This window comes from Schistocerca cancellata, chromosome 3, assembly GCF_023864275.1.
Source record: "Schistocerca cancellata isolate TAMUIC-IGC-003103 chromosome 3, iqSchCanc2.1, whole genome shotgun sequence".
Lineage (NCBI taxonomy): Eukaryota > Metazoa > Arthropoda > Insecta > Orthoptera > Acrididae > Schistocerca > Schistocerca cancellata.
The window spans coordinates 41734818-41846206 of record NC_064628.1 but is presented as its reverse complement, the minus strand read 5'-3'; the positions used below and the strand labels follow the sequence as shown (position 1 = coordinate 41846206).

The following is a 111389-nucleotide window of genomic DNA, read 5'->3' as shown; positions in this document are numbered from 1 at the left end:
GGGTGTATGTTCTAATAAACTGGTTAAGTTCTTTAAAGATTCGTTCAACTGGGCATGCTTCTGGGTGAAAAAAGCTTACTGATATGTGCCTTGTGCCCTGGGAGGTCATAAATTGTTTCCACTTCTGCCCAACGAAATGTGAAGCATTATTAGTTAGTAGTACCTTTGGTTTACGTACTCTTCTCAAATAGTCTCCCTCAGTTCTTTTTGTGATATTTTTAGCTGTTGCAATTTTAATGGCATAAATTTTGATTTGTTCCAAGAAAACGTCGTATACTGCTACTACGTATTTTACTACTCCCTTACTTCTTGGATATGGACCAGCTATGTCCAGGGATATGATATCTAGAGGGTTTTTTTGTGAGTATTGGGTGTAGCTCAGTATATTTTGACACATTGGACTGTTTTGATTTTTGACATATCACGCACTTTCTTGATGCCTGTAGGACTCGCTTTCTCAAATTTGGAAAGTAACGAAGTCTTGCAATTTTTTCGGTACATTGGCCTACTCCATAATATCTTCATACTTCATGTGCGTGTCTTATAAATTCATAGACATAATGTGTGTTGCAATTTTTGTAGTGCATTTGCTCACTCCATAATATACCCATACTTCATGTGCGTGTGTTATAAATTCGTGGATATAATCTTCAGGAATACACTCACACCATTGATAAGATTTTTCATGTTTCCTATGAAACAAAATGCCGTTTTACTCCTGACACTATTTACTTGCCTTTCCACCTTCATCTTGCTTAAGCTTTTGCTCGACTTTACTCCATCTGTGATCTTCCTGTTGTATAATTTTCATCTGTTTACAAAACTTATGATAACCAGACTGTGGAGTGCTTCGAGAATTTCTGCGTAAATTCTAGAACCACTCGGCCTTCTACCATCTCGAACACACGATATTTTAAATATAAGTGAAAGAGAGCCTATTTACAATGCATCACCTGTCTTCGTGTGCAGGTTTGAAGTTTATCGTGAGACGACTATAGACTTGGCGGTCGAACGGCACCTACAAGTATTTGCCAGTTGCGCCATGGAAGCCATAGTGAAAGAACAAGGAGTGTTTATGTATTCTGTGCTGTTTTATAACTTTGACGATTGTAGTGGAAAAGAAAGAACAGTTGAGATATTGTTAATTAATGCTCGTTTTGGGCCTGGAAAGGACAAGACGTATATTCAGATTCATATTGAAAAAGGACATGGTTATCAAGCCAACCTTACATTATACCTAAATCTACTTTGTTTCTACGGTTTGGAAATGCGAAGAGACTTACTTGATAGTATTTGCTTATGTGGAGACTGAGATTTGTAAAAGTTTGATGTTCAAATATACGTCATTAAGTGAAAAAAAAGAAACTGTGCATGTCTGCTTATTTTATAAGTAGAAAGAGTCTTGAGGAATTCCTGGTCCTAGCAAATATACTTCAGAGAAGAAGAGAAAAGGAGACTGCAGCAGCAAGGTAAAAGGGAAGTCGGTTGACAATCTCAAGTAAGTCTTATCATTAAAGAAGTGGGCCGGCCGAAGTGGCCGTGCGGTTAAAGGCGCTGCAGTCTGGAACCGCAGGACCGCTACGGTCGCAGGTTCGAATCCTGCCTCGGGCATGGATGTTTGTGATGTCCTTAGGTTAGTTAGGTTTAACTAGTTCTAAGTTCTAGGGGACTAATGACCTCAGCAGTTGAGTCCCATAGTGCTCAGAGCCATTTGAACCATTAAAGAAGTGGGAGCTTATACACATACTTCACCACTTTAAGTAGTCCAAAACAATATAACTGTTGTGTTGTAACTTGCATTAATAACATTTTGATTTCTGCATCTTGCTCTGTTACTTCACTAAATTCCTCTAAACCTAGTGGTAGCCTAGACAAGGTGTCTGCAATAACGTTCTGACTTCCTTTAATATAAATGGTCTCAAAATTGAATTCTTGTAAATATAGACATCACCTAACTAATCTATGGTGCAATAGTTTACATATTAAAAGAAATCACAGTGACTGATGGTCACAGTAAACTTTGGTATTCTTGCCCCCACAAAAAATATTCAAACTTTTTAAATGCCTGTATTACTGCTAAAATTTCCAATTCTGACACTCAGTAAGATCTTTCTGCTTCTGATATCGTGTGACTAGCAAAACTTCCTTACGTTCTTCCTCTCGCATCTGGAATAAAAATGCCCCCAGCCCTTGAGATGAGGCATCTGTGCATAGACAAAAATCCTTGGACGTCAGGGTGGCTAAGAATGTTTGCATTTACCAATACCTGCTTAATGTTATTAAAGTCCTCTTGACACTTATCATCCCATAACCAAAGCCTATTTTTTTATAACAAGTTGAGCAACACATCACTGTTCATCAGTTGTTGTGGTATGAATTTACGAACAAACGAAGCTAGTCTTAAAAAGGCTTTTAGTTGTTTTTTATTCCTTGGAGCTGGGCAATTGTGTATGGCATCACGCTTCTTCAGATCAGGTATTATACCTTGTTCTGACACAACACGTCCTAAAAATTTGACTTGCTCCTTACCAAAACTAGACTTTTTTAAATTGGCTATTACTCTGTAATCTGCAAATCGTTGAAGCACCTGTTCAATGAACCTGATATGTTCTAACCAAGTGAGTGTGGCTATTAGCAGGTCATCTACATAGACAGTGACTTTGATAAGCAGTTCTGGTCTTAAAACCTTGTCCAATGCAGATATAAACATTTCTGTGCTAATGTTCAGTCCAAAAGGTAGAGCACAGAATTCGTAAATTATGCCCCCACAAACAGATGCATTTATTTTCGACTTTCTTCATGGAACTTTATTTGCCAGTAGGACATCTTGAGATTGAGTATACTGAAATATTTTTTATTATAAAACTTTAGAAGCTGTTCGTCCAAGTTGTCTGGTATTATGCTTACTAGTTCTATAATCTTATTGATACCTCTAGCATCAAGAACTAATCTTACAGAACCATCTGGTTCGCTTACTGGTAATATTGGACTACAATTGGGTGAAAATGAAGATTGTATAATTCCCCATTTAATCATACGATTGATCTCTTGCCTTACTGCCTCTCGTTTTTCCCAGGGAATAGGATTTGAGAGTACACAAAATGTTTCATGTGGATAGACTTCAAATTTATATTCAGAGTCTTTGATTACTTCTGGCTCCTTACTGAAAACATTGGCATACTTAAATAACAAGTTAGAAAGTTCTTGTTATTGCATCTCATTTAGTACCTGTGATTCGCTTAGTTTCTGCTCTGCCATTTCGTAACTAACCACAGTGTTTGCTTCTTGCTCAGTATCAAATTTGTTTGTGAAATACACTGCTGGAAAGGAATATTGTATAGGTTGGTAGTTGAACCTGTATCTAAAATTAACTGTGTGTCAGTGTTAAATATTTTCACCTTAATGATTGCTTGTACTTGTTCTTCCGTGTCTTTACCTACTATATCTAACTCATGCTGATACACGTCATCCTTGATGTCACCTCGTTTGTCAAATCTTTTGAAACATGTTTCTAGGCCTTCCATGCCCCCATTCCCTGAAAGGTCAATAGCCTGGCGCTTAACTACGACCGGTTGGTGTTTTCCGACGGCGTGACTTAGTTCATTACCTGGAGAAATTTCAGTGAGTTGCACTGTGTGTGTACTTAGCCAATTTGTCGTTATGTGCTGTGCAGTTATTTTGCTGTCCAAAGGTCAGCTGGGGTACGGTGCTTCGGCCACTGCGGCGGCTTACTGTTTCTATTCATATTCGGCATAGGATCTTGTGATTCTCTGGTGCATTGAAATTACCCATGTTGTTTCCGTTCCCAGTACCATACTCATTACCTCTGGGCATGTGATTTTGCTGTTGTGTGTACTGTACCAAAATTACTGTGTGTTTAAATCACGTTTTACTGACTGTAATTATGTTGTTGTTGTTGTGCCTGGTTTTCTGTTGCTCTATGGGCCATGGGGTACAGCTCCTTCCTCATGGATTAAGTCGATAGAATCGAGCACTGGCTGAATATATTCAGTGTCGTGCTCGGGGGTTGTGACTGATTTTTCTCTGATGTGCGATGGTAAACGACTTTTCAAAATTTTTAACACTTCTACTTGTGATACTGGATTTGTCCAGTAGTGTGTCTTATTCAGGTATTTTTCAAAGTATCCACGTAGACTACCGTATTTGCCATTGAATGGTGCAGGGTTCAAAACCTCGCATCTGAGTCTTTCTTGCATTGCCTCACACCAGTATTTGTCGAGGAAAGCTCGTTCAAATTGGGTATAAGTGCCGCAACATTCGGCCACTTCAGTTGCCCATAAGAGCACATCGCCTTGCATACATCCCACGACAAATCTGATCTTCTGTGCTTCCGTCCAGTTGCGTGGAAATACATGACGAAAAGATCTAATAAATACTACGGGATTCATTCTTTTACCTTCGGTAGTAAATGTAGGAAATGTCGATGTCTCAGCAAACCTTCGCCTGCAAAAATAGTTGATAGACTCGTGGCATTTTCGATCGTATTTATATTGTTATTATAGTTACCGGTAATTCCGGCTGGTAGTTGATCAGGTATTGGAGTTGTTGGTATGTTTACACTTTGCAATGAACAACTGTCACTGGTACCTGCTGTGAGACTCGTGACAATTTGAGAATAGATACAACAGGTTGTTGTTTGTTCACTGTAGCCTGTGTATTATTTACATTCATATTTCGAGGTCCGGTAATACTTTCTTCTAAAAGATCGCGGATCCTATTTTCCGTGGCTTGTAGGTTAATGTTTACCTTGTTCACGATTTCATTTTTTCTTTTTCTGAATAGCCTTTTCTACTACATCTGTGTATAACTTACAGTCGGTTACTAATTTCCCTGCAATGGTGTTACCCTTATCTAGCGTACCTGCTTCAGCTTGACTAATGATATCACTCAGATTTTCATTTATCTTCTCTCTCTTCTTCTTAGCACATGCTGAGTCAACTTCTAATGTTGCTACCCTTAAAGTAAGCTCTTCTACAGCTAGAGGTACACCTTCAGAGTCTCTATTTATTTGGTTGACGATAGTGGTTACCTTTTTTACTGTCGAAACCAACTGGTTTCGTGTGGCTTCAATGTTTGTGTTTGCGTCTGTGATTTTTTTTATCTCTTGTTCTACTAGATCACAATGGACATCAAAAGAATCTACCTTCCGTTTTACCTCCGTAATGTTTCTGTTAACTTCAGAAAGTACTTCATGCTTTATCTGTGTTTTCATATCATTCAATTTTTCCTCGATTTCAGTGAGAATATATTTGGCTAAGTCATCGAATTCCTGTGCAACTGTGTCCTGCAAATACTTGAATACTCTTTTTTGTTCTTGCTTCATTGTATTTAAATCTTGTGTAACAATATTTTGTTGTGGTTTACCATGTTCACATCTTGTGTCAAATTACTGAACTTGGTTTTTATATTGTGTTTCATATCATCAAATTTCGCGTTTATGTTAGATAGTAGCTGCCATAGCAGTGCTACTACCATGGTTGCTTTCAGCTGTATTTCCCAAGTTAATATCTGTGTCGTGACCAAGTGGTGTTTGCAACATGTTGTCAAGATTCATATATAGATCGCTCTCCGACGTTCCATTCATGAGCGGTATGTCGCTCTGGGAGGTGTTTGACATTGTCTCGCCAATTGTAAACATTGTGTCGTCAAAGTTTTTCTGTTGTGGAGCGTCACTATCATTTGTCACTCCTGCGACACTCAACTCTGGTCTACTTAAACTTCCTGCAGTAGGCATGCTTGGCGCCTGAACTTAAATTGTTCGATCTCGCAATTCTACGCCATCTTGGCTGATAGTGTTTTCGCTATGGCTATCAACAATTGGCATATATTTTTCGGCCATGTTATATGAATGTGCAAAAAACGGAAATTTCATACACTAGTTATTACACTTGATAAATGTAAATTATGTACTGTCGAAGCCTATTTATGTCTATTATGATGCTCAAACTATAGTGTCACAAATCTTAATGTTTTACTGACAATGTGTATCACACTGAAAAATTTCTGTAAATTTTTAGCCAATAAAATTCAAGGAAGGAAATAAATGGGGACAAGATTTCTATCTACATCAAAAGAGGTGCTACCAAGCATAACTATGCAAGCAACTTGCATAGTCGCCCTACCTTTGCTGCGCCTAATAAAACAGCTTACTATGGAAAATTTTATGTGACTTGCATCCAATTCTTATTCCTTTCAAAATTTTTCTCCTCAGTTTTTGCCTTTTTGCAATACTTGCTCCCCGTCGTGATTCATGCAAATAGAAAATACAGAAATTAGTTTTTACGACTAATAACAATGTCATAGAAATTTCTTATGATAACAATAGTTAACAAACCCTACTTACAACTGGGTTCCTAAGCCATGGCACCTAGGTCACCAGGTGTAATACAATAAAAAAATATATAATTTAAAAATTTAAAAGAAGGAAAAGGAATGAAAGAAATTGATTGGTAATTGTCCTTTAACTTTCAATGAAGAGAGAATATTAGTACAATTGCATTATTATGAAATGTTCTACATGTACAAAATTGTGCTATTGTGGATTCATTTTACCTTGTATCGTTTCTTTTTCTGTGTCAATCTCTATACATATATTAATTATATTTCTCATCTTCTGCAAGCTTCTCCTTCTGTTAATTTTACGAAAATATGACTGTGGACTTCTTTTCCTCCATTTCAATTGTAGATGCAGGCAGCTGATCCAGGAAACACCAGTGACTCCCAAGATTATGCAAATTATGAAGTAATTTTCCTTGATTTGGCCCTATTTCACTTTAATAAAAATGCTTAACACTGTTATTAAGTTCTCTCTTATTCGAAAACACATATGATACAAAAGACTCATAGCCCATCATACTCCGAGCAGTACAGCGTAACAAAAACTGCTACATGCCAGAGTGTCAGACTGAGACTGAAGCTGTCCGAAAAACAAAATCTTATACAAATAATTGAATGAAAGTCCCTTCATTTATCTGCACCCCACTGCACATTCACAATTAATGTCTTCACCAATGCTTATGATCGATCGGTGTTCCAAATTTTTTTTTTTAAATAAACATTAACTTTACTGTATCCTGGTGGTCCTTTATCATGTACCTACACACAGAGTACAAGATACGAGCCATTCCTGTTGGAGTTCTTTGGTATCTGTATCCTTAATGTCTTGGCATGTCACAAACCTTTCAACAGTTTAGCCCAGAGTGCAGCTGAATGTTGCAAGCATATGCCTCATCAGTGTCTAGGACGCCTTGAGATAGAGGGTTTTTCTTATAGATGTTTATACCATTCTCACGACCTGGGTGGTTAAGCCAGGATCCCTGTTACCTGTGACACGCAACATTCCACTGCCCCACCGTAAGTCACTAAAGCATGCGCAGTGCCTATGTTTACAAAGGATGCAATGCTCACCAGTCCCCTCCTCGAAAAACTTGGGGTTGCCAAATCCATACTTAGTCAACTTCCTAAGATACCCACCATTTGGCATGATCGGGGGGTGGTGGGTGGGGAGGGGAGGGGGGTGGCATGTGGCTTATTGAATGGCACAGATGCGGCAAGCATACTGGTTAAAATTGTTTGGTAAATAGCTCATGTGTGGCAGGTTGGAGTGAGTGCCCAAATAGCTCGCCACGTCTGGACGGATTTTAAGGACGGGTTAATGATATTTCTGAGTTTTTCTGGAAGCTCACAAGCCCTGCATGTGCATTGTACTCGTAGTAGTGGAGACGTGGCCTACACATTGTTACTTGCAGTTCTCGGAAGCGATGATCCCGTCTCCATAGTTGGGCACACATGAGCAGATTTCTGCATTGGTCCATGTTAAAGTCCATGAGGTTTCCTCTGAGTATCAAGTGACTGCATGTTTTAATTGTGTGAAGTATGTTGAAGGAGTGGAAAAATGACCACACTGAAAAACATACAGTAGTACTGTGAAAAAGCTTGTTTGTGGAGCTTGACCCACTAACATCAAATCAACAAGAATGTAAAAAGTTGGGAACTTGAATCGAGGGTTGAAATGTTTGTAAACTGTATCCAGACTGTGGACCGAAGTGTAATAAAAACTAAGCTGTAAAATTTGAAATCATGTTTCAGAAACATGCTCAGAAAGGGTCAGACACTTGAACGGAGCGAAAATGGGGATGATTTGTGTAAGAATTTCTATTCTACATCTACAGGGCTACTCTGCAACTCACACTTAAGTGCCTGGCAGAGGGTTCATTGAACCACCTCTACAATAATTCTGTATTATTCCACCCTGGAACAGCATGTGAAAAAAGTGAACACTTATATCTTTCTGTGCAAGCTATGATTTCCCTTATTCTATTATGATGATAGTTTCTTGCTATGTACATGGGCATCAATAAGATATTTTCGCATTCAGAGGAGAATGTTAGTGACTGAAATTTCATGAGAGCCTGCTGCATCGAGAAATGCATTTGTTTTAATGATATCCCCCCCAAATTCTGCACCACATCTGTGACACACTCTACCCTGTTATACAAAATGTGCTGCCCTTCTTTGAACTTTATTGATGTACTCTGTTAATCGCATCTGGTAAAGATCCCACACTGCAAGAATTATGAAACATTTTTGTAATAGCAGTTTACTGATATGAAATACTGTGACTGGTTGCTGCTTTCAATACCTAATTATTCTGAAGCATGAAAGTAATGTTTGGATCACAAAGTTAAATTCTTTTCAGAAATGATCTGCATTCTGTAAATATCCAAGCACTGTGTGTGCCTCATTAGTATTAAAAAACTGAAACTGATATGTTGGCTGCATACCAGTGGATAAATCACATTCTTCCCTTATCTTATTCAATTTGACCTGTTGCTGACTTCATTTTAATTGATCTGTCATTCAGTTGAGGACCACATACATAACGTAATTTTGTCTACTTACATATACAAAATTATATGTGCTTTTCAAATCAGAATAATCAATGTACTATTGTCATAACACTCATCAGAAACCATAAAAACATTGTAAATATGGAGTGTTGTTAGGACTGTGGTAGCATTTCTTTGATGCCTACAGCTATACTCTACATGGTAGAGGGTACAGCTCTCAGATTATTAGGGCTTTTTCCTGTTACATTCACATAGGGAGCACAGGAAAAAAAAAGATTAATTAAGTGCCTCTGTGCATACTGTAATTAATCTAATGTTATCCTCACGATCCTTAAGGTAGCAAGATGTAGGGGGTTGTGGAGTGATCTTCAAGTCATCATTTAAAGCCAGTTCTTAAAACTTTGGTAGTAGACTTCCTCGGGACAGTTCCAACCTATCTTCAAGAGTCTGCCAGTTCAGATCTTCCAATATCTCAGTGAGACTCTCCTGAAGATCAAACAAACCTGTGGCCATTTGTACTGCCCTTCTCTGTGTACGTTCAGTATCCCATGTCAGTCCTATTTGTTATGGGTCCAACACACCTGAGCAACATTTTAGAATGGATCACATGAGTGATTCATAAGCAAACCACTTTGTAGACTGATTGCATTTCTCTAGTATCCTACCAGTAAAATTGGAAGTCTCTTACGTGCTCGAACCACAACTGAGCCTGTGTGGTTGTTGCACTTCATGTTCCTACTAAGTGTTCATTCAAGTGCACTGAATTTATAAGTCATGTGATAACTTCTCGTACTGTATCAGACCTCCTTTTGCCAGGTATAGTGGAGCAGCTCGACGTGACATTGACTCAGCAAGTTGTTGGAAGTCCCCTGCAGAAATATTGATCCATACTCCCTCTATATCTGTCCATAATTGCAAAAGTGTTTCCGGTGCTGGATTTTGTGCATGATTATGTCCCATTAATGTTTGATGGGATTCATGTTGCGCGATCTGGGTGGCTAAATAATTCTCTCGAATTGTGCAGAATGTTCTTCAAACCAATCACGAACAATTGTGGCCCAGTGACATGGAACATTGTCATCCATAAAAATTCTGTAGTTGTTTGAGAATATGAATTCCATGAAGGGCTGAAAATTGTCTCCAATTAGCTGAACATAACCATTTCCAAACAATGAACTGTTTAGTTGGACTAGAGGACCCAGTCCATTCCACGTAAACGCAACCCACTCCATTATGGAGCCACCAGCTCGCACAATGCATTGTTTACAACTTGGGTCTATGGTGCCACACTCGAACTCTACCAAGCAGCTCTTACCACCTGAAATCAGGAGTTATCTGGCCAGGTCATGGTTTGTCACTTGTCTAGGGTCCAACCAACATGGTCACGAACCCAGGAGGACCAAAGCAGGCGATGTTGTGCTGTTAGCAAAGGCACCTTCCTAACAGATATGTTCGTTGTACATCCCATATTGATTTCAGTGGTTATTTCATGCACTGTTGCTTGCTTGTTGGTACTGACAACTCTATGCAAATGCTACTGCTCTCGGTCATTAAGTGAAGGTCGTCGGCCACTGTGTTATCCTTGTGAGAGGTAATGCCTGAAATTTGGTATTCCTGGCACACACTTGTCATTGCAGATCTTGCAGTATTGTATTTCCTAATGATTTACAAAGTGGAATGTCCCATGTGTCTACCTCCAACTACCAACATCCAGAATCTGTTAATTCCCATTGTGTGGCCATACTCACATCTGAAACCTTTCACATGAATCATCTGAATACAAATGACAGCTTCACCATTGCACTGCCCTTCTACACCTTATGTACACGATACTACCGCCATTTGTACTTGTGCATATCTCAATGCCATGACTTTTATCACAGCATTGCATTTTTATGAGTTTAGAGATTCCAGCTATGACTCACAGGATACATATTTTTTGTTTTATGAAGTGCACAGTTTTACATTTTTGAACATTTTAATCAAGTTGTCAGTCATGCATCACTTTGAAGTCTTATCTGTCTCATTGTAGGTAACTGCATCATCTGTGCAAAAATTGTAGTTCCTATTAATACTGTTCGCAGGATCATTAATATCATCCCCGTGCTTCACCCAAAGTTACTTCCAGTACCTACAATAGATCATAGTCGACCGAGGGGCAAACTCAGCTGTGAATTAGGTATATTATCCGACAGGGAGTCCATCGGGCCCTTGGGCTTTATTCAGTTTGAACTATTTTAGCTTTTTCTCAACGGCACTGATACTAATATCTATTTCACACATCTTTTCAGTGGTACAATAATTAAGTTAAGCATTTCTGCTTTTTGTTTGCTGCTCTCAACTTCAGTTCCAGCCTCATCCACAAGTAACAGGACACTAATGTCGGTGCCATTAAAGGCCTTCACATGGTCGTTTGAAGTTGTGATGTTCACCTGCTTTATTTCTTTCTTGATAGTCCACAGTGTCAACGTACTGCATTGTTATACTGTGTGAAAAATGGTGGGTGGAATTTCAATACTGACTACTGTAAATGATGTAGCCAGCAATTGCACAATTGAGCTTCACAGTCCTTTACTTTTGCTGTTCACATCCGTCAATATTACATAATTATATGATCAGTTCACTATTGGTAAATGTTGATAAGCCTCATTAATAGGTTGCAGACATCAGCAATACTGCTACAGTAGTTTGCTTTTGAACATCTATGAGCAGTAAAACTCTAACCACACAGTTCACAGTTCTTGCAGAATAATATGGTACATGTGGCACTATTTTTCAAATAAATTAAACAGACATTGTCATTAATTGTTTTAACACGCAGCTTATCTGTGTTACACTTATTCCACTGTTAAGTTGATGCACTGTTGTTGGTCTCACCTACACGTTTCACGCCTGAAAATCGGCTGTGGACTGAATGTCTCAGGACCAAAAATTAGTCCTTTATACCAGGGGCACTTGAAAAGTCTGTTGTTGTTGTGGTCTTCAGTCCTGAGACTGGTTTGATGCAGCTCTCCGTGCTACTCTATCCTGTGCAAGCTTCTTCATCTCCCAGTACTTACTGCAACCTACATCCTTCTGAATCTGGTTAGTGTATTCATCTCTTGGTCTCCCTCTACGATTTTTACCATCCACGCTGCCCTCCAATACTAAATTGGTGATCCTTTGATGCCTCAGAATATGCCCTACCAACCAATCCCTTCTTCTGTCAAGTTGTGCCACAAATTTCTCTTCTCTCCAATTCTGTTCAATACCTCCTCATTAGTTATGTGATCTACGCATCTAATCTTCAGCATTCTTCTGTAGCACCACATTTCGAAAGCTTCTATTCTCTTCTTGTCTAAACTATTTACCGTCCACGTTTCACTTCCATGCAAGGCTGCACTCCATACAAATACTTTCAGAAATGACTGCCTGACACTTAAATCTACACTCGATGTTAACAAATTTCTCTTCTTCAGAAACACTTTCCTTGCCATTGCCAGTCTACATTTTATATCCTCTCTACTTTGACCATGATCAGTTATTTTGCTCCCCAAACAGCGAAACTCATTTACTACTTTAAGCATCTCATTTACTAATCTAATTCCCGCAGCATCACCCAATTTAATTTGACTACATTCCATTATCCTTGTTTTGCTTTTGTTGATGTCCATCTTATATCTTTCTTTCAAGACACTGTCCATTCCATTCAGCTGCTCTTCCAGGTCCTCTGCTGTCTCTGACACAGTTACAATGTCATCGGCGAACCTCAAAGTTTTTATTTCTTCTCCATGGATTTTAATTCCTACTCCAAATTTTTCTTTTGTTTCCTTTACTGCTTGCTCAATATACAGATCGAATAACATTGGGGATAGGCTACAACCCTGTCTCACTCACTTCCCAACCACTGTTTCCCTTTCATGTCCCTCAACTCATAACTACCACCTGGTTTCTGTTGTTGTTGTTGTTGTGGTCTTCAGTCCTGAGACTGGTTTGATGCAGCTCTCCATGCTACTCTATCCTGTGCAAGCTTCTTCATCTCCCAGTATCTACTGCAACCTACATCCTTCTGAATCTGCTTAGTGTATTCATCTCTTGGTCTCCCTCTACGATTTTTACCCTCCACACTGCCCTCCAATGCTAAATTTGTGATCCCTTGATGCCTCAAAACATGTCCTACCAACCGATCCCTTCTTCTAATCAAGTTGTGCCACAAACTTCTCTTCTCCCCAATCCTATTCAATACCTCCTCATTAGTTACGTGATCTACCCACCTTATCTTCAGCATTCTTCTGTAGCACCACATTTCGAAAGCTTCTATTCTCTTCTTGTCCAAACTAGTTATCGTCCATGTTTCACTTCCATACAGGGCTACACTCCATACAAATACTTTCAGAAACGACTTCCTGCCACTTAAATCTATACTCGATGTTAACAAATTCCTCTTCTTGAGAAACGCTTTCCTTGCCATTGCCAGTCTACATTTTATATCCTCTCTACTTCGACCATCATCGGTTATTTTACTCCCTAAATAGCAAAACTCCTTTACTACTTTAAGTGTCTCATTTCCTAATCTAATTCCCTCAGCATCACCCGACTTAATTTGACTACATTCCATTATCCTCGTTTTGCTTTTGTTGATGTTCATCTTATATCCTCCTTTCAAGACACTGTCCATTCCGTTCAACTGCTCTTCCAAGTCCTTTGCTGTCTCTGACAGAATTACAATGTCATCGGCGAACCTCAAAGTTTTTACTTCTTCTCCATGAATTTTAATACCTACTCCGAATTTTTCTTTTGTTTCCTTTACTGCTTGCTCAATATACAGATTGAATAACATTGGGGAGAGGCTACAACCCTGTCTTACTCCTTTCCCAACCACTGCTTCCCTTTCATGCCCCTCGACTCTTATAACTGCCATCTGGTTTCTGTACAAACTGTAAATAGCCTTTCGCTCCCTGTATTTTACCCCTGCCACCTTTAGAATTTGAAAGAGAGTATTCCAGTTAACATTGTCAAAAGCTTTCTCTAAGTCTACAAATGCTAGAAACGTAGGTTTGCCTTTTCTTAATCTTTCTTCTAAGATAAGTCGTAAGGTCAGTATTGCCTCACGTGTTCCAACATTTCTACGGAATCCAAACTGATCTTCCCCGAGGTCGGCTTCTACCAGTTTTTCCATTCGTCTGTAAAGAATTCGCGTTAGTATTTTGCAGCTGTGACTTATTAAACTGATAGTTCGGTAATTTTCACATCTGTCAACACCTGCTTTCTTTGGGATTGGAATTATTATATTCTTCTTGAAGTCTGAGGGTATTTCGCCTGTCTCATACATCGTGCTCACCAGATGGTAGAGTTTTGTCATGACTGGCTCTCCCGAGGCCATCAGTAGTTCAAATGGAATGTTGTCTACTCCCGGGGCCTTGTTTCGACACAGGTCTTTCAGTGCTCTGTCAAACTCTTCACGCAGTATCTTATCTCCCATTTCGTCTTCATCTACATCCTCTTCCATTTCCATAATATTGTCCTCAAGTACATCGCCCTTGTATAAACCCTCTATATACTCCTTCCACCTTTCTGCCTTCCCTTCTTTGCTTAGAACTGGGTTGCCATCTGAGCTCTTGATATTCATACAAGTGTTTCTCTTCTCTCCAAATGTCTCTTTAATTTTCCTGTAGGCAGTATCTATCTTACCCCTAGTGAGACAAGCCTCTACATCCTTACATTTGTCCTCTAGCCATCCCTGCTTAGCCATTTTGCACTTCCTGTCGATATCATTTTTGAGACGTTTGTATTCCTTTTTGCCTGCTTCATTTACTGTATTTTTGTATTTTCTCCTTTCATCAATTAAATTCAATATTTCTTCTGTTACCCAAGGATTTCTATTAGCCCTCTTCTTTTTACCTACTTGATCCTCTGCTGCCTTCACTACTTCATCCCTCAGAGCTACCCATTCTTCTTCTACTGTATTTCTTTCCCCCATTCCTGTCAATTGTTCCCTTATGCTCTTCCTGAAACTCTCTACAACCTCAGGTTCTTTCAGTTTATCCAGGTCCCATCTCCTTAAATTCCCACCTTTTTGCAGTTTCTTCAGTTTCAATCTGCAGTTCATAACCAATAGATTGTGGTCAGAATCCACATCTGCCCCAGGAAATGTCTTACAATTTAAAACCTGGTTCCTAAATCTCTGTCTTACCATTATATAATCTATCTGATACCTACTAGTATCTCCAGGATTCTTCCAGGTATACAACCTTCTTTTATGATTCTTGAACCAAGTGTTGGCTATGATTAAGTTATGCTCTGTGCAAAATTCTACAAGGCGGCTTCCTCTTTCATTCCTTCCCCCCAATCCATATTCACCTACTATGTTTCCTTCTCTCCCTTTTCCTACTGACGAATTCCAGTCACCCATGACTATTAAATTTTCGTCTCCTTTCACTACCTGAATAATTTCTTTTATCTCGTCATACATTTCATCTATTTCTTCATCATCTGCAGAGGTAGTTGGCATATAAACTTGTACTACTGTAGTAGGCATGGGCTTTGTGTCTATCTTGGCCACAATAATGCGTTCACTATGCTGTTTGTAGTAGCTAACCCGCACTCCTATTTTTTTATTCATTATTAAACCTACTCCTGCATTACCCCTATTTGATTTTGTATTTATAACCCTGTAATCACCTGACCAAAAGTCTTTTTCCTCCTGCCACCGAACTTCACTAATTCCCACTATATCTAACTTTAACCTATCCATTTCCCTTTTTAAATTTTCTAACCTACCTGCCCGATTAAGGGATCGGACATTCCACGCTCCGATCCGTAGAACGCCAGTTTTCTTTCTCCTGATAACGACGTCGTCCTGAGTAGTCCCCGCCCGGAGATCCGAATGGGGGACTATTTTACCTCCGGAATATTTTACCCAAGAGGACGCCATCATCATTTAATCATACAGTAGAGCTGCATTTCCTCAGGAAAAATTACGGCTGTAGTTTCCCCTTGCTTTCAGCCGTTCGCAGTACCAGCACAGCAAGGCCGTTTTGGTTAATGTTACAAGGCCAGATCAGTCAATCATCCAGACTGTTGCCCCTGCAACTACTGAAAAGGCTGCTGCCCCTCTTCAGGAACCACATGTTTGTCTGGCCTCTCAACAGATACCCCTCCGTTGTGGTTGCACCTACGGTACGGCCATCTGTATCGCTGAGGCACGCAAGCCTCCCCACCAGCAGCAAGGTCCATGGTTCATGGGGGGGTTGAAAAGTCTATGCAAAAATAAAAAATGCTTACGTGTTTGAGGTAAACCTTTTTTATTTTTCGACATAGTCTCCTTTTAGACTTAAAATTTCCTCCAACACTGTTCTAATTTGTTGATCCCTTTCGAATAATAGGAGTTGTCCAAGTCTGCAAAACAGCTATTACTTGCTGCAATCACCTCCTCGTTTGAATAAAATCTTTGTCCCGCCAGCCATTTCTTCAAATTGGGGAACAAATAGTAGTCCGAGGGAGCCAAGTCTGGAGAATAGAGGGGATGTGAAACGAGTTGGAACCCTATTTCCATTAATTTTGCGAACACTACTGCTGAGGTGTGTGCTGGTGCACTGTCATGTTGGAAAAGGTCTTTTTTTGCGGTCCAATCGCTGGCGTTTTTCTTGCAGCCCGGTTTTCAAACGGTCCAATAACGATGAATAATATGCACCTATAAAAGTTTTACCCTTTTTCAGATAGTCGATAAGGATTATCCCTTGCAGATCCCAAAAAACAGTCGTCATTACCTTTCTGGTCAATGGAATGGTCTTCACCTTTCTTGGTGCAGATTCTCCCTTGGTAACCCTTTGTTTAGATTGTTGTTTGGTCTCAAGAGTATAATAATGTATCCATGTTTCATCCACAGTGATGAAACGACACGTAAAGTCCTGCAGATTCTTCCTGAACAGCTACAAACCATCCTTATAACAATTCACAGGATTTTTGGTCAAGCGTGAGCAATTGCAAACCCATCTTGCGGATAGCTTTCTCATGTCCAAATGTTTATGCAAAATATTATGTAAACGTTCATTTGAGATGCCCATAGCACTAGCAATGTCATGCACCTTAACTCTTCAGTCATCCATCACCATATCATGGATTTCATCGATGATTTCTGGAGTCATAACCTCCACAGGACGTCCAGAACGTTCAGCATCACTTGTGCCCATATGGCCATTCCGAAAATTTTGAAACCACTTATCTAATCGAAGTCAGAGTCACTGTAATGTTTATCAAGCATCTCTTTAGTCTCCTGAGGCGTTTTGCCTTTCATAAAGTAATGTTTAATCACCACATGAAATTCTTTTTCGTCCACTTTTTGACAATCACTCGACTTCCTTGATTAACACGAATGCCAAACACAAAGAAATAGACCAATATGGCTGAAACTTAGTGTGCGTTCTAGCCAGAGATGCTTCTAACGAAACATGACCTCAATATGCGCCGGTGGTGCCATCTCTCGGACTTTGCACGGACTTTTCAAACTGCCCTTGTATATACTCACAATAATAGGCATTGAAACTATGTATTGTTCAACGTTTAAGTTACAGAAATTATAATTAAAACGTAATTCATTCAATTAACTGAATACATCAAAAAATTCCTTCGTTTTAACAGTTCCTTCTACCACAAAGGTTAGGTCGAATTACTTGTTAAAATAATGAAATCAACAGAGATAGTTATACAAACCATACTTTTGACAAACCCGGTAATTATTTTGGAATTAAGGGCTGGCTTTGCTAATATATTTTCGAACAGGACCAAATAAATACTTTGAGAATCCTAATAGCTCATCTTCTAAATGTTGATAATTAGTACAGAATTTATATTTGTTTATAAGTCAACAATACAATGTAAGTCATGAAACAATTACTGATTTCACTCTATAGCAAAAGGTATTAACTAGGAATGCGCAAAATAAATTAGAAAATTATTTACATTCAAAAAACTAAGCACAAAATTAGAACTGGTGCTATATTCCTTCAAACTGAGGGCCAGCCTTTCTCTTTTATGGAAATGCAGATTATACTCATGCATGTTAATGGTAATCAGGCAAAAATGAATTCAAGAGGCAGATGGCAAAAAAGAGAGGAAGTAAAGAGATCTCAGCTTGCTTCATTACAAAGTATGTTCTAATTTGTGCGAAAAATTACAACTCACTGCGAGAAAAATGGGCTTCTTCCTTTGCACTTTTGAAAGGAACTGAAACAACGATAAAAAAGCTACATTCCTGTACCAGTATGACATTACGTTACGTCTGCACACAGATAAGATGTTCTTGTTTGGACACAGGCCCATTTCTACTATAACACAATACTAGGTATCAAAATTTTAGGGGTGGCAAAGGGTGGAAAAAATTAATTTCATATCAAACAACGAAAAAACTGATCGATTGAGGAGAAAAAATTATATAGAACAATTACTTACCAAGTCCTTATTTACTTTGACGAAAGTAAACACATTGCCTCCACAACTAGAGCAGCCAATAACGATTACGAAACAGAAACAAATACAACCTTAGTTCAACTCTGTCGAGCACTGGAGTGGGACCCACGCACTGTGTTGTGTAGATGTTATGACTTGACATCATATCTCCACCAGTCTTTCTTTTTGTCTTTGTCTCTGGAGATCATTTGTCAATCATGTGTCGTATTGATTGGTGGATAATCGATCACGTATTCACAAACTAGGTTTTGTACTTCTCTTTCAACATATCTGAAAGGAGTAAATGGTAAGTGCAATTCAATCATATACAATCTTTGTCTCTAAAATCTCTGAGTGATACTCAGTGGACAAGGAAGTCTGATGCTGTAACATCCATAAGCTACCGGTTACCACATTTATATGATGTGTTGTATGAAATTTCTTAAGAACTCTCAAAGGCTCTTCTGGTACCATAGCTAAGGTAGAAGCTGAAGGTCTTCTAAACAGCATATCTTCATTTAAGTTTGTTGTAGCTGTTGCAACATGGCATAGTATATTATCTCAAATCAATCTGACCAGTAAACTGCCGCAAGCGAACACTTTACTCTTGAGAAAACTGTAATGAGCTTAAAAATACATAGGATTATTTGAATAATACGAGGAGTGCCGGGGAACTTGAGAGAATTATGGTTGGTGCTCGAGAGCTAGCTGAAGAAATTAATATTGAGCCAATTTTTCTGCCAGATATCAGATGGACCCCAAAGAGAAATTCAGAGTGCCTCACTATATTGCAATATTGGACACAGCAATTAGTTCTGTAAAAGAATAATTCATACAGCTGAATGAAATTGCAAGATTATTTGGTTTTCTATACAACAACTTCCAAAGAACTCATGGATTTGTGCATCAAACTATAAACTGTTCAGTTCTAGCATCACTGGAGAAATCCAGTCTTTTGTAAAAGACGCTGATGCAGCAGCTCTCTGTTCTGGACATTCGAGAATAAGTCATTGAATACCAAAGAATGTGAAAACTGAACATCCAGTGAACTATCTGTTCCAAAATCAGTTGAAAAATGGGTTTCGTTATTTGGTTGTAACTCTTCATAACCTTTTGACTTAACTGATATCAGAGAGGAGTTTCTTGAAACTCAGTAAAGACGTATCAGTGCATTTCTATGAACCAAGAGTGATCGTGGGGGACAAGCTGCAGTTTCAGTAGAGAAAGACATGGCTTACCAACTTGACATTAAAGACCTTATTAAAGATGTTGCTAAAAAAAAAGGCAAGTGATAACTCGAGTAGGGGGAAGAATGCAAAACACCACTGAAGTTAGAGGAGAGAGATTTAAAAAAAGATGTAATGCCTTTCGTTATTTAATGTTTGATGTATTTTATTGTTTAATTTTGAACACACGATCTTTTATATCTAATGCACTTAAGCTTTCTAGCGTAAGTGTGAATGTTTCAGTGTTGTATTTCAAAACATTACTTTTTAATGTCGCATGTTTAAAAATTCAGTATGTTGAAATTAAACAGTTATATCATGTAGCAATTATTGTACTATTTCCAATACCCTAACATTACAAAATTTCTGATGTAAGTCTTAAAATATAAATATTGTTAACGGGTTTGATGTAAGGTTACCAGGTTTTTGAGCACCAAATTGAGGACAGATTGACTTTTGTCTTCACAATCTCTACAGTGGCATAGCAGTTTGGTGTTACATAGTGGAAAGGAATCTAGATAGTGTGTCAGTTTGCGTCCTGCATGTAAAATTGTTTTTATTCCTTTGTTTTTTGAAAGGATTCTGGGATATTATTAACAAGGAAACTATATTCTGTAACATCTGATGTTATATACATATAAGCGCACTCTCTTCAGGAGTGGATTGTAATTGTCAATAATTTACAAGTTTAGCATGAGACACACAAATGTCAGTAAATTCTCGAAGTATGTTGATAATCTGCTAAAGGAAAGTAAGTACTACTCAGAATAAAAAGCATAGAAAACACTGGGACATGAAAAAGAATTAAACCATAACATAGTCTCAGCCATCCAGAAAGTTTAAAGTAAAATTTGCACGCTAGGTATTGTAGGAGTCGCCGATCACAGTGGCCATGCGGTTCTAGGCACTGCAGTCCGGAACCGCACGACTGCTACGGTCGCAGGTTCGAATCCTACCTCGGGCATGGATGTGTGTGATGTCCTTAGGTTGGTTAGGTTTAAGTAGTTCTAAGTTCTAGGGGACTGATGACCTCAGATGTTAAGTCCCATAGTGCTCAGAGCCATTTGAACCATTTTAGGAGTCTTTATTTCCAAACAAGGCCATTGCCAGGTGTTTTCCCACCCTAGGCGATGAAAACTCTCTTTTCTACTATCATTGGTTTCCCCAAAATCCCCCCACCATTACCAACAATATTCAACAACGCAAATCTCCAATTACACTTTTAACCACTTAACTAAGGTGATGAGATATCCTCATATTCTGGGGACAGTCCTCAATTTTGATGCTTTGTCTTCAGTTCCTATAAAACTAATTGAGGGAACAAATGTCCTCTGCTTGTTGCTTTTTGCTTTCAAATTTTGAAATTTCCCAAAATAATTGAAAGAGGGAGAATGTGTTCAACATTTTAAATTAGAACTCAATTGAATATAACAGTGCACTCAAATTTGGTATCAAGTACTTATTTTACTTAATTGCAAGAAAATGGACTAATAAAGATGTGGAACCATTTTCTCGTCCAAATGCATTTTTCCTTGAATTTAGAAATTATGCTATAGCAATGGAACTCATGTTTATGCATCGGTCTAAGTCAGCCATGGTCACTCGCTCACAGGGCACCACAGCTTTTCACCTGATGCTGCTGCTTATTTTAGACCAGCTTTTTCTATAAAACGGCGTCCCTAACCTGTAGAATACTGTAGCTGGAGCGTAAGGCTACAGAATTAGGTTTACTTAAGAAAACAAAGCGAAGAGGAATACTGTGCATGAAATTTACAAAGGGAGGAATTTCCATGGAGAATTTCATAAATATCATCAACTATGGTGGTCACCAGACAAATTCTTCTAATACACGTGAATGAACAGAGGAGCATTCGACTATCTCATCAATAAATTAAATACGAACGTTTGTTTACACGATCAAGAACTTTTAACAGCCAATAAATGCAGAGGAATGCCTAGTAGATGACTAACTACACTAAATACAAATAAAAGTACAGAGATTGATAGTAGTGAACAAAAGGTAGTTGTGGTGTAGTAGTAGCATATAAAGTTCGTGATCATGGGTTAGGTAAACGTCCTGAGTTCGATTTTGTGTCGTTTTTATATTTTTACTGACTCAGCTACAATTCTGTTTATTAAGTTTTATGTATACTGTTTACACTGCATCGATAAGTATATTTTTGAGGTCCTGCCAAAGAACTTGATCTTCACACCTATCCCAGTATATCACACACATTTAATTCCTAATAAATTACAATGAACCATGAAATATTACAGATATTTGATATTGCGAACGTAATTCATCAGCAGTCAGTGTCAAGGCCAAGCGTTTCAATTACTCTAAATAGCCTGTAAAAGTAAAGCTTACAAAATTTTTGAAAAGAAAGGCAAACGATTTGTGCAATGGTTTGTCTAAAAGTATGAAATAAAAAATATTAGAGAAACGTTTGGTGCACCTCATTTTCTGTTCATGATTTCGAGCATCATTCAAAGGCACGTAGAATGTTTCTCTGATCTAGTTATTTCTTTTATACAAATCATTCCATAAAATATTTGACTAATTTCTTTCATTTTTTAATATCAAGTTTTATTCAGAAAGCATGATCTTACTGACTCCTCGTTTGCCTTCCTAATGCACTTGATTCACAGTAAGCCTTTTTGACATTTAAATATCGCACTAATGTATCCTTTTATGTGCAAAATAGCCAGGTCTTGAACAGATTAAATTTTTAACGCTTCATTTGCAGCAGCTTTTCGTGAAATATTTCAATTTTTCCTCTGCTTATTAATTAAGTTTTCGATAATAACCCTGATTACTTTCAAGCAGTTAAATATTTTCATGCCAAACTAGACCTCATGCTGGTCACTTTGATACTCCGTTTAACTGTTTCTCTCCCTTTGTTGTCCGCCGCTCGTGGTCTCGCGGTAGCGTTCTCGCTTCCCGAGCACGGGGTCCCGGGTTCGATTCCCGGCGGGGTCAGGGATTTTCACCTGCCTCGAGATGACTGGGTGTTTGTGTTGTTCTCATCATTTCATCATCATCATCCAGGAAAGTGGCGCAATTGGACTGAGCAAAGATTGGGTAATTGTATGGGCGCTGATAACCACGCTGTTGAGCGCCCCACAAACCAAACATCATCATCATCTCTCCCTTTGTTTGGCTATGAAAATTTTGACAAAACCTCATGGTGTAAGTTATAGGGAATCTTGTTTCGCTCTGCTCATGAATTTACAAAAACGTAGCGAGTGTTAATCATATGATAAAATAGTCCTTTCTGCATGGTGTCATTTCCAAAATTCGTCGTTTCGATATCTTGAACCTTTTATGAGATACGACGATTTTTACGATCACTTGATTCCTGAAGCACAGGAAAGGTTCCGACGCGCCGAGAGCGACCCGTCCGCGGATATGACAACCAATATCTCAAGAATGAAAAGAGATGTCATTCCGGTCTCAACTTTAAATACAATTTAGATTTCATTCGCAGTAATGTATGGCCTTAAATGAACTATACGGAAAGTCTACGTAATGTGATTTTATCTCTGCAAATTCTTAAAAATTTCCTGCAGCCATGTACTCAATTTCGTGCAGCGCAGTAACTATGACGAATAACGAAAATAAGTTCAGACCTGTATCTTTTAAAGATATCAAGCTATAGGTTGCAGAAGAATTAGTTTTTTTTTTTCACTGAATAGTTTTCTTAAAATCGGATGTTAAGTAATTCATAACTGCCGTCGCGTCCGTTCCACTTCTTTGCCGGAAAGACATGTGACTTAGCTCTCTTTCGCGTGTGCTGCAGCGAGAAGATTCAAACACGTTTGAATTCAAACGTCGCCAGTTGACACTTCCGTAACTACACCTGTGGTTGTGTTTTGCCGCCTGAAGCTGTCGCTCACATAGGACACGACCTGACTGCCTCTACTTCCTTCGCGTTGCTCAATTTTTTTTTTTTTTTTCATACTTAGCACTTAAGCGTGTCTAGAATTTGTTCTCATTGTCAAGTCAAAATATTCACGTTAGTATTTTGTGTGCTGTTTGTGTTGTGCCTTTCTTCTACTGTACTGTATCGTCTTTTTGAGGTTAAGGTACCGTACTGTGCCTGCTATATTATGCAGAAAAGCATGTGCACACACACTTTGAAACTGCACAAATCATATGAGTGTGTCTTGTGTTCTGCATCATGGAGGGGGCACAGTATCTTATAACCACAAAAAGACGGCCGTAGTGCAAGACAGACAGGACAACACACACATATACCAGTGGAAATATTTAATCGTGATGAGAAATTTTCGAAATGCGTCGTACGAAGCATTAAAAAATACGAAAGTGGTGCAGTGTTTCTTACCATATTCAGAGAATGAATGACAGTTACAGGCTAATCATCGATTATGATGAATGAAACTGAGTCAAAAGTTTCTGCTTCCCACTTGCGGTCGGCACTTCTTGGTGAACCAGTGATACAAAATATTAACTGAAGACGTTCTTAATTATTCCATATCAACATCCTGTTTTTTCGTCATATTTTGATTATATGCATACGATGAAAGAATTTCACCAGCATATCTCATTAGTTTTGGTAACACAACTTTTGTTACTCATTGACAATACGTTGCAGATAAATAGTACCAACGCTAATAAAGAGCAAGGTAGTATGTGTCCAAACATTAAAAACACCAGAAATTATCTAATTTGAAGAAAAACCATCGTTGGTGTAGTTGGTAGGGAGTGGCCACAATGTGTCCACTGATTAAGAATGTAGTATGTGTCTTAAAGTCAATAATATGTCTAACAACATTTAATGCTTACTTCTACTTCTGCTACCTCCCCTCTAAAGTGCGCGTGTCGTTTACAGCAGTGAATATAGTACGTGACGCCCATTGTCGGCTCTTGTGATCGGATCTTTGTATGCAAAACAAAAATTTATTCATTTTGAAGGTAACGTTAAAGGATAGATCTTTTTGCTTTCGATGCCACTGTTTTTATATATATACAACACATTTCTACAGAAAAATCCCTCAATGGCATAGAATTTTCACTAGAATCCTTTCAAAGGCTAGCAGGAACCTAGAATTTCTTAGTTCAACGAGAATGCTACAAGACTGAACACAAAAAGCTCTGTACATGCGCGCGCTGATATCTTTGGAACACTCTTGTGAAAGGCTTTGGAGCCAGTGTGTAGAATTTCCTCTTACCAGTCGAAACTATTCGTAACCGTCTATTGCCCTCAACTCGAACAAGGGACCCACTTCGTCCCAGCTCTAACCAATCTGAAAGCGCTATGTTTCGTTCGCGTGCGTGTGAAAACAGCTGATTTTGTTTACAGGACTGCCGCGTCTTTGAAAATTTGCTTGCTTACTTGTGAAAAATGTTTCTTCTGAAAATTATATTTACTTGCGATAATTGTGCTTCTTTTCGAAAACTATGTTGTGTGTTTTATTTGCATTGCTGTTTTAAACAGTGAAATCAGAGAACTATTCCTGTATGAAGTGAAATGTGAAGCTTCTAGAATAGTTTCTGCTAGAAATGTCTGGTGTAGGTGTACTTTACAGTTGAATGTTAGCGCAGTGCAGGAAACCAGCTTAATGCCATGAATTGGGCGCCAAATAAATTATATGGAGTGCAATCATTTTCAGTGTGTAAACGCAAATGTTTTACGGAAAATTGCTTTTTTTCGTAGCAATGATTGATACATATTCACACAGCATATGTATTGTACTTTGATGCATTTGTTGTATCATACATTTTGGTTTAGATGTAAGATTAAAAAATTATTCTGGTGTGAAATGTAGGCTTTAGTCACGTAAACTGGACCTCCTCAAGTTCCTTAAACTTGGCCCCTTTCTTTTTCATGATTAAAGCCCTACGTATTAGTGTACTCTTATTCCCTTGAAATTCTCTTGCTGATACCAAGAGGGTAATAGGGAGGGCTAATCAAAGAATGTCGAGTCTGTAGAAAATGACTAAAGCTATTGATGTATTTCAAAAACAGGTTAGTCAGAAGAAAGCCGGTGAACAGTTTAATGTTCGAAAAACAACTCGTATGAGGGTTTCCAGCAAGAAGTACAGTACACCTGATGAACCAGCAAAAACAACGAAAGGCAGACCTACACATTTAGGTAAAGATCTTGAAGAGCTAGTTTGTGTTGTCTTGCTATGGAAGCTTCTTCCTTCATGCTTAGTCGCAATGACGTGTGAAGAATGGCTATACATCTGTCGGAGAGAAATAACACTGAACACCCATACGAAAATGAAACTGCTGGGAAAATGTGGGGTAGTTCTTAACTGACACACAACCAATCTGCCACAAATAAATCCTACAGGAACGTTCTATAACAGGGCTCTTAACTTCAACCAAAGAAAACACACAGAAATTCTTTAACATTCTGGAAGATGTTATGTTATACCCACTTTGAAACTACAGTAGAAGTTGTTTTATAATTTTGTTTGGTGTTATTTTATTTGTGCACGGGATCCCATTTTGGCAGCTATTTTTGGAACTCGCAAAGTGTAAAGTTTTTAAAATATTTTTTTCATAATTTTTCCTGTTACCAAAATGTAAATGGCACATAATATTATAAATTAAATATTATGATTTTAAAGCATAATTTTTTACTATTTTCTATTTTTTAATAAAAACTAAATGGGAGACCACTTTTAAGCAGCTCCCTAATTGTCACTGTTGCAGTTCACTCACGGCGATTTAAGCTGTAGTCTTGAGTTGCTGCCCGTCACCCATGGAAATAGCGGCATAATCGAAAAAAAGTCAAATATTTCTAACAAGAAGGAATATAAATATCATTTCAGAATCGGTCAAAAACTCGAAGGTTAAGAAAAAATAAAAAGCTAAGAATCAAGTTTTAAACCTGTAACCTTCGACGCAGTAATCTAACGCTTCTAACCACACAACGAAACAACGTTAGACACGGTTGGATACAGTTTTTGTTCATATTAGAATGTCCTGCTGATTGTCGATGTATCGTCGGATGATATTTAATTACATTATTATAAGAAATCCTGCCGATGGTAACATGTTTGTCACAAATCTTCAGCGTGCCAAAAACAACTTTCATAAATAGACCTACACGCGGGTGAAACATAGCGCTTTCCGATTGGTCTTCCAGTTCTGACTTTTCATTGGTCACTTGGTTTTAGACCTGGAAGACGTGGTGGGGATAGTGCAAGGACCCCTGTGTTGTTGCGACTAATTCCGAAATGAATCGTCAACCCACCCCCACATGTGTGGGTGCTTGTCAAGTAAATACGTTTGCAAACAGTGGTGCAGCGCCATCTACCGGCGATTGAGGGAAGCGGTTCAGCACGAGTTCACTGTTTGCACTGTAGCACCTTAATGCAGATAACAGTGTTTATGCGGAGGTGAGACAACCGCGATGCACCGTTTTCGCTTAGTGACATTTGATGTAAGTGGGACACTTCTTAATTTTCGGAGGCCACCTCAGACATTGTATTCAGAGGCAGCGTCTCTCTTCGGCGTTACTGCGCAGCCATCAGACATCGCTTTAATATTCCGGGCCCAGTATGATAAATTATCCCGTGAGCATCCGAACTTCGGTCAAAAAACCGGCATAGGCTGGAAAAAGTGGTGGAATCTGCTGGTCGTAGATGTTCTCGAAAAGGCAACACGATGCCAGTACAACAGAAGCACTTATGACAGTGTTGCAGGTTATCTCATAAATGCTTTCGAGAACGGAGATTGTTATGCCGTTGCTGAAGGCGCCCAAGATTTATTGTCATATCTGCAGCAGACAAACACAATTATTGGCGTAATCTCAAACTACGATGAAAGACTGCATTGTGTACTGAATTCACTGGATTTAAATAAGTATTTTAATTTTGTTGTAACGTCATATGAAGCTGGTATTGAAAAGCCATCACCCAAAATATTTGAAAAAGCCCTGGCCTTAGCATTGAAGATTGATGCCCATGTAACTCCATCATGTTCTCTTCATGTTGGTGATAAAGTCGAAACCGATTATGTTGGAGCCATTGGGGCGCATTGGCATTGTGCTTTAGTGACGAAAAGCAGTGATGAACTGTGCAGAAGAGGACTGCAAAGACAAGGTGTATTACCGAATTATATTTTCCGCGATCTTGTTGAACTTAGGGCAAAGCTCCCACATCTATGGGAAAGGGACATTGGTCAAGATGCTAAGAAATTTTAGAAGGTTAAAAGTAAACTAGTTGGGGCCTGCACTTATATGAGTTTCAACAGAACCTTTTGCAAGAGTGCAGTGAAATAAAAAGGAAAAAGAAGCATGTTTACTGCATATGGAAAGAAGTATGTGTCCACTTTGTGAAGTCATTAGAGTCTTTTATGATATAAACGAGACAGGCAAATAGATTAGCCGCGAAACAATGGATATTATGTAACATCATTTACTCCTGTATTGAACGCCAACCGCTTCTACAGATCAGAATATGTTTGCATTAGAATTTTGCATTTATGTGAAAACATCTGGTGGGATATATAACTTAAAGCATGTATCAATTAGGGGAAAGAACCACACAAATCAGCTGACATCTGAAGCAACAACAGCATATAAATGATTCTTGGTGTATTTTTAATTAATGGGCCTTGATTACATTTTCCAAGTCCAGAGTATTAACAGACAAATCAGGAGGTGCCAAGTGCTTCCATCGTAGTTTATGTACTGTTTTCTTGTCAACCAGTGTGTTCCAGTTTTTCTTACTACTTCTTGCACCAATTTCCTTTTGGCCCTTCTAAACAACGAAAGTTCCAGGGTGATGTTTAAGCTTTGTTCATTATGTTATTAGCCACTCTGGTACATGGATGAAAAGTGCTTGCAAATACAGAGCTAGATATATTATGTGGAAAGAGGGCATTTCAAAGGCAATTGCTGCATACAATAAACTTGAAGTATTTTAAATAAATGTTATCTGGAGCTGTGAGCAGAGTATGTGAACACTCTGGACTATTTAAACCAGCAAACACAAGATATAAAATTCACATGCATTGTATATGAAACTGCTACAAATTTTTAAATTACGTTATATACTTGGTAAAAGAGATGTAATTGACACAAAAAACTATCCTCATGTTTGTGATTTTAATTCTCTCATTTCATTTTTAAAGCACAGCCTTTATACACCAAACTTTTCAGTACTAATGTTTGCATGTAAATCTTTCCTATCAGAATCAATTATTTTAACTTGAGATTGGCATGCCTTAATAAATGGAAGTCAAAATCATAACTGTACTGTCTACCATTTTATGTAATCAGGGACAGGTGTGTTTCAGCTTTATCATTACAGTATAAAATTTGAGTTTGTGTCACATATAAAGTGACACACACTACAAATCATACATCAGAGAAGTTTTTAAAAGATAAAAGTATAATGACTGTGGAATTAGATTGTAAAGGAAAACTACTGTGCATGTATTGGAGATTGTGATACTGCCGTTCTGGGCTATGATGATAATATATTTTTTATGTTGTTCTGTGTATGGTTATATTTATGTACTTGCTGAAAATCCATATTTTTCACTATGGTCTGATTTTTCAAATTTTTAATAAGTTTAAAGGTGTTAGTAACAAGAATGTTCAATCTCAAAACCGATGTAGTCCTGCAGTGTTGTTGATACTATAATTACAATGTGTGATAATATGTTGTTATGGTCAGCATTGTGGTTATATAATGCTAACAAATAGTTGTGTTGCTGATAGCACTACTGGTCAAAGCTAAGAGATCATTAATTACTTCTCCTCAATGCAGTGCTTCAAATAGATTCACTTGTACCATTATGCCTTGAAAGACAATTGAGTTCGAACAGCTTCTAACTTCTTCACTGAAAAATATTAGTATCACTTCCATGCACATTGATGTGGTAATCATGATTGCTCTGCCAAATTGTGCTAGGATGGTCTCATCAACGGAAGGAGGCCTTTGGATATGGCACAATCACTTAAGATAGATGTCTGATCTTATTCAATCTCCATGGATCTTCCGTTGATACAGAATACACTGTGGAATCTAGATGTTGTGGCGTAGCAAGAGCCACGCCACTCGGAGGTAGCCGAAAGGCACGCGATGTAATGCAGACGGGCGTGAATTCTGGAACAGGATAACTATTGAATGGTAGCAAGAAAAGTACGTAGCTTATAATATATACTTAACTTTAATTCTCTGATGAATACAGCAATCTTTATGATACAAGTGAGACTCATTAAGATACATGCAATGTTACAAATGGCGCCTTGCTAAGTCGTAGCCATTAACTTAGCTGAAGGCTATTCTAACTGTCTCTCGGCTAATGAGAGGAAGGCTGCGTACGTCTAGTCGCTAGCAATGTCGTCCGTACAACTGGGGCGAGTGCTAGTCCGTCTTTCTAGACCTGCCATGTGGTGGCGCTAGGTCTGCAAGTACTGATGGCGGCGACACGCGGGTCCGACATGTACTAATGGACCGCGGCCGATTTAAGCTACCACCTAGCAAGTGTGGTGTCTGGCGGTGACACCACACTAGAAATGGACTTTTATGAGAATAGTATCCATTTGTTCTAGTTTCTTGTTGTGGTCTAGGACTTGTTGATGTTGCAGGAGGCAATTGGGAATGTCATCTGTCATATGGAGTTGCGCAATAATTATGTAACAAAATTATATATTTGCATCCAGTGTCTGCTTGATGAAGAGTGATAGTCTGCATTGCTGGCTCTTCATTTTAAGCCACTGTACTCTTTATCTGAAGAGAATCTCTGACTAATGTGGTTAGAAATAGAGGAGGAGTGTGTAGGAGACCAGCTGCTGGCGGAAACTCTCTAAACATGAACAGCAAAGCATCATAAATGAACTGTATCATATCTTTGTGTTGGGGGGATTCTGGGATTCTTTTCACATCTGTGCACTGTGAGATAAACCTGCACTGATTTCAAAATTAGTTATTCCTGGAAAGAAGCAATAAGTACCCAATGGTTTTGATTGCAGCATTAATAACAGTTAGATGCCAAAATCTAGGTTTGTCTTGATCTGTATTTTTTTCCACCACATAATTTACTGCAAGCAGTGAACTAACTTCACCAGGCCATGCCCAATTTAGACAGATATGTAATGTGTTCAGAGTACATGTAAATGTAACAAACATGTATTCCTAAGTTGAACGTTCATAGCTCTGTCTCGCAGTGTACTAGATTCATGTTGAATAATGTCTTACATGGATAAAATGTGACCGTAATTGTTTTAAATTGTCTTTCACATTCAACACATTACTGTTTTATTTTTCAAATTATTATTTTAGTAGAAGATTGTGGACTGTAAGAGTCAAATTTGTGTTTTATCGTGTACAAGCTTATCTCGGTATTAATTAAATGTTCTAGTCTGTCACAGGTGGGTCTCTTAAAGCCCAAATGGTGTAACTCTCATTATTCTTGTTACGAGGTATTATGATTTTTAAAGATTGTTACTCAAAACTCGACAGTAATTTCTGGCTAAAGTGCACTTACAGTGTGCCGCAGTATTCCATTGCATGCTGCTGTCGGCACTTTGTTATCGTTGTTCATAGCCAGTCAGGTGATATAGGCCTACTGTAGCCAATGGGAATCACTGACTGTAATGGTTCCTTTTGGTAGAAGATATGAATCAATGGCATCTGTTTTCAGTATGCAGAGCACCAGAATAAACTTCACTCCTCTGGTTAGTACGAATTTGTACGTTGCTTACCGATTTCCATAAATTCTCTGTTGACTGGGGAAAACTACATGTGCTGATGGACTGACCTGTGGTCATGAATGGAAGAAAATTAGATGTAGCTGCAGCATAGCCTGAGGCCTAGGTTGAGTGGACTGTAATTTGCTTGTGAATTGGCTAAGCCTACTAATCTCAACATAAAAACACAATTGCCATAATAGGTTGATGTGTACTGTAGCCCAAGAATACATTCATCATTGCAGTAACCTACTTGTATGTCCTCTTCCTGACTTTATCATAACTCTAACCTAGCACAATACCAGTTAATCATACTTATAAACCATAGGCAATTACAAACAAGAACCTCATTGGCTACATACATCTGATTGATGTTTCATCGTGTTAACTTCCCTTTATTCATCGTACAAACTGTTACTAAGAGCAACAGACAACAGAATAGCTGTGGTACACCATAAGCGCGTTTTTACCAATGTTATCCAGTTATAGACCTGATACAGGGGTCCAAATAAAGGTACACCACTTATAATGTAAACAGGTAAAGGATTTTACTTACTATAATAATATACATGGAAGTTGACAGTGTATTAACATAATCTTTGCTACTCATAATCAGTTCCATTCAGTTGCCCAATATTTTCATCATTGCCAGAAGAATGAACTTGCAAATTTGATTATGGTCCTGTATCAGCTGTAGAATATTTCAGAACAAATGAAAATTTGTGGCGGACTGGGACTTGAACCTGGATTTCGTGCTTGGGGCCAGTGGTCACTTTAAGCACTTCGGCTATCCAAACATGCTTCCAGGAGCGGCTCATACAAACGTGCTTCTAGGAGTGGCCAAATCTCCATTTGTCCTGGTGTTCTTGTGCTCGCATTGTATTACTGTGATTCCTGTGCAGGGTGAGACACTGTTCTCTCTTGTCATTTTCATTTGTTCTGAAATAGTCTACAACTGATGGGAAACCATGATTGCAATTTGTGAGCTCGTTCTTAAATGAATGCAGCTGTTGGTAATTAGTGCAGTGACTCAGACACTGCACTGCAGATTGTCAGAAGAAAGAAGACTCTGAAAGTAATGGCAACAAGCAGGTGGTATGTTGGGCAAAAGGTCTTTCATGTCCTCCTCCTTCTCTTTAGTAACAGCCTGTAGTCATGTGTACAGCTTTACACGAGGTATGTTAGTCAGAGAAACTAGGTGTCCGTTTTCAGATCCCAGCTTGAAGTTTAACTTTTAAAATTCCATGTTCGTTGAAAGAGTTTCCTCGAAAAATATTGTGAATGGTTCAGTCTTTTGGTAATCCTCTAGATGTTTTTCAGTGTCAGTCTTCCTTTTGGTGACTGACCTCAAAATGTTTTCAACATGCAAGAAGTCATTGTCATTACAGCAGCAAGAAAGGTCTTTTTTTCCAAGACTTGTCGATAATATTGTAGCTGTCATCGGGACCAAATACCTAATGTCTTTACTGCAGTTTTCTGTGAGGCAAAGACACCACCTTTGGGGCGATAGGAATCACCACTTTGTCTGAACATTGGGGTCTATGGTTTCAGTGTTATTCTCTTCGCTTAAAACTAGTTTCATTAATGTTATGACTATTTTCCAGTTCCTGTTCTACCCTGTACAAGTATTGTTGTACATCACAATGTGTTTTGCTGATGGTGCTATTGTGTAAGCGTGTTTCACCAGTCACTTTGTGCCAGTAGTACTTGAATCCTAATTTTGATAACAGCTTGTGATAATGTAAATTGAAAACATATAATTTATGTTTGTAATAATCTGTTTGACATGGCTCCTGAGCTTTTGTGGCTTTGCGTAGATGCAGTTAATGGTTCTGCCAAAGCTTGATGTTTTTGTGTTCATCTGTTGAATGCTTGAGTTTATTAGCAAACATATCATATTGTACACAAGCATCCTTGCGAGGAGCAAGGAAATCAAGCTGAACTCACTGTTAAAAGTTCCGTGACAAATGTGTTCTGCACCTGACTCTTTTCCTTGACTTTCAACATGTTCTTTGTAAAAATTAGAGAAGAGTCAAACATTCATATCTTCTGATAAAGAGGAATGATGCTATGTGACCACTTACTATTACTTTTCCTGTAGAGCTTTGTTACCGGGAATGTTCTTGCAATGTTTATCTTCGTCTGGATGCTCTCCAAGTCTTACCTTTCTTTTTTTTTTTAAAGGGCTTGAGCATTCTACCATCAGAGATTTTTAATGTTTCCCAGAAGTATTTTTTACACATTGTTTCACTTCTTCCATTAATGTTCATATGAAAAATACAAGTTGCAGTTGTTTTTATTTTTAATGCTCTTTTTTTCAATGGCATTGTTTTCTCTTTTACTAAGCCACAACAATGCATTTTGAGGAGAGAGAGCTTTTCCAAAAATATTGTCAATTCATTCTCTTTGCTTGCCCTGAAATGGTAGGAAAAGATCTAACATTCACAACAAATTGAAAAAACTAAAATACAGCAGCAGTCACAGTGGTTTATATCCTAACTACACCACTTCAACTGTCAGTGGAGAGATGCCTCTACTTACAGCAAAAACTTATGTTGTTACACACATGGTTGCTATGCAGGTTAGGAATTACACCATTTGTGCTGTTAACAGAATGGCACTTGCTGAGCATGACCCCAACTATATTAAAATATAAGAGAAAGTGGAGTTGCACCATTTAGTCTTTAACCGGAAAATATGTAACATGTAATTTAGCACTCTCAGAGTTAAATAAGTGTTGTAAATTATATTTTGTTTAGAAACAAACATTGTGTGCAAATACGTATTTTCCCTGCGACAAGCACCTTGGGAGGAAATACTTCCTGCGTGGTTTCCTATAGCACAAATAAGTGGTGTTATAAATCAGGAGGTGTTTTCAGCCACATTCAGGCCATCTTCTGTGTAATTACATGTGCCTACTTGTTCTTTACTATCAGCTGGAAACTATTAGTACAGCTATCGTAAGTATAATTATGATTTTTCTAGGAAACTCCCAAAGAAAAAATTTCTTTGCATGCTCATTTTTTATCAAGAACAGTTGGAGTACCATTAATCTTGGAGTTAAGGAGATTAATTTTTGGGTCTTTAATTTAGTCAAGTTCAAACTTCTCATTATAAAGGAAGTTTACCATTGTGGGGAACTATTTTCCTGATAGGTGGTGGTAAGTGACTATGGGACCAAACTGCCAAGGTCATTGGTCATTTCCTGATAGGTATTCAGCATTCAAATACATTAGTCTGTTTTCCAAAAATGTCTCAGACCCGCTAGAGAAACTTTATAGTTCCTGGTGGTAGATTTTTTCGTACTTATAGAAACATACCTGCTGTGTCAGGTTTCTTTATGTTTTTTTTTTTTTTGAATGATTTGAAACCATGGTGTCTTAATGCTATTTTGTCTGACAACAGCGTTTTTTAAGATTTATTGATGTTATGTAATACAGTATGTTTCTAATCTAAGCATCAACAAACCACAATTTTTATTAACCACTTTGAAGCAAAAAAAGAACACTATTACTGACTTTGAATATTACAGATTGATCACCAAATGCCTTACATGCAATTGTGCTAAAACACCATGATGTGTTGTTCTAAGATCATTGTATTTCTACACATTGGAAAAAAAATGTATTTTTAAGTGCAGTTCGGTAGCCACTGAATGTTCTGTTGGTCAAACATCTGAGCCAATCACACCTTTTTGAAGATACTCTGTATGATTGTATTTTTGTTAGTAGTTGATGGGGTTGTGCTATGTCTAACACCTTTCACAAATCTAGGAAGATGGCTTCTACCTGTTTGCTTGCAGTGGCTGTTTGCAAGATATTGTGTATGAATAAAAAAATAATCTAAAAACAAAGATGATGTGACTTACCAAACGAAAGTGCTGGCAGGTCGATAGACACACAAACAAACACACAAAATTCAAGCTTTCGCAACAAACGGTTGCTTCATCTTTCCTGATGAAGCAACCGTTTGTTGCGAAAGCTTGAATTTTGTGTGTTTGTTTGTGTGTCTATCGACCTGCCAGCACTTTCGTTTGGTAAGTCACATCATCTTTGTTTTTAGATATATTTTTCCCACGTGGAATGTTTCCTCGTATTATATAAAAAAATAATCTGTATCACATGAGTGATTTTTCTTGATTATGTGCTGATTCTTTGAGAGAAGCTTGTTTTCCTCCTGGAAGATCATGGAGTTTAAGCTTAGAATATGGTCTAGCATCCTACAACAGATGTCGGCAGTATTGGTCTGTAATTTTCTGCATTTAATCTTGCATCCTTGTGGCCTGCACTCTTTTCCAGGCATGTGGGACTACTTGCGAGGGGGAGTGGCTAATATTGATACCTCTAATTTTGAATCTGTAAGGGGTCAAATTTGATGCAATAATATCCTCATGCACAAATATTTTTTAAATGTGGAATTTAATATTTTTGCTTTCTTAAGATTCAACATTGGATGGTTCCACAAGAAACTGAATGAAAGACTTTGACTTGTTCATAGACTTTATTTAGGGTCTGAAATTCCTTGGATTTTCTAATAAATCTTTTGCCAAGATCTAGCTATTAAAATTGTTGTAAGGCTTTTTTCTATCAGTTTGTGTGCAACAAGAGTTTTGCAGTCTCTGTTCTTACAACACTGTCTGATTTGTACCATTAAACCATGGTGGGTCTCTGCCATCTTTTTATGGAACATCCTTATCCAGGCCACAGTTTATAATTTCTTCCAGCTTTAACCACAGTTATTATGTGTTTGTTTGATCTGAATTAAATATTATCATTTTATGCTTTAAGAAGGTTGATACTGACACATTATCAATTTGACCAAATACAAATATCCTCCTACATTTCTTGGTAAAATGTTTGCCTTTGATGACCATGATCACAAATTTTTCTCTCATTGCTGACACAGTTTAAAAAAATGGGTCTGTTTGTAACTAAGAGGTCTAAAATATTTCTTTAGTGTGAGGGTTGCTGGACTACTTAATATAGGGAGTTAGACAATGTATTCAGTATTAATTCGCAAGACTATTTGTCATTATTGCTGGTCTCATATCCGTAGTTTTCCTTGTCAGTAATAGGCAGGTTAAAGTTGCCACCTACTGCTACCAAATGTTCAAATTGTTGTTTCTGCCAGATGTGTCAAGCTATGTTTTCTAGAAACATGCGATTATTAAATTACGTGCACTGACTTGAATTACTCTTGTCAAATTAGTTCACAATCAGATTCAGTATGCACCTCACTAGACTTAATGCCTCTGCTTGTTCATATAAACTGTACTTGTCTTGGAGAGTCTAGCCTAACTTTCCGACATGCCTTCCATGTGTTGTCAAAACTTGCTACAAACACTGTTCCTCTTGGAAAATCTAGCATATCTTTCTGATGTACTTCCAATGTGTTTTCAAAAAATTCCATACTCTCTACTTCTTGTTTCTACCTACTCTCAGTTGCTAGTATGATGTGGAGACAATTGCTTTCTAAAAAACAACACATGAGCTTTTGGTATCTTTTTGTGAATACTCTTTCTTTTAACTAATATTTTAAGATTCTCACTTTCTGGATTTGCTATGTAGTCCGTTGAATAACTGGCCTGTCTTATGCTGATTTTTCCACTGGGGTTCTTGGAGTTTTGTCCAATTTTTTGATGTGCAGTTTGCACTTCCTTTGCCACCCAAAGGCCATTTCTAGTGTATTGTGCCCATCTGACCTGTCAACATGACTTAAACAAGTCTCCACCGTCTATGGTATGTAGATGAATCTACATTCAGTATAACCACGGAACTGATTAAGCCTCTAGTTTAGACTCTCTATTAGACTTCTGATTACAGGGCCTCAGTAAATCCTTGGAATTGTTTTACAAATGATAGCCAAGAGGTCTCTGAACAAGTGTCTTCACCATATCAAGCCGGTGGTTTATAGGCACAGAGCTTGAGCCTAGTAACATCCAAGATGTGTTCTAGTGGGTTCAGATCAGCCAAATCTGGTGGCCAGTACATCGATGTGAGTTCATTGTCTTGCTCCTCAAACCACTGTAGCACAACCAACAATTAACAATTCTACTGCTAGAAGATGCCACTTCCAGCAGAGAAGACATTAGAGTTGAAGTGATGCAGATGGTCTACAATAATGTTCACATAGTCCACAGCTGTTATGGTGCCTTTGATTGCTACCACGTCCCATCAAAGCCCAGGTGAATGTCTCCCATAACATAATAATGCCTCCCACATGCCTGCATCTGTGGTGTGGTGCAAGTTTCAAGCAGCTGTTCATCTGGATGACAGTCTATACAGACACAACCATCGACGTGATGTAACAAGAAATGTGAGTTATCAAATCAGGCAAAATGCTTCTATTGACCCATGGTCCAATCTCAATGATCACGTGATCACTGCAGTCACTAGTGACAATATTTTTGGGTCAGCATGGGAACAAATAGGGGTCATCTGCTGTGGAAGCCCGTGTTTAACGACGTGTGCCAGCAATCTTCCTTTCATCAAAGTCACTTTGCCAGTGGATTTCTCCATTTTGGCTCGCATTGTTGCTAGATGACTCACTATTCATCTCTCCTCTGCTTCTATTTTTTCCCATTTTATGTGACCACAATGCCACCAGGTGGCATTCAGTCTTTCTTGGGCAGTGGTCATGTTTTGGCTTATCAGTGTATGTATTAGTAATTCAAAGTATTGTAATGCACCAACCATATTTGGTCATAAAGGAGCAAAATCGAAAGTAAATTGCAGGAGTGCAAATGTTTTGCTTCACAAAATCTACTACAACCTTTGCAATATTGTGAAGCAGGACAGCGTGGGAGAATATGCAAACAGTTGACACAGCATTACCCAAGTGACAGATGCCTTAAGTCTTTCCACACTAGCAGCTATCAAAAATCAAGGCATAGCAAGCCCAAACAAGTGCAGCTAGCCATTTTATACAAAAGTCACTTCTGTTAGTATTGTAGCTCTATCACCAAGAAACTGTTACACTCTGCCGCATTTGGAATGCTGTTTGTGGATACCAGTCCAACTTTGCACCAGGGCACTCCACCCTCGGGTCATGGGATCTAGAGCTGCTTTATCAATGGTTCAGCACCAGCCCTGGGAATCAGCTCGCTGGGCATTGGCTCGGGGGCAGTGGGTCACTGCCATGACATCACCAGGCTGTTGCCTTCTGGACAATGCAGGGCCCACCACAATGCAAGCAGTTATAGATATCTGGGACCGTCTGGAGTTGGAATCACTGCTGATAGAAGCAGTTGCATCATAGGCCACTGCCCGGCTGATGTGCTATGCTCTTGTCAGCATTGTGGGGCAACAAAACACATGAGGCGTGCAGCCAGGTTGTCGCTTCCTGTACTGAGCTACAGCAGGAGGCCATAATAAAAGCATTTGGAATTACAAGCTGGTTAATTGGCACTGTACAGCATCCCCCGACCCAGATCCACCAGTCTATTACACTATTTTATTAACCCTTTCCACTCCAGCATCAAGTGGTGCTCGACATTGTGAATTTTGCTTTCTGTTCGGATAGTGATTCTCATTTGACACAATTTTTCGTGGCTGTCACATGATCAGTTCTTGTTTCTGACAGTACTAGGTGTCAATGGTGCTTGGTGCTGCCATCTAGGGGAACTTAGCGTTAACTCGGTGTCAAACTGTTGCAGTTGTGTTGAAAGGAATGTTGGAATTATTATTATGTTCAAGTTCACGTGCATGCAATGGCTAGTTCCTTATGTTCAGTTCTTTCCGAGGAAGAGATTTTACAGCCTTTAGAGGAATCTCTTAAGTGACAACGATAGTGAGAGTGGTTCATTTCTAAACAATTCTAGTGAAGATGATAATGAAGACCATTAAAAATGGCATGTGACGAGGGCCTCACATCGGGTAGACTGCTCGCCTGGTGCAAATCTTTTGATTTGTCACCACATCGGCGACTTGTGCATTGATGAGGATGAAATGATGATGAGTAGGACAACACAACACCCAGTCCCTGAGCAGAGAAAATCTCCGACCCAGCCAGGAATCGAACCTGGCCCCTAGGATTGACAGTCTGTCGTGCTGACCACTCAGCTACCTAGGGCAGACATGAAGACCATGGAATGCGTATTTTTCTAGTGATTCAGCAGAAGATTCGCGTTGAATGTGGAGCAAAAATTTTACAGGTTTTCCTTTTGACAAATCAAAGTGTGATTTTTATCACTAAAAGTGGTAATGTTCCATCATCGCCAGTTGGTTTCTTTCAGTTAATTTTCACAGACAACCTATTTCAACAAACAGCAAACAAAATGAACAGGTAGGCCACAGCAAAAATGTGTAAAGTGACACCATTTCTACAACAATCTATGTGGTGGGACTGGAGAAATGTTACCAAGGAAGAAATGAAATGCTTCCATGTTGTGCCAATGAATATGGCAGTACAAAAGTGTGAGAACTTGCAGGACTTTGTTTCAAGAGAATTGTTACAATTATCTGACTTCTTTTCAGACTATTTTACTCACAGAAAATTTTCTGGGAACTTCATGTTTCTAATCCAGAGAGTGCTACACATCTCAACACACTGGTTCAGTTATGTCTGAGTAAAGTGAAGAATGTGTAGGATTAATTAAACAATGGAAAATCCAGGATGGAATGTAACGATACGAGAGAAGAAAAGTTGCTACTCACTATATAGCGGAGATACTGAGTTGTGATAGGCTCAATAAAAAGATTCGCACAATCATAGCTTTTGGCCATTAAGGCCTTTGTCAGCAGTAGACACGCATACACACACGCACACACACTCATGCAAGCGCAACTTGCACACATGTCTGCAGTCTCAGAGAGTTGAAACTACACTGCGAGCAGCAGCACCAGTGCATGATGGGAGTGGCGACTGGGTGGGGGTAAGGAGGAGGCTGGGGCAGGGAGAGGGAGGGATAGTATGGTGGGACTGGCGGACAGTAAAGTTTTGCAGTTTGGACGGAGGGCAGGAGAGAAGGTGCGAAGGGGGGCGGGGGTAAGTAGCGGAAAGGAGAGAAATAAAAATAAATTAAAAGACTGGGTGTGGCGGTGAAATGACAGCTGTGTTGTGCTGGAATGGGAACAGGGAGGGGGTTGGATGGGTGAGGACAGTGGCTAATGAAGGTTGAGGCCAGGAGGGTTACGGGAACGTAGGATGTATTGCAGGGAAAGTTCCAACCTGCGCAGTTCAGAAAAGCTGGTGTTGGTGGGAAGCATCCATATGGCACAGGCTGTGAAGCAGTCATTGAGATGAGGGGTACCATGTTTGGCAGCGTGTTCAGCTACAGGGTGGTCCACTTGTTTTTTTGGCCACAGTTGTCGGTGGCCATTTGTGCGGACAGACAGCTTTTTGGTTGTCATGCCTACATAGAATGCAGCACGGTGGTTGCAGCTTAGCTTGTAAACCACATGTCTGGTTCCACAGGTAGCCCTGCCTTTGATGAGATAGGTGATGTTAGTGACCGAACTGGAGTAGGTGGTGGTAAGAGGATGTATGGGACAGGTCTTGCATCTAGGTCTATTACAGGGGTATGTGCCATGAGGTAAGGGATTGGGAGCAGGGGTTGTGTAAGGATGGACAAGTATATTGTGTAGGTTCGGTGGACGGCAGAATACCACGGTAGGAGGGGTGGTAAGGATACTGGGTAGGACATTTCTCATTTCAGGGCATGACGAGAGGTAATGGAAACCCTGGCGGAGAATGTAATTCAGTTGCTCCAGTCCCAGATGGTACTGAGTCATGAGGGGAATGCTCCTCTGTGGCTGGACTGTGGGACTTTGGGAGGTGGTGGGAAACTGGAAAGATAAGGCGCGGGAGATTTGTTTTTGCACAAGGATGGGTGGATAATTATGCTCGGTGAAGGCTTCAGTGAGACCCTTGGCATATTTAGAGGGGGACTGCTCGTCACTGCAGATGTGATGACCATGGGTGGCTAGGTTGTACGGAAGGGACTTCTTGGTATGAAACGGGTGGCAGCTGTCGAAGTGGAGGTATTGCTGGTGGTTAGTAGGTTTGATATGGACGGAGGTACTAATGTAGCCATCTCTGAGGTGGAGGTCAACATCTAGGAAGGTGGCTAGGGTTGAGTAGGACCAGGTGAAGCAAATGGGGGAGAAGTTGTTGAGGTTCTGGAGGAATGTGAATAAGGTGTCCTCACCTTCAATCCAGATAGCAAAGATGTCATCAATGAATCTGAACCAGGTGAGGGGTTTAGGATTCTGGGTTTTTAGGAAGGATTCCTCTAGATAGCCCATGAATAGGTTAGCATAGGATGGTGCCATGCGGGTGCTCATAGCCGTACCGTGGATTTGTTTGTAGGTAATGCCTTCAAAGGAGAAGTAATTGTGGGTGAGAATATAGTTGGTCATGGAGGCTAGGAAGGAGGTTGTTGGTTTGGAATCCATAGGGCGTCTGGAAAGGTAGTTTTCAATAGCAGTAAGGCCATGGGAATTGGGAATGTTAGTGTACAGGGAGGTGGCATCAGTAGTGATGAGCAGGGCACCGTGTGGTAAAGGGAGAGGAACTGTGGAGGGTTGGTCGAAGAAATGGTTGGTATCTTTTATATGGGAGGATAGGTTCTGGGTAAAAGGTTGTAGGTATTGGTCTACGAGAGCAGAGATTCTCTCAGTGGGGGCACAGTAACCGGCCACAATGGGGCATCCTGTGTAGGTGTTTCTCGAAATTTATTGACCATATAAGTATTTAGCTGCCGAAGAAACTACAATATCATTCAAAGATCACATGTTATTCAAAATGTAAAATCCTCAAAAACCAACAAAATGAGGACTCTGAGTTTGTGATTTTGGATTCTCAAACAGTTATATTTGCAGTTTGATGCTCTATTTTGGTTCGTCCAGACTTGAATTTTTTCTGAGAGAATAGTCCTTCAATTGCTGGCTAATATCAGAAGTGTTACAGGGAAATCAAAGTATAATTTATCATTTGTACACTGACTGTTTTCATACAGGTTTCGTATTAGCTGATGAACTGTGATTCTTCAATTTCTCCAGGCGTATTATATGACGAAATAAATCTTGGGCGAACAGCCTGGTATGAGTGTGCATAGGACACAATATTTCGGCAATTGACCGCATTGTCATCATCAGGTGCGCTGATATACTGAGCGGCGGTGGGCCGGCACTTAAGGAATCTGACATACTGGTGAACTTTGACGTGGTATCTCTATTCACTAAGGTTCTGTTACAAGACTCCTTGGACACACACTGATTTGTACCTACATGCGGATAGCTGCCACCACCCAGCAAAAAAGAATGGCGTGCTCAAAACTCTTGTACACACAGCTCACACCATCTCTGACAGGGACAGTCTCCAACAAGAATTGGACCATCTGAAGACTGTGTTTCGGAGGAACGGTTACAAGGAAGGGCAAATTCGGAAGGCTCTACATCCCACACCTGCAGCACCAGCAGAAGCTGAGAATGAACCTCAGGACGAGGTGGCCTTGGCTATTATTCCATTTTGTGGGGCCTTACGTGGAAAAATTGGACGCATTTTACGTAAACACCAAGTGAAAACCATCTTCCGTCCTCCAAGCAAAACCAAGAGCCTTCTTGGTTGTGTCAACGACAACCTCAGTCTACGTAAATCAGGGGTTTAGCAGATACCTTGCCAATGTGGTAGTGTATACGTAGGGCAGACCATTTGTACCATTGGGCCCCCAGGGGCTCAGCATTCTGGGGACTTGTAAGTGCTGCCAGTCCCCTGTCACTGTAAGCTCTGGGCATACTTCAGCGACCACCGTGCGGCACGGCGGTGGAACGTTGTGTGTCTCAGGGAATGGGGATCTTGGCTTGACCACCCGATCGCGAGGATGGAATAAACCTCTATAAACAACCCCTCAATCTCAAGGTGTGCTGCGCGCTGATGAGATGCATGGCTGTTAAGGTGGAACAGTTGTTAGCGGGCAACCTCTGGGGAACCTGCCGCACCTCAGTTGTATAAGGCTTACCTGGGACGCGGGGCTCTGTCTAGGTGGACTTCTAGTTCCCTAGTTACTCGTGGGACCGAGATGGATCCTTCAAAATCCTCTTTTCCTCTTCCCAGCAGAAAGGGTGGGCCGCTGGAAGGTTCTAACACCCAGTCTCTCAAGAGGGCCCATGCAGTCAGTCCCCCTGACTCCGACCCATCTTTAACAAGTAATGTCTTTAGTAACAGAATGCATTCTGGTAATCAGAACGTGTTTCTCATTGTGAAACCGAAGGAAGGTAGTTTTGAGGAGATTTTGCCCTTCTATATACAAAAGTGTTTGGAGGGCATCTGTGGCACCTTAAAATCAGTGAAAGCGTTTGCGTAATGGGACCTTGCTAGTGGAAACTTCCAATTCCCAGCAAGCAACAAACCTCCAATCTGCTAAATGCCTTGGGGAGCATGCCATAGACACTGAACTGCACAGCACCTTGAATTATAGCAAAGGTGCTGTGACATGCCGGGATCTAATCAACATTCCCAAGGCAGAACTGCAATGTGAGTGGGCTCCAGACGATATCATTGATGTACAACCTATCATGAGGAGGGTTGACAATCTTGTCAAATCCGACTCCTTCATTCTGACCTTCAGTAGCATGAAACTTCCTGAACATGTTAAAGCCGGCTTCCTTCGCATTAGTGTGAGGCCTTATTTCCCGACCCCCAATGCGCTGTTTTAAGTGCCAGCGTTTTGGGCATATCACCTTAGGGTGTATAGGCGAAGCGACTTGTGGCAACTGTGGTAAGGCTGCTCATGAAGGAGTTAGTTGCTCGTCTCCAGCCAAAGGTATCAATTGCTCTGGAAACCACCCTGTATGGAGAAGGGACTGCCAAATATTTTTAGAGGAACGCAAAGTCCAGGAAATAAAAACAACGAAGTGTATCCCTTATGGTGAGGCCAAAAAGATCTACAAGTCGATGCAACCTCATACATTTGCTACATCTTTTGCATCCATGGTTCAGAAGCCTGCTCCAAAAGCCGATGCCTCTACGCAGACAGAGGTGGTGAGAGTTGGCACTAACACCTGTAGCTGTCAATGCACTTGCAACACAGCCAGTGTTTCAGAGCCTGTAGCCCCTTCGAACGGCAGATAAAGGTACAGTGGCGAACTTGGGCCAGCCCCTGGTGCCTCCAACAGCTGAGGCTGTTCCGAAGCCCGGTACGGCCATCACCACTCCCACGTCGGCTCCCCCAAAGCCCATCAAACCACAGAAAGCTCCTCTACAGCAGCAACAGCGGGTCAAATCACGCAGTAAACCATCTGACCATGCAGATGTCGTTTTACGTGAGGCTTCGTCTGACTCTTCCCCAGAGCTCATGGAGTATGACATATGTGTGGGGCAATCATCTCGCCCCACGCCTGCCCCTCCACCTGCTGCAGTCTCCCCACACCGTCGGAGACAGGATGGAGGTGCTACCCCCGTCATAGATGGCTCCCATACTTCAGTGGAACTTGCAGGGATTCAGGACACATGTGAAGGAACTTCGTCTACTCTCTCAGGGCATACCACTGTGTCTGTGTCTCCAGGAGACTTAATTCCATCCATCGTACTCCCCAGAGCTACGAGACTATACACTCCACAAAAAGGACGACCTGCGTGGAGAGAGAGCTAGAGGAGGTGTAGGTATTTTCGTCAGGACGGACTACCACTCCTCGCCTCTCTCGCTTACAACGACTTTACAGGCTGTCGCTGTGTCCATGCACGTGCGCCATCCATTGACTGTCTGTTCGCTTTACTTGCCCCCACATGATACACTTGATGACATGGCCCTCACCGACCTTCTTACACAGCTCCCCCAGCCAATCATTATTTGTGGTGATTTTAATGCCCACAATGTGCTTTGGGGCTCTGCAATTACCTTTCCCAGGGGTAGAGCAATTGAGAATCTTACCCTGTCATCCTGTGCCTACTTGCTCAATGGAGGCCAGAGCACTCACTTCTGCACAGCGACTGGGTCGTTCTCTGCCATTGATCTCTCGCTTTGCTCTCCAGCTCAATGGGAAGTGGTTGCTGACTTGCACGGCAGTGATCACTTCCCAATCTGGATTCACCTGCCAGATGGTGTGGGCCCAGAAAGGAGACCACCAAAGTGGGTGCTCAGTGGAGCCAACTGGACACTTTATAATCAGTTGGCCCAGTTCGAACACTGTGCGAATGTTGAGGCGTGGGTGGATCATATTACCAAAATGGTCTACCACGCCCTTGCAGCATCCATTCCACACGCCACTGGAAGAGGCAACCTGTCCCTTGGTGGAGTGCCGAATGCCGCTCTGCAATCAGGACCAGGCGTGCGGCTCTGCGTCGGTTCCAGTGTCAGCTGACTGCTGAGAATTTTGCAGCCTTTCAGGTGGCGAGGCCAAAATGTCGCTGCATTATTTGTGAGAGTAGGAAGAGGTCATGGCAACAGTTCCTGAACACCATTAATCGTTCCACCTAAAGTTCCATTGTGTGGGAGGCCATCAGGAGAATTTCTGGGAGAGGAGGGAGCTGTCCCATGGCTTCTGTAATGAATAATGGCACTCTCCACACGGATCCGTGAGACATTGCCCAGACCATGGCAGCGTATTTTGCCATGGTTACTGCAACAACCAATCAGTATCCGGGTTTCCAGCACCATAGAGCGGTTGCTGAGAGGTGTAGTCTGTACTTCCAGTCCACCTCTCATGAAGTTTACAACTGTCCATTTTCTATGTGGGAGCTGGATTCTTCATTGTCTGCAGCTCGTGACATATTCCCTGGTCACGACAGGATCCATTATAGTATGCTGCAGCACCTCACAAAGCGCAACAAAGAAATCCTCCTTTACTTTTTAATTCCATTTGGGCGTCAGGTCACTTTCCTGACTCATGGAGTGAGGCAGTTTTAGTTTCTTTTTTAAAACCTGGGAAAGACCGCACGAGCCCGAGTAGCTACCATAGTGTTGCCCTCACTAGTTGCCTGGGATAAACCTTGGAGCGGATGTTCAACCACCGCCTTGTCTGGATGTTAGAATCCTGGCAACTCCTTAGTCGCTTTCAGTGTGGGTTCAGGAGGTTTCGTTCCACCTTCCATAATGTTGCCCTCCTGGAGGCGACTATACAACAAGCTTTCCTACGCCATCATCACCTTCTAGGTGTATTTTTTGACATCAAGAAGGCCTAAGATACCACTTGGAGGCGTCTCATCCTGGAGCAGCTTCACGAATGGGGTTTTCGTGGTTCTCTTCTTTTTTTTTATTCAGTCTCTCCTCTCGCCACGATATTTTAGATATCGAATTGGTGACGTCCTGTCTGACCTCTTTGAGCAGAAGAATGGTGTACCTCAGGTTAGTGTTTTAAGTGTGACTGTCTTTGCCATCACTATTAATAGCATTACCTCCATAGTGAAAAGTCCTGTCCAGTGTTCCTTGTTTGTGGATGATTTCTCTTTGTTTTGCTCTTCTTCAAGCCTTGCAACGACAATGCGTCAGTTGCAACTTACTCTTAGACGTTTGGATGACTGGGCGCAGAAGAGTGGTTTTAAGTTTTCCACCGAGAAGTCCGTGGTGTGTTCTTCTTCACCGTTCTCGTTCGATTCTAACCTTTCCTGAGTTGAGGCTAATGGACACTATCCTTACTTTTAAAGACACGGTGAGATTTCTGGGGCTCATTTTTGACTCTAAGCTTATGTGGTTACCTCATCTTAAATACCTGAAACGATGGTCACTGAAGGCTGTAAGTATTTTGAAATGTCTTAGTCACAGTACATGGGTAGCCAACATGACTTGTCTGCTCCAGTTTTACAGTGCGTTTGTGCGATCTCGGCTCGATTATGGGTGCACAGTGTATGGGTCTACGAGGCCTTATTACTTAAAGATGTTGGACATTGTGCACCATGAGGGGCTTCGGTTGGCTACTGGGGCATTCAGAACCAGCCCCATACCAAGCCTCTGTGCAGAGGCTGGTGAACCGCCACTTCATATGCTACTTGCAGTGTGCCAGGCATATAAAACTTTGTACACACCATACACACCTGCATACCATACCGTTGCTCAGCTTCCTCTGGCATGGGCTATTTCATAACCGGCAACATGCGATGCGGCCCTATGGCATTCGTACACAGGATTGCCTCTCTGCAATGGATATGGCTGGTCTTCATGTTTTACATCGTGTTTGGAGCAGATTTCCACTTTGGCTCCTCCGGAGATCCAGACTTATTTTAGATTTGACTAATCTTAAGAAAGATTTTACATTCCAATCTCTGTTTTTTAACATTGTAGATGTGCATCGCAATTTTACCGTCGTTTACACTGATGGCTCCAAACAGGAGAATTTCCTTGGCTGTTCTGTAGTGTTTCCTGATCGTGTTACCCAGATTCGCCTCCCTGATGAATATACCGCATTCGCAGCGGAGCTCCACGTGATACTGAAGGCACTGGAGCTGATGAATCGTGTTCGGGGCAATCGATTTCTCCTCTGCTCTGATTCTCTTAGTGCCTTACAATCACTGCAGAATCTGTACCCAACTGAGGCAATGGTCCAGCTGATATATGACCAATCTACCTGCTCCAACGGTGGGGTAAGGAGGTGTCCTTCTGCTGGGTGCCTGGTTGTGTAGGAATATGGGGCAATGAACAGGCCGATCAGGCTGCCAAGGAGGCCTGCAGAGAGTAGGATGTGGTCCAGTGTCCTCTTTCCTTGCAGTCTGTCATTTCTCCACTCCACAAGAAGTGCATGGAGTTGTGGGAGGAAGAATGGCTGGCGGTGATGGCCAATAAACTGTGGTTGGTGAAGTCAACAACTCGGCCGTGGTGTTCCTCCTGCCGGTTGCTCAGGCGGGAAGAAGTGACCCTCACACGTCTTCGGATCGGGCACTGTCCTCTCACACATAGCTTTCTATTATGGCAGGAGGATCCCCCATTTTGTGGTGTGCACATCTGTCCAGCACATTTTAACAGACTGCATTTTATACCGTGATGCAAGGGCAGAAGCACAAGTTGATGCAGATCTGCCTTATGTTTTAGCTAACAATGAGACGCGTGTGTCTATGGTTTTAAAGTTTTGTGATGTGTCTGGACTCTGGCCTAAACTTTTAGGCTGGAGGTTTTAGTGTATTGCAGAGTGGCTGGCTCCTCCCTTTTTTCCTTGCTGTCAGCCAGACACTTCCATCTGCTATATTGTTTTAGCTCCCTCTACCACTTTCTTCCTGTGTTGTCCATGTTTTACTACTGACGACATGCTTCGTCCCACACTTCGGTGTGGGTAGGCACATATTTTTCAAACCTTGTTACCTGTGTTTTACTTTGTTTTATTTTACTGTTCTGATTATTTTCTTGACACCCGTCTCAATCTGTTACTGAGTGGGCATTGAAGACCTTGCTGTCGTGCGCCCAAAAAAACCCTACTCGTACCATTGAGGACCGATGTCGAGAACATCAATGGCACACTAGACTGCAACAGCCCAGTAAGTCGGCAATCGCTGAGCATTGCCTGTCGGAACTCCACAGCATGGATTATGACCAAACCAAAGTCCTGACACAGACTTCCAAATACTGGGACTGTGTCATCAAAGAAGCCATAGAGATCAGTGCAAGGGAGCCACAACTAAATCGTGACAGCATTTATATCCTTAGCAAGGCGTGGGAACCCACAATCACCCGGATTAAGAAGAAAAAGGATATTTCCCAGAGTGTACCGACTTCCGGGGAGGAGGGAAGAATAACGAGAGCAGTGCCAGCAGACCCTCCTGAACAAGAAGACCTAGGATGCAGTGCCCAGACGGCGGCAGAACGGACACTGTACCTGGACCGCACGCGGGGCGCAGACCTCACTGACTCATAGGAAGTGGCTGAGGGAGGAGTGGGAGGGGGATTGTCCTATATATACATGGCGCCGGCCCACTGCCGGGGCAGTACATCAGCGCACCTGATGATGGAAATGTGGTCGATTGCCGAAATATTGTGTCCTATGCACACTCATACCAGGCCTTTCACCCGAGATTTATTTCGTCAGCTGATGAACTGTCGAAATAGAGCGTGCATCGCAAAGGAACACTTCAGGCCAATCGCACAAACCTTCCAGCTACAATCAAGAAAGGAGTTCTGCATCTGAAGAAGCATGAAATAAAATGCCTCCGCAATAACAAAATGATAGTTCTGGCATGGCAGTTGCTGACCCTCGAATCATGAAACGACGATGCGTCATGTTTCGATTCATGAGGGTCAGCAACTGATAAAAAAAAAAAGGGGCTCCCAAGGTCGCGATGGTGGCGTCACTGTCCTGCCGAGATAATTTGTCCTTTTAGGACAATTATCTGAGCTAGCACCCACGCCAGCAAAAGGTTGGCGCGTGTAAAAGTTGTCTTTTTGGAGTGACAGACGTGTGAGTATTGATAACTGAAGTTGCTTAGCAACGAGTGAAGTATAAAAGGGGCATGAAATTGTTGTCTTCACAGTATGTCCTCTGATTCCACGTCGAGAACGTCTGTTGTCTGTGACGAGCTGCCAGAAACAGTAAGTACATTTCTGTATAATGGACACTTTGTACAAACTTGCACGGATTGCTGTTTGTCGAAGACTACAAAATGCCTTAGATGTTTATCAATTAGAGGTACTACAAACCATAAGAGAAGATATTTTACTGGAATTCCGTTATTCAAAATTCAGTTTTATGTTAAATTCATATAGACTGCCAGAATGTTATATATTTGATAGAAGTGAAAATGTTCCCATGATTAATGAAATAGTAAATGATGCAATAGAAGCTTCTTCAAAAATAAGAGCGGGAATTCCAGTTCCGTGGCAAACACTCGCTTTTATCACAATGTCTTTTTTTGATATTACTTCATTTTGGCAAAGTAGATTTAAAATTAAAATGTTTTTTTTTTTTTTTATGAAGTTACTTATAAACAATTCGTATATACCATTTGTGAGAAGTGCTTATACAAATTGTCAGATTCATGGCAAAACCAGCAACTACAACCACTTCTAACTGATATGAAAATTAATATGGTAACCAAGGCACCATATTTTTCATATGGTGTAACTTGCCCTCCACAAATTAAGCAATATAGCCACTGGTGCATGTTCTGTGCAAACAGTCCATTATTCAGAAGTGTACGTTGTGGTGGCTCATTAAGCCAAGTATCTGATTCAGAAGAAGACGATGCTGATTTACCTGATTTATTATTTGCAGAGCTGTAATGGAGACCCTGACCGAGATCTTTCAGTCCATCTTCAAGCTGGTTCAAACACATATGACGAATCCAACCCTGAAAATCTTCATTTGGATTGCTACGAGATTACACTGCCAGTTGGGAGCAACCGATGGACCCTTAGGGACATACATATTCACCATTTTGAATTGTTTGACGAACTTCGAAAATTCCTGTTCACAATTATCGTTTGGTTGCCAGAACTTTTGCGAATATCTGAAATCTCAGAACGATGGTATTACACTGATGTCATTGTCATCAGAGGACCGGACGATGTTGATGAATTTAGTAGATGAATTGCTTCTATCGCATCAGTCTACCCTGGAGAAATTATCCTATGGAAACATGATGACGACCACACCCACCTCGTCCACGATTGCACGTATTCCTCTAGACGATGTAGATGCCGATTTAGGGTTGACCCATTTATTGCCACCAGAATTAAGAAATGTCCCCGACGAAGGCGAGCAATCACAGCCATGTCCGACCTCGACTGGTTCAATATACTCATATATTTCTTCCTGCAAAAAAGGCCAAGTCGGGGACAAGTTTGGATTAGAGTAACCCATAAGAGAGTGCCTGGTGAGTTTGAAATTGTACAATGGGTCAGTTTCATTGAGGGATCCCTCTCAGTATTGGAAAGGGAAAACCCTCGAATTAATGATCAGTTGCAACAAGAACTCACCAGAGATGGCTCACGTAAATGGCCTCATACAAAGCGCAAGCCAATCTCTGACTACCAAAGGTGCAACCCTGAACGACGGCAAAAAAGGTACTTTCCATATTAATGTCATACAATTGCATACCGCCAGAAAATTTAGTCAATGTAATACCATCTGCTCATCCATATTTTATTAATTTGATTGACCCTAAATTCAAACGATTTTTCGATATGGGTTTAGAACTGTATAAAAAAACCATAAATGAATTGGATTTACATGGCATAGAAAATTTATTGTGTTCTGGTTTGGAAGATAATATTTTTTATTCTCATTCAACAAATGTTTGGGAGTATTATTATACTCTTCAGGATTCTCTTGCTTGGCTAAATAAAATTTTATTATTTCAATGTGCAGATGATACTGATGAGGTTACAAAATTTTTAACAAATCTTGTATCTTGGATTAATAAGAAAGGATTGTATCAATGGCAAGAATGTGAAGGTAAAAATATATATGTACCAAATAAAAAGTTAAACACATTATGTATTGTTGGTCCAAATTAATTGTTCTCATCATTTCTACAAAAGCAAATAGCTCAGTGACACTTATAGAAAGGAGAAACTGAAAGAAAAGGGAAGAAGTAATGTAACCAAATGTGATTACTGATTATACTTTCAAGATAGGTGTAGTGTATTGATCTGACCATTTTACTTCCAGTTATGGTTTTCTGATGAAAAGTCTGGAGTGGTGGCAAAAACTGTATTTCCGGTTGTTGGAAGTAGGACTTGTAAACAGCTATTTGCTATACAAGAATCACTGTAGGAAAAACATCTTGGAAAAACTGCCTCACAAAATATTCTGTAAAAGTGTTACAAGAGACTTCATTGGTGAAGAAAGAAACCCAGGGCAGAAATGAGGACCTTTGTACTGTAATGTTTTGGAAATATATTTGGATGAAATCATACTCTTTGCTTTAATGTATACTCTACCTGTTGGTCAGTGGCCTCATTGTGTCCATAAAGAAAACACACACTTCTCTGTGGCATGCTCGCTGCCCAGGCAGTGGTGATTTAAATAAGAGTATGCTGAGCTGCCCTATGTCTGCCTTACGGAGTGCAAAAGGTTAAGAGCAAGTACCACTACCATTACAAGTTAGTTAGCACACTGAAATTACATTTCAAAGGGCCAAGATAATTTTTATTAACTAGAAAAGGCAGTTATTTGAATCATGGCAGCTGAACTGACACCTGCTGACATGATAAACACCTGTACTCAGTTTATACTATCAGTGTTTTCATTGTATTCATGTTGACTCCCACTCTCAATCAGAGCCAAAGAATTATTTGCTTTGTTATTTATTTATTTTAAATACAAATACATCATCAAGCATCTAGATTCTACATGAAAGACTGGACAATATGTTAAGGGAAGCAATCAAGAAGGAAAACTTAAAATACTTATACATAATTTCCAGTTTGTCTCAGCCTTACAACACACAAATATTAAATAACAATGTTAAAAAAATAAATCTTTAATGTATGTACATGTTTAATCTTTGCAAGATTATGTACTTAACAAATAAAAAAGTGCTAGTACCATCAAGTTTAACCAAAGTTAACTTTGGATGTTAACTTTTGTGGCTGTGTGTATTTTTCTGCACTGAACTGTCCAAAGATTGTTGGATTTTGTGCTTGCGGATGACAAATGTTGGCAACAGTGATGCAGTTGCCATCAGACCCAGTCTAATGAAAGTTTCTGTACTAAACAGTGTGTCGAGAGATGTGATGGAGGACAGAACTTCACCAGCTTGAACGCACATAAAATTATATGGCATTAAACCTGGAACAGATATCATCAGTTATAATTAGAAACATTTCCACAGTTCCTACTGTCACTACCATCTTCTTCTCCTGGCAGTCTCTCATTTCTATAGGAGATACATGTAAAAACAATTGGCAAAAAAGTGACATTTCACTTTATTATTTTAATACATTCTGTTTTACAAGAGAGTGAAAAAAACAGCATATAAAAAGGGGGAATTTGTTCTCAATTTGGAAAAGATACACACATCTCATACTTAAAACATTGGTGTGACCACCTACTAAATTTGATTTCAATTTAAGTTTCTAAAAATTCAGAAAAAAGCTTGTGGTTTCTGCCTACTAAATGGATAACACTTTGATGGCAGAAAAGAAAAGTTTATGCTTATTAGAAAACATACATTGAATGATATTTTGAGTTCAATTTACCTTCATATGTGAAAAAAACTGAATATTGCTTAACACTTTATATCAATAAAGTGTCATAAAAATCAACATTCCAAAAATTTACTCCAGTAACAGTAACACACTATATACTAAAGTGTCATAAAAATCAACATTCCAAAAATTTACTCCAGTAACAGTAACACATAATACAAAAAACTGTATGTGGCGGGGGGGAGGGGGGGGGGGGGACCTCATGGCCTGCACTGTAACTGTTCCTCACAGCATTAGGCCACTAGAAGAAATTTTCATAAAATCTCTAGAAATCCTGCAGTATATACTCACTCTGTTTCTTCCACATCTAACCATTTATTAATCAGCCAAACATCCCCAGGACAACAGAATCCTGGGAAGCATGATGTTTTAAGGTTACTGTTGTTTTTTGAATATGAGTTAGTGAGTGATACACTAAGCCATATATAAATTTGTTGACAGCTACGAGTCTCATGTGTGTACTAGAAAAAAATATTACTTTCGATTGTTCCGCAACAGCCTTTCCTAGTGACTCAGTAGGTAAGGGCATTTTCTTGTAATAGTCCCGCCCACCACTATTTTTCAAAATAAAGAAGACTTCCAGTGTTTCAAATTCTGTGAAGTCTTTTTAAGGAAGAAATCTCTGGAATTGGGAAACAAGGAACGGCCTATAATGGATAAGTTGTTTTTTTTTTTTTTAATCCACCTTATGAAAATACAATTAGTTTATTTTTATTTTTTATATTTACCCAGACATGTTTTGACACCTATGTGTCAAATTTTTATTTCTGTAAAATTCTAAGGGCTGCAACAGTTAAATTATTATAAGTTTGATATTGTATTTTACAGAAATAAAAATGTCTGGGTAAAAATAAAAAAAAATAATCTAATTGTGTTTGCATAAGGCAAATTTTCAAAACAACCCAATTTTAACATGGTTGCAGTTTTGCCCTGGTCAACCACATGAAAAAGAGGTATATATTGCTTATCAATTATGTATTTGAACCATATGGTACAAACATCATTGGTTCCTTTCCTTAATTTCCTTCATGATTACAAAGAAAACTTACACTATTTGGTTTTCAATTTGTCAATACTAAAGCAACTGATGTATATGTAACATAAGTAAATTTCTTGGATGGGAATTTTGGTAATGGAAGCATCTGTAACCAACAATATTATCTTGTTCATAACTTCAGTTTCTGATAAAACTTCTTTGTTCTCTAGTGAAATTATAGTTCTCACAGAGGTGTCCACATTTGTTGTGGAGTTTAACATTTTTTGTGCAGGCATCAGTTTGAGTTTGAGCTAATTACAGATTAACTAATGGAGGTAAAATTTTTATTTCACATTTGAGTTTAGATACAAATGAAGGAATGTAGACTACATTGTTTTCATGTCTAATCTAACATCTAAGTACTTTATATTCCAAAAATGAAAAAGGCTCAGCTTAGTTGGAAAAGATTTAATATGACCACGAATCTGATAAGAGATTTCAGGGATTATGGTACTTTGCATACATTAATTTCTTGACATTAATCAAACTATTTCATTTGAAGGAGAGCGCAGATTCTCAACCAAACAGTCTTTGAATGTTGATGATAATGTGAATGCTTGTTTAAGCACACCCTTCATTAATATCCAATATGTCTACACAGTATTGTACCACATCGTCAAGATACAATATAGCAACTGAAACAAGAAACACCTGGAGCCCACGACACATGTTGTTTCTGCAGTCATTGAAGTTTTATAGGGGCTTATATATTTGAGGTACGATTTCTTTCTCCATCAAGAATGAAACCAACTGCTTGAGAGATGAGCACCACCATACTAGTCTCCGCAACATAAGCTGTGGAGGGGGTTGTGATGAAGCAAGCTGGGATATTTTTTCTTCCCCTCTTGTTTTGCCAGCTACCTACTTAACTTCTTTTTTTATCATTTCTGAACTAATTATCATTAACATACATGAATATAATCTGCATTTTCAAGAAAAGAGAAAGATTAGTCCTCAGTTTTAAAGAATATAACACCAGATCTAATTTTGTGCTTAGTTTTATGTACGTAATTGATTTTCTAATTTATTTTGACTATTCCTAGTTACCGTATTTACTCGAATCTAAGCCGCACTTTTTTCCGGTTTTTGTAATCCAAAAAACCGCCTGCGGCTTAGAATCGAGTGCAAAGCAAGCGGAAGTTCTGAAAAATGTTGGTAGGTGCCGCCACAACTAACTTCTGCCGTCGAATATATGTAGCGCTACACAAACATGCTTTGTGGGCACAAAGATAAATACTGGCGCCAAAACCTTTTTTTTTCTCGCTGCATTTTCATACATTGTCCAACGACGTAAATACAAATTCCGTATTGTTCATCTTCGAATGTAGCGGAATTTCAATGTACTACGAAAATCCGACTGGCAAGACTGTTAGGGATGTTTGTCAATATGGCCAACTCTACGTTCCGAGTTTTTTCCTACCCGTGAGAAGAGATGGTTGCTAATAGGAACCTGATGAAATGTGAATCACATGCAGTATTCTCTTCACCATAAAAATAATACGAAAATAAACATTTTGCCATGTATTCTTTCGTGTTTGCTGCTATCTCATTTAAATCCTGTCTGCCTAATAAACTACGAAACTAGAGTGAGACAACAGCAAACGCGGAAGGATATACGTATCGTGTCATGTTTATATTTGTATTATTCTTATGCCTAATAGTGATATAGTCAGAAATGAAGCACGGTAACTGACGATTTTAAATGTAAGATGACTAATTTCTGTGCAGAATTTGATGTACTAAAGAAGCGGCCGCAAAGATTTTCAAACGGAGAAAAATTTGCGCCTAACTCTCGTTCAGGACATGTTCTATCATACGCAGTCTATTATTTGGTTCTTGTTGATCATTATCAAAGAAAGCAGCAGTGTAAGTAACAACAATCTGCAGTCTCTGGCCATTGTTTCGCAAATGAGACGATTCCTCTTTTTTTTTTAAAAAAAAAAAAAAAGCGGCGGTAGCGCGCACAAAAGCAAGTCATGCCGCGAGCGGCGACAGGCCGTAAACACGCACTATCAGAATGCGACAAACAATGCATGACACAGTACAGTAATGCATTTTCAGCTTAGAGTGACGTAAACACCTATAACAAAGAAAACGGCACTTATCAGATCAAAGCAAAATAAGCAATCGATTCAAACCAGACGAAGCACGTGAAAAAGGAAGGGTATCCGTATAAATACGGACGGAGCGCCTGACGCATAGCAATGGCTACCTGGTAAAGCTTAACTGCTAAGCTTACGACTCGAACCAAACTACTGTAGCTGTATCGTCTTTCATTCGACCTAAATTGTGTCTCATATTACAATGGACCAACTTTGTTTCGATTTGGAGGTGCGGCCTAAAACTTTTCTCTCCCCTTGAATTTCGAGTCTCAAATTTCAGGTGCGGCTTAGATTCGGGAAATATTTTTTTCCTTAATTTCGAGTCTCATTTTTCAAGTGCGGCTTAGATTCGAGTAAATACGGTAGTATCTTTTGTTACAGGACAAAATCAGTAATGGTTTCATAACTTAAATTCTACTGTTGACGTATAAACAAATATAAATTATATAATAATTATAAACATTTGGATGAACAACTAATTGTGTTCTTAAAGGATTTATTTGGCTCTATTCGAAAACATGTTAGCAAAGCCGGCTCTTAATTAATTCCAAAGTAATTAACAGTTTTGTCAAAAGTATTCTTTGTGCACCTACTTACATTTGTTAATTTCATGATTTAAACAAATAATTCAGCCTAACTCTTGTAATAGAAGAAACTGTTAAAAAGACGGAATTTTCGAAGTATTCAGTTAATTTAATGAGTTAGATTTTAATAGTAATTTCTGTAAATTTAACTTTGAACAATGTGTAGTTTCAGTACCTGTTATTACAAAGATATATAAGGGCCCAATGTTTGGTCACGAGACAGTCAGTCCACAGCCGAGTTTCACACGAGAAACCTGTGTTGGTTAGAACAACAACAATGCTTCAACTTAACAGTGGAATAAGTGTTAAACAATTAGGCCATGTTTAAAAACAATAACAGTGTCTTCTCCATACTATCTGATTATTCTTCAAGAACTGTGAACTTTTTGGTTAGGTTTTACTGCTCGTAGATGTTCAACAGGAAACTATTGTAGCATTATGTGAAGGTTTGCCTGCAAACTATTAATGAGGCTTATCGAAAGTTAAACAATAGTGCACTGGCCATATAACTGTGTATTATTAGGGGCTTGTGAACAGTGAAATTAAAGTACTGTGAAATGCAACTGCGCACCTGTCAGCTACATTATTTACAGTAGTTGCACTTCCACAACCCACATTTCAGCCAGTACATCAACACCAAGGACAACAAATCAATGAAAAGATAAAGCAGGTGTTACCACTACAGGGTCTGTAAAACAAACACCCATTCTTCATTTTTTTAATTTATTAGTAAACATCAAAAAGAAATTTGTCCTTTTCTACATAGTCTCCTTGAAGTTCTGTACATAGATTTCTCATGTGTGAGGAGTCTGAGAATCCCTTCGTAAACTGTTCGAAGACTTGACATGACCTGACTGCGTCTGAACTCACTTTTACTGCCACATTTTAGGGAAATGGATGAGGTGCTTTCTTTCTATAGTTTACTTTTATGGCATAGTATATGGCTTTAGAAGCAAGGAGCTCATGAAGTAAATCTATGAGAAGAATACCTTTCCAGCACCAGAATATTATCTCTCAAGTTTTTTTCCTGGGTAACATAACTTTTGGCCTGTGTGTGGCTAATGTTCTTACTCCTTCACCTCTGCATGCACGTCAATTGAGACTTGGGAATATATTGATGGACATACATCTAAACACAATTCCCTACTCCATGCAAAGTTGTTAACTTTGACAACCACATCTATACTTTGTGATCAATGTGAAGTAATTTTGTAACTCTCTCATATATTAAGGTTTCAGACCATTCCATTAATGCATGGGCAATGAAAAGAATGATCGTGGTACACTTCTAGGCAAGCTATTATTTTCCCAATTTTATCTGCACAGTCTCTTTGGGACTGATATCTAGGCGACTGAAAACTATGTTCAGTTTACATCACTGAAAGGCAGTTCTTGAAGTTTTCTAAGCACATTCTCACAAGATGTATGATGCCTCCTTCAAGTGTCTGCCATTTGAGATTTTTCAACATTTCTGTTAAAATCTCTCACTGGTCAAACAAGCCTGTGACCAACTGCATCAGCCTTCTTTGTGTACACTTTATATGCCTGTAGGTCTGACCTGATATAGGCCACATACATTGAGCATGGACAGTTGTTACGTATGGGCCATATGTGTTTTATTCAGTTCCTTTTGTAGACAAACTGCAATTTCCGAGTATTCTGACACTCAATTAAAGCATGCCATCAGATCTATTTAGAACCCAGACTGTGATGATTCCACTTCATACATCTACACACTGTTACTCCCAAATATCTATATGATGTGACTTACACTATTAATACTACAGTCCAACAATACTACATTTTTACATTTTGTGAAGTGCACAACTTTCTCTACATTAAAAGCTAACTGCCAGCCTTTGCAGCAGGTTGGTATTTTCTTGAGAATGTTTATATGAATAAATTCCAGACTTTATGAAAGCTTTGTTGCACCCAAACCGTGTTTAGAAAATTATAACAAATAGTTGCTGATGTAATGTTGCATTGATGTTGGAGTTCTCTTCCATATCTGTACTTCTGTTACACACGCTAAAAAGAAAACAAAAGAGGTTAACATACTGTACTCACCAAGAAACACAGTAATGAGAAACTGTGTGAGTGGCACACCAGCTAATGGTGCTATAAGATTTATCAACCAGTTTGGTGTAACAGGAAAAAGTCGCAAGAACAAAAGATAGTAGAGCAGACAATTTGAATTGCTAGCAACCTGTGAAACAATAAATGATCTGTATTTATAGACATGTACATAAGCATAAAAGTATATAGTGACTATGCATTCTATAAGTTCCTACAGAAATATGTCAACAAGATTAAAATTTAAATGATACAGATACAAAGTTTATATGTAAACAACTAAATAAATTAATAACACAAAGACATGCAAGTTTGTCTCATAATAAAATTTAGGTCACTTATTGTGGATGACAACCAGAAAGTTGTGCAATTAGAAGCTTTTTTATACATCATCTTTTTGTTAGTACATGTATTGTTTGCTTCAAGACAAATTATTTTGAAATCTAATAAAGAGAGCTTCCATGGTTCATCTGCCATCCAGTAAATTGACTGCATGCCCCACCCACCTCAGTTTTACTTTCATTACAGTCATGATTATGTGTCTTACTCCAGTCTGTTCCCCAATCCATTTCTTTGTATCCCTGTGACTTCCAGTAATTCACAAAATACATGTTCTTTCCTTTCTGTTTGATCCTCAGTATTTGATGATGGTTTACACATTAAAACGCTATGTCCAACAAACATATGCTAATACTGGAGATCCACATAGATTGTCAACTTTCCCTGTGGGACACAATGGAAGCTAGATTTTAAAAACTTTATTTAATTTATCAAAGGTACTTCAAGCCATTTGTACTCTTCTGTTTACTTTGTTTGCTGCCCATCAAGATTCTTAACTAATGAAATGTGATGTCTGCCCAACAGAAGTTTCTATCCCATTTCCTTCATAATCATTTTGTTTTCAGTTGTTTCTCTTACAAAATTTTCATTGTATATCCTCTCAAGTTTGTGTATGAGCCATGTCTTATTTGAAGAAATTGTCAAAAAATATGGAAGATTATCGTTATAGAGCAGAAATTGTGACAGAGAGAGGATGAGGAAACAAAAAGAATGAGGACTTGAAACCCATTCAGCAAATGAAATGGGACAGTGGTTATCACACTGGAATGAATAACAGTCAAGAGGTGTGAAATTACACCACTTTCCTGCAATCTTAATTGACATCTTCTGCAGTTTTTCTAAATAAGTCATGGCAATTGATGGAATGATTCATTTAAGAACATCATTCCTTTCCTGTCCTAAATGTATCTGAGTTTTTGCTCTGCTAAAGCCTTTCTTATTGGCAGCAAGCTACACCCCAGTCTCTCTACCTTTCCTTCCTTGAGCGTAACTCTTGCCAAATGTGAATCCAATGCCTTAATGAACTTGCCACTTTAATCAGCAAAGCGGAAGGTAAAGTATGGCCTCTGTAACTGAGTTACTATTCAACCAATTACATTGTGTGTTCGAAAGCAGAATACTGTCTCTTGCTCTTCAGGTTAATCGCAACACATAGCAGTAAAAACACTGTAGTTTCATACAAGGCACATTATGTGGCCAATTTTGTGTAGAAGCCAGAGAATTGGTTATGTGGTAATCTAACACGTATAAATAAAAGAACATTCAATTTTGATCTAGAGCTTCACATTCATAAGTGCTCTTCTCTTTCATTGTCCCTGTATGAAATCTAATAATCAATCTGGCAATTTCTGGTTGAAAAAGAAGTTGCACCAGAAACTGTCACTTGAGAATGATGGTCAAGTACAAAAGAGGTAACTGTAGCACGGCAACTTCATATCAGGCTAAGTAGTGCCGCTGCTGTGTGCTAGGGGGGTTGCGCAGGTATGAATGAATGAATAAGTATATTAATTGTTCCAGTAGTATCTTACATATCTGTAGCATATTTCAATAATACTGTGCAAGTAGTTTTTATTTGAGTTGGAACAGATGAACAGTTTATATACACTGTGTGATCAAAAGTATCCAGACACTTGGCTGAAAAGTTTGTGGCGCCCTCCATCGGTAATGCTGGAATTCAATATTGTGTTGGCCCACCCTTAGCCTTGATGACAGCTTCCACTCTCAGAGGAATATGTTCAATCAGGTGCTGGAAGGTTTCTTGGGGAATGGCAGCCCATTCTTCATGGAGTGCTGCACTGAGGAGAGGTACCGATGTTGGTCGATGAGGCCTGGCACGAAGTCGGCATTCCAAAACATCCCAAAGGTGTTCTATATGATTCAGGTCAGGACCTCTGTGCAGGTCAGTCCATTACAGGGATGTTACTGTTGTGTAACCACTCTGCCACAGGCCATGCATTATGAGCAGGTGCTCGATCGTGTTGAAAGATCCAACTGCCATCCCCAAATTTCAACAGTGGCAAGCAAGAAGGTGCTTGAAACATCAATGTAGGCCTGTGCTGTGATAGTGCCACACAAAACAATGGGTGAAACCCCATCCATGAAAAGCACAGCCAGACCATAACACCACCACCTCCGAATTTTACTGTAGGCACTACACACACTGGCAGATGACGTCACCGAGTATTCGCCATACCCACACCCTGCCATTCGATCGCCACATTGTGCACTGTGATTTGTCACTCAACGCAACATTTTTCCACTGTTCAGTCATCCAATGTTCACGCTCCTTACACAAAGTGAAGCATCGTTTGGCATTTACCAGTGTGATGTGTGGCTTATGAGCAGCCGCTCAACCATGAAATCCAAGTTTTCTCACCTCCCACCTAACTGTCATAGTACTTGCAGTGGATCCTGATGCAGTTTGGAATTCCTGTGTGTTGGTATGGATAGATGTCTGACTATTACACATCACAACCCTCTTCAACTGTCGGCGGTCTTTGTCAGTAAACAGACTAGGTCAGCCTGTATGCTTTTGTGCTGTACATGTCCCTTCACTTCACTATCACATCGGAAACAGTGGACCTAGGGATGTTTAGGAGTGTGGAAAGCTTGTGTACAGATGTATGATACAAGTGACACTCAATCACCTGACCACATTTGAAATCCATGAGTTCCGCAGAGCACACCATTCTGCTCTCTCGTAATGTCTAATGACTACTGAGGTCGCTGATATGGAGTACATGGCAATAGGTGGCAGCACAATGCACCTCATATGAAAAACATATGTTTTTGGGGGTGTCCGGATACTTTTGATCACACAGAGTACATGTTTTGATAACGCATAATTTACTTCTGATGGTGGATGCAATATCCACAATAGTCACTATTACTCTAATGCATTAGTGTGATTAAAGAGCACTACCTTGTTTACAAAGTGACTTGTAAAATCCTGTGGTGATAGACGTGATCTTGTAGTACAAGTCTATAAACAATCATGCCATGAGAATCCCAGAAAATGACAGCCATTGAAGCAAACTCAATGAAATTACTACAGATGACATATTCCTTATGAGAGAAATCAGCAAGTCTATGTCTATTGATATTTAAAACAATTTTAAAATATTGTTTATAAATGAAATTGTGTGTAAACAAGTCTGAATTCACTTGAGCAATGCACATTTGAATGTGTTTTTGGTTTATGTTTATCAGGCGTGGTATCCATTGAATAGAAAGCTTTATTATGCGCAAAGCTAAGCGTAAAATTTGCTGAAAGTGTGCTACTGAGATCTTCGCAATATCAGCGACCATGTATGCCATTAACTGGCAATCACTGAGTATGGAATTGTGAACTTTTGTCATAGTCTCATAGGTTATAGAAGTTTTTGGATGTCATGAACACTTGTAATTTTCAGTGGTTTGGGGGACTCTTTTGGTGTAAAACATAAATTCTGTTTTATATTTGCTGAGGTTAAACCTTTAATTCTCTGCTCATACAATGCCACATCACTGTTCACAATGATGATGGCTTATAACTGACCAGAGCTTGAGGTACTGGAAAAATGGCAGCACAGACAAGCCTTTGGGTCAGGGACCCAGGTTTATATTAAGCTTGAATTCAGTCACTGTTGGCAGAGCTCACTATGGTGATTGATTTAACATTCACCCCGAAAATACCCCAAGTTAGGAATTCTATGGACACAACAGGTATTTCAGTGCCCTCCTATTTGTCCCACTCCACATCAATACAAGGAGAAATACATGATAGAAACTGAACAGAGACTTTTGTTATAGTAAGAGTATTATCTGAATTGTAATCAATACATAAGCCTACATTTTAAAAATTTTTGTCAGATGATTTCTCAAAAATAGGTATTCTAGAATTAATCTGTATTGCTGATTCTAAAAATTACTTTCATTTTGCTCTGTCACATCATAATTATTCATAAAATAAGATCTCATATTCTAAAGATTTAAGTAACTGAAACACATATCTTAAAATAAAATTTCAATCAATTTCTATATGATTATAATTATTGTTTTATTTTCATAGGCATATACCAAGGATACTATAAACAATTGTCAGCTACATTATGAGTTCTCTTTTACATTTAATTTTCAAGTGTTATCTTTCTTTATTTTCTTGCAGAACCTTCATCTTTATTGTCCATCTTCAAAACATAACAATAGTGAGCAATCATACATTATATCAATCTTTCCTATTACCTCTCCACAACTGCATGCTGCTCTTCACTAAGATGTTGCAGATTTACAGGGAAGTACTCAATATGTCAGTGTAGAATGTATACTTCACACCCATGTTACTACTCAACAACTTGAAATTTTCCAACATGGTTTTGAGAATGTTCTTGTAACTTATATGTTTTTTACTCCTTAGAAAGGTTTTGGTAACAGATCTGTAGGCAGCCCATGCATCTATTTTTGTAACATTCAATATTCTTGAGCAGTGTGGAGCAGACAACATGCTGTTGGTCAAAACCTCTGTGTAAAGAAAAAATTTAGCCATCTGAAGATGGACATGGCTGACCAGAATCAGTTATGGCACTAAAATAAAAAATTTAAAAAGTATTTGTGGCTGGTTGCGTCATTCACTAATATTTTTTTGTGGTCAATGAACAGTTCAGACAACATGTTTTTAGTCCCAGGCACAAAATATCTGTGATATGGGCAAATCTTTGTACTCTAATGCTTTGCACTGCCCACCTGTCACACTCATCTGTATATTTATAAAAGACAGTGTCCCAACTGACTGACTCATCATTGACCAGCACAAACCACTAAGGACAGAAACTTGAAATTTGCAGAGGATGTTGATCTTATACTGTAGGCATCATTTAAGAAGTGATTTTTTTGAAATTCCACCCCTGAGGCAGTGAAATAGAGAATGAAAGGTTTTTTGGAAATATGCTGCTATTAAGACAATTTTGAAGCTAAACCTACGAAACTGGTATATGGTGTCTCCATCAAAAATAAAGATATATATGTTTCAGCATTTTTGTAAGTTTAATGCCTATGGGGAGGGGGGGGGGAGTGAAAGTTTTGTTTAAATAAATCATTATTAAAGAACTACTAACATATTTTCAAACCTACATATATGAAAACTGGTACTTGGTTTGTCAGTTAGAAATAAAAAAAGTGTTTCATTGTTTTTGGAAAAGTTTTTGGAAACTCAATTTAGGCATCATTTAAGAAAGGATTGTTTGAAATTCCACTCCTAAGGGGGGAAATAGGGGATGAAAGTTTTTTCGAAAATATATGGCTCTGCCAGAAATGAAAGACATATATGTTTCAGTGTTTTTGGAAATTCAACCACTAATGGGGTAAAATGTGGGTGAAAGTTTTTTGAGAATAAATTGTTACTAAAGAACTACTGAAGTATTTTTAAAGCTACATACTTGAAAATTGGTTTTGACTTCTTGATTAGAAATTTAAAAAAAATACAAAAAATACATCTTTCAGTGTTTTTGGAAATTCAACCCTCTAAGGGAGTGAGATAGGGGATGAAAAGTTTTACGAAATTATTCATCGTGAAACTCTTTTCAAAGCTAAATCCAATAAAATTTGTATTTGACGTCTATGTTAGAAATAAAAAAAAAGGTGCTTCACTGTTTTATGGGAATTCAGCCCCCAAGGGGATGAAATGGGGATGAAACTTTTTAAGAAAATATTTTGCTATATTTAAAAAAAGCTAAATCCATGAAAACTGGTATTTCACTTCTTGGTTAGATAGAACGAAATATGTGTTGCAGGATGAAAGTTCCTCTGGAAATATCACCACAAGAATGCAAAGGGCATGATTAACAAAAACCTTGGACTCAAGCTACCAGAACTGCTTTTTGGTCAAAAGTGCATTCTGGGAAAGACCACACTTTAGAAGCCTTAGTTAGTGTGAAAAGTTTAGAAGGTGTTGCAGTTAATGGACTAAATCAAAGAAAGCTATTTAACAGCTACCATGACAAATTACCTTTGTCAGAACTGCATAGAAAAAGAAATAGCTCATTAATACATTAATTTTTTAGTAGACCTAATATATGTTTATAAAATTATCTTTTTTAGTTACTAAGCAAACTCGCATTTTCATGTACCCAGTTTGCTTTCCTAACAAAATTCCTACAATTAAACACAATATAAACTTTATTCTATTATGAAAAACTATATATGATAGAAGAAAATTAAGATCAGTTATAAAATCAGCATTAAAAATTAGTTATGAAAACACATCTATTTTCAGTCATCTGATATCATGTAGACTGGTGTTATATGCATTGCCTGACAAAAAATGTGATGTGCTGAGAAGGGGAGAAGAAAAACGAACTGAAACTTCATTGTTGACAGGCTATGTGATGTTTTTGCAGCAATTACAAAATCGGCTCGAGTTCAAAACTTGGCCGTATAAGCCCATTTATCAGTAAAATGTTGCAACCCTCTCGCCTGGATGCATGCACTGATTTGTTTGAGAAGGGTGTCATAAAGAGAATGTAGCCTCTCCTGAAGCAAGCAGCCCCACTGCTGCTGCAATTGGTGCTTGATATCTTCGATACTGGCACTGGGATGGAGTTGACATTTGAGCTGGTACCACACGTTCTATTAGGGACAGATTTATATTGGATAGTGAAAACAAATCAAAGACATTATGGTCAGTGATCAAAGCTGAAACAGGTGCCACAGATTTATTTAATGAATTCTTTATAAATGTAAACAAATCAAACATCAATGTAGAAGATTGCCCAGACAATGTAAATTTATTCAACAGTGAGCAATTTGAAGGTGAATTTTTCAGTACATTTATCAATACTAGTGTAAAAGATGTAGAAAATGTGATACTATCACTGAAAACTAAAACATCAGTGGAATGGGAAGGGATACAAGAAAAGTGTTAAAAACAGTCTCTAAAATAATTGCACAGCCAGCCACAACTACAATAGTGAAACAGTTCCTTCAAGAAGGTTATTTTCCAGATGCACTCAAGTACACAGTAGTTAACCTACTATTCAAAAAAGGCACAAAAGAACATATGGGAAACTATTGCCCAGTCTCTCTTCTTCCATCACTAACAAAAATATTTGAAAAGGTAGACACCACACAAACTCAAAATTTTATTGAAAAATTTAAAATAATCTCAAAAAATCAGTACGGATTTCAAAAAGGCAAAACCACATTATCTGTTATAAATCATTTCGTTGGTAAAATTAGCTCATCTTTAGACAACTCATTGCATGCCACAGGATTTTTTTGTGACACATCAAAAGCCTTTGATAGTGTGAATCACTCCTTGCTAATCTGTAAACTGGAAAAGTAGGGAATCAGGGACACGGTATTAGAATGGTTTAAGTCCTATATGATCGACCCAAGACAAAGAGTGGTTATGTCATCAGAGAGAGAAACTTATACTTCAAAATGGAAAACCATTTCACATGGAGTAGGAATGGTAGATAAAAATCTATCTTGGGGATCACATCTAAGTACCTTGCAAATTAATTAAATAGTCTAGCATTTGCAGTGAGGATATTGTACAATGCTACCAGTATGTCATAAGAAAAGTAGTATATCACAGCTACTTTGAGTCAGTAATAGGGTATGGGATTGTATTTTTGGGTAACTCAAACCATATGTGTCATATCTAAAACTTCAGCAAATCACCATCAGAGATATGCATAATGTAGGGCGAAGAAAATCAAGTTGCCCACTCATAAAAAATCTATGTATCTTAAGTGCTTCTTCGCTATACATATATGAGCTGATTATCTTTGTACACAGTAACACTGATTTATTTGTAGCAAATCATTTTCAACATGATTACAACACCAGAAATCAAAATAATTTTAAGCTGCCCACCCACTGGTTAAAACTTTATGCTCGAACTCCACATTATATAGGTATGAAAATTTATATAACAAAGTGAAAGGAAGAGAATTGCTCAGCGTAAATTTAGAAACATTGAAAAAACCTTATATGGGAAACTCGTGCAGAAATGTTACTATTCAGCAGAAGAATTCATAAATGACAACCTGAAAACAACCTGAAAATTTGAGCAAGAGAGAGAACCTGAAAATTTGAACAAGAGAGAGCAAGCATTTAGGACTGTTAATTTTTTAAAGTTTGTCACTTTTGAAGAAAAATTATTAATTGCTCAATTCAGTAATTATTCAGTACTATATATTATATTACTGATATTATAAGAAAAACTTTAAACCAGTTTTTGTGTTTGACGAGTCTCCTGTACATTAAGTCAATGGCTTGAAATTGTATGTTACAAGACAACAAATGTCTATTCTATTCTGGTGATCTTGCTGGCGTGGGAATACCTCAACATTATGAGGGTGGTTTGAAAAGTTCTCGGAATCACCACAGCAGGTCAGCACTAGCGCAACGAGTTGTTCATGTGATATTCATTGGACTGTTGTCGGTAAACACGTGCCATGTCACTGCTCTTGGAAGAGAGCTGTGGTGGTGATGTGGCCCTGTTGTTGTTCCCATGTAGTGATTTTCTAAGATGGAAAAAAATCGAGATTCGAGCAGTGATTAAGTACTTTGGGAAGAAAGGTATGAAAGCAAAGGACATTCATGCCGATTTCCAGAATACACTGGGGGACTCTGCTCCTTCATATTCAACTGATGCTAAGTGGACAAATAAATTTAAATTTGGTCGGGCGACCTCAGAAGATGATGCGTGCAGTGGTTGGCCAAGATGTGCCACTACTGCAGAAATACTTGCAATAGTACACAAAATGGTCATGGAGGATCGCCGATTGAAAGTACATGAAATTGCTCAAGCTTGCCAGATGTCACCTGAAAGAGTATATCACATTTTAACTGAAGAATCAGAAATGAAAAAATTACCTGCAAGGTGGGTGCCGTGACTCTTGAAGCTGTATCAAAAACGCCTGAGGTTGGACATATCGGAACCATTTTTGGCCTGTTTTAGGAGAAACGAACAAGATTTTTTGCACCAGTTTGTGACCACAGATGAAACTTGGGTGCACTACTATACCCAGAGACAAAGCAACAGTCAAAGCAGTGGAAACGTGCTGATTCTCTGCCACCAAAGAAAGGAGGAGGAGGATATTGGTGTTTAAAATCCCGTCGTTAGAGACGGAGCGCAAGCTCGGATTAGGGAAGGATGGGGAATGAATTCGACCGTGCCCTTTCAAAGGAACCATCCTGGCATTTGCCTGGAGTGATCTAGGGAAATCATGGCCAAAGAAAGCTAAGACAATTCCTTCGTCGGGAAAGGTCATGGCATCAGCGTTCTGGGATGCGAAGGGGATTCTGTTTGTAGATTAATTCTCCACTGGGCAAACAATTATTGGAGAATACTATGCTAACCTCCTGGACAAATTGCAATAAAAGATACATGTAAAAAGACCATGTTTAGCAGGGAAGGAAGTCATCTTCCATCAAGACAATGTGCGCCCGCACACATGTGCTGTCGCCATGGCAAAATTACACGAACTAAGGTATGAATTGTTGCCACACCCACCTAATTCACCTGATATGACTGCGTTAGACTTCCATATCTTCCGAAAACTGAAAATTTTTCTTGGTGGATGAAGATTCACTTCAAACAAAGAATTGATAGCAGGAGTTGAAACTGTCTTGCAGGCCTGGAGGAAACTCATTTTCGAGATGGGATCAAGGCACAGGAACATTGTTGGACCAAATGCATTAATCTACAAGGAGACTACATTGAAAACCAGAAAAATGTTTCAGTGATGTAAGTACTTTTTTTTCTATTCTGTTCCGAGAACTTTCCAAACCACCCTTGTATGTAAACAGTTCATAGACATACATGATGTGTGCATGAGCATTGTCCAGTTGAAAAATGGCTCATGTTGGGAGATAACACGAGATGCAGGCTGTCCATGGATAACATGAGATGCAGGCTGTCCATGACATACTGTTGTACGAGGGTCACTCCAAAAGAAATGCACACTATTTTTGTAAAAATACAGTTTTCATTCTGCATGTGCGAAAGTTTTACAGTATGTAGATACATTCTTCCCGCTTGTTTTCAAACTTAGTTCAACCTGTTCCCGTGAGTATCACCGTCACAGCATGTCTTCAAGATGGCTGCTACACTTGACGTTCGTCAGAAGCAACATGCTTTCATATAATTCCTGTGCTGTGAAAATGAGACAGTGGGAAACATCCACAAGAGGTTGAAAAAGGTGTATGAAGATGCTGCTGTCGATCGCAGTACAGTTAGTTAGTGGGCAAGCAGGTTACGTGATGAAAGCGGGCACGGCAATATTGAGGATTGTCCTCGCAGCAGCAGGCCTCGTACTGCACACACTCCAGACAATGTGCAGAGAGTTAACAAATTGGTGACTGCTGACAGATGCATCACAGTGAACGAATGAGTCGTGTTCGACCACATCAGCAAAAGCAAGATGTTTTGCTGTTGCATGCCAATGCACGACCACATGTCAGTCAAAAAACCATGGAAGTGATCACGAAACTTGGATGGACAACACTGAAACACCTGCCTTACAGTCCTGACCTGGCTCCATGTGAAACTGAAAGACTCTCTTCATGGAACAAGGTTTGAAGATGATGACTTCCTTGTGCACGCTGCCAAACAATGGCTCCAACAGATTGGCCCAGAATTTTACCATGTGGGTATACAGGTGCTGGTACCAAGATGGTGTAAGGTAGTTGAGAGGGATGGAAATTATGTGGAGAAATGAAAATATTATTCCTAAAGGATGTATCTACACACTGTAAAACTTTCAAACATGTAAAATAAAAGATGGATTAAAAAAAAAATAGTGTGCATTTCTTTTGGAGTGACCCTCATATCATCATAGTTCCCCCAATCACCATTAGTCATGATGTGAAGTCATATCCGATGGCTTCTGACAGAATAATGTTGGATGTAACACCACTTTGCGTCTCCAATGCACTGGAAGAATTGGACCTCTCCCCAGATCGCTGTCAAATGTTTCCAGTGATGGTCACCTGAGTTAATGCAAAACTGCAATTCACTGCTGAATAAAATGCAATGATATTCACCAGCAGTCCTTGTTTCCTGGTCATGGCACTCCTCCAAATGCAGCCATCTGTGTTGTGGTGTCAATATCAGCCTACACAGGGGACAGTAAATCCCTGGTCTGGGTACTGATAGCCTCTGACCAATGCAGTGGGATGACACAGAATGTCTCAGGGTGTCCATAACTTGTTTTTTCACTGGAACCTTGACAATGAATATGTGTGTCTTCACATTCGCATGCTCTTTATTGGGCCACTGTACCATCTGAATGCCCCCAAATCTGGATGTTGCACCATTGAGCTAGCTGTCTGAATGGAGACCCACAATGAGACCCCATTCAAACTCTGTCAGGTGCTGATAACGCTGTCTCACACAAGCATATGGCATGCCCATGTCCTTCACAGTGATCACTTAACATATGCTGTTTACATCACTTATATACCTCACCAGGGCAGGCAATAATACTAAACATTAACAACACTAATGCACTCTGATGGCGATTCTACCTGTCACAGAGAATTGCTACTCTAATCATTTCTATACCTGCTGAAGGTGTGTACTGTACAAAGTTACTATGACATCGAGCCATATCTTCTGAGTGCTTCACTTTCCTTATCATGCAGTGTAAACCGACTTCCATCGTAAATCAATAATTGAGAATTCTTGGTAGTAGCTGGAAAGGTGGTATGAAGAAAGATTGCTACGTAGATAGGAAGTGCTGATCAGTAGAGAAATACATAAAAGGTAGTTATGACTGTTCTCAGCAATATAATCCTTTTTCTCATTGAAAGCTCACACTGTCATGAGTGATAAAATACCAGTGGTTATAGGGTTCAGAAAAGATCCTTTTTTGGGGTAGGGAGGACAGAAAGAAACCAAATTTTAAGAGAGGTTAGGACTGAGACAAACCTTCAGTTTGAGAAAGAAACCAAACAACATAATTCTAGCTTATTACATCAGCATAAACAGCTATTGGTTAATAATTTTCAACAATCAGCAGATATTTCAACTCTACCCAATTTTAACTCAGTCAATGTCAGCTATCTTTATTGCATCAAAATATTCGAGGACTGAGCAATAAAATTAATGAATTAATTATCTGCATAGATGAATTAGAGTCCTCAAACCCAGTTGACATAATCTACCTCTCTGAACATCATGTGACCACTGGTCTAGAGCTTTTAAGTGTTACAGGGTTTAAGTTAGCATCTCACTTTTGTAGAGTAGAAATGGAGAAAGGAGGATTTGCCACATTAATCAGGAACTGTCATAAATTTAAGAACATAGACATTCAAATATTTTGCCTAGAACAGCATATGGAAGCATGTGCAACAGAAGTAGAATTTCACAAAAAATCCTTCGTAATATTAAGTGTATATAGAGCACCTGCAGGTAACTTTAATCTGTTCATAAACCACCTCGAAGCTGTACTGGCCCATTTAACAACCAAAAACAAAGAAATAACGGCTGCTGGTGATTTCAATGTAGATTCCTTAAAGACTCTCCCAATAAGAACTTATATGAGTTAGTAACACTATCATTCAACTTAATTCCCACTGTGAAGTTCCCCACCAGGGCAGCCAATTGCTCACAAACAGCCATCGATAATATTTTTATAGAAAAGTCCAAAAAACAAAATTATATTACAAAACCAATAGTCAATGGCCTCTTAGATCATGACATGCAGTTCCTTCTGTTAAATGTTAATACTGAACAGGATATAAAATCTGTTAAATCTGAGCTAAGAGGGTAATCAATAATCCAAAAACTGATTATTTTAGGACACTCCGCAGAGACATTCACTGGACTGATGTTTCCAGTGCTCATGGCATGAATGAAAAATATAACACTTTTGCTAATAAAGTGCTTACCTGATTTGAACACTGTTTTCCCCAAAAACTAACCAGGGTTAGAGCAAAGTCTACAAAGAAGCCACGGATTACTCAAGGAATAGGGGTATCTTGTAAAACAAAAAGAAAACTGTATCTGTCAATCCGAAACAGTTCTGATGTTGATGCTGTAGCACATTACAAGAAATACTACAAAATATTAAAGACTGTAATAATAACATCAAAGCAAAGATATTACAAGGAAAAGATAGTCATATCAGATAACAAAATAAAGACAATATGGGATATAGTGAAGGAGGAGACCGGTAGAACCAGACATGAAGAGGGACAAATAGCATTAAGATTAAATGATACATTGGCGACAGATGTGTATAGTGTTGCAGAACTTTTTAACAAACATTTCATAACTATTACTGAAAAGATAGGGTTGTCAGGTTCGTAGATGCTGCTATGGAATACCTCAGACCAGACATTTCAAGTAACTTTCATAATATGAATCTGACCCTCACTACCCCAGCAGAAATAATGTCCATCAGAAAATCTTTAAAATCAAAAACATCTAGTGGATATGATGAAATATCAATAAAGTTAATTAAAGAATGTGATTCTGAGTTAAGTAACATATTAAGCTATCTGTGTAACCAGTCGTTTATCAGTGGGATATTTCCTGAATGGTAGAAATATGCTGAAGTTAAGCCACTGTTTAAGAAGGGAGATAAAGAAATAGCATCAAACTTCCGTCCAGTTTCACTTTTGCCAGAATTCTCAAAAATTTTAGAAAAAGTAATGTACAATCAGCTTTATAATCATCTTATCTCAAATAACGTACTGTCAAAGTCACAGTTCGGATTTCTAAAGGGTTCTGATATTGAGAATGCAATCTACACTTACAGTGAAAATGTGCTTAATTCATTAGACAAAAAATTGCAGGCAACTGGTATATTTTGTGATCTGTCAAAGGCATTTGACTGTGTAAATCACAATACCCTTTTAAGTAAATTAGAATATTATGGTGTAACATGAAATGCTGCAAAATGGTTCAAATCTTATATCTCTGGCAGGAAACAAAGGGTGTTATTAGGAAAGAGACATGTATTAAAAGCTATCAGGCATCATCCAGCTGGGAACGAATTACATGTGGGGTCCCACAAGGTCCCATTTTAGGGTCGTTAATTGTTCTTGTGTATATCAATGACCTTTCATCAGTAACATTACCAGGTGCCAAGTTAGTTTTGTTTGCCGATGATACAAACATTGCAATAAATAGCAAATCAGGTGTAGTCTTAGAAAGATCGGCTAATAAAATATTTGTGGACATTAATCACTGTTTCCTAGCCAATTCTTTGTCACTAAACTTTGAAAAAACACACTACATGCAGTTCAGAACTTGTAAGGGGTGTCCCATGAGTATAACATACAATGACAAGCAGATAGAAGAAGTGGACAGTGTTGAATTCTTGGGATTACAGCTTGATAATAAATTCAACTGGGAGGAGCACACCACAGAGCTGCTGAAGCATCTTAACAAATCTCTATTTGCAATGTGAATTGTGTCAGACATAGGGGATATAAAAATGAAAAAGCTGGCATACTATGCTTCCTTTCATTCCATGATGTCATAGGGAATTATTTTTTTGGGGTAATTCATCAAGCCAAGCTAAAGTTCTCCAGGCACAAAAACATGCATTAATAGTAATATGTAGTGTGAACTCAACAACATCCTGCAGAAGCCTGTTTAGGGAACTAGGGATTCTAACTACTGCTTCCAAATATATTTATTCCTTAATGAAATTTGTTATTAAAATATGTCACTTTTTCAAACCAACAACTCAATTCATGGAATCAATACTAGAATAAGAATAATCTTCACAAGGATTTAAAGTCACTTACTCTTGTACAAAAAGGTGTGCATTATTCAGGAACACACATTTTCAATAACTTGCCAGCAGTCATAAAAAACTTAACCACCAATGAAATTCAGTTTAAGAGAAGCCTAAAGGATTTATTGGTGGCCAACTCCTTCTACTCCATTGATGACCCCCATGGTGAGAATTTTCCATGAACTGAATAGGATTTGAACAGATCATAAATAATTTGCCATTGTCCACAACACAAAACACTACAGCTGAAGTAGTATGCAAGACAAAAGAGAAGAATGAATGGATAGTCCCACTTTATTGGTGGCCAACTCCTTCTACTTTCTCAGTAGAACCAACTGATTTGTGTGTGTGTGTGTGTGTGTGTGTGTGTGTGTGTGTGTGTGTGTGTGTGTGTGTGTGTGTGTGTGTGTGTGTGTGTTACATGTTTATTGCATTAAATTCAGTGCATTAGTGTTTGTAAAATGATTCTTTCATATAGTGCTCATTAAAAAAAAAAAATGACGATCATTCCACTTGGGGCCTGTGGAAGGTACATTAGCTTCTTTGTTTCAGTTGCAAATATTTGTCATGTATTATTGTTTTTCTGACATGTTCTACATCCTGGAGGACCTCCTCACTACGGATCAATTGGAATGAAAATAAATCTAATCTAATCTAGACATTCTGATAACAGTGCCTCTAAATGTTGCTTTATCCTCACATACTTTTTATCTGGAGAATAAGAGTTTTACACATGGACTTTTGTTTTGTGCATGTTTTTGTCCCACCATTACATTATAACCAAACAATTAGTGTATTATGACTCCTAAGTGACAAAAATTTAAATATTGTGAAATTCATAAAGGAATGAAAATGGATTTTGCCTTAATGCTGAATGATATGTACTATTTATTTTAGGTACACACTACTTCCACACTATTCAAAATAAGAATTCAAAACAAATTTTATTTTTTTAATTATAAACATGATAAAAGAGTAAAGCAGTAATATTTACCAATTTTTTGTTCTGTGCATTTAAAAAGAATGTTTTTTTTACAAGTCAATTTTTTCTAGTAATAATTTAAGAACATATGACATGCTCCAGTGTAAAATACTTAATACATCATTGAATAATCTGGTTCTTTGTGTAGGCAAGCACTGTATTATTAGCCATGCAAATTTTTGTTTTACATTATTAATAATGATTAAGATAATTATAGCTAAGAATGCAAAAAAGGTTGATGACAGGAAATTGAAACAAAAAGATTTGCATGCCATTTTCTTCTCAATGATAACATTCTAGCTGTATAATCTTGTTGGTCCTGGGTGTCCTATTCATCTTCTCTGGTTTTCTTTCTTGTCTTCTGGCCTCCTTTGTCATGCTTTCAGCAGTATTTTCAGCTTCAGCAACATGTTGCCTGTCCACTCGTAGCAGCCCATTTTCCATGTTGTCCCCAGTTTTGATGCCTACTCTGCTCGTGGATTTTAATAGTTTTGTTACTCCATCATTAAAACATATTATGGGGTCCTTCACACCAGTCTAAAATGCTGACATGTGAACAAAAACAGTTTTTGGCAAGGACTCCCAAATAAGACTACAGAAACTTACATTTGGATTCTGCATTTTGCTATATAAACACTTTTCACAGAGCTTAGAATCAGTAAGATATCTGTAGATTGGCTTTAGTTCTGCCATAACGTTTTCTGTCACGGGGTGTGCATCTGTCCATTTGTGTTTGACAATAGTGTGATGGCTAGGCATTTAAAAAAATATGTGTCACATTTGCATTAGTCATTAAAACATAAAAATAATGAGGTAACGTACATAAAGTACATATTTTAAGAATATGGAAGCCTCACAGGATTTTATTAAACAAAAAGCAAAATTTCATTTTTTGAGCCTTCACGATGTCCACTTCCACTAAGTGGGTATTTTGCTGACCTAACAGAATCACATTTCAGAGATGATATTTATTCACTGCAGAAAACTGGAAAAATAATTTGCTATAAAAGAGGACTGCTGAGAAAATTATTTGATTTTTTGACCATAGAAACATCTTCACAGTTAGGCTATGTGTCTTTCACCTTTCCTTCATAATACTGTCCTTCAGTCAAGTGCACAAAAACGTTTAGACACAGCACAAACTGGTGGAGTCAGTCTAATAGAAACATGTAGTATGAAACTTGTAACAGATGACGATTTGTAGATCTCACATTGGATATCAGCTATCATACGAAAAACAAATGTCCATGTGTAAAACTCTTATTCTCCAGATAAAAAGTATGTGAGGATAAAGCAACACTCAAAGGCACTGCTATCAGAATGTGTGAGCTTTCTATGAGAAAAAGGATTATATAGCTGAGAACAGTCATAACTATCTTTTTATGTATTTCTCTACTGATCAGCACTTCCTATCTACGTAGCAATCTTTCTTCATACCACCTTTCCTGATACTACCAAGAATTCTCAATTATTGCTTTACAATGGAAGTCGGTTTACACTACATGGTAAGGAAAGTGAAGCACACAAAAGACATGGCTTGATGTCATAGTAACTTTGTGCAGCACACACCTTCAGCAGGTATGGAAATGATTAGAGTAGCAATTCTCTGCGACAGGTAGAATCACCACCAGAGTGCATTAGTGTTGTTAATGATTAGTATTGTTGCCAGCCCTGGTGAGGTATATAAGTGATGTAAACTGCAGTAGCCACCAGAAAGATCGCGGGAGGCGCACATTGGCACGGCGCGTCACGGACGGTAGTTGCTGCAAGTAGAGTCCTGTCCACCAGAGGGCACGCGAGAATTCGGACGCAACCTCTGCCGGCATACCAACAACAACAACAACAACAACAACAACAACAACAACTCCGGCAGCACGGGCCGTGCCCAGTCAGTTAACATCGGGCATGCCTAGGACACAGTCCCGGTCTACGCTAAGTGAAGTGCGACGTAAACGTGAACAGTGTTACAACACAATTGGCGACGAGTAGGGTCGTTCTTTTGTGTGTTGCATCGTTGTTCTGGTTTCGCAGCTTCTCCACGGCATGGAGGATTTGGTGCGGGTTTTGGTTGCGCAGCAGACGGAGCTCATGGCCACCATGAAACAAGTGCTTCCGGCGTTGCTCTCCACGCCGTCTGCTCCAGCGCCGTTCCCTCCTCCCTTTCCCCCATATGACGAGTCGGCGGAGGATTGGGACGCATATGAACATCGCCTTCGGCAGCATTTCCAGGCGTTTCATGTTGCCGATGCGGAGGTATGTCGTGCTCTCTTCTTGTCTTGGATATCTCCCTCGCTGTATTAAGTTTTGTGGCAGCTAGCGCCGTTGCAGGAACCCTTGTCCTTGTCTTTTGACGCATTGTGTTCATTGCTGTCTTCATATGATTGCCGCCGCATGCTTGTTGTGGCGGCTAGCGTCGAGTTCTATCAATGCAAGAAACAGCCCCATCAGTCTTACCGGGTGTGGGCCGCTACCCTGCACGGTCTTAGTCGCAAGTGTCATTTTGTCACGGAGCAGTCGCGAGAGTCGTTTGCCCACGTTATGGTACGCGACGTCATTGTTCGTTAGGCCCCTGATAGGGAGGTCCGGCAATGGGCCCTGCAGTTAGAAGACCCTTCCCTCGAGGAAGTCCTTTCCATTGCTCAATCGTATGAAGTCTCTCACGCAGCAGGTCAACAGCTGGAAGCGTGGTGCGACGTCGCGGCAGTTCAGGGCGGCGTGGCCGCGTCCACTGTGTCCGGGGTGGACGAAGTGCGAGCGGTACAATCCGGCCGTTACGGCCGCTCCCGCATGGCGCGTAAACAGAATTCCGGCCGCCGGCCCCTGTTGCCGTCCTGTGCGTCGTGCTATATACATCATGATCGGTCAGAGTGCCTCCAGTTTTGGGCCGTTTGTCGCAAATGTAATAAAAAAGGTCACATTGCTAAAGTTTGCTGTTCAGCCTCAAAAGAATCGAAGGAAGCAGGTACAGAGGACATGGACGTTGACATTCAGGAAGTTTCTTCGGGCCAGGCTCCCGACACATCAGCACGCAAACTCTTTATCGAGGTGTCGGTTCGGTCGTGCCGGTTACAACTGCAAGTAGATACGGGCGCGGCAGTTTCGTTGTTGAATGCACAAACTTATTCCGACCTTGGATCACCCCCGTTGGCGCCAGTTTACCGGCGTCTACGCGGTTATGGTAAACAGTTCATTCCCCTACTGGGTCAATTCACTACCGACGTGACTTACAAATCAGTCACTCGGCCTATTACTTTTATTGTTGTCAGTGATGCGAGCTCCGCTAACCTTTTTGGCCTGGATGCCTTTCAAGCTTTCGGTTTTTCTATCGCTGACACCATACAGTTGGTCTCCGAAGATGTTCTCTATCAATAATTGGAATCTTTGATCTCAGACTTTCCAGATATTTTTGAGGAGGGCCTGGGGCGTGTTTCAGATTTTAAAGCTCACTTAACGTTGAAGGCGTCGGCTCGCCCGCGTTTTCTACGCGCGAGGCAGATTCCCTGGGCTCTCCGCCCTCAGGTAAAGGAAGAGCTAGACCGGCTGACAGCCCTAGGGGTCGTTCTTCCCATTTCTTCCAGTGAGTGGGCTTCGCCCCTTGTTATTGTAAGGAAGCCCTCGGGAAAATTACGTCTTTGTGGCGATTTCAAGGCCACCATTAATTCCCAATTGGTGGTGGACACCTATCCTTTGCCTCGTGCTGATGAATTGTTCTCCGCCAAGGCGGGAGGCCAATATTTTTCGAAAATCGATTTGTCGGAGGCTTATCATCAGATACCACTTGATGAGGACTCCAAACGGCTGGCGGTCGTCAACACCCCGTTTGGCCTTTACCAATACCAGCGGTTGGCCTTTGGAATATCCAGTGCCCCGGCAATATTCCAGCGTTATCTTGAGCATGTCACGTCGACAATCCCTCATTGTATTAATTAGCTGGATGACATAATTGTCACAGGCCGCAGCACGAAGGAACACTTGCACAACCTTCGCACCCTCTTTCTCAAATTCAGGTCTGTGGGCTTGCGTTGCAACCTGCAATAGTCAACCTTCTTCCAACCGTCCATTGAGTATGTGGGCTACACCATCTCTCGGCACAGCATCTAGCCACTAGGAAGTTTGGTCCAAGGTATCGTCGACCTTCCTAAGCCCACATCGCTGAAAGAGTTACAAGCTTTTTTTAGGCAAGATAGCCTATTACCACCGGTTCATTCCCAGGGCTTCCACTATAGCCCGCCCCCTGTACTGCCTTCTGCGCAAGGGTGTTCCTTTTGATTGGTCGCCTGCATGCGAACGAGTGTTCACCTCGTTGAAGGGCCTCCTCATGTCAGCCCCTTGTTTGGCTACTTTTGATCCCCATAAGCCATTGGTCCTGGCTACAGATGCTTCACAGTATGGGGTGGGGACGGTCCTGGCCCATCGCAACGTAGATGGTTCCGAGCAACCACTGGCGTTTGCGTCTAAAACGCTTAGTCCCGCGCAGGCCCATTACTCCCAGGTGGAAAAAGAGGCTTTGGCCATTGTCTACGCTGTTACCAAGTTTCACCCTTTCTTGTATAGCACGAAGTTTCAGTTAATCACTGACCATAAGCCGTTAATATCGTTATTTGGCCCCGCCTCTCAGATTCCGGATAGGGTGGCCCACAGACTACAGCGCTGGGCCTTGTTCCTCTCTAAGTACCAATATGACATTCATTTTCACCCTACAGGACAGCATGCCAACGCCGATGCTCTTTCCCGTCTTCCGGTGGGCCCGGATCCTACGTTTGATCGAGAGGAGATTATGTTTTCATTTGGATGTGGCGTCCCGCCAAGTGGTTGATGGCTTCCCGATCACTAGTCTGCATCTGAACAAGTATGTTTGCCTTGAATGCCCCAGCTTTATGGGAGGGAACATTTGACATGGAAATGATGGCAACTGTCAAAATGTAAGTACTGTTGTTTGGTAGTAGGTTTGATGTGAACAGAACTTTCAGTGAGGATGAACTCAATGTCAAGAAGGTGGTACGAGATTCAGATTAGGACCATGTGAAATTTAATTGGGAGAATGTATTTGGAGATTCCAAGAATTTTAACACGTCAGCTTCACCGTGAGTCCATATGGCAAAGAAGTCATCCAAACCAGGGGCTGAAGGCTTATGGATCCCAGGAAAGCCCCCTCCAAGTGATCCATGAAAAGGTTGACATAAGAAAGAGTCATCCTTGCACCAATGTTTGTGCCCCTGATCTGTTCGTATGTCTGTCCCTCTAAGGTAAAGAGGTTGTTGATAAGTATAGGGTTGATTAAGATACACAGGAAAGACATCATAGGTTTGGAATCAGGTGGGTGCTGATTGAGAAATTGCTCGTGGCAGACAGATCAGGTACATGTGGGATGTTGGTATAGAGGGAGGCAGTATCAATGGTAACAAGTGGTGGGAGTGGGACGATGACAGATTTAAGATGATCTAGGAAATGGTTGATGTCTTTACTATAGGAAGGAAGTCTTTGTACTATAGGTTCAGGTGTTGATCAACTACACAAGATATACATTCAATGGTTGCTTCGAAGCCAGCTATGGGATGGCTAGGGCTACTGAGTTTGTGAGTATTATGAAGAAAGTAAAAGTTGGAGGCACATGGTTTGGATGGGGTAAGAAGTTCTGTGGATTGAAGTGTTAGTCCTTGTGAGGGGCTTGAGGTTTTGAGAGGAGTCTGTAGGTCAGTCTGAATCACAGGGATGGGATCTTGATGGCAGGATGTCTTGGACCATCTGAACACAAGACATCCCAATGTTAAGTTAACCATGGCACTAAAGAATGATGGTTAATTTCCATTCCTGGATGTCCTGGTGAAAAGAAAGGCAGACTGCACATTCAGCCATAGTGTATATAGGAAACCAACACAAGCCTACTTATATCTACCGGCTGACAGCTTCCACCACACAGCACAGAAGAATGGGGTGCTCAGTACACTTGTACCTTAAGCCAAGACACTCTCCAACACAGACAGCTTGACCACAGAGTCAAAACACTTTCAATGAGTGTTCACAGATGACGAATATTCAAGCAGAGTCATCTGATAAGCATTACACCCTACCAGATGACCTGATACAATGGAAGAGGAACAAGAAGAGACAGGAAGGTAGCCTTTCTACTATATGGAGAGCCTGTCTCTGCTAATATCAGCAGAATCCTGAAGAAACACAAAATAAAACGTCTCTTCTGCCCACTCAACAAGATCAGGGCACTCCTCGGAACGGTCAAGGATGAGCTGGGGTTCAGAAAACCTGGTATTTACCATATTCCTTGTGAACGCAGTGTATCTTACATTGGTCAAACCAACAGAACAGAGGACATAAGATGTAAGGCTATGACAGGCCACCAGTTCAGCAATAGCAGAACACTACCTGGAACTTTAATGCACCATGAATTATGACGAAACCAGGAACTTGGCTCAAACCCCCAAATTCTGGAATAGTGTCCCTAATGAATCTATTGAAATCAAGATAGTGGAGAACCTTATCAACTGGGAAACAGTTCAGTATGCTACGGCTTTGGAACTACAACTGAAACACAAAAAAAATTCCTTCTTAATGAACCTCAGATGGCCAGGGGCATAATCAACAGAATCAGATCTCATATGGAGCATTAGGTGGCAACTGTCTCTTGGAAGACAGCCACAACAGTCATGAAAAAAACAGAGAAGAACATCAATCACCTGAAACCTCAGGCACCACATAACCTGGGGGCAGACATAATACAGAACACCAGACAAAAGCTACCACCAGATGAGATTGGTACAGCGTGTGTGTACATAATATGCAGCAGAGAAATGGCTGACCTTCACTATTTATATCAATGTGTGCACTTATGTATGTTAATTAAACCTTTGTATATGTGAACTGAAATCTATGACATTGTCCAAAAACTGAATGTTATATGGAGTACTGAATTCAGAATGCTAGGAGGATGGCATGGCCACGAGAGAGAGCTGCAGTGGTCACCAACGGCATAAGGGTAGTATTCAGTGGACGATAGTGCTAGGACTGTGCCTGGCAGTTACAGGCCTAATGCGGAACGTCACCGGATGGCCACCACTATGAAAGACAGCTGCAACAGGCGAGTACAGAAGACAGAATCCATGATGACACATACAACTGCTAGAAACAGCCGCAACAGATATGGACGACATAGTGAACACTAACACTGTCCACATAAATATGGTACTCAGTCAGTAAAGTGACCAGTCTTGGGCAACATCTGATGAAAAGCCAAGTTGTGACATTCAGATAATGTGTTGGGTTGGGTAGATGTGGACCATTAGCAGCACATTTAATTCTATGTGATGACAGTTCATATTATATATCTGAAATTAATATATTCAAATTATTTATGATTACTTCCCTTGCAAGACAAAAGGTTATAGGCTAGGCAGTGGAAAAACAAGCGAGTATATGAGGAAATTTAGTATGAAAATGTTTTCTGTAGGTGACGTAACAAAGGCCCTTTTCCAGTAGATCTTTGGAGGAGAAAATGAGATTTGAAGAGTAAGGTAGATGCTCACCGATTTGGCTTACATAACGCTGAAAATTTCAAAATACTTGCAAAACATTTTGGTCAGCTTGTTAACTGTCCACGGCCAATCCGTAAGCTTGAATACTCATACAAAGAAGTTGAAAAAGTTATTAAAACCTTATAAAGCTAGTGGAGCAGACACTCCTACAGCAAAACTTTTGAAATAGTCTCTGACAAAAATAAAAAATGAGATAAAATTAATGTTTGAGAAAACTTGGAAAACAGAAAAACTAGTCAGAGGAGAGTGGAAGGTGGCTTTGATACATCCACTACATAAGAAAATGATAAACAAGATGTTAAGAACAACAGATAAATTTCTTTGCAACCTGTTGCATATAACATATTTCCAATATTACACCAAACATATTAGAAACAACACTGCAGAGTAATTTTGGTGATTATCAAGGTGGTTTTAGGAAAGGCAGATGATATTCTGAACCAATATTTAATATGAAGTCAATCATTTACCACATATCACTGAATTCAAAAGGTCAGTATTTTTCTTTCAAATTGCATATAGTGTATTTTCCAAGTGTATAGTATAACATCATGGGTGAGTTTGTGATGAAGCAAGCTGGGATATCTTTACTTCCTCTCTTGTTTAGCCATCTGCCTCCTTAAATTCATTTTTTTTCATTTTTGACTGATTACCATTAACATTAAGAGTATAATCTGCAATTCCATAAAAGAGAATGGTTGGCCCTTGGTCTTAAGAAATGTAGCACCAGATATAATTTTGTGCTTAGTTTTGTGTATGTAATTAATTTACTAATTTATTTTGACAATTCCTAGTTAATATATATTGTTATAGGGTGAAATCAGTAATTGTTCCATGACTTAGATTGTGTTGTGGTTGGCAGGAGAGCCAACACCGTGTTACTAGAGGAAGCCGAAAGGCACGCGTTTTAGCTCACGCAGGCTGGCGTGAGGTCTGGAACAGGACAAGGAAATTAGAATTTAGAAAAAAACGGACGTAGCTGGTGGAATACTTAACTTTAATCCATTAATGGTGAACGTTGCTCTAGACGGTACATTATTCACAGTATCAATAGTAACTGGTAATGGCGCCTTGCTAGGTCATAGCAAATGACGTAGCTGTAGGCTATGCTAACTATCATCTCGGCAAATGAGAGCGTATTTTGTCAGTGAACCATCGCTAGCAAAGTCGGTTGTACAACTGGGGCGAGTGCTAGGAAGTCTCTAGACCTGCCGTGTGGCGGCACTCGGTCTGCAATCACTGATAGTGGCGACACACGGGTCCGACGTATACTAACGGACCTCGGCCGATTTAAAGGCTACCACCTAGCAAGTGTGGTGTCTGGCGGTGACACCACAGATTCTATTGTTGACTTATAAACAAATATAAATTCTGTACTCATTATAAATATTTGGAAGAAGAACCTCTAGGATTCCTACAGTATTTATTTGGCTCTATTCGAAAATAAAGCAGGTGAACATCACAAGTTGGCTATAGCACAGACTGTCAATTCACCATCAAATTCGACCCCCACTAATCTCAGTTTTCTTTTAATTTTATTTTACTCCTCACAGCATTAAACTATGAATTATAAAATTTAAATGTATTTATATATGTAAAATTAATAATTTGACTTTAGTTATGATTACTACCCATGTAAGTGAGAAGGCTACATGCCACCACATTGCAGCACTTCATATAATTTTGCATGAGCTGCCACTGCTGCCTACAAAACACTTGTGTGACCCATCAAACTGTTTGTGTGTGGAAACCATACTAACCAATGCTAATTACACACTGAATGTACACAAAAAAAGGGTAGCATGAACTGTCACAAGCTTGCTAGACTCATAGAAGACCATCATGGAAATGCTGAAAAACACAAATTTGCAGGCAATCCTATGAACGCCTAGTTACAAAGTTTCAAGAACTAGTCTTAAGTGAAGAACGTAGAAATATATTACAGTCCCCTAAATATCACTTATTAGATCAGTTTGGGCCGTGCTGAGAAGTTTGTTCTGAAAATTCTTTTAGTCTTCATTCAATGGTTGTGGTACCCATCTTACACAAAGCTTTCTCATAATTATTTTTTTCATAAAGTATAGTATACTCTTCCTTTTGACAACCCAATGACATCAGCTATTTTATACATCTTTAACTGCATATTTTGTAACACATATTGTCCACTTTATCAATGTTTTCATCAGTTCTTGCAACTTTGGTATCCCCTTCACAAGGGTGATATTTGAAATAAAAAAAACATTTCCAACAAAACGAGCATTCATACTTAGAATATGTTTATAAGTATCCATACATTCCGCAATATGTGAAACATGCACTAACAGATAAGCAATAGTATAACACCTAAAGCAATAGCACTTTTGTATAGTGTCTTAGAAAGAGCTTATAAAGTTAACACCAACAAAAGTAAAGCAAAGGTAATGGAGAGTAATCGAATGAAATCAGGCAATTCTAAGGGAATTAGATTATGAAATGAGACACTAAAGGTAGTAGATGAGTGTCATTATTTGGGCAGCGAAATAACTGACAATGGGAAAAGTAAAGAGGTTATAAAATGCAGACAAAAACAGCAGAAAAAGCATTTATGAAAAAGATGAATTTGTTAATTTCAGGCTACGTCCCAACTGACTGACTATCTCCTGACTCATCATTGCACAGCCCAAATCACTACGGATAAAAACTTGAAATTTGCAGAAGGTTTTGATCTATACAGTAGGGGTAATTTAAGAAGGGATTTTTTGAATTCCAGCCCTTGGGGGGTGACTTTGGGGATGAAAGGTTTATTGAAAACATGCTGCTATTAAGGCAATTTCAGTATTTGTTTTTTTGGACAGGAATAAAGAAACATGTCTTTCAGCATTTTTAGAAACTGAACCTTTATGGGGATAAAATAGTGGGTGAAAGTTTTTTCGAAAATAAATCACTATTAACATATTGACTGCCATGTGAGCCAATGTTGGCTAACAGTTACACAGGTTGTGAAGTCATGTGAGCCATATTTGGTTCACGTATACATTGTACTGTGGGCCATGTGAGCCATAACTGGCTCACATGCTTAGTTATGTTTAGAGGCCTTGTGAGCCTCATAGGGCTCACAGACAATGCGTTTCAACTATGGGTTTAAAAGTGGTGGCTCCACTGAACACTCTTGTGTTTGTAGCACTCAATATTTTTCTAGTTGGTAGCCATGGTAATTCTTAACTGCAGCTGTCATATATACATATAAACATAATGATGATATGGTGCCTGTAAAATGTAAAAATGGCATGGAAGTTTTGCAACCCAAAGCATTCGTGGACTACGATGCCATGATATCATTTACTGATGTATTCGATCAGATGAGCTCATACCAACGAGACTTTGGCATATGGAAAAATGGTACAGAAAAATTGATTTTGAAATCCTTTTTCGAACATCTGTTGTAAATTCTCAAGTGCTGTACAACTTGACAAGCATAGGCTCCAAGTCTCACATACAAATAATTTCTTTCAGAGAGCGCTTGACTCTACTACTATTGAATGACAAAGATCCACAACCACAGTCAACACTACAACTGTTCCACGAAGATAAGAGCCATCACCTTGTGACAGAAGAGGGATCAAAGAAGAGCAGTTGAAGATGATGTTCAGGTTGTTATGAGTGCCTGCGAAGAACAGAAGAAAGAAAGAATGCTGCTAAGAAAGTGAAGAAGGTGTACATTAAATGCAATAAATGTGCCAGTTTTATGTGCAACGAGTGTTTTAGTGACATTCACAATGCTATGTTGAAGAAGTAAAGTATTCTAAGATCTTTATTCATGAACATTATTGTCAGAAAAAATAAAAAATTGTAAATAATACAGCATTATATGTAGCTAATATAATCAAATAAACGAAATGTTTGAATCATTTTTTGAAAAACGATTTTTTTATACCTATTGTGGTTTTAAATCATGTGAACAACATGTGGCTCATGTGGCTACAGATTATAATTGTGTTAAATTGTTGTTGTTGGGTCACGTGAGCCATATATGGCTCATGCCTGTTATTAGTCCAGATCAGTCAAAAATTGACATTTTATCAAGTAACTTAATTCTACATGTTCAAAAGAAGACATCTGATGTAAAAAATCAATTTGGCTTCAGAAGTAATATTCATGATTTCAATGTGGCATAGCAATGCCTGGTCCAAATTTCATCATGGAAGTCAATGTGTTAAAGAACAACTAAAGAATTTTTAAATCTAGACCTATGAAAATTGGTATTTGACTTCTTGGCCAGAAATAAAAAAGACACATGCTTCAGTGTTTTTGGAAATTCAACCCCTATGGGGATGTTTCATGAAATTTTTCATTAAGAAAGCTTTTTTGAAGCTAAATCTACAAAAATTTGAATTTGGATTTTTGGTTATAAATAAAAAATACATGTTTCACTGTTTTTGGAAATTGAACCCCTACGGGCGTAAAATAAGGGATGAAAGGTTTTATAGAAATATTTCATTATGCAAGCACTTTTGAAGATAAATCTACAAAAATTTGTACCTGGCTTCTTTGTTTTTCATTATGTTTTATGAAAACATTTCATTGTGAAAGCATTTTCAAAGCTACATATATGACAGTTGTAATTTGGCTTGTCAGTTAGAATTAAAAAAAAATGTGTTTCACTGTTTCCAGAAATTAAACCCCTGAGATGATGGAATAGGGCCAGACTGAATCTCAGACTCATCATCACCCAGCCCAAACTGCTAAGGATAGAAACTTGAAATTTGGAGAGGGTGTGGATCTTATACTGTGGGGATTGTTTCAGGAGGGACTGTTCAAAATTCCACTCCTAAGAAGGTGAAATAGGAGGTAAAAGATGTTTTTAAAATATGTCATTACCATGGCAATTTTGAAGCTAGAATTACAAAAAGCGGTATGTGGTTTCTCAGTCAGTAATAAAAAATACATTTTTCAGCATTTCTGGAAATTCAGCCAGTAAGGGGGAAAAACAGAGGATCAATATTTTTCATTGTATTAACAAATTTTTAAAGGTAAATGTATGAAAATTGATATTACACTTTCCAGGTAAATATAAAGAAATATTTATTAGGGAATACCACCACAAGAATACAAAAGCACGATTGACAAAAACCTTGAACTCCAACTACCAGAATCACTTTTTGGTCAGAAGTACATTTGGCAAAGACCATGCTTCTATGACCTTATTTAGTGTGAAAAGTTTAAAGTTGTTGCATTTTGTGAACAACATACAAATAAATAACAATTTGTGAACAATGTACAAATAAATAAATAAATAAAATTCGATTAAAGGAAAACAAAAACAAAATTTGTGCAGACCATACAGTTTACATGAGCGAAGGAGTGGGTGCTAAGCTAGTATCAAACATAAATTTAAGTGTTAAGAAGTATTTTCTAAAGGTATTAGCTTGGAGTGAAGTCTTGCAAGGAAGTGACATTTGGATTATAAACAATTCAAAAAAGAAGAGGTGCCTTTGAAATATGATGCTACAAAAGAATGCTGAAGATTAGGTGGGTAGATTGGATAATTAATGAAGAGGTGCCAAATCAAGTTGAAATTTAACTAAAAGAAGGGATCAGCTGATGGGACATGTCCTGAGGCATCAAGGAATCATCAGATGATGGAGGAAAAAAGAAAGAGAGAGAGAGAGTGAGAGAGAAGAGAGAGAGTATTTGGGAAGCGGTGGGGTAAAAATTGTGGAGGGAGATAAAGACTGGACTACAGTAAAGAAATCAATATTGACGTAGCTACCAGAGTCATGTAAACATGAAGAGACATGCACATGATAAACCAGTCTTGAGGGCTGCATAAAACCAGGCTTTGACGAAGAACATAACAGCAACATTTGTGACATTTCAAGCAAAAACCAAATAAACCAGATTACTTCAATTAATATCACATAAACAGCACTAATATTAACTAAGTAGTGTAGGATATATAAGTATATGCAAATTAAGGTTTCACAACGTTTAAATACACTAAAATTTTTCTCTGATTTATTGTCACATCAATTCCCATAACACTTTGGAAAGCATACACACTATTCTTGTCTTCTGGCAGATAATGGGAGGAGAATTTAAGGCTTCCAAAACAATGTGGATGCAATGAAAACTGACATATGAAATTTACGAAAGTTTTATTGCGACACATAAGCATGTTACACAGTTTGCAAGTGTAGAGTAAAGTTTAAATATTTTTCTGTCCACTTTGATCAGCTATAAACTGCATCATCTTACCTTTTCCTGCAGTTTCTGTACTTGGTCCTTCCAGTAAAGCATCAACAAGTCACCAAGAAAGTATCGGGACATGAGATAGCAACATGATGCTCCTAATGCTGTGAGAACACAACACAATGGAAAGGCTACCAGACTTCCAAACAGAGCTCCAGCTAACACATTCTGTAAGTAGTAATGAGAGAAATGGCTTAAATGCAAAGAAGATAAATTCTGCATGGGGCAATTCAAATAAAAAAAAAGGGACAGATAAATGCCTACCTATCACAAAAAACTGTCAGTAAACATTAGGGAGTAATCAACCATGCAAGAATAAATAACTTTGACTCGCAAGTGTTACTGAAGACCTTGGATTAATTCATGCTTGGTGATTATTGCTGTTTCTACCACAAATTATTAATGTTTTGTTTTACCAGATGAGTTGTGCAGCAATTAATCAATGCAATTTTATTTGGGAAAGGCTATTTAAAGTCACTGTTCAATTCATTTGAACTACTCTCCACTATTTCCTAAATTGCTCCAGTGACGGGTCCTTTAGCAAGCAAAATCTGACTTTTTCCTCAACACCTATCAAGACTGGTCAGAACTTTCATCTTTAATGACTAACATTTGAATTTATACTCGACATTAACAATTTTCTCTTTTTCATCAATACTTTGTTGCTATTCCCAGTCTGCATTTTATATCCCATCTGCTTCTGCCATTGTCACTTCTTTTGCTGTCCAAATAACAAAACTCATACACAACTTTTAGTGACTTATTTCTTAATCAAATTTCCTCAGCACTGCCTGATTTAATTCTACATTCCATTACCCTTGTTTTCACTTTTGATGATGTTCATATTATATTTTCACGACTCTTGTCATTCTATTCAACTGCTCTTCAATGTAGTTTGCCGTCTCTGACAGCATTAGGAAAAATCTATGTTTGTTTCCCCTGTTTCAGTCAATCGTTGTCTAGTGCTTCCTTCGAAACTTTCAACGATGTCTGATTCCTTCAATTTATAAAGTCCCATCTCCTTAATTTCTTACCCATCTACAGTTTCTTCCATTTTAATATGTATTTCATAACCAATAAATTATGGCCAGAGTCCACCTCTGCCCCCTGGAAATGTTTTGCAGTTTAAAATCTGGTTTCAAAATTTTTGTCTTACAATTATATCATCTATCTCAAAATTCATCCACATAACAAAGTGTGTCGCAGAGACACTTTCAGGGCACTTATTTGAGGGTGGAGCAGCCCCAGATTGAATCCGTTTTGTGGATGAAAAACGGGGGCTGGTGTGGTGACTAGCCTAGAGGTGGTTTTCAGAACAGTGTTCACATCCAGCTAAGTAAATACTGGACTGGTTCACACATCCCACCACAGATACGTAATGTGCACACACTTTGAAACCCACTGTCACATTTGATCATGAAATTACACTAGACATAGAAACAAAGTTACACAGAGTCCCCTCTGGAGGAGCTGGCAGTACCTTTAAAATGTCTTGGGAGTGGTGACCTCAATATAATAATGGCCTACATATAGGTATGGTTGGTCTCCATGAAATTGGAGACATATTGTACCAGATCCTGATGGCATTGGTTCGATAAAGGGCAATGGAAAGGAAAGAAGTAAGAAACATATCTAAAATCTTCCAGAATCTCTTAGTCTTTTCCATTTACACAGCCTTCTTACATGATTCTTGAACCATGTTTTAGGAATGACCATGTTTTAGGAATGATTAAACTGCGTTCTGCTCAAAATTCTACCAGAAGGCCACTCTTTTAATCCCTTTCCCCCAGTCCATGTTGTCCTATTATTTTCCTTTACTCCTTTTTCATACAATCAAATTCCAGTCTTCCATCACAAAAAAATGTTTTTTCCTTTAACTATTTGAATAATTTCTTTCAATCTCTTCATCACCTGCAGAGCTAGTAGGCATATACCAGGTGTACCAGTATGAAATGAGTGTTAAGATACAAATATGTCAATAGGGAACATTTGTTGTGAACGTGCCTTAATTTTTTTTTTGTTTGGTAGGTATGACATCTGTCAAAGATATTTAGTATACATCAAGTCATGGAACAAACATCATAATATGTTTTCATCATGTTAACACTGTCGAATTTTGTACCAGAAAGTGATGATTTGCAGAAAGCATTAATTTTTTGTTTTCATTTTTAAAAAAGTGCTGCAGAGTCACGTTGAATGCTTGTCGAGGCATATGGTGATCATGCTCTATCAGAAGCAACATGCAACAGATGGTTTCAACAGTTCAGAAATAATGATTTTGATGTAAGAAATGAAGAACGTGGAGGACCACCAAAAAAGTTCGAAGACGCCAAATTGCAAGCAATATTGGATGAAGATGATATTTTGAGTCAGAAGCGAATGACAGCAATGCTAAATGTTGCACAAAAAACAATTTCCGACCGTTTGAAAGCTATGGGAAAGATCCAAAAGTGTGGAAAATGGGTGCCACATGAATTGAATGAAAGACAGATGGAAAACCGAAAAACTATTTGTCAAATTTTGCTTCAAATACATGAAAGAAAATCAATTTTGCATCGAATTGTTACTGGTGATCAAAAATGGATTTATTTTAAGAATCCTACACAGGAAAAATCATGGGTTAATCCGGGACAACCATCAACATCGACTGCAAAACCAGATCGATTCGGCAAGAAGACAATGCTCTGTGTTTGGTGGAATCAGAAAGGTATGGTGTATAATGAGCTTCTAAAACCTGGTGAAACTGTGAATACTAATCGCTACAGACAACGAAAAATCAATCTGAACTATGCATTGATCGATAAAAGACCAGAATGGGCCAGAAGACATGGCAAAGTAATTTTTTTACACGACAATGCACCTGCACACAAAGCAAAACTGGTTCAGGATACAATCAAAACACTTGGTTGGGAGCAGCTACCCCACCCGCCGTATTCACCAGACTTGGCATGGTGTCAATTGGCATGGTGTCCACAAATTGCCAGAAAGGTGGTCAAAATGTATAGAAAGCAATAGTCAGTACTTTGAATAAAATGTTTTTACTTTTCAATTCAAAATTAGTGCTTCATTTTCACAAAAAAAACACTCATTTCATACCGCTACACCTGGTAAACTTGTACTGCTGTGGTGGGTGTTGGATTTGTATCTGTTTTGTCTAGGACAATGTGTTCACTATGTTGTTCATTGTAGCTTACTCACATTACTTTTTTCTTATTCACTATTAGATCTACTCTTGCATTTCTGCTATTTGATTTTGTGTTGATCACCCTTTACTCACCTGACCAGAGGTCCTATAATTCCCACCACTGCACTCCACTAATTCCCACTACATTGAACATCAATTTATCCATTCTCTTTTTAATTTTTCTAACCTACCTATCTGATTAAGGGATCAAAATTCCACACTCCAACCTGTAGAACACCTGTTTTGTTTCTCCTGATGATGAAATCCTCCTGAGTAGTCTCTATCCAGATATCTGAATGGGAGCAGTATTTTTACTTCTGGAATATTTTATCCAATACATTGCAATCATTATTAAGCCATATAGTAGAGTGACATATCCCCAGGAAATATAATAGCTGTAGCTTCCCTCTGCTTTCAGTTGTTTGCAATAACAAAATAGCAAGGTCCTCCGGAAAATGTTCTCAGGTAAAATTAGCCAGACTGTTACCCCTACGAATACTGAATACCTCCAATGTTGTTTCATGTCCAGTATGAATATCTGTATCACTGAAGCACAAAAGGCATCACACTGCGGGTAGGTCCATGGTTCATGTGGCAGTTGGAGTACATGTGTTAAAAAAAGTTCTAGGGTTAGTCAGCTACAGAACATAACACTTTTGCATTAACATTGTGACACTCAGTTGACTGAACTAACAAGTCACACCCTTTAAAAAAGTTTTAGTTCTTTTCGTAAAATTATAGTGTGCTATAAAATACAAGTGACACAATTTAAATCTTCAAAGAAAACATGTGAAGAAGCTTCCAACTGTCAGTACTTCTAAATATAAACAGAAATTACAAATTATCTAAAAAATGTCTATATATAAAAGCATTAATTCAAGAAACAATAATACTTTAAATTTGTTCACTGTAAGCACTCACCAAAAGAGCTGAACCTGGTATGCTGAATGCTTGTTTGTAGAGATATGCACTGCTAAAGAGGATTATTACATAGAGTAAATGATGTTCTCGATATTGTTCCAGCAAATGTGCTAAATCTTTCATTTGTTGCAGGCTGCTTGGAAACTGCAGTTTGATACTGCCCTGAAAAAGTAAAAGATGGTCTCATATTATGTAAGAAGAAAATATGAGGTTATTTTCTTCTCTTTGTGAAGTAAATGTGAAAGAACCAGTATCATCAGTCTTATTTCCTGGAACTGGAAGCAGTAAATCAGTAGTAATAAACAGACTTAGTGAGAAGACCTGCTGGAAATACATAATTTAAATGCCAAAGCCACTGCAGTTCATATTTTTCCTCATTCATTAGTAATTTGTGACAAAATGTTGAAAGTGGGAAAGGGGGTGGGGTGGGGGGGTGGACGGACATATCTTCTTCAGAATTATAGCTAAACTAATTTTCAATTACAAAGGCTGTACACACCCTAGGAGGAGACACCAGCCTATTATCTGTGCAAGCAGTGAGGTTTGTATGTTTGAAGATAAGGGCCATTCCACCAGTAGCTTTAGATACATGTCCCAGACAAGCATTAGCAGATCAAACAGCCCGTCTCTTTTTATATTGCAGGCTGGATTGTAAAGCTTCTAATGAGCAACCCCAAAAATGACAGCCCACAGCATCAGTCAATCAATCAACAGCTTAAACAGCACTATATCAACATAGCTGTACTCTCTGCAAATCACTTCTCATATGAAGAATTGTTCACAGAAGTAGGTGAGGGACTTACATTATTCTGAAAGCCTGCAGATGAAACTCGTTTCCATGGTGTATCATCACCATTGGGGATGATCCACTCAACTGTCTTCCTGAAATTCTTTGGTGCATGAACTGACAGCTCATGATACTAAAAGTGAAGTTCAATGAAAGTCAACATGCCTTAATTATCAGTGCTTATGCTCCTACTTCAAAGGCAGAAGATAACACCAAAGAAAAATTGTATGTAGACCATGACCTCATTCTCTCACATACAGAAAACAGTTAACAAACTAATTTTCTTAAGAGATTTTAACAAAAGAGTGGGCATGACTCATTTCTGAGGAGGACATATTTGGGAGAAATTAAATTGATTCACCAAATTCTAATGTAAAACTTCTCTTGCCTAATTGGGCAGAACACTATAATAATCCATTAGAAATATCACTATAAAACATCACAGCGAGATCCATAACCCAAGCATTAGTATCTAACACACTATATCACTGTCAGAAAAAGAGAATGAGGCAATGACTAGTGCCAATGACTGCTGGACAGGCTGCTGACTTAACTAATTAGTATAGAACTAAAAGTTAAGAGAAGGCAAAGAGGGCTTTAATTTAAAAAAAAATCTGTTGTTGAAAAGATAAGGAACCCTGAGATTAAACTAATGTTACATAAAAATTCAAGGACAAATATCTCTTGTGAATAACCTCAGAATCCCCTAGAAAACAAGTAAACTTGAAATGCAATTCATTCCACTACTGACAGAAAAAAGAAAATAATACTTGACAAGAATAACAAAAACTTTCAGCACCTTATAGATAAGAAGATGAAAGCTCATTACACAAGATGAAAGCCTCCTAGGAACTCAAAGCAGGTGTGCAAAGGAAAAGAAAAACATTCAAAAATGACCGATGGAAATCCAAAGCTATGAAAATGCTTACACTCTCATCAAGGCTACAAATAATACATACACAGTGTTTCATTATTATATGCTGACCCACAATGAGCAGTTTTCTAGAAACAAATAAATACACAAACAAATATATGACACAGATACTAAATTGCTGATATTTATTTTATGGACATAGGACTATGGTCCAAGGCATAATTCTCTGTCTAATGTTTCATGTTCCAATGCTGGAGACATCACCAAGGGCTTTAACAAACTTAGAGAGCAGGTACAAGCTTGAACAATCTCAGCAAGCCAAACAGTTTACGTGTATCCATGCAACGTTTGGTTCATGACATCATCAGACCGCAGTCTAAGATTGCAGAGATGCACTGATGTATGCTATAGAAACTGTAGTGATGAATAATTGACACTGTTTGTTTTATTTAGCACTACGGCCCACAACTTGTCTAATTTTAATGCTTATTCTTTATTGTTAAAGCTGTGTCACAATATTCTACATCTAAATCTACATCTACATGACTACTCTGCAATTCACATTTAAGTGCTTGGCAGAGGATTCATCGAACCACAATCATACTATCTCTCTACCATTCCACTCCTGAACAGCGCGCGGGAAAAACGAACACCTAAACCTTTTTGTTCGAGCTCTGATTTCTCTTATTTTATTTTGATGATCATTCCTACCTATGTAGGTTGGGCTCAACGAAATATTTTCGCATTCGGAAGAGAAACTTGGGGACTAAAATTTCGTAAATAGATCTCGCTGCGACGAAAAACATCTTTGCTTTAATGACTTCCATCCCAACTCGCATATCATATCTGCCACACTCTCTCCCCTATTACGTGATAATACAAAACAAGCTGCCCTTTTTTGCACCCTTTCGATGTCCTCCGTCAATCCCACCTGGTAAGGGTCCCACACCGCACAGAAATATTCTAACAGAGGACGAACGAGTGTGGTGTAAGCTATTTCTTTAGTGGACTTGTTGCATCTTCTAAGTGTCCTGCCAATGAAATGCAACCTTTGGCTCGCCTTCCCCACAATATTATCTATGTGGTCTTTCCAACTGAAGTTGTTCGTAATTTTAACACCCAGGTACTTAGTTGAATTGACAGCCTTGAGAATTGTACTATTTATCAAGTAATAAAATTCCAATGTATTTCTTTTGGAACTCATGTGGGTCACCTCACACTTTTCGTTATTTAGAGTCAACTGCCACCTGCCACACCATACAGCAGTCTTTCCTAAATCGCTTTGCAACTGAGACTGGTCTTCGGCTGACCTTACTAGACAGTAAATTACAGCATCATCTATGAACAACCTAAGAGAACTGCTCAGATTGTCACCCAGGTCATTTATATAGATCAGGAACAGCAGAGGTCCAGAGGTCCCAGGACACTTCCCTGGGGAACACCTGATATCACTTCAGTTTTACTCGATGATTTGCCATCTATTACCATTGGGACAAGACTGATAGTTTAATGTACCAAGCCATGGAAGCAGATTTTGCAATATCAGTTAATATATGGAAGGAGAAATTCGACAGATTGGGAAAGAAGAGAGTAACTTTCCTACCTTCAGATATGAGTCATGCTGTTATTAATAAGTCTGACACACTTCTGTCTAAGAATGAAACAGAGATGCTTGCCAAAGGAGAAAACGATGTGGTTGCATCATCTAGCACTTGCTAATATTGAAGCTGAAATCCATGTTTTACCTAAACCAGCTGCAGAATAAATATGTATAGTCTCAGCCAGGATCCTGCTTAAGAGCAAATGACCTAGCAATAACTTAATGAAAGGTGAGATGAAGTGTCTCTAAGATTTAAATTCTGATAAAGACAATCAAATTCTTCCAGCAGACAAAGGCAATGCTACAGTGGCAATGAAGAAAGAAGTATACTACAGTAAAATTAGAGACTTGTTAGATCCAGGAAGATAGAGAGAACTTACGGGAGATCCCAAAACTTATGTTCTCAGGATAATGGAAATGCTAACTAATGAAGTTCTCTTCAATTTCTCCTGGTGACAAGAAGGGTTTTATCAAATCAGAAGCATTCCACCAAAATTGCATGGTTTACCAAAAATTCACAAACAGGGCTTTCCACTGAGACCAGCTGTTAGTGCCATTGATTGTCCAACCTATGAGACTGCCAAGCACTTATTCACTCTATTAAAGAGGTGATATCACGGTTGGAAAGTGTCCGCCCCCAGTAGCTGAGTGGTCAGCGCGACAGACTCTCAATCCTAAGGGCCTGGCTTCAATTCCCGGCTGGGTCGGAGATTTTCTTCGCTCAGCGACTGGGTGTTGTGTTGTCCTAATCATCATCATTTCATCCCCATCAATGCGCAAGTCGCCGCAGTGGCGTCAAAACGAAAGACTTGAACGAGGCGAGCGGTCTACCCGACGGGAGGCCCTCGTCACACGCCATTATTATTATACAGTTGGAAAGTACTTTTGCAAAGGATATGGTAGATCTCTTTAAATATTGTCTCACATCTACTTACTTTCAGTGGGACAATAAATTATATGAGCAAACTGGTGTTGTGGCTTTGGGTAATACACTCAGTGAAGTTGTAGCATACTTTCGTATGGAAAAATTTGAAGAAGCAACCCTTTAGATGGTGAAGAAGAAACTCTCATGTTGGTTTCAGCATGTGGATAATACTTTCATTATATGGCCTTATGAAGAAAAATAACCCACTGAATTTCTAAATTTTCTGAATAATATTAATTCTAATATAACGTTCACTATGGAAAAAGAGAAAGGAGATCAAATTCCATTGTGCAGATACTTAGAAAACATGCTGGAACTATGGAGCGCAGTCTACAGAAGGCCCACTCATATGGGTAGACACCTGCACAGAAATTTCAGTCCCCGCCCCATGCAGAATTAAAAGACTCTGTGAACCACAGTGTTTGGAGGACAAGTTCAATCATTTAAAAACTCCCTCCTGAAGAAATGACGAAGATATAAACAGAGCACTACATCCTAAAAGGCCTAGAGCTTCTAATGAAAGAAAACTCACATCAGAAAAGTACTCAGAAAACATGGTATTGACACAATGCTTCAGCCAACAAGAAATATTATGTGAATATTTGAAGACTACAAAAGACCTATGAGCCCTGCTTGCCGCAGCAGGAATATGTCAGATCGCCTGCACTTGTGGCCAAGTGTACATAGGAACTACAAAAATAAACATTAACATCTGCCTCAAGGAACACAAGAGCAAATTATGATGTTCCAATACAATGTAGGAACAAGGATACAACATGGATAACTAAATTTTACTTTTTCCACATTTCAGCACAGCTGTATTCAAAAATTTTTATTTGTGGTGATTAGCACTTATTTATGGTTTGTGAATGGACAATGTAGTCTGAAATTAGTCACCACACATAAAGATTTGTGAATACAACTCTGACAGAAATTGGAAAAAATGAAATAAGAGCAGTTGTTACCTGGACGAGATGGATGAATCAGCTGGAGCAGATCATGCACTATGACCAAGAAACTACCACATTTGTTTCTCTGACACTATGGTTTTACCAAGATCTACTAACTACTAAATTAGGTTGTCCTGAGAGGGCATATAAATTCAAAAGCACAAAAACAGCTTCAACAGAGAAGAAGAAGCATTGAAATTAGACAAGTTGGCAGCCTCAGTTCTAAATAAAACAAACAGCGCCAACTGTTCCTCACTACAAGTTCCATAGCATATATTGGCATGATACCACAATATTTAGCAGTGATCTGATGACATCAAAAACCAATTGTTGCATGGATACATGTAAAAATTTTGGCTTGATAAGCATTTTTTGAGTTTGTAACTGCTTTTTGAGTTTGTTACAGTCTCTAATGATGTCTCCAGCATTGGAAGACGAAACATTAGGCAGCAAATTATGACTTGGACCATGACTTTATGCCCATAAAACAAATATCAGCAATTAATAAAACAGCAGTTGTGAAAGCCTGCATTCTATAGTAGATCCTAAAGGCATTTTTCAGGGAACTCCGTGCTGACTTGAAAAGTGTCATTCAATGGTAAATTGGAAATTATCTGCATTCGGATCAAAACGTGAACCAGATGGTTGACTGAATATAGAATCAAACACATTGAGACATACAGAATTCCAGGATATTAGTTCACGTGACATGCATGACAATAGTGTGGTTTACCTAACTTCTAGGCAATCCATCAATTAGCTTTTTACTTGAAAATACGACTTTGCATTAATGGTGAGGATTTCCACTTACTGCACTACAAAGGCGACCCTTTTTTATACAGCACTCATCAATCTGAAGATAGTTTTGAACACCACTGTGCTTTAGTAGGCATGGTCCCCTTGCTTGCCTTCCTCAGACCTCTGAACTGATTTACCCAGCCTGTTGGGCAACTACTGTTTAACATGGAACCACAGGGAAACTTTGCACTTTCCGCATAAACAAACACTGAATTCATTATTGTATGCTTTTTTTCTAATACACTCCTGGAAATGGAAAAAAGAACACATTGACACCGGTGTGTCAGACCCACCATACTTGCTCCGGACACTGCGAGAGGGCTGTACAAGCAATGATCACACGCACGGCACAGCGGACACACCAGGAACCGCGGTGTTGGCCGTCGAATGGCGCTAGCTGCGCAGCATTTGTGCACCACCGCCGTCAGTGTCAGCCAGTTTGCCGTGGCATACGGAGCTCCATCGCAGTCTTTAACACTGGTAGCATGCCGCGACAGCGTGGACGTGAACCGTATGTGCAGTTGACGGACTTTGAGCGAGGGCGTATAGTGGGCATGCGGGAGGCCGGGTGGACGTACCGCCGAATTGCTCAACACGTGGGGCGTGAGGTCTCCACAGTACATCGATGTTGTCGCCAGTGGTCGGCGGAAGGTGCACGTGCCCGTGGACCTGGGACCGGACCGCAGCGACACACGGATGCACGCCAAGACCGTAGGATCCTACGCAGTGCCGTAGGGGACCGCACCGCCACTTCCCAGCAAATTAGGGACACTGTTGCTCCTGGGGTATCGGCGAGGACCATTCGCAACCGTCTCCATGAAGCTGGGCTACGGTCCCGCACACCGTTAGGCCGTCTTCCGCTCACGCCCCAACATCGTGCAGCCCGCCTCCAGTGGTGTCGCGACAGGCGTGAATGGAGGGACGAATGGAGACGTGTCGTCTTCAGCGATGACAGTCGCTTCTGCCTTGGTGCCAATGATGGTCGTATGCGTGTTTGGCGCCGTGCAGGTGAGCGCCACAATCAGGACTGCATATGACCGAGGCACACAGGGCCAACACCCGGCATCATGGTGTGGGGAGCGATCTCCTACACTGGCTGTACACCACTGGTGATCGTCGAGGGGACACTGAATAGTGCACGGTACATCCAAACCGTCATCGAACCCATCGTTCTACCATTCCTAGACCGGCAAGGGAACTTGCTGTTCCAACAGGGCAATGCACGTCCGCATGTATCCCGTGCCACCCAACGTGCTCTAGAAGGTGTAAGTCAACTACCCTGGCCAGTAAGATCTCCGGATCTGTCCCCCATTGAGCATGTTTGGGACTGGATGAAGCGTCGTCTCACGCGGTCTGCACGTCCAGCACGAACGCTGGTCCAACTGAGGCGCCAGGTGGAAATGGCATGGCAAGCCGTTCCACGGGACTACATCCAGCATCTCTACGATCGTCTCCATGGGAGAATAGCAGCCTGCATTGCTGCGAAAGGTGGATATACACTGTACTAGTGCCGACATTGTGCATGCTCTGTTGCCTGTGTCTATGTGCCTGTGGTTCTGTCAGTGTGATCATGTGATGTATCTGACCCCAGGAATGTGTCAATAAAGTTTCCCCTTCCTGGGACAATGAATTCACGGTGTTCTTATTTCAATTTCCAGGAGTGTATGTAGTGTAAACTTGCTTCATGTCCATGGTTACAAAGTGTTTAATAATTTTAAGATGGGCATCACAGTTTAATGCATGAAGGAGTTCAGCCTCCATGATACTGTACTATTGTGTGGTAATGTACCTCGTGAATGTTTACCAGAATGTCAATTTTTGTTGCATTAGCACAATTAGTTTCCAATTTATAGTTGGATAACACATTTCATATCAGTACCATCTAGGGCATCTAGCTCCCTTGAAAATGACTTTAAACCAGTCACCAGTAAAGGAAGAACTTCGTATACCTCCAACATTAACTTAAGTCTAGAAAGCCATAACTCACACTACAGCACACAGACCAGCAAGTTCAGACAGCATACCAGCAGGGAAACTCATTTGTGTTGAATACTAGGAAGATCATGGCTCAAGATTCTGACCAAAATAAAGTTCTCAGACAAACAAAGTTATGACAGATATGACATAAAGGAGGCAGGCAGGACAACTAAGCATTAATGTCCTGTCAATGATGAGCTGACTGGATATGGAGCACAAGATCAGAATCAGGGGAGACAGGGATAGGAAATTGGCCATATCCTTTTCAAAAGAATGACTTCAGGGAAACCATGGAAAACCTAAATCTATATGCCTGGGCAGGAAAATGAAGCAACATTCTTCCAAATGCAAATCCAGCATCTTAAACACACTCACCTAAATTGGTATGGCATTTACAGGGCAACAACTATAAAAGAAGTGTTAGAAACAGAACACACACCTCAACAGTTCTTTATAGATCTAGTGAAGGCACCTGATACTGCTGATCATAGTACTCTACAGAAAATTCTTATAATCCATGACTACCCAATTAAATATATATCAATCTTGAAAGTACTCTACGACGACACGGCAGCTTCAGTTATCACAAACAATAATTTTGGTTTACCTTTCAAAGTCAAAGTGCTTGAAGGGTGGCTGGGTGATAATGATTGCTTACTTTATCAAATACATCTGAACTATCCTACAGATTATTGAAGATCAGATGAAAAACTAACATAGCAGTTGGATCGGAAACATTTAAACCATCAAAGCTTAACACTAGAACTACAGCAATATCAGTCACAGTCTACAACTAGACTACAGTTTAACACACATTCTCCAGATCTCAGAAATTTAACAGAGTGCAAATTGTAAGCATATGTTTCTACATCACTTATCTAGACATAAAAAACATGAAGGACTTATTTTTCAAATAGTTTGTCACAGAAATCAGCAATAATAAGTAACATCAGCAGGGTTTGAAGGGAGTTGCCTACAGAAGCTCAATATTGTATATTTAACAGTCTGACTGCTGTCATGGGGACCTTCTCTATAGAAACAGAATTGATACCATGTGTTAAAGGTAAGTAATAAAATAACACTGTGTGTCAAGCTATGTGCTAAAATGTATCAGATATTATTTGAAATGCAACATGAAGAAAAAAAAACTGACAGCAATCGAGTTTAGATATGAGAAAGTATCAACTGAAGTTTAAGAGAGCTCACATGGAAAAATAAACTTGGTTGACAAATATTGGCACCTAATAATTATTAAAGGATGATGCAAGAATGAACACTTTATATAAGGCTTCATACACAATTGTATGATGCGCCAAAACATAATACAAGCAGAGTCGCATCCTGAAAGGAGAGAATGATAAAATACATAAAAATATATAATAAACATGATCTAGATTAGTAGTAGCAAATAAGAAGCAATTCAGAATGGAATATCTACATAAAGGAAAAGCCATCATCAACTTGAAGGTTGATTTGAACACCACAGTGCTTTACTAAGCATGGTCCTGTTGGAGATGGTATGCCTTTGTCTTCCTCTCACCTTTGGACTGACTTTCCCAACCAGTGGTATTACAGTTTAACATGGACTCTGAACCACAGCGCAGTTCAATATTTTTTTGATTAACAAACATTGTCAGGGGTGAAAGAAGTGATAAGTGACAGATAAAAATCTTGGGGCAGACTGGGGCTCAAACCCAGGACCTTTGGAACTTTAGTCCGACACTTTACCACTGAGTCCCAAAGAAATATTTATGAAATTTTAAAAAGTCACAGGTAACTAAAAAAATCAATCATACAAGTTGTTTCTTCTATCACAGGTTGCAGTACTGATTAGATTACCTTGTTTTCATTTTCAAGTTTTGGGGCATCATCAATCAAGAAATGCAGCCAAATGATGTTCCTTCTCAAACAGGTTATAGTTCTGATCAGCTTACCTTGTTTCCATTATTGAGTTTTGGGGCAATAGTTGTCAAGAAATACAGCCAGCCTGTTGCTAAAACAGCAACGGGTACAAGAAACCATATTCTTTTAACACTGTTGCTCTCTTTTTTAGTGGAATCCATCTGGTACTCTTGTTACAGAAACCAATTCATCTGTCTGAAAAAAACATGCGCACGAAACAAAGCTTGTATTAGGTTTAATACAACCTGTTTATATTATAAAAGAAGGGTTCTTCTTAGCCCAAAGCTACTTTAAATTTTGAGAAGTAGGCAATATCGGCAAGTACAAAATTACTGTCCAATATCCTTGACGTCAGTTTGTTGTAGACTCTTATACTGTACTCTGAGCTCAAAAACAATGAGGTATCTTGAACAGAATGACCTCTTCCATGCCAACCAGCATCAATTCCAAAACATACTGAAAGCTTTGGATCAAGGCAGTCAGATAGATATATTATTTCTCAGTTTCTGAAAAGCATTTGACTTAGTACAACACCTACACTTCTTGTCAAAAGTCTGATCATATGGGGTATCAAGTGAAATTTGTGACCGGATTGAGGACTTTTTGGTAGGGAGGATGCACCATGTTATCTTGGATGGAGAATCATCGACAGATGCAGAAGTAACTTTGGTGTGCCCGAGGGAAGTGGGTTGGGACCCCTGCTGTCCATGTTGTATATTAATGACCTTGTGGACAATATCAATAGCAATCTCAGATTTTTTGCAGATGTTGAAGTTATCTATAATGAAGTACTGTCTCAAAGTAGCTGCATAAATATTCAGTCAGATAGTGATATAATTTCAAAGAGGCATAAAGATTCGAAACTTGCTTTAAATGTTCAGAAATGTAAAATTGTGCACTTCACAAAATGAAAAAAAAAAATTAGTATCCTATTACTATAATATCAGTGAGTTACAAAAGGAATTGACCACCTCATGCAAATACCTGGGTGTAACACTTTTTAGGGGTATGAAATGGGATGATCAGATATGCTCAGTCACGGGTAAAACAGATAGTAGACTTTTATTTTGTTGATAGAATACTGGGAAAATGCAATCAATCTGCAAAGGAGATTGTTTACAAATCACTCATGCAACCCATTCTAGAATACTGCTCAAGTGTATGGGGCACATACCATATATGACTAGCAGGAGATACTTAATGTATACAGAGAACAACAACATGAATGGTTACAGGTTTATCTGACCCATGGGAGAGTGTAACAACAATGCTGAAGAAATTGAATTGGCAGGCCCTTGAAGATTGATGTAAACTATCCTGAGAAAGTCTACTGTTTCAAGAACTGGCTTTAAATAATGACTCTTGTAATATACTACAACTCCCCAACGTATTGCTCACATAGAGATCATGATGACAAGATTAGAATAATTACAGTAGAGGCATTCAAACAATCATTCTTCTTGCACTCCCTATGTGAATGGATCGAGGAGAAACCCTAATAACTGGCACAGTGGGACATGCCCTCTATGCACTTCACAATGGTTTGGAGAGTACGAAATAGGTGTAAATGTAGTTGTAGAAGGTATGTCATAAGAGAGGAAAAAATGAGACCTTGGCATTTGCATGCCTAACAGAAGTAATGTGTTCCTGCCTTGATTTTGCTTTTCTTCTGAGATATAAAATGGTCCAAGAAGAGGTCATCTGAGATGAAGCAGTTTCTTAAAGTCCACAAGGATGCAGGGAATGTACGGAATGCCTTTACAGAATAAATCTTTGCATTTTCCAAAAGTGATTTTAGAAACTATGATTGCTTAGGATCTGCAATGATCTTATTATGAATAAATACACTCCTGGAAATGGAAAAAAGAACACATTGACACCGGTGTGTCAGACCCACCATACTTGCTCCGGACACTGCGAGAGGGCTGTACAAGCAATGATCACATGCACGGCACAGCGGACACACCAGGAACAGCGGTGGTGGCCGTCGAATGGCGCTAGCTGCGCAGCATTTGTGCACCGCCGCCGTCAGTGTCAGCCAGTTTGCCATGGCATACGGAGCTCCATCGCAGTCTTTAACACTGGTAGCATGCCGCGACAGCATGGACGTGAACCGTATGTGCAGTTGACGGACTTTGAGCGAGGGCGTATAGTGGGCATGTGGGAGGCCGGGTGGACGTACCGCCGAATTGCTCAACACGTGGGGCATGAGGTCTCCACAGTACATCGATGTTGTCGCCAGTGGTCGGCGGAAGGTGCACGTGCCCGTGGACCTGGGACCGGACCGCAGTGACACACGGATGCACGCCAAGACCGTAGGATCCTACGCAGTGCCGTAGGGGACCGCACCGCCACTTCCCAGCAAATTAGGGACACTGTTGCTCCTGGGGTATCGGCGAGGACCATTCGCAACCGTCTCCATGAAGCTGGGCTACGGTCCCGCACACCGTTAGGCCGTCTTCCGCTCACGCCCCAACATCGTGCAGCCCGCCTCCAGTGGTGTCGCGACAGGCGTGAATGGAGGGACGAATGGAGACGTGTTGTCTTCAGCGATGACAGTCGCTTCTGCCTTGGTGCCAATGATGGTCGTATGCGTGTTTGGCGCCGTGCAGATGAGCGCCACAATCAGGACTGCATATGACCGAGGCACACAAGGCCAACACCCGGCATCATGGTGTGGGGAGCGATCTCCTACACTGGCCGTACACCACTGGTAATCGTCGAGGGGACACTGAATAGTGCACGGTACATCCAAACCGTCATCGAACCCATCGTTCTACCATTCCTAGACCAGCAAGGGAACTTGCTGTTCCAACAGGGCAATGCACGTCCGCATGTATCCCGTGCCACCCAACGTGCTCTAGAAGGTGTAAGTCAACTACCCTGGCCAGCAAGATCTCCGGATCTGTCCCCCATTGAGCATGTTTGGGACTGGATGAAGCGTCGTCTCACGCGGTCTGCACGTCCAGCACGAATGCTGGTCCAACTGAGGCACCAGGTGGAAATGGCATAGCAAGCCGTTCCACAGGACTACATCCAGCATCTCTACGATCATCTCCATGGGAGAATAGCAGCCTGCATTGCTGCGAAAGGTGGATATACACTGTACTAGTGCCGACATTGTGCATGCTCTGTTGCCTGTGTCTATGTGCCTGTGGTTCTGTCAGTGTGATCATGTGATGTATCTGACCCCAGGAATGTGTCAATAAAGTTTCCCCTTCCTGGGACAATGAATTCACGGTGTTCTTATTTCAATTTCCAGGAGTGTATATGTAGAAACACAATTTACTTATTTTCTTATTGCGCCCACACATGCTGCTACTTGGTATCTGGTTGTATTCTGAAGCATTATTTGCTGCAGAGCTTCTATTTCTTACATTTGTCATCTGATATACAAGTAGAACATAATAGTTATTGTACTAGTTGTCAGTATATGGACTATTAGTGGCAAATTATCTACGAAGAGTCAGGCGTCACAAAACTAAATAGTTGTGGCCACAGTGTAGTAATCATGAAGGTATGGACAAAGTCAGTGAGTACTCGAGAAAGTTTCAACAGGCATTCAATCATGCATTCACAAACAGGGTTACAACAAAGAAAAGTTTAGATGCTTTTAAAACTAGTGTCTTCCATAGATTGGCACCAAATATATCAAGAACTGGCACCAAATTTGCATTCAGTTGCATGTTTCAGACCATTTATATCATACTTGATGAAAAATTTTCACTGAAACCAAAGAGATATCGAAATACTAAATCAAAATGAATCAAAATGCCTATAGAAAACTGTCAAAGTGAAAAGGTAGTATACCCTCAGACTAACTAAAATAAAATGCTTTGCCGAAATACTAAATGATAAGGACAAAGCTGCTAAAGATACTGGGAAAAGGTCAAAAGGACCTACATAAAGAGAAGTATAAAAACCAAAGGAGGAAAGCAATGCTATACTTATTGAAACAGCTCGTGATTCTCACAAATCAGTGTGGGATCTTGTTAAGGAATGCAAGCTAAAGCCCACATTGTGCTTTAATTCTTTGCAGTTCAGATGAATTTAATGAACATTTTATAAAGATATTGGACTGCAGAGTAGGTGAAATATCTGACGTTAGAAGAGATTCTGCAGCTGCTGTGAAATTTTGAAATAAATGTGGCATGGTCATATGGAAGAATGTTTATCCAAAAGATCTAGTAAAAGTTGTAAAGATTCTCAGGGCATGTCTGAAATCTGTGGAACTGTTAAACCACTGACAAAAGTAAAAAAAATAAATGCAACTATGCTGGGGAATTTCCAGACTTCATAAAAGCAGTCATGGTACCAGTTTGCAAAATAAGATGTGAAGCTACTGCCTCATAACTGTACTAGCAGCACCAGCTAAAGTGAGGGAGTCTATAATGAAAGACCAGCTCTTTTGCATTATTTAGATGGAAATCACCTCTTTTATGATTCACAACATGGCTTTCGGAAGGGCATGTCAACAATAACAGCAGTACTTGACTTAGTTACAAATATAAGTCAGGGTTTTGAAGACAAAGAGTCTATAGCATTGACACTATGTAGCCTTGGTAAAGCATTCAATTGTATGCCATGTAAAGGCCCTGTTCAGAAGGCTAAACTCATATGTTATTGGAGGAACTGTTCTACAAACTCTCGAATCCTACTTGAATAACAGATGACAGACTGCATCAGTGCAAGGAGTGTGATCCTTGCATAATCAGATGAAAAGAAGTTACAACAAGGTGTGCGATAGGGATCCCTAATAGGCTTACGTTGTTCCAGCTTTTTTGTTAATGACATAAGCTTCAATGAGCATACCTTGTAGTTCATGGACAATACAACCTTGTTCTCAAAAGGAGAAAGTGTTGTTCAACAAGCAGAAGTCGTAATTAGCAAGGCAAGAGCCTGGTTTATCACGAACAAAATAAAAATTAATGAATATGTAATGCTGAGACGTGCAATCTCAGTGATACTGGAGCACTGTTAAATGTCTGGGCTTTTTTTGTTACTAATAAGTTAACCTGGCAAGAGCCCACTAAATACATGGATTTCAAATTTCATGTATCCTGCATCTCTTGTGGAAACTAAAAAGTACAATATCAGAACAGTACCTACTAAAAATCTACTAATCAATGCTCCACAGCCACATCAGCTATAGGCTGCTGCTGCAAGCTGTGCAGGCTGCAAAACTGTGCTTTTGTTGCAAAAGAAAGCAATAAATATCATTATCTCAACCATAAAATTATATATTGTAAATCAGTTCTTTACAGATTAGGAGTTCCAGCTGTTTTAGCCAATATAGATTCAGCTGCCCCCTTCACACAAAGATAAATCAGAAAGCCCAAGATGTCGATTAACAAAGACACAAAACAGTTTCCCAATGGTGGCCCCTAAAACTATTTAATGCACTACCTAAAGATTTTCAGTCATCACCAGTGGAGCAATTTACAATTAAAATTTTATATAAATTAAGAGGGCAACCTTTTGTACAGTACTGAAGAATTCTTCTCAGGTAATAGAAGAGTGTCTACCTGAGCTGCAATTCAGTGTCACAACAAGAACAACAGGGACTCCACTATTTAACTACACTATTTTTTATTTTATATTTGTTATTATTGTCAAGTATATTGTAATCTAATTCTTATAAAATCCATTTTCGCGTAATAGTCTCAGTTACAATACTGTATTCATTTAATTGTGTAGGATTATCATAAGTTTGACCAGCCATGGCTGGCAAATGACATAGAATTGGTAACTCAATGGTAACATATTTATCCAGTATTTCAAGAAGAAAGGTCTCTGCATAAACATATACATGAGACTGCTCTTGAAGAAATCTATATGATCACATTTGTGGTGTGTACACTTTTATTCTATCACATTTATGTATTTTACAGAATGTAAATGGTTTAACATCCCATGTGACCTTGTGACATAATCCAATAGTATTTGGTAAGTACAATGGTCTTTATGGTGCTAGCTATGGAAGAATGTTCTAACACTGGCAGACTTCAAAAGAACTTTGTAGTAATATTCTATTATTGATTTACAAGACTAAGCTATAAACTTTGTTTCAGATAAAGCACAGTTTAAAGAGAGTTTGAAAGGCATTTTGGTAGGCAACTCCTTTTATTCTATATGGAATACCATAACAGGGACTGTTCGACCTTCTTAAGTAGAAATATGTGTAGGATGTCAGTTTTGACAGGACTTTGTAACAACTGTCAAGATTAGGTATTTTATGTACGATAATTTTTTTTTAAATTGCATAACACTGTTTCATTCTGACAATGTATTAAACCTGTAAATCTTAGCAGTTCCAGTTCACTGTAATGTAATATCTTGACAGTCTCCTGACAAATGATCTGGGAAGTGAGCATTACATTCAAATGTTCTAGTTTATGCTCTTTGACATGTTCCACACCCTTGAGAATCATCTTATTTTTGGGTTTATGGAATGAAACTGAATCTAATATAATCTAATAAACCAAAGTACCAGTTTCACTGGCATTCAAACGTTCTTGAACTGGTTCATGAGAGCTATGGGTACGTTACGGGATTTTCAATACGATCAGCAGGTGCATATGTTCAGTTGAATAAAAGTTACGACAAATATAAATATGTAACTGGAAAGGTACCCTCTATTACATGCGAACTTAGGGGAAACGCTAGTGACACGGTATTGATCTGTTCGCGAAGTTGAAACACGGTATTACAGATTCCGTTTGTTTGCTACAACTGATCAGTAACTAAGAAGAACTGGGGGGGTGGGGGGTGGGAGGGGGGGGGGGTGAGGGCAGGGCTGGCGTCTTCGTTAAATTACTCATTTCCGAAGTTAGAAGCCTGAAAGCTAAAAAAAATGTGATTGCGAACATCTAATATTAAATATACTCTGAAACTATAAGATAATCTGCACGAGTGGTAACTTTCACCCTCCCAAATACTGGGTAATGCGACAACTGTTAATATTTCATTTGCAGTCCTTGATACCTTTATTATAAAATGCAAAGTTTTTATTGACGTAGGTCGTATCCATCACATAGGATTTTTTTAAGCAGACTTGCTAAGGAACGCGTATGATTAATAATGGCACAAGAGATCTTATTATTTCGCAATACAGAGAAGAATGGAACGATTGCATTAGGGGGCAATGATACGAATCCATCACCACAGATCACATGTAATCTGTTCAATACGCACCGTTGAAGTAATTCTGGTGTTAACCGACCTGTTGAGAAAGTAGTATTCGGTTAGTAAATACGAGTATCATGTAGTTTATTGTCTTGGGTATATTCACTTATTTGCTGTGAAATGTTAGTAATGGGATGCTTTGTAGAAAATGCCTGACAATACATGCTCGCCATCTAAACATTTCGTCATGTGGTTCTCAGCTGTCTTTCCATCTCTACGAACAAAAACAAAAAAATAAATGTGAGACAGGTGAAGTGTGATTCGGTGTCCACGATAAAGAGGTTCATTCGTGATCACTGATCGTGATGTATTCCCTATAAGAATGCTTGGTAATCCGTTATATATATTTTTAATAACAATCATGTTCTTACCGTTCGTATTTTTTTTAAAAAAATACTTATTCATTAAAATCTTCACAATATATAGCCTTTAACAGGGAAGCAAAACAGTATTTGTGTGCTACGTTTTACGTAAGTATAAAACCAGAGGGAAGGATTTATAATTGAATTTTTATGGCGGACGATGCACGATACGTACAGAAGACATAGAATTGTTTTAGTATTTGACACTGTAAGTGAATGTTATTCAAATATGTGATAAATACTGCAGACCTAAAGAGCAGCATGACCGAGACACTAAGAGATTACGTGACAACTGGTTTGTTGTTTATATGACGTTAAATACATTTATCGGAGTTTCAGAAATACATTGTATACAGATAGTTAACATGGTGTGAAATTTTGTCCACGAAGGGTGCTCATTTTACTTGCAGTTATTGTTGTGTATGTTATCACGCAGCCTTTTCTGTGGTCTTGTTATTTTGAATAAAAATGTTGACTCGGTGTGAAATTTTTTTTAATGCACAGTTCTTGTATTCAGTTTCTGTTTCATGAACACTGTTTTGCTGTGAAGAGAATTTCTACAGAATTTATTGTAGCGTAGTCAAGTGTTTCAACCCATAAAATCCTTAGTGGTTCCTGAGAACTTTGAAAAATATATATATGGGATAATTTTTTTCCATTGAATCAGTAGGCTGGTGTCACCTGGAAATGTGCTCTGTTCATTTTCCCACCAGAATTACAGAGAAAAGCAGTATACTAATAGACAGTATTTTTCAAGGTGACGTAAATGGTTGTGCAGTAGTTAGTGGCCTCTCTGACCTGATGCACAAGTACCCATACTTGATAATGAATTTGTAATGAAGTGGTATCATGGAAAAAAGAATAATTAAAGAGCAGTCAACAGACAGTTCCTAGACAGCCTTACAGGAAACCGTATCTGTATAAAGTGATAGATGTCTGTCCCGAATTTAATGTGACAGTGGAAAATCCTGGACCTTGGCCCAACAAGCCACCTTTTGCTATGTCCACCTCCACCTCCCTGATTG

General features: G+C 39.3%; 2 protein-coding genes and 1 long non-coding RNA gene across 5 annotated transcripts; 2 read left to right on the top strand and 1 right to left on the bottom strand.

The window, feature by feature from the left end:
• Nucleotides 1-24687: 24687 nt before the first annotated feature.
• Nucleotides 24688-93399, top strand: LOC126176875 (uncharacterized). 2 transcript variants are annotated; one of them, XR_007535683.1, is made up of 5 exons: nucleotides 24688-26897; nucleotides 86164-86362; nucleotides 87322-87498; nucleotides 88918-89069; nucleotides 93137-93399. It is a non-coding gene; the product is annotated as an uncharacterized LOC126176875 (long non-coding RNA). The 2 variants fall into 2 exon arrangements; XR_007535684.1 differs by lacking the exon at nucleotides 88918-89069 and having other exon boundaries at nucleotides 93137-93394.
• LOC126176874 (rhythmically expressed gene 2 protein-like) lies at nucleotides 26891-29005 on the top strand. The gene has a single exon (XM_049924069.1). The coding sequence runs from the start codon at nucleotides 26912-26914 to the stop codon at nucleotides 27701-27703; it is 792 nt and encodes a 263-aa protein (XP_049780026.1). The 5' UTR covers nucleotides 26891-26911; the 3' UTR covers nucleotides 27704-29005.
• Nucleotides 52352-110828, bottom strand: LOC126176873 (transmembrane protein 41A-like). Of its 2 annotated transcripts, none has more exons than XM_049924067.1 (6): nucleotides 110607-110828; nucleotides 102850-103012; nucleotides 93005-93166; nucleotides 88906-89067; nucleotides 59060-59198; nucleotides 52352-52851 (listed from the first exon to the last, which is right to left on the bottom strand). In XM_049924067.1, exons 2-6 carry the CDS (start codon nucleotides 102976-102978, stop codon nucleotides 52640-52642), a joined length of 804 nt encoding a protein of 267 aa, XP_049780024.1. In that variant the 5' UTR covers nucleotides 102979-103012; nucleotides 110607-110828; the 3' UTR covers nucleotides 52352-52639. The 2 variants fall into 2 exon arrangements, with proteins under 2 accessions (XP_049780024.1, XP_049780023.1); XM_049924066.1 differs by lacking the exon at nucleotides 110607-110828 and adding an exon at nucleotides 110012-110205.
• Nucleotides 110829-111389: the final 561 nt, after the last annotated feature.

Excerpts from the sequence above, each read along its gene's own strand:
- LOC126176874 (XM_049924069.1), top strand. The coding sequence starts at position 26,912 with ATGCACCGTTTTCGCTTAGTGACATTTGATGTAAGTGGGACACTTCTT.
- LOC126176873 (XM_049924067.1), bottom strand. The coding sequence starts at position 102,978 with ATGGATTCCACTAAAAAAGAGAGCAACAGTGTTAAAAGAATATGGTTT. Across the intron at positions 89,068-93,004 it reads TACCAGGTTCAGCTCTTTTG|AATGTGTTAGCTGGAGCTCT; the intron begins GTGAGTGCTTAC and ends TACTACTTACAG. Across the intron at positions 59,199-88,905 it reads TACAGAAACTGCAGGAAAAG|GTTGCTAGCAATTCAAATTG; the intron begins GTAAGATGATGC and ends ATTGTTTCACAG.